Source organism: Hydractinia symbiolongicarpus, chromosome 14 (assembly GCF_029227915.1).
Source record: "Hydractinia symbiolongicarpus strain clone_291-10 chromosome 14, HSymV2.1, whole genome shotgun sequence".
NCBI classification, from domain to species: Eukaryota; Metazoa; Cnidaria; class Hydrozoa; order Anthoathecata; family Hydractiniidae; genus Hydractinia; species Hydractinia symbiolongicarpus.
The window spans coordinates 9,946,985-10,060,426 of record NC_079888.1 but is presented as its reverse complement, the minus strand read 5'-3'; the positions used below and the strand labels follow the sequence as shown (position 1 = coordinate 10,060,426).

Genomic DNA, 113,442 nt, shown 5'->3' with positions numbered 1-113,442 from the left:
AACATACGAAGTATATTGTAGCTATAGGGAGTGTGGGAACATTAGTTTCATTGCAGCAAAATTATGGCATACAGATTGTGAGATACAGAAAGTATGTTATGCAGAATTTGGTATGCAGAGTATGCAGAATGTGCTATAAGGTGTATGCCATACGGACTATGCTATACGGAGTATGCTTTACAGACTATGCCATACGGATTATTCTATATGGAGTATGCCATGCTTAGTATACGAAGTGTGACATGCTTAATATACGAAGTTTGCTATATGCAGTGTGACAGGCTTCATATACGAAGTATGCTATATGGAGTGTGACATGCTTAGTATACGGAGTGTGACAGTATTAGTATACGGAGTGTGACATTGCACGGAGTAGTGTGACATGCTTAGTACACGGAGTAGTGTGACATGCTTAGTACACGGAGTAGTGTGACATGCTTAGTATACGGAGAAGTGTGACACGCTTAGTATACGGAGTAGTGTGACACGCTTAGTGTATGGGGTATGACATGCTTATTAAACGAAGTATGAAATGCTTAATATACGAAATTTGCTATACGGAATGTGACAGGCTTACTATGCGGAGTGTGACATGCTGAGTATGCGGAGTGTGACATGTTTGGTAGGAGCAGAATTCGATGTATTGTTAATGAGTTAAGGTATACAATGGTTGTTATGAATTACACAGTTGCGTAATAAAAAGTCATTGACTGTATGGTTAGTTTTATTGCATATAGAAACATACAAAACAAAGTTTTCAAGCTTAGAATAAATATATTGGAAGCCATAAAAATAAACTTCATACAACACGCAAATAGTAAACTACATCATATGCTAAACAACTGGAATATATATATTATAATTTTTTCGAAGTTAAATTTCCTTTCCGTAGAATGTTTTGGCAGTAAACAACGTTTGCTGCTTAATCGGAATCAAATCAAATGAATTAACTTCACTGTAACGTATTGCACCATATCGATACTTTTTTTCCCGTATGATATATCATCAGGAAATTTTCTCTTTAGAAACGCAGAATTCGCGGGAATTTCATTCTCCATAACCTTTTGCAATTGTGCTGCGAACTACGGAAAGTTTTTTTCCAAATCAGCTATGCAATTTAAAATTACCTTTTAATTTGAGTTAACTGCAACACCACATACAACAAAACTTCACTTATGCTGACAAACTTTTCACGTTTTGCACTGCATGCTTTGATGTACATACAATTCGTTAAGTCTCCCAATTTTTCAAAATTTATCTTTTTTAGTTCAGACAGGAAATTTGTTTGGAGCTCAACATTGGGCCAAAAACTAGCGTGAACAACGAACCTGCCACGTACACAAACACCAATTTTTGAGACTCGGTTTGCGATGTTGAAGAGGTTAATTAATTAGGTTCGTGGTATTATCAGCTGAAGACTAAGCTTAGTGGCAGTTCTACTTATACTAATTGGTACTATGCATGTTTGTCTCATGTTTTAGACTTTTTCCTTCTTACACAAATTATTTGCTTTTTTTAGGGACGATTTTTAAACTGGAATAGCTTAGAATAATTTTTTAATAAGAATGATTAGTTCAGAGTTCGATGCTTATGCTGCATTCGCTTATATCTAGCCAAACTAGTGTCGGCATTATAATCTCAAGGCTGTCTGCGCCGCTTGCAGCTTTTTGTACTAAATATTTTCGTCTATACGGAGTAAACATGGCGCTATACGAAGTTATACTCCGTATACGCATGCCTATACGGAGCCGTACTCCGTATAGCTGCACACTCCGAATGGAACAATATGACACATCGTTAGATAGTTTTGCAGACACGCAAAACTTAGTGTGAGATTTTTCGAGTAGAATAATTAAATATTTCTTGTAATTCTTTTTTAATTTTATGTTCCGACTGCATAACTACCTAGTCTGATAGTTTGATTATTTCACTTGTATCGCATATACAAAGATCATACAGAGTTAATAAATCAAGTTATTTTCGATTAAATGCAATGAATTAGAAAATAATAGCAATAGGCCATAGGAGCAAAGTTTTAAAGAGTGGTATAGCGTTATAAATTTTGTTAGTGCTGGGTTAGAGTTAGGGGACCTAAAAAATGAAAAGGACTTTAAAAATAATCCTTCTGTTCTATTAAAAAATGCATGCGGTTTCTGTGAGCACTGAAAAAATGCACAATGCAGAAAAAACTACCTTTCCTGGACAGATGATAAAAAAACAATCAAAACTTGGAATTCCACAAAAAAAATTCTGTTACGACTTAAAAGTGCACAAGCTTGCCCTGAAATATTATAAAAAAAACTCTAAACCTCTCCCTTTTATTCCTTGTTTGTGTCTACAGCCTCTGTGGTAATAAGGAATTTGGGCTTTTTCGGTTAATTCTTCAGCACCAATTTACAAGGTGCAATTCTTGGGCTGCTTATACTTTTAATATATGTTAATGATCAAAGCAAATGTTCTAAAATTCTGAATTCCGTCATTTCTGCACATATAAAAAAATCAAGTCGTTTTATTTAATTTTTTTTAAACAATATTTTATTGAGGCCTTCGGCCTGATCCGTGGGCATCATAAGTAATACAACATTTTTTAAAAAAAAGACACACAGTAAGATATAAATAAACTAACTATATGGTTGTAGCTACTAAGATATATGGTAGTTGACCATGTACGAAATATTTCCAAAGGAATAATTATAATCCATGAAAAAGATAGAGATAACGTGATGCTTTTATTAAGTTTAGGTTTCTCCCAATACCTCATCAAAGTCTGCTTAATTTCTAAAAAAAAAATGATTCGGAACTGATGCGACGATATTAGAATCATTGAAGGGAGCAGAATCACAGAGAAGAAGTTGACAGATGTTCCTTGAGCACTTTTAACAAAGGGCTTTAACAAATGTAGCATGGGAGATGACACTAATTTGTTTTATTTGCATGCATGTATTTATACTCTTTCTAACATTGTAAATACCGAACTAACAAAAATAACAAATTAGTTGTCTTTTAATAAACACTAAATGTATGAAAACAAAGTATGCATTATTTCACTCACCACAACAACGAAGAAAGTCCCTGTCACCCAACTTAAACTAGAAATAGAAGGAAATGAGATTTAACGGGAGGCATACACTGGCCAGGACGCAAATTGAGAAGCTTCTATCAGTTAACAGAGACCTTGGAGGAAGAAAATTCTTTCTCTAAGCTGCCAGGCATTCTTGATCAGGAAAACACCGGGGAATTCTTTTTATTGAATTTATTAATTGAAAGTTATTCCTCTGCAATGTCGACAAATATCATATCCCAAGAACTACGGAATGGCATAAAAAACACCAAAAATAAAGTCAAAATTCAAACACGACAAGCATTATCGCCGAGATCTCAGAGAAAAAATCAGTTTGATGACCAACGAATTTCGGACAGTTACAAAATATTAAGCGAGTCAAAGACTTTTTGATTTTTATTGGGGCAGTTGAAGCAACATAAAGATGGCGGTCTCAGAAGGTCAGTACAGTGGCTTACGCTTACTCAATAAACATTTTGCTAATAGCTTTCTGTTTAGCATCATATTATATTGTCTAGCTATATAGATGGAATTTAGCAGATAGGTATAGCTAGCTTGATGAGTCCGCTTGCCACTTTGCTACCTAGCTAGCTAGCGAGTTACTTAGAAACATATCAAACCATCTTGGGGAACTTATTTGAGCCTTAAATACTTCAGGACTCCTCATCTTAGCCATGGCCCCTCCTTTAATTAATAGGCATATTCTTTTTGCCACACAGTTTGTTTACCAAGCAAAACTTATGCATTTCCAGGGAATTCCACAAATAAAACAACCACATGCAACAAATTGCACACTTTAATCCAGCATATTTAAGAATTTGTGTGTGCGATTTTTTTTTGAATTTTAAATTTAATTCACACAGCCTATAAAAGATGCAAAGTGTTAAATATATTAAAATATATATGTATCAACAAAACACATGCTTCGTTGTGGGAAGTAACCTAGCAAATATACAGCAGGATTACATTAAAACACAACAAAGAAAGAGTGCCAAGCCTCTTTCTTTGTTGTGTTTTAATGTAATCCTGCAGTATATTTGCTAGGTTACTTCCCACAACGAAGCATGTGTTTTGTTAATACATATATATTTTAATATATTTAACACTTTGCATCTTTTATAGGCTGTGTGAATCCACCCCTCAAGCTGGCCTCAGACTATCTTTTCACTGAGGTAATTTTTACTTTTGTAACGATTATAAAACCAGTGGTCATTTATTTCCTTTTGCTGTTGAAGCCATTTTTTGCACATGTTTTAAACAAATAAAGTTTTTTGAATTTCTTTTTTCTAAAAGACTTTTAAACACAAATCAAGCTTTAATGAATATTGCTCAATGTTTAAATCGTTCAGTAAAAGAAAAAAAAATGTTTGAAAATAATTTTAATAGTGAACATCCGAATTTTTAAAATAATGTGTATTTTGCCTGTGCAATAGTTCACAAGCATGTGAGATGGCAAGTGTCTCATAGAATTTGCTGCATTACCAACTCCGACATTTCCATTATTTTCTTAAAGGCAGGTTTCAATTGGATGATAAAAATAGGACTAAATGGTTACATAGTTTCAAATATTTTTTATCAAATTTATATTTTTGTGCTCTGGTTGCAAAGACTAAAACACTCCATGACTTGCTCATGATTCGCTTACACAGTTGCAAAATGACGCTTGTATATAATCTATGTATGCCCTACACAAACATAGTATATAGTCCATGTGGTAGAGGTGAAGAAACAAATTGATGTTTCCACTACAGTATATATATAAGTTGTGATTTTCAAAATTTCTGAAAACCTTTAGCCACAGTGAGTTTACCTAGGACTAGAGGACTGTTGACCAACCTGGAAAAGCTGCTCTAACAACAATTTACGAATCATTTGTTGAACTGGAGCTTGGGTTGAGTTGAGCTTGTGAATTACGTGAAACATTAGTAATTATTTTAACATGTAATTGAAAGGTGTGTCTAATTTTTAGATGACATCATTAGAAGGCGTTTATTATATGATGGGGATGGAACAGGAGAGGAAAAAAGAATTACAACAATTTTGAAAACAATAATAAAATGGAGTACAGCAGATTTTGATGATGAAGAAAGGTATATATATAAAAGTTGTTTCTGTCTTGTACCTACTTGTCTTCCTAGTTGTTTCCAAAAGTACATGCTATGAAATAGTGTATTGGAATAGCCTGTGTTCACAACCAGCCAATAAGTATCATGTCACTGGTGAAAATTGATCTTATTTAGGTGTTTTATAAAAAATTACTGTTATGTTTCACTGCTTTGATTACTTATTGTCTTTAATTACCAGTTCTTATATTTTTGGCTGCCAGCACCTAAGATTACCACAATGATAAAAATAAACAATAGGCGTGATATATGCAGCTGTACTGCTAGTCAAGTATAGATAGATAAGATAGATTTAGATATAGCACTATTTTTGTAAGTATTTACTCATAGAAGGATATCTTGTTGTACGAAAAATTTACCAAAGTTTAAAGAAAGTAATTCTTATACGAAGCCATAGCTTGAAGCATATGATCTTAGGTGCATGCAGGTTTTTGTTATAAATGGCCTATTTAAAAATTGTTTATTGATCTTTTAATCAATGCACAAATATTGTCTTTTTATTAAGAACCTTTTGCTGTGACGTCATAATTGGCGATGTTAGTTTCGAGAGAGAGAGAGAGATCGAGAGAGAGAGAGAGAGAGTGTGGAGAAGATGAGGACGGTGATAATGAGATGGAAACCTTTGATGAGCTTTTTACAGGCACAGGGCTGCAACTTTTTTTAATTCGAAACCACTAAATAAGATGATAATAAAAACATTGTAACTGAGAGAGAAACGATATTTTTAGTAAAACATTGGGAAAGTTTTCATGTTGGGAGAAATGAATGGTGCAAGTGCGATAACTGCAAGACTGAAACTAGGGAGATTGATTGTCTTTGTTTTACGGAAGTGGATGCATTTACAGACAAACAATTCCAAGTTATATGTGCTTAAACATATTTTTTTTAAATATGATTAAGCTACATAAAAAATATTGTTAAAATATCAAATAATAATGATATGTATCGTACAAATTTCCGTTGTTTTTTTAGGATTAAAATGTATAACTGAGAATGAGGGTTTCAAGCAACTTTGTTTCGTTTTAATATGCTTGCACGAGACAAGAGGGAAATTTCTGCAAGACACGCCTACAAACAAATTTTTTCGGTTTGCTGCTTACAAGCAAATCATTTGGTTTATTTTCTAACGACTTAGAAAAGGCAATCGGCGAGTTATACCGTCGCGTGTTGTGTGGAAAATAAGACAAGTTTTCCCTGAAGAGGGTGGTGTCTATGTCCCTTACTCGGAAGAATAAACACAAAAATATATAATATATAATATGTGATTATATTTATAGAAAATAAAATAAAATAAATATTTCTAATTATGAAATTACGATCTTGGATTCTCCAGAATATCATTCTATTTGCTGAATTGTCTTAACACGCAAAAAATCATTCGCCAACTATGACGTCACAGCTATTTAAACAGGATTGTAAAAAAAGGGTCAAATAAGAGAAAAAAAAGAACTTGTTTTTTAAAAAAAGTTTTTTATAATAATAATTAAAACATTTCCGATGAAATGAGATGAAATTATTTTTTTTGATTTTTCGTGGGACCACTCCTTTAACTGTATATTTCGTCTGAAAGTTTAATGATGTGTTGTATTTTTTCCTAGGAACAACTTTTAGTTTTTTCTGTTTTTGTTTTTCTTAATAGAATAAACTTTCGCAGTTAAGCAACTTAGGCGTGTTTTACAGATACTTTTGCAGAGTGAGGTTAAATTTCTGCAAATTTATTTTTTCCTTAAAAGTTTTTTCTATAAAATAGAAGTATCAAAGTTCATCTATAATCGCATATATAAAACCCAAGATCTTCAGGTTATTTTGAGTGAGGCTTAAGGGGTTGGCAACAACCCTCAAATTATAAAACTACATCAACCAAATTAAACATGTTCAAATTACTTCTGATTTAGCATAACATTATGTTCTGTTGTAGAAATCTCACCTACCAAAAAATAGTTGCTTTACTTCGACAGTGTGAATACTCAATGACAAAACACCACTTGGCATATTTGATGAATACAGAAGAACGAGACAATTATGAAAAACTTTATCAGCAAATCCGTAAGATTATAATTTTACAACCTTGTGACTTAAGTAATCGACACTCATTGATGTTTTGTTCTCACAAAATTAAATTTGCTAATTGAAAAGGCTGTCTTTTCTTTATTTTTGAAGTATATGCACTGCCTTATCTTAGCCTTGTACCTACTTCCTTTTTGTATAATTTAGAGGGAAAAATAGTAGAAGCTAAAAAGGACATCGCTTTATGTAAAGAAGAATTACAACAAGCAAAAATTATTCGGAGAAATAAACAAGGTAGATAGTTTGTACTGTTTATTATATTGATGGGTGAATTTTAAGTTTTCTTTGTCAATTTGTATGTTACGAGTTGTCTTCCTGATACAGGTACATTGCATGTTTTTAACACAGAAATTATATTATAGTGTTTTTGAAAATGCATAAAGTTCGGGAATTAAATATACTAGTAGAAATCCAGCATGAATATCTTAAAATTGTTTCCAAATTACCTAATTATTCAGAGGTTTGGAAGTACTTAACCTAATTATTTATTCTGTTTTGTTAGAATATGACTCACTTGCAAGGATCATAGAAAAACATCCAGAGAGAAAAATCACGGAAAGGTATGCCTTACTGACATTGTTTATGTGTCTTTTTTAACTTTTTCGTTTCCTTATTATATACAAAATAGCTATACACTTTTATTTCAACATTCAGATTTTATTTTAAATTTTGATCTGATATTTTTGTTGTCTATACAGTCCATATGAAAACCTTTCTTATTTTTTTTACAGAGAAATACAGTCGTTGGAAAAAGAAATATCTGAGCTTAATGCAAGGATGCACAAACTCATGCAAAAGGTATGTGGAAAGAATATAGAATATAAAAAAAACTGGATTTCTTCATGATCATAAAGATTCTGCCCCCACACTCCTTCTTTTACCAGTCACTGCAGATTTCAAGGTGAGCGAAAGGGGGGGGGGGCTTACAGATTTTTTGTCTTGTTTTAACAACAAGCGATAGTGATGTGATTGTGTTTGCACAATATCAGCTCATTTACAAATAGGGCTAAGGAAAAGTTTCAACTGAATATTTAAAAATGGTAAATAGTAAATAGTGCACGGTAAATAGTAATAGTTTTCTCATGATCCAGTCAAGTAAATTTCCTCTTAATGACTCGCATTGAGTCTACCGAATCGGTAATCTCCACATTTGCAGTTAGTTAAGGCCATTTTATTTTCGTGGATGAAGAACCACTGTGCAAGATAATAAAACCACGCTAAAATTTATTGCGTCACTGCACACTGTTTTTGATGTGCGTTGCAAGCATGATGAGGTTGACAATGCCTATAACATTATGCTATCTATGTAACATCTTTTCATCTCGGTACAAGTTGATTTTTGAGTACACTATTACTGTTTTGATTATCAGTTTGCAGGCTTTAGCGTGCATAAATGAAAAGCAACTTTTCCATGCATGTATTTAGGCCACAGGGTGGAAAAAGAAGCAAAGAAAGTTTCCATTGACGTAGTGAATAACGAAATTCTTTTTTCTTAGCTTGAAATGCGTCAAAAGCAGTTCCATGTTTTGGTCTATTCTGTTCAGCTGTTGCAGCAAATACTTGAAGGTAGGTAGTCTGACAAAGAAAATGCAGGTCAGGAACCTTGAAAAGTCTCAATAGTAGAAAAATCAGGGAATGTTAAAATTAAACACAGTCAGGTAAAAGTCGGTGATTTTTATAAATCTTGATCGACAAGTGCATTAGTACGAACTGAATATAATGACTTATAAGTTTTTACAAAATCATTTTAATCGAACGGAAATGAGAGAAAATAGTTGTCTGACCGCCCTTTTGATTGGGGAATTTTTTGAAGATTTACATTTTTGTGTGTGGATCTTAAATCCTTGAAAATACAGTTAGAAAATTGGCAAACAGCCTGAATATCATATCACGTTGCTAGGGATAACACTCTCTAACCCTCTCTTTTTCTGTATTTTAGATGACGATGATGGAAGTGAGTTGTCTTCATCACATACGAAACAGAGCGACGTGAGAACACCCATTGAAGTGATGGACTTGACTTGATGTGCTGCTGAGATGTTTACGTTCAGCATGTTGGCGAAGTGTTGTTGTTGTTGTTGTTGTCGTCGGTGTTAAGTCGATAGAGATGAGATAGTTAGCTACTACTGAAAAGACAGACTGAACCAGGGAATGATTAGACGAGTCCTGACATTTATAAACTTGTATGGATTGTTGCGTGTTTTGTTGAAAATATTGTTTCACGGTCTGGTGAATACGTGAGAATAGAGTTTTAGATACAATTTCAGAAAGTCACAGCAACTTATGCTAGATAAAAAAGGGTCATCAAATCATAATTAAAATTTAACATATCATTTTTACCGTTTTTTGTGCAAAGTCAGGAAAAAAACTAGGGTCCCTTAAAGGAAACACTAGTAATTCGAAAAATTTTCCTGAAATTATTATCGGTTTACTATATTCTTGTGATTGTTTGTCTTATGTCTCAACCATTTGAGTAAATCTAATCCAAAAAAACCATCTGGGATTGTCTTATAAAATCAGTTAAACGAAAACTAGAAAAAACTGGGGATTTTTTTCCAAAGGAATTTATAAAGTCACATGGATTTCACGAAAGCAATACTTAATGTTGAAGGCGACACCTTGGGTGCTTTATCAAGCTTTATCTAAGTACTTCATCCGATTTTCAAAATTATTTCGTTTCGGAAATCCGACAAAAATTAAAATATTAAATTATAACTACTAAGCAAAACAAAATTTAACACAATCAAACTTTTTAATTATTTTTTTTTCAATGTTTTTCTCGAGTAAATGTTAAAAATCAATCTTTTTCATAAATCTATTTGTGTATTGCCTTTAGTGATAAAAGATTTAAAACTATACTTTTAAACCACTAACAAAATCATTAACTAAAAAACAGGCTACGTGAAGAGGGATGAATGACAGATGAGATTTTTCGTGGTAGCTACACGAAATAGACACGTTATTTTATTTTTTGTTTGTTTGTTTATTTGTTTGTTTGTTCTTTCAAATGTTAACTCTAAGGTGCAAATATGGGACTAATTTATTTATTGAATAAGAATTAGAAGAACTTAGATATCAAGAAAGCAGTTTGCAGCTGACGATGTTCGAATTGACTTTTTTTCACAGTTAAAATTCTCTTTCTAAGAGACATCGCCCACAAATTATTTAACCCGGAATTTATTTGTAGTCGTTGTTTTAAAATTATTTCTTTAAAGGAATGCATTGCGACAATTGGTTAAGCGTAAATAGCCAAATTCGTTCCTAGGGTTTTTTTTACTCTAATATGTGTTTTCCAAAATTGTTTTGCCATTCTATATATCAGTCTTCCAGCTTATTATGTGCTTTTCGAATAATTTGTAGCGAAATTTGACGAAAACACACCTAGTTTCCAAGATGAAGTATTTTTTGACAGTCGTTTGTTAAAAAAAGCTATGGGAACTAGACTGATGTAAACAAAAAAAACATTCTCAAGCTGTCTAGCACATCACTTGTCGACAATCTAAATTTATCTGTTCCTTTCAATATGTGTGTGATGTTTGCATTCTATGAACACGTGATATGTAACCTGATCTTGTGTTTAAATTGTTATTAATTTTTTATTAACCATGTGATTTTATAACAGTAATCGGCGCTTACAAGAAATGAAAAGTGAGGGGCTTTACAAAACAAGAATGGGATCTGCAGCGACGTTGTGCTTTGTTTTTCAGTAATGCCTGTGAAAGCGTCACAAATTAGTTACGAAAAAATTATACGGCAGCGCGACGATGTGCAGAATAAAATAAAGTAAATTTAGAAAGACGTTTTTACAGATCAGGAGAGGAAAAATGACATGACTATGAGACTTAAAAATGAATGATTTGACAAATTGTACAAAAGCCCTCTTTTTTATTTAACGAGGATTAAACTTCCACATGGGAAAAAAAAGTGTCACATGCACATGTAGAACAATGACAGTGGAAATAGGGTGGTAAAACTACAACTTCCTTCGCCCTCCCGACCTCTAAAAATAAATAAATAAAAAGTAGGATCCTGCTGAGAAACTACGATACATATTTTAAAAAGCATATAAATTTTCTTAAATCAATTAAAGAAAAATTACTAAAATTTAAAGATAAAACGAAACAATAGATTTTTGCTGAAAAGAAAAAGAAAACCTTGGCGGGAAGCTATAAAAGCTTAGCTATACAATCCTTACCTTTTAAAAACCGCTGTAGAAATCATTATAAAACTATGAAGCTATTTTAAACTTCAATCACACCTGTTGCTCGAAGATGATAGAAAAAAACAAACAAACAAAAACAATGAGGAGGAAAAAGAAAAATATTGAGGGTAATAACAAAATTAAAAAATTTTAAATTTAGTTGTGTGGTTGTAAATGTGTGGGGTATATTCTAACTTCCTTTTCAGTCTTTATTACATTATCGTAGATTGATTATCTTTTATTTTACTTGTAACTTTCGGTTTTTGGTTCCATAATAGTATAGAAAGATAAAAAAATAGGAAATTCCCAAACAAGTTCATTCACTTTGTTTTCCCTGTTTGCAAATATTATATATGTTGTCGTCATATTAAATTGTTATTGGTTCATGTATTACTGAAATCTTTTTTTTATTTAGTTTTGTTTATTATATATAATGGTCACATAAACAAGTAGGAATTTCTGTGAATAGGGAGAACTAAAAATTAATTTTTTATTACACTCGCTCTTAATAAACAATGACATGGCGACGACTTAATGTGAAATTTCAGACAACTTCATTACATTTTCACAAATAGGCCTGATTATTGTTTTTAGGGGTGAGTTAACTTCAAAGTGTTTCATTCAAAGATTTCATGGTGAAACCACATGCATATTTAAGCCAATACGTCTACTATATCTCCGGATGGGTAGGCCATGTTGTTCCCAAAACTATACAGGGTACAATCGATTCTATATAAAAACAAGGATGGCAAACACGAGTTAATACCAATAGATCTTTTAGCAATATGAAGTTGATTGTGAAAAGCATAAATTTGATGACAGACCTTCCAATATAATAAAAGAGCTTTTATGTATATACAAGTTAAATTTAACTCGTTAATTTCAATATAATTATGTCCAGCCCCTTTGGAACTGTGAGTCGAGGACGAAATAGTTTTCGTTAAAGTCAAGTCGCGTATGTCTATGCTATTTTGGAGAATGAATGAAGAAACTTGGTAGCTGGAAGGAGATACATTCTGTTTTTGAGTCGAAGTAGCCGAGCATACGCTCATAGCCGTACTGGACTTAACCTGTTTGCATGTTATCCTTTTTAAACTGCTTTTCATTGATTATCTTATCTCGTTAAGTCATTAACACTTCGTGACGATTTAGATTGTCGATATTCTCGCATTCAAATCAAATATAAGAAAACGCTTATATTTATCTGTAATACCCTTTATGTAAACATTTATCAGATGTTTATAAGGCTTAACTTTATAAGACCATGTTTATTTTATGAGAAACATTGAACATAAAAAGCATGTACGTTTTAGGCTTAAAATACGAAGTTGAAAAATATGGATAGGAATTGGTAAGAAAATTTAAGAAGTTTTATTCTGCTGATATTTGCTTAAAAATAAATGTTTTATGTAACGACGGATATTTTGATGATCTTTTTTTTGAGGTAGTGTAAACTAGATGTAAAGTTTGATTTATAAATTCTGACGTGTTTGGTTGATCTCTATTTCACAGACACATTAGATATTTAGAGCGAGAAATATGTTGTAAAAAGTGATTGAGAAGCATGTTCGCATTTTTTAAAGATGTGTTATATTAAAACTCACTTAAGTATGAGTTTGGATAACCAATATTTGCATTGTTGCCTGAGGTTTTTGTAACGCAACAACATAGCTTTAGCTGGTTGTCTGGTAGTCTCGTGTACTACGTGGGCTCTCTCCATCTCGAAATCTTCTCCTTCTCGAACAAGCTTCCTGGTCCTTTGTGCGTTTGAAACAACGACGGTCCACTGTTTACCAATGGGTCGAGTAAAAAGAGGCTAAAGTTCCAGATAAACTTGAATGAGTACAGCACAGCTTTCTTCTCTTTTTCACGATAGCGTATCCAATCCAGACAGGGAATAGCAATCGTGATTTCAGAAAAACTTATAACTTTTTTTTACATGTATTATATTATATTCTTATTGTTATGTTATCTTTAGAAGAATACATATAGCTAAATAAACAACATATTTGATGACGTAAGATAGAAGGCAACGTTTTCTCACTATGGCTGGCATTTTAACCTACTTTCGTAAAGATAAAAAGTAAGTATATAAAATCTTAAGATGATTCCTATTCAAGATAACATAAAGCTTTTATGGGTTAAGGATTTATAACGAGAAGAACTTTAAACTCGACCGTGTGATCAAGAAAAATTAGAATATTCTTCAAGAATATTCAATTTGTTATTTTGATTACTACACCTTAAACGCAACAACAACAACTTTTTGGTTGTGTAGTGTGTTTGTATGAAAATCATTTACGAAGGGCTAATTGTGTCACTAATAGTTATTATACACTTTTCTTACACGAATTAAGCTTACTAGTATCAAGCAATCCAATCTTCCAAAATTGTAAGAAAAATTAGGAATCCTCCTTAAGCGGCTTAACACAGCATTAACTTTTTTGTTTCGAGAGCCTGTTCCTTGAAGTTTATTTACTGATTTTTAATTTAGTTTATAAAACGTTTTAGGATTTATATGCTTTAGACAAAAGAAAAATATGCCTTAATTTAGAACCAAGAAAGGTTTCACATTTCAAATGGCAAATTAAAGCTTCGATAAAAACATTTTGTAAAAAAAACTTATAACACACGGGTGAAGTCACATAGTGCAAAAACACTCTACTAAATAAATTAACAGACAATAAATAATTTGCATCGCATTTTTTATGTAACCAAACAATCACATATAAAACAACCACGTTTTCTTAATTAGGGCTTTCATAATGTTAAACAACTTGGTTTTCAGTCTCTAAGTTTTGACATTAGGTTCTGGGGGCGAAGTTGAACGTTTAAAGTGGGATTTTAGAATCAAAAATTAAATTTATTAAATCAGGTTTTGTAGACTGGGAATAGAATTTTAAAATTAAATCAGTTGTTTTTTTACTTAATAATTTTTAACGTGTTTTTCTTTTTTCATGATATTATCACAACAACAATACTTTTTTTTACGTGGGAAATTCTCGAATATGTTTCGTTTTAAACACAAAGCAGTTTTCTACGCAAGTTAATATTCTTCGTCTAAACAAGAAAACTGAGTTACTCTATATTGACTTATATACAGTTCATTTAATTGACTGCTGGTAAGTGTGACACAGGATAATTGTCCATTTAGTATTCAGTTTTTAGTACTATAAATAATGGTCAAAATTAATGAAACAAAGGCAGTTTTTTCGTCATCGTCAAACACAAACAAAGGGGTGAAATGGTCACCATGCTCAAAGTCGCTGCTTTTACTACGCACACACGTAGGCCAGGTGAAGGAGCGTGTGAAATTCGCCAGTAGCATTCTTTAGGGCACCCTCACAACGTTATAATCAATGTCGCGGATCACGAAGGTCGCGTAATTTAGAAAAAACAGTTGTGCTGATGTGAGCACATAAGCTAAGATTCGAAGACCTCAGTCCGTCGTAAATAATGACAAATCCACTTGTAACATTGACTTGCGCTGTGGACTTTGACAAGTTCAAAATGAGCAATTCCAATATAGAAGCAACCAAAGTAATCACTTTTGGCCGCTTAATTCAGATTTAACCATGCTGTTTCAATATATTTTGTCCATAGTCGTAGTTGTTATACGCACGGGTTCACCGGTCCTCATATTATCATGCGTCGTACAAATGTCTGCATCGCTATTATATTATGTTATGTAGTATCATATGAGCACGACATCACTCTGTTTCACATAGAATACTGGTATTAATAGTTATGACTGCAGATCTGGGAGGGAAAAAGCCTTTACATGCTATGAATGTTTGTAAGGCTTCGCCAGGAAACAAGAAACAGGCGACTATGTTATATATAGCTTTAAACAAGGACCTGGCGAAAGTTTTCTGTAACCTTAAAAAGTTAGAAAAAAAAAGTGATTTGAGATATATAAATCAACGCAGTGTTATTTCATAAAGGAAAAATTGTAAATTTAAATTTCTCAGGTTCTCTCGTTTGGCGCCATGCTGCAAACAAGAGAGAGGTTATTTATGTTTTCAGACACGCGGGAAAAAAATAATGAATTGCTTTATCAACGTAATATAACTTCGCATATAGATAAATTTTTAATAAACAAAGTTCAAGAAATCAATATCCAAAGTTTCGACATATTTAAATTTGGCAAGGTGGATTATGTTTGGCCATTTCGAATAATAAGTAAAACCGGTCATTTGCAAAAATGTTATATGTGCAGGCTTGTAGCTACGTCTGCTGAAGCGATATAACATTTCTATAAAGGTAAATAATTTAATTTTTATAAACTTTTATAAAAATAAATTTTCGTACTTCATTTATTCAAATATATTGCTGCTGATATACCATCAATGCTTTCATTTTTCCAAAACTGTATTGGATATATTTGAAAAAAGCCATCAAGAATTAGCCAGCTGAAAGCAAGTTATAAAAAATTCACCAGATGTAGCACTTTCGTTTTCGCTCTACGTCAAAGGATTGAAGAGAAACACTTACTAGCTATATAACATCAGTGTTTATGAACAACGTTATGATGGAAAATGGAATGTACATACATTTACATAACTTTTTTTAAAAGTTTTATTATTTTCTCTCTTACTTCTAGAAGTAAAGCATTTTTTATTCTTTTCAGCAACATGCCTTTATTTGGCAAAAAGAAGTTTGACGAAAAGATAACGAAAAAGTACAAAATATTAGAAGAACTTGGACGGTGAGTCAGCTGATCGAACGGATAAATAAATGTTAACTTTTTGAGAATATGTATACGCATGTGTGTAATTGTACACGCATGCGCAGTATTAATTTTAGAAAGTGAATGTGAAGTTTCTTCAAAACAGTTTGTTGTTTCATGTAGGGTAGTATTAACTTTTGTAGTTTACTTCAGATCTTCATTCACAGGGTGAAAAGTACGCGCTGTGCATGACTAATTAGCAAAACATCTAAATTTTAAATATGGCGTCGTGGTGTACATAAATGGCGCAGATGATCTACGATGTCCCGATCAACGATGTCCCAGTTTTTTTTCTTTAGTTATTTTTTTAACATTTCTTTATTTCTTTTTATCAAAAAACACAGCAAAACGCGACGAATTCTATTATACAGTCATGGAATGCAGTTCAATTATTAGAAAAAGCAGTTCTTAAACTTTTTTGTGAGCAATCAACGAATCCTAGCAGTATTTAAGGGCTTGTTCATACTTATTCTGTCATTCTCTCGATGTAGCAAGCTCAAAAAAGTAGCTGACTTGCTTATTCTTGTCCTTTGTTCCTTTTATTGTCATGTGAAGGACTGCTGTCAACTGTTGTCATAAGCAAAACAATTTCTATATGTCAACATACCTGTTTATTACCTTTAAACGTTCTTCAGGCTCTTTCGTTTTCATGCTAAGGCAAAAGTTCGCTTCATTATTTAGAGGTGCATTCTCAGAAGTCTGCGCGTGTGAGAATCTGTCAACAGGAAACAGATATGCAGTGAAATGTATTGCGAAAAAGAATTTGCAAGGAAAGCAAGAAGTGACATTGGAGAACGAAATTGCTATCATGAAAAAGTATGTGGAAAGATTTTTCTTAGTATGCATAACTTTTTCACTATTTTTCATCAGTTGTTTATTTTATTTTAAGATCTAACTTTTTTAACACTACAGAAAAGGGATGGTTGTGAGGGGACAGTTTTAAGAGTAATTTCAAAAGGTTGCTACGCAATTTAAGGTCTAAAGACTTAGCACCAACGGTGTTTATATAAAACCTGTACACGTCCTGTTACTGTTTCAATGCTCCTACTTCAATTTTTAAATAGTCAGTGTCAATGTCATTTATGACACTTTTTGTTTACAAATATTTTGAGAAGAATCCCTAAAGCTACTTGCTGTTGGCTTATTTTGGTAACGCTCTGGAGTGAAGCTATCCACTCCACACCATGGTATCCCGTTGCTGAGATAAAACACTGCATTGTCGTGACCTAAAAGTGTCAGTTTTTATCCAGTATGTGGTACTAGCCTTTAAAATAGTAAAGGATGTCTTCGAAGGAGCAATAGCCATGTCTAACTTTTCTGATTTCCATGTAAATTTGTGTATTAATTTTATTTACCACTAAGCTTTAATTAAAATCAAAACTATCGCTTCTACTTTAGAATAAAACATTCCAATATTGTCGGCTTAGTTGAATTGTTTGACAATCGTCACGTCGTCTATCTGGTCATGGATTTGTAAGTTTCATTTAACAATTATTTTAAGTACAACCGGTTTAAAAAGCAACTTAGCGGAGAGCATAAAAAGCTATAAAGGACTTCCGGTGTCATTGCTTAAGACAGTAGCTTATTAGTTTTTCCTATTATCTCCAACTCCTATTTTATGCTTATGAAATATTTTAAAAGTGAGTCCTACTTACACTAAAACCTTTGGGTTTAATAATTCTGCAGGCCTGTAGCAACAGGGGGTAGAGGAAGGCAATCTGCATTAACGTTCACAATCAGCAATAAGATTTTGTAATACATTATTTTGCATTGTTTTTACATAATCAAAGTCGAGAATTTGCAAAATGTTCTAATCCTCGGGGCTAACAATGGTAGCTCCAAGACGAGACGCTGAGGGAGGGATTTAACAGCCTTACATGGTTTTAAATGGCTTAAATGGTGCAGATGAGATTTGGCAGAAGTATAGTAAACCATAAACGCAAAAGCTTGGCAGGGATAAAAATTTATGACGAGAACACGTGTATTTACTGTTGAACATTTTAAGAAATGCTTAGGCTCTATTGGAGCTGTAATCAAAGAATTGTTGCGAAAAAACGTTTATTATCATTACGATACTTTTATCATACTTGTTGACATATTTATTGTGTCTTTTCTAAGTTACTTTCCAACTTAAAAAAAGACTTACATGCTTGTTTCTTTTATATAGAAACTTAGCTTAGATCATAACAACGAGTTCAGCCTGAATTTCTTCCATGAATAAGGACAACGAAAAAATATGTAGTTTCCCAACAATTTCGGGAGAACGTTTAAGGGTGAAAAATGTTAACAAAACAAGCGCACCAGCCTCAAGCTGAAATTTTAACGATCTTACAAAAACGTATACTTGTTTACACGATAAGAATAACATTTGGAATAATCCTCTCTGGTACTTCATATATAAAATTCTCATATTTTCTTCACAGAGTTACCGGTGGTGAACTGTTTGATCGGATAATCGAGAAAGGCTTATACACAGAAGCCGATGCATCTCACTTAGTCAAACAAATTTTGGAGGCTGTGGATTATGTACACGATTTAGGAATTATCCATCGAGACTTGAAGGTATTGATTTTTATGTTAGATTTTAGCTTGGTAACATATAGGTAGATCGTTTTACAAATTTGTTGCAGTGTATGTTTCTGGTGATGAGCAATCAGACTGGGATATGCTTGTGCGAAAAACAGAATGTGGCTTATGCTTACGTTATGCTTATATATTGTAGAAATAAATTAAAAACTTAAGCATTGCCTTATGAGTTATGTGGGTAATATGATCCTAGCGTAGTGGGGTTAATTAAGCTTTAAAAGACTGTGTCAAATTAAAATACCTAATTAGATAAGAAAAACAAACTTAAGAAGGATTCACCAAGACTGACCAATATGCTTGCATATGCTTAAAAGAACCCTCTATCTGTGTCTGAGTATGCTTATATAAAAAACATGTATTAACCCTATTCGTGCTGGTGGGGAAAGGGAGGGAGATTCAGCCCCCCTTCATAAACTTTTTAATAACTTTTTATGTGTTTATAGCTACTCCTTCAAATTTTGTGAAATCTATCAGCTTTTATTTAGCTTTATTTTCCAAAAAAATTTTTGTAATTATACCGAAATTTTGCCATGGCAACACTTTTTTATGTTGAGTAAAATTCTTAAAAAAATCTTTTACTAAAAAATGTTTTTGCATCTTTTTAAAAGCTTTATCTAACTTCTAAGTTTGTATTGTTATGTTATTTTGTATTTCTATTAATATTGTTACTAAATTTAACGCAATTTTACAACATTCAAAATCGTTAACAAAATTCAAAGTTAGCGCTTTTTTTCTATATATCATTGAATTTGATAACGTCATCATTTTTTTAACTAAATTGTTTAATAATACCTGGACAACATTTGTGGTATGTTTCAAGTCCAACGGATAACAATTGTAGAAATTACACAAGGGGTCGTATCAGCCCTCCCCCCCCCCCCCCCCCCCCCCCCCACAGCATTGAGGAGCCCTACAAAGCCAGCGGAAATAGAGTTAAGCTTTACCTATTTTACAATCACTTGTCATTTTCCACTTCAAAGACTTGTTGTTGTTTCTTGTGGACTAATTTTCTAACCTGACAGGAATTATCTGCAAAATATTTTTAACTTATCCGTGTTTATGTTTCAGCCGGAAAATCTGCTTTACGCCAGGTAATTTTATACTTTTTACTATTTACAATTTCAAGAAATAATATAATAATATCTGATACAAAATTCATACGTATATTAGTGAAAGGAACCAAAATTAAACGTCATTCTCTGCTTTTTCATGCCATCTTCTTTAAATTCGATCAAGTAACTTTGCTTGGTAATATCTCAATAACTGTCTTGTGTTGCAGTAAGGACGAAGATTCAAAAATAATGATCACAGACTTTGGATTGGCTAAAGCTGTAGATAACGAGGTTCAATCAACAGCTTGTGGTACTCCTGGCTATGTAGGTATGTGTGAACGTTTATGGTTGAAATGATAAAAGAACGAATTCTCCAACAGGATAAAATTAAAAGCTTAAGGGAGTGTCATCGAAAATGTTTGTTATTGGGATATCAACTAAGGGAATTAAAACTGCCTTGAACTTAAAACGTTTAAAAATGTTCAACTTTGTATCGTACTTCTTTTCAAATAAATTCAAAATATACAACTGTTCCTTAGATCAACTTTAGCGTAAGAAACAACAATACAACAAAACTGGTTGGCGCCACTTTGAACATGCAGCCTATCAATGAGGACTTCGCACTTGTTTAAATTTATTTCATCCACACGGATCGTTGGTTATGTATTTAACTTTTGTTTTTTTAGCTCCAGAAGTATTGCAAATGAAACCATATGGAAAAGCTGTAGATTGCTGGGCAATTGGTGTTATTACCTATATACTGTAGGTTTAAATTTGGTAGCTAACAGTCTGTTTACCCATTCTTCAGTCCTATTGGTACTGCTATCAACGAGGGTCCTGTGAAGGTGGTCCTAGTGCATTTGAAGTTCCCATTTAAGCTACGAAAGTTGTGCAAGCACAGCAACCGCTCAACTAAACAATCGCCTCAGATATAAATCCTATTCTCATGCTGAATGCTAAACAGAAAGGATAGATTCACACTTTTACAATCATGACTATTGGCATAACTCGGCCAGGGTTTAAACCCAAGACCTCCTGCATTGGAAGTCAACACTCTACCACAATGCTACCAGGCGGTGTAACAAGCGATGATAGTTTCCTTAACGCCTAATATGTATTTGTACATCTCGTTATTCATTATTATCATTATTTTTAAATCTTTTTCAAATCTTGTTGGTCTTTCAAACGCTTTACAGATGTTCATGATTTGTTTACTGTTCTATGTCCTCGTTTTGTAGATTATGTGGTTACCCACCTTTTTATCACGAGGATGACCAGGAACTGTACGCTCAAATCATGGAAGCAGATTATGAATTTGACGCGCCATACTGGTAAGTTTTACCTTTGATTCTTTTCACATAAAAGTGCTCAGCAGTGGATGCATTTTTATAAGCGTTTTGTCGTCAAACTATAGGGATTACCCATTCGTATCCTGTAATAACTCAGATCCGTTGTTTAATCTTACGGACATGTTGATCATCGTCATTGTCCGATCTTTGCATTCCAGTCTTAAACCTTGACGACTAAGTCCAAATCCTATAAATACCACATACTCTGGATAGATAAAACTTGCATGTTTTAGGGCAGAACAGGTCAGACATTTTAAATAGACTAGTCGCAAGCCCGTGAAAACTTCACCCAGATTCGACGGGAATTCAATTGATCTTATTCGCAGCTACCATTTGGGCTTACAATATAATATGTTTTCATATTGTCCTGTTTTGTCGGCACGTATTAATTGGTTGACCAAAGCTTAAAAAAGGAGCAATAAATAGGCAATAAAATTATAATAATCTATGGTAAACATTTATTATTAAGAACCATTTCCTCTTTTTTTTAGGGACGATATATCGAATGAAGGTAGGTTAGACTAGCTTTCAATCTTTTATTTCGCCGAAGTACAAAATTAATTGGCCTTTTTCAACCTCTTAGTACCTTTTTATGTTTATCTTTGCATATTACGGTACCGCTTATTTTCAGCTAAAGACTTTGTATCGTCTTTAATGATGTTGAATGCAGAAAAAAGATCCACGTGCAAACAAGCTCTACAACACCGTTGGTAAGTTTGGGCGCCTTGTTCAGAAATATAAATTTCATTTGGCCTTGTTGCAACTCGGAGTTGAATACCATAAATGACCGATTCTTTTCACTTCTTCCCAGCAATGGGTGATCAAGAATAAATAACAACTCAATAAGGTGATATTGGTATTCTTGCCACGTTGGCTTGGCAAAGCACATGCGTTAAGTACTAACTCACTGCGCATGTGCAGTCAGACTTGCAAAGTATTGCCGTTCAGAATCTGAAAAGAACTTAGTTTCCATCAATCTGCGATAGTGGAAACCTCGCTTACACGGTTATTGAATGATTGATGAAGCTCGAAAAAAACACCCAGGGTTAACTCGAGTAACACAAGGAAATGCTTATGTTCAATTAATCATCCATACTAAAACATGTTTATTCAGAAAAGAAAAATGATTAAAAAAAGAAATCACAAAGGTTATCCGATCATCACATGCTTCAGTTCGTAAAACCGATTTTACTTTTCCTAAAATATAGATTTTGTACAGTTTTTCACTTTCGCGAAAAGTATTGGTACATAATGTAGTTCATGGAACATCGTGGATTATTATGGGGTATCATTGAATATCAGTTTTTTGCAAGAGACAAGGTATCTGTTGTTCTAAAAGAATAATCGAATACTTAATAAAGAAAATACATAGCTTTTAGAATAAAATTCCCTTAAAAATAATCTCTCCCCCACTTCACAGTAAAAGGGCGTTTAATTAAATGAAACGTAAAAATTATTTTAGGATATGCGGAGGAGTTGCTGGTCATAAAAATATACACCAATCAGTAGCAGAGAATATTAAAAAACACTTCAACGCCAAATCAAAATGGAAGGTATTGTGTTATTAACATTGGAAGCCCGAAATCTAGATAACTTCGTTAGTTTTAAGCGAATTTTTTGTTATATCGTTATTATTACGAGATAGCATAAGCATCTCAACCCTTAAGAACATCCTAAACAACATCTTCTATATAAATTTTTATTTAAAAAATCAATAATCTGCTTATAGGATTCTTATTTTGTTATTTGGAAGTTCATAAAAATAATTTTAATGCTCCGAGATGCAAACAATTTAGATTGTGTTGTAAGATTTTTCCTTAAAGTTGTCTTCGCAGAAAACATAATTTTATGTAAGGCAATAGTGCTAACCCTGCAAAAAAAAAGAGATCTGTTATTTTCGCATAAGGGCTTTACCGTTCTTTTATTATTTTAGCAAGCGTTTAATGCGGCAACAGCTATTAGAAGAATGCAGAATCTGAAGTTTTAGTGACGAAAAAAATGGATTTTTATTGGGTCGTCGTTATGACACGAGCAATTTTTGATGCTGTGGTCAACAACATACAACTAGCTGCATTGCTATACAGTCTGTGTATATGAAGACACGTATAAAAAACAGTTTTATTTATGAACTTGCACACGCAATATACTGATTCAGCTATAATTGTTCATTATTATTCGTAGAGATTTTTTAAGTACGGGATTTTTTGGAATATATATGTAAACCTCACTGGTGGAATTAGTTTTGTTATAACAACGAAAAACAAACAAACAAGCAAATAAAAGGGACAGAACGAAAGAGTTAAAATTTCGACCAGGGTTTGTGTTATGACTACCTATATTTTTCATTTTCCCATGCCTTTGCACTTCATGGTTTCCAATTCTGCTATTACTTATTTCAATTTAGTTCTTTTTTATATGTTGTATAATTGCGGATTGTAAATATAAGAATGTAAATATGAACAAGAAAAATCAAGAAAATGTGTTGACCGCTTGTATGTTACGTGCGATAGTTTAACAAGAAAATAAAGATCCTGCTTTCAAGGGGCTACGAAACGATTTAATAAGCTCACTCACCGCACTTTAGGGAAAATGGCGTGTAATATACGGACCACTCAAGAAGGTCTAGGCGCAAGAGAATATACACACTTTAGGACCACATAGACGTCTAGACAAACTATTTATGAATAATTAATATTAATGATGAATTTGCTAATTTTTATTTTTGTTTTCTAAATTAAAATTTTTCTTTAGTATTCTTTTTTGCGGTAAAAAAGCTACGGTCAGCATATCAAAAGTTTGTTTTAAGAAGAGAGACAACACGAGAAGCTGTTTAATATCTCCGAAAATATTTTAAAGACATTGTTGTTGCTGGCTGGCTTTATTTGCAATAAACTTTCTATGCAAAATTTCGCAAGATATAACTAGCTAGCGAGTTCAAAATGTTTGATGTTGATTTGATTAGGACTGTAGGGAACTTTTTTGTCATTTTCGGTTATATTTGGATGCCCAATATGATATTTAACCCTATTCGGTCTGGGGTTTTTCGAACATACTACGACCGGGGGGATCCGGATAGGGTTAAGATGATCTAAGTTGTTGTTCTTGTCCACAGTGTTCATAAACATTCTTAAAGTCGAAAACCAACAGCCGTTATGTAGCCCCTTAAAAAGGAATTTGTTAGCGAAACGTCGTTGCAGTGAGTGCACATAGAACTTGTTATCTTGTTGTTGCTAGTTTGGAGGCAAGTTGGTTTCAATTATATTGAAATGCGTAACCTCAATACGCATAGATAATAACGTGTAGATTAAAATACCACCATTGGAGTTCTGTATCTGCAGATTGTAATGCGAGGTACACATTTTAATTACATGCGTTCTTAGGTCGGGAATGTTTTTATTATTTTAGTTATGTATCTATTTCTTCACTAATGCACCTATTCTTTTTTCTATGCAAAGTGGTGCATCTATTGATTTTGTAATGCATCTGTTTATATAGTAATGCATTCATTGCTTCATCCATTTCCCTTTTTAATTCATCTGTTGTTTTAGGCATGTTTTATTTATCTATTTATTTATTTAAAAATATTGTTACAGGATGAGGACTTCAGTAACTTGCAAAAATATACATAAATACAAAAAAACTGCTATCAATGTCCGTCCTGTCTGAGAATAAAAATGGAAAAAAACAGTAAAAACAGTAAAAACAGTAAAAACAGTAAAAACGATAAAAACAAACAAAAAACTGATCAACTAGAAATGCAACAGTATGCAGAGAGCTAATTAAGAGATAGGTATAGATTAAAATATTAATCCCACTTAGCTAAAATGAAGCAGACTGGACGGCAAAGTGACTAAGATAGCCGCTGAGAGTGCACATCGCCCTATAGCTGGTGTCGTCTATTAAGAGAAGTACCCTCTGAGCACCTTCATAAAAAGAGACATATTATCGATTTTTTGAATATCAAGTTGCAGTGAATTATACAGTTTACCCCCTGCAAAATAGAAACGATTTCTAGTTTGACCCGAGGTAACCTTACAATGCAGCTGTTATTTCGTGTGTTATTTTCATGTTGTTGGCTGACAAAATAATTGTCAAAATGTTCAGATGTTAGTTCATTTAGTAGACACTTTTTAACGAGTACACAAATATTACGGTTGACGAGTCCTGTGATGGATGGAATATTATCACTCCTGACAATCGATCTGGTACGGTTCTCAAGCGATTTTAATTTGTTGTGTAATTGTGAAAGGTATTCTCAATGCACTACTATAAGTGATTAAAGGTACAATCATCATCAAGAAAACATTGTGTGCGGCTTCAGCGGTAAGGTACGGTCTTAATCTTTGTAGTAGGCGTAAACGGCTGCTGGCGCTTTTATATGATCGGTCGAAGTTGTCATTTATTCTTTCATTAAAACATCTATTATTTTATTGATACATTTAATATTTCAGTATTACATTCGTTGTTTCAGTAATACCTCTATCATAACTTAGCAGTACACGCAAACATTTGCCTTTAGGAACGTCAAATGGTGCTAAAATGAAAATGTTTTTTAACCAACTTTTGGAATCAAAGGAAGCATTCCCATTCACTTCTTCTTTCGTGTCAATTTATTAGTTTGTTTACAAAATGATGGCAAAGTTTACTACGAGTTTAAAACGTTGATTTGCCTATATAAATGTAAGTGCAAACAAACATAAAATTTCTTCAAGAGACTAAATTTTACCTTTTGGAAGGTGGAAAGGTCGTAACACGCGAACAAAACGAAAACACGAGTAACAAATATTTAAAAGCATATAAAAACAATAACGCCAATATCAACCCACCTTATATTACTAACATAGTATCGACACATATTCTCTCGCTCACTACTGGTTAAAAACACCTGAAAACTCACTTAATTGATGTTTAAAATTGAAGAAGGAAATAAATTTATTTTTTTAAATGTCAGGTCAAATTATTCTCCTTATCAATTTAAATAAGAGATCTGCGGATGAAAAAATTAGTTAATAACACCTGGAATAAATCTTTCAATTTTTGCTTTCCCCCGCAGACGTCATTTTCACTCTTTCCAGGAAACGTTTTTAATGATACGTTGGTAAGAAACTTTAGCAACTCCTTCTTTACCATATTTCTGACCAGCACTTTTAAATTTTTTTTTTCCACGTTTACTTTACAAATGTTTAAATATTCTTTCTTCAGATTTGAGTGGAAGAACATGGCTTTGTTAAAGTTGGCTGCACTAATTTTGTATCAAAACGAACATACCACATGGCCACATGATATATATCGTGTAAGAACACTATTGCTGCATGAGTCGCAAACGCTTCTCTTTTTTGGAACTATAATTTTTTTTCGCGGGCAGTAGCGTGGACCGGTCCACAATACAGGGATTATGAAAACGGCAAATTTTGCGCTTAAAGCATTGTAAACCAGGCCCATACACTCCATACTGGCTGCTACATTTCTTTATTAATTTGCTACTTATTTATTCGAATTGCACCATACTGTCTTTCCTCGACACAAACGGCAGAGGACTTCACTTCTATAACCCCAAGCGTTTCTCATGTGCCGATATTAGGAAGTAAAAGGTTAAATGTGTTTATACATTAGTACAAGAATCAGTAAATTTTGACTGAGCCTTGGTGATGCTCAGTGTTATACGTTGCCAGCTGAACATCTGAGTGATTCGTAAATTTAAATATACAACATAACTTTACCATCATTGTTAAACTAAATCTGAAAATTTAATTTTCCGATGGGGTGCAGGTTAACAAATAAACTAAGCTTATAACAATTATTTATGAGGTCATCACAGAGTAATATTGGCCGATGTAATGTATTGCCCGAGTCTGCAAGGTACTTTTGACCTTAAGTTGTGTGTTCCTCAGCACAACATCAAAACTTGTCAGTATTCCTTTTAAAAGTAGACTGTGCAAGTTTTCCAGGAAGTTCTTATTATTAGCCATTCAGCAAGACGTTCAAAAGTTGTAGTTGCTCTATGCGTTGCCAAAATATATTCTTCCTCTATTATTCCCATGCTGGTTCTACCCAGTTCACCCTACACACGTGTTGTTGTTGTTTTTTTGTTGTTTTTTAACCTTTTTTTATTATTTTTCTAGCAGAAAAAACCCATTTCTTTTATACCTTTAAAGTAACTCATCAATATTTATAAATCACAAATCCAATTAAAAGCACTCAGGTGGAGTGTCATTAAAAAAAGGAAAACATTTATCTTATAGTATTTTTTAAATTTTCATTTCTTTCAGATGTTATCTTCACAAGGGTAAAAAAAAGGAAAAAGAACAAGAACAAGAAAAGATATATTTAAAACATGCAAAAGGATGTTTTTACATATTTATAAAATGCAACTATTGTGAATGTATTGGAGTTAAATTCTTCGCATAGAAAGACTTCAGCGCTTAGAGTCCTAAAGAAGTTTTAAAATATTCTCCCAGGCATATCTAGGAGTACCTGAAGTTGATGGATTTCGCTACTAGTAAATAAAAAAACTTTTCAGAAAAAATCTCTTCTCCCAAGATTGTAGCATACAGTACCAACATGACGCTACAAAATAACACTAAATGCAAATCATCAAAAAGAACACGTGCCATCAAAGAGAAGTTATCTCGTCAAAAAACAATATGGCAAAAGCTAGTGGAATCTGAGCCTCACATGGCATTGGTTGTGAGCTATTGTGGATTTTTCCTTCTCTACGGAATGTCTGATGAAATTCTTGGGCCTACATTGATCGAACTTAGTTGCTTAGCATCAAAAGCATTAAAATCAATGAGTTGGTTGTTTTTCTCCCATGACTTGGGATTGTTATTTGGAACACTCTTTGGTGGAATAATAGTTTCCAGGTATGGATAAATTATGTTTACATATATTGGATTCTAATATAACGTTATTAAAATTAATTAAATAAATTAATTAACGTTTGACTTTATAACTACAAATAGTCTCCAGGCTAATTTAGTACCAGCCGTTCAGAGCTTGTGAGCAATATGAAATAATTATATAGCTAAGCTGTATTAGATTTAATGCTATATCATGAAAGGGATGATATCTTACTGACACTAAAACGACTGCCGTCCTTGACTTAAATTTCAAATTTGCTGGAATAGACATTTCGTACACTAGTCCCGTTTTATTTGCGACCAGAAGTTCGAAAAAAGTTTCTTTTTTGTCGTTTTCCGTTTACTTTACTTTAGCTGTTTACTCTCATATGAAATAAATATAAAATAAATAATTAACTAACTAACAGAGGAAATTAACGCTATTTTTATGCTCTACCATATTCTTAATTTTATTTTTATTTCCTCTTTTTATATTCCTCAATCAATAAAACTCATATAATACAAGTATTCAAGTTAACTCCCCTGATAACAAAAACACTGTCGTCGTTTAAATGTATTGTAACCTGTTACGGGAACAAACATTGCATGTTGGTTGACAAGTCAGTGGAATGGCCTTTCGGAATATCTAATATGACACATGGAAGGGCTAAAGGAAAGCTAAAAGCACTTAAGAAATGGTTCTCTAAAGATTACAGATAATAAAACTCTTTGATTATTGGTACAATAAATGATAAAATGATTTCAGGGGTAAGGGTAGGGGTATTTGGTTCAATCAAGGTATAGTTTCTACACGAGCAAAACGGACTGTTTAGATCATCTAAAAACGGGTTTGTTTCCGCCTCCCCAATTATCTGTGCTCCCACCTCCCCCTTCCCTGTGTGCCGGTTGTCACCCGCCTAGCCTGTGTCTGTTTCACATAATGATACTAATTAAATAATGTGTACTTTGTTTATCGAATCCACTTAAAATTATCCTTTAATAACTTACAAATTTTTTCGCTATTTACGCTCCTCATCTTAAGGGGTTGACCAAATCTCTTTTCAAATTATTTAATGAGGATAGTATGCGACAGCAATAGCGAAATAACGTTCGATCAACCGTTTATGTCCTATTGATGTCTGTGAATTAAGTGTTTAAATTTTGAATGATCTTCAGGGAACTATCAGTAATTTGTAGGACAAAAAATGATCAAAACAAGTCAAAACTAATTTTCTCAACACAGTAACTCAAAGTTAAAACTTTAACACAACAGTATTCACTCACTGAACTAGTTCAAAATTTTCTCTTTCTACAAGTGCGCAAAGTTTCAAAACCACAGCGTTTGTAGTTTAGGAATAATGTCTTAAAATAGATATCAGAAAGGTGGCTCAATGACGTCATCAAAATTGTTTTAAGTGAGTAGATATCCAAAAATTTTGTAAGAGCATCAAGTTTCATGACGTTACTGCTGATTCCTCATGAAAAAAGGTCAGCAGAGCAGGTCTTTTTTTATCTTCATTTGATAACTGGATTCACATATATCCATGTCGGTGCTTGGAAATTAAAGACACGATTCCCACGGAGTAGTTAATAATTTTACTCGCTAAACACCAAAATACAAGGCGAAGCTTAAGTAACAAATAACACATGTAACATGACAAATATATTAAGAAATAAACACTTACTATAAAAATAAAGTGGCGTAAGCCAAGCCAACTACAAGTGAGAGAAAAACAACTGAAACTGTAACTGAGATACAGGACAACTCCTGTGATATGCGAATATAAATTACTAATTCACTCAACAGCGAATGTATTCCTGAAGTTTATGTTCGACCCTGTCGCTACATGTTGAAGACTGCCAGCATAAAAAAAGGATGTGCAAGATGTGCGAAAACAAAACAGACTCAAGGGGAAAATTTAACTAAATATAATACCAAAATTACAATTATTATTTTTACATAATTAACACGGGACATCACAACACAAAACTAACAAATATAATGTATCTCGTACTCCACCGCAGAGCGAACTCTACAGCAGAGCGCAAACGCGACAACACAAAGACAACACAAATTACATTGCAAATATAAATTTCAATACGCCAGGAACAATCCATGTTAGATGTTTATTTTTTTGTATGCATAGAGAAAGGAGATGTTTACAACGCAGGCGGTGTAGCTACCATAAAACCTATCCTGAATACATATGTTCAAATATGCTGGAAAAGTTTAATGATATTAGAGCGAATTTAGATGACATTGATGAATATAATATGGAGGAAGATCAAAGTACAGTATTCGATTGCAAATTTTACATTAAAGTGTGTCTTTCCAAGAGGACTAACCAGGCACACAAGTTAGAGCGAAGCATAATTTTGCAAAATTGCGCTTTTAACTTTAATTGAGGAACAGTCACAAAAGAAATTTGTAAAATATTTTAAGTAATCCAATAAAATTTTAAAAAGATGCTGTTATAGCTAGCTATAACTACTAGTCAATAAACACACACACATAGCTATATGGCTAGCTAGCTGCAAGATGGAGGCTTAATTAACATGTTAAATTAAGCCTTAAATTGTTACAAGAAATATTATTTCAAAAGTTTAACTTCGTCATAACCTTAAGTTAATCTAGATGCTTTCAGCAATAAAGTAAAAAGCTATTACTATAGCTATAATAACAATAAACACTTGTACAGGTTAAGAACTTATTCTATAAAAAAGTTGCGATTGAGAGGCCTTAAAATAATTATTAGCGAAACAATTTGTTGCAATTAGTAGCATTTTTTATGCAAACTGTTTTAACGATTGAGAGCTCTTACGAAAACAAATGTGGAAATAACGTTTACGTTTAGAACACTTTTTTATGAGAAATAAGTTATCTTAATTATGGAACTTAAATATCATTTAAAAATAACCATAACGTGGAATGTGTTTTCGTCACCATGAACATAAAGTATATCACCCTCAGTATCAAAATTTATGTGAAACAAAAATAACTTGCGCAGACATTTCTTCCCTTAATAAGGTACGATAAATGTCAAGGAAGAGAAGGTGTAAAATTTTCTGTAAAGTTCAATGCCACAAGTTTTAAGCTCAAAACACTGATGTATGTGATTGTTTGTGTATTAGTTTAAGTAACAAAGCGATTCTTTTCTTTTGGAAGTTCTTCTTTCGTGGAAGACACAACTATGTTAAATATTAAACCTATATGTATTGGATCATAGAATAAGAAAATTTCTCAGACTCAATCAACGTCCGGCCTTAAAATGTTACGAAAGTCCCATTTTGTCTAAAAGTTTTTTTGGTCTAAAGTTATAACTTTCTTAAAACTTAGGGTGTATAGCCATCTTAAGTACATAAAATTATTTAATGTAGTGAAGATGGCATAAGCCATTAACTTAACATATGTGTTTAAAATAAAAAACTTAAAAAATTGATTTTATAAATCATAAAGGGTGGAAGAGGTGTTGGAGGCAAATTCGTCAAAGCGGAAGAAGTTTATCTGAGTTAAACTTTAACTTAAAAAAATCTTAAAGCAGTATACCTTCTGAGTTTACCTGTGATACAGCCTTTGAATTTGTGTTAAATACAAATGCTCTTACGATTAATTTTAAGTTTAGTTGTCATATTTCGGTAAACTAAAAATTGCTAGAAAGGGAACTTTGCAAGGAGCATGCGCGATCTAACAGCTGCATTTTATCTTTTATTTTATTTTTTATGTTCTCAATATTTTGTCATTGTTTAAAATTACTTGCATATATCTTGAAGCCATTTTTGAACGGTTGTCGTGCATAAATGCATTTTTATGCACATTTTTTATTTTTCAGAAGTTTCAAAACTAAAAATATAAAGACATTAAACGAGCTACACTTGTATGCCTATTTTAGATTTTATCATTTCTTATCATTAAAAAAATCACCAGATAAAAAATCCATCATCAATTCATATTTTTCCCACTTTCTATCTCGCTGCCTTGAGATATAGAAGGTCAATCTCGTTCCCAGGGCTTCTTTTTCTCTTTCTGATATGTGGCTGGCGCGAAAGAAGTAGCTCTGGGACTGGCCGGTCAAAATACCCACCTATAGTGGGTATTTTTGAAAGAGCCGTTTGTCTTGCTTGTCCAGATTTTACGGAAGGGATATAGGAAGGTAACTGAGCATAAAAACAAGCATATGGCGAGTAAAAATTTAGTTAGCTGGCTAACAAGATGGAAAATATAATACAACTTTTTTCCAAACTTCGACTTGCTCTAGAGAAAGGTTTTGACCCAAATTTTGTGTTAAAGCCCAAACAAATCATTTGCTTTGAACAACTAATTAATGGAAACGATACTCTTGCGGTTTTGCCTACTGGATATGGGAAATCCATTTTGTACCAGTTACTTCCTTTTGTAATGCCTTTACAGAAGAAAAGAAACATAGTGATTGTTGTTAGCCCTCTCAACGCTATCATTGAGGATCAACAAAAAATTTTGAGCCAAAGAGGTGTAGAAGTTGCTACACTTACTTATGAAAGGGAAGAATGTACAGAAGATCTTTTTGCACATTTGAATACGGAAGATCCTGTCGAACCAAATTTCAAAGTTTCACATGAAATAAAAAATGGAGATATTGATTTTTTATTTGGACATCCAGAAGCATTTTTGTCACACACAGGAAGAAATTTACTAAAATCAAAAATTTATCAGGATAATGTTGTTGCATGTGTAGTAGACGAGGCACATTGTGTGGAATTGTGGTAAGTAAATTTTATATATAGCTAGCTACAAAATGTACAAAAACTATCAGCTAAAAATATACATGTATATATATACTCTTTTTGTTACTATGTATATACTATAATTTACATATTTAGGTATATATATATATTATGTTTTTATATCGTTTCAGGGGACTGGAATTTAGAAAAAGCTTTCAAGATTTGGTTGTCTTAAACACCATCTTTCAAGATCGCCCTATGCTTGCATTAACCGCAACTGCGGGAGATAAAATGATTTTCAAAATTATAAAAGACTTATCTCTACAGAACTGCAAAATTGTAAAAGCCTCACCAAATCGTAGAAATGTGTTTCTAAGTGTGAAAAAACGACTTCCAAACAACTATGGTGTAAAAAGTTATGAACAAATTCTATTACCAATAGCAACAAAATTAAACGAAACAAGACAAGATTACCCTATCACAATTATATATATGGGTTTAAAATATTGTGGATATGCATATAAACTTTTTGACATGGTTATTGAAAATCCCTTCTGTGAAAACGAGATAACTCCAAGAGCTAAATTGTATGCTCAATTTCATGCATCAACCACTTCGTGTATGAAAGAAGATATTTTGGAAGAATTGAAATCCTTAAACTCTCGAATAAGGGTAGTATTTGCAACCACTGCTTTTGGTATGGGTGTTAATGTACCTCAGGTTACTAACATTATTCATATTTCTCCCCCATCAAAACTGGAAAGTTACATACAAGAAATTGGACGTGCAGGGAGAAATGGTGCACAATCAAATGCCATATTGTACTACAACAACTCTGACATCAGTAAAAATAATTTAAAAATGGATGAATCAATTAAAAAATATTGTCAAGAGACTGATTGTCTCAGAAAATCATTGCTCAAATACTTCAGTTTTAAATGCGAAACACAAGACAATTGTTGTGAAAACTGTAATCCTACGACAACTGAAGATTTTTCTCCTGTTCATCATATACAAATGTCAGATATTGATAGAGAATCAATACGTTTAGAGCTAGAAATGATTAATGTTGAAAAGGAAGAAGACTCTCATTTATTAACATTTGAGTTTAATTTGACACATGATGTTATTGGAAAAATTTCCAACAATTTTCATTTAATAACTTGTGAACGTGATTTATTGCATAAATTTGATGTTTGGGATGAAAGGTATTTGACAAAAATTTTTGATGTCATCAGAAAATATTTGAATCTATAAGTATATAAATAATATATATAGTTTTTATTTCTTCTTTTATTTTGTTGAAAACATTTTTTATTGGTAAGGTTGGACCATTAGAATTTTTGTGAAGCAGATTGTCTATATATATACTCTAGATAGCTAGTTTGATTATGCAACAAATTTATAATCAAATAAGATTTTTGATGGGGTCAAACAACATTTATCTGTAAAGATATTTTAGACATCCTATATCAGCAATATTTTTTAAAGTCCAGCTTGCAATAAAAAGTTTATGTTTTTATGCATATTCACATTCTAATAATGTATATATATATAACACATTGTGTGTAAGAATATTTTACTGATAAATACCTATTTCATTTTTATGATTATCAAGCCATTTATGAAAGTCACTCACATTTAAATAGCGTAGTGGATTACTCTTTATATTGCAAAAGCTTGCATGAAATCTATCAGGTATCGAACCGAAGGGTTTTACTCTCAGCAATTCTTCAATTATTTCGATCTCATCATTTTTACTATTAGCAGTTGCATGTTGAACAGATTTTGCATGTTTCTCCAGTTCTTTATCGTAATTTTCAGTTATTTCTTTAATCCCACTTGTTGCTTTGCATATTTTACTAATAGAACTAAAGGTTTTGTTTGGTCCCATATGATGTACAATATTTTTACTGATTTTATTTGTTATTTCCTGTGCTAAATCTTCTTCAATATTTTGACCAGGACCGCCTCTCCAATTTACAAAATAACTCCACTTTTGTTGTTCAGCAAGCCTTGGTGTTAATAAGCTTTCCACTTGAGCTATTGATACAAACATTTCGAGTGCATACTTGCTGTATATAAATATTATAAACATAAAATTTTATGAAGTATGGTCATACCTTTTTGGTGAATCTTCTGCAGTTATTCTTTTATTTTTTCCAAACATGTTGATGCATGGTTACATGATGAGAATATATAGCTAGTCTAGCTCTAGTTTTTTCACTACCTGAGTTTTTCTTACTAGCTATAACCTTTCCTTTTAAGAACACATAAGATCATGATTAACTTTTTGTCAGATTTAAAGCCAGCTGTAGGGTATAAACAGGTGTAAAAAAGCATAGAAAAAAAGTGTGAAAAAAATTTAGCTAAACAAAAGGTGAGAAAAACCTATTTATAAGTACCTTGCATTATATCTTTTTACAGGTATCTTTTCAACATGGTCGTAAGCATTACCAAAATAATATTTTTTTAAATTTTATTCTTTATGTAATAAAAATCTTCAAACTTCAACCATTAACAAACAGCAACATAACAAATCCCGCACATCATCTTCCGCCATTTTAAATTACGTTACGTTCTCGCCTTGAAGCAACTCGTCTTAAAACTCGCGTAATTGAAGAGCCAATGAAATTCAAACTTTAACCGGCCAGTCCCAGAGCTACTTCTTTCGCGCCAGCACGCATATCAGAAAGGGAAAAAGAAGCTCTGGGGACGAGATTGATAGAAGGTTGAATAACCCTATTATACCTGGGGGGGCACCTCACCTCGATTATCTTTAAATGCCCTGTTCTACATATATGCCAAGTTTAATGACATGGGCATCAATATTTCTGGTAGAACGGGTCTGTTTATCTTTATCGTGAAAATCAGAAATTTTCTTGCCAAAATGACGTCATTAAAATTACTTCTTTAATGTGAGACAGACATTTTGGTAATCATTCCACAAATTTTCCTTGCATCAAGGGCTATCATTAGTAACACGCGAGAAATTAAAGCGTACTGAAAAATTGGGAAAATGACTATTTTTCACATGTATAATTTATAATCATTATGACGTCATCGAATTGTTTTTTTTACTTGTATTGAGTTTGTATTAAGACATTCTCCAATTTAGCCAAGTTTCATCACTTAAGCACAAGTGATTCAGGATATATGGCCAGCTGGCACTTTGTGCCCCCCCCAGGGTTACAAGGGCCAAAAAAGCTCAGGTATAATAGGGTTAAGAAAAAGGCACAGCTCCAAATTCTTTAACCAGTAATTTTAACTTGCGAAAATTGCAAAAGAATTAATTATCCGGACAAATCCTGTAAGCAAAAAAAAAATACAGGTGCTTACGGAAGAAGGTATAATTCTAATTCTGGGAAAAAGAAAACGTTACAAATTCGCATTCAAAGGTTACTACTAAAAAGCAGTAAAACATAATATATTTTATAGATTCTTCTTCAATATAGTATGTTATCACATGCATGGCACGTTAATGTATTAACACTAGGTGTATCTTAAAATAAAAGTTCTGGACGTTAATTAAACTTCTGTTGGAGGGCCTCATGTTAGGAAAAATTTTTTTATCACTATATAGTGTCCAGTACCGGTAAAAAAACATAGACGCACTGTTTTATAAATTTAAATCTCGATCATCATATTTTTTAATTTTTTCGTGGTTTAAACGAAAGTAATCCATGAAGGCGTTTCGTCAAGAGGGTGCATAATTTAGGGCGATTATTTAAGATTTTAGTGTTAGATAATGCATATAAACACAGAGAATAACACACATTCACACTCAAATGTTATAACAAAGTTCTCCACACAGTATTGTCAGTGTAAGTTTTATTTTGACCGTTCACATCTACGATAACAAGCATTGTATGTCTGCACGATGAACTTGAGCCATGAACATTTATCCCAACATTTATTTTCCTCTTGTACTTGAAAATATCTTTCCAAAACTCTCTTTGCTTGCTGGATGTCTTCAACGCTATCGGACATGCTTTCTCCAACATCTGAGAAAACTCGTTTTGTTTGGCCAAATGGTTTTCCTGAGTTCACTTTTTTCCCTCGGTAGATGTCGCTGTATCCTTCTGCATGTTTAACAAAACCACATAAACTTGGAAAAGTATCGCAAAATATGGATGATTTTACCACGCCCTGAAAAATAGGAGGGTTGCTTTAGGAATTTTTGGAACTTACAATTTTGATCGCTGAGAATACAGTAGAATATATTGATTTTTAAAAACGTGTCGAGGTATTTGTAGTAGAAGTTTCAAGGATGTTAGGCGGGGCGAACTATGTGGCAAACAGTTTCTAATACTTCGACGATTTTAGCCCAGTTTTTATTATATTAAGTATAAAATCAACAGAACGTTAATTGTGATTAAAAATTATCTTGTCAAAACTCAATGTTAATTTTATAACTACCCATGAACCTTCTATGTGGACATTTTTTATTGCATCTTGAAGTGTTTTTTTTTTATCAAGAGATAAACAAAGTTCGTAAATGAGACCTTCAAAAAATATGTTGTTTATAGATGCGCAGATTTTTCGGAACAAATTTGAAATGAAATTTCATTTTAACAAACTTATCAATTGTGAAGATAACAAAACCTATTTTGACTGTAAGATTTATCCATGGTTGTTTTGTTTTGTGTGTGTTTTTATGAACCTTTTGCCGGCCATCAACGTTTCTCCGCGCTTTACCCTAAAATGTAGACTCTAGTCCTGTTTTCAACAGTTTTTAAAAGTTCGATGCGTTAATGTGTTAAAACTTTTTCGTCAGACTTTTTAACAAAATTTAGCAGATCAGATTAAAAAAACAACATATTGTGTCTCTCACTAATCATTTTTAAGAATTCCATCGTCTACTTTATTGCGAAGATGCTGTTACCAAAATGGTCTTCTTAACAAACAAAAAAAGCGCGATTTTATAAATATAAACACTACTAATTTTGAAAAGAGCCCATGGATTTCGAGAAACGTACATTGTAAGATTATAAAAATTGAGAACAGAGCAAATATAATCCAATTATTTACGCACCCTTTTAATGTTATCCTCTGATTCACGCAAATGTAATGAATGAACAGTTGCTGCATAGAAAAGACAAACCAGAATTTGTACTGAAATATTTTTTGCCATGGTGTCTGAGATTGTTTCTTCTTCTAGTTTTCTTGTGACTTTGTAGTTGTCAATCAAGTGAACTGTTTCCACCTTGCGTTTTTTGTATTTATATACAACCCTAAAAAATTAACAATATAAATAATACCGCATTTTTTAAAAAAGAAAAAAGGTTATATTTAGTTTATTTTTTATTTTTTATTATTCAAAGTGTTACAAACAAGTCACTAATTAAATAATCGACGCTCTATCTCACAGATTGTTTTTTTTTAAAAGTAAAAAGAACTTGCGCTGGTTTAAATATTCGAATTCGCTCCTTTTCTTTTGGAAACTCCCTCCATTGTTCCTCCTTTCCGTCTGTAACGGATTAGTCATCAAGACAGGAATTAGCGAGACATGCAGATGAATAATCTTCGGAAAAGTGTTGAAGTAAATATCACAGAAATATAGCATTTAATATACAACGTGATAAGTATTTTAATTATTCATTTTTAATATATCCTTTCACGACTTTTTCTTTTCTTTTTTCATTTTTCACTTTGTAAACAAAAAGATCCGAACCATGTGTTTAGAGCTAAATTTACTATTTTAAACTTTTTTTTAATTTAAACAGTTACATCTTTGTGTAGATATAGGTTCAGTTTTATTGTTGGATCTTAATATGTTCGGTCTGAGTGATGTAGTGGTATCGAAATATTAATAACACTATCGCCTTACCAAGAATCACTTTATTGGCATGGTTAAATTAATAAATAATAAAATAATGCTAAAAAGAAGAGTTAATTCAAAGAAACAAAAAATAATGTCCTCTAACCTCTTCAATATGACTGTGTCTTTAAGCTGTTCATTTTTGTGTAGACCCTTCCCTTCGGTTACTCTTTTTGATTATTTATATGCTAGCAGATGATAACATAAATAATCAGTAAGTGAATAAACAAAAAAACAAACAATTAGCAATTAAAATTGCATAAAAAGATATTTTCGGATGTAAGAAGAATCAGGTTAAAACCACGCGGATGGGGAAACAAACTGTTTTGCATTTTAACAAAACGTGTCCTATTGTTTTTCAGACAGCTAAAAACAATTTTCATTTTAAAATAGAAATCGAATTATAACCGTGAATAAAGAAATTAAAAATATTAAAAAAGAATAAAAAATATATGAAAAAGAAACAAATTGAGACATAATATGTAATCTAACAACGTATAAAATCTATTTTTATTCCATTTTTCTCCTATTATAATTATTCTTTGTGCCAGTGTTTCGATATACACGTGCTTCTTGTTGCATTGGACTGATTCTTTAACAATATAACCACGTGGTTAAGAGAGAAAGAGAAAAAGAATGACACCTACAAAATTTAAATATTAAAGAAGTAAGGGATTATATTAAAAGACTTGTGAGATAATTGTAACAATTTACATTGATAATGTCTTGTAGTAACAAAACGAAATATCCATTAAAATAAAATAAGAAATGTTATCATCAATCAAATTTCTCGTATTTATTTTTATTGTGAAGTTATATACCCGAATTAGTATATATATACCTATCTATATCTATATAAAAAAGTGCAGCTTTGGCACCTTGATATTAAAGTATTAAAGGGTATCGATGGTAATGGCCGCTTATTAATTGCTCTCGAATATACATGTAATAACAAAGGAAAGAAATGCTTTGAAGTGTTCGAGGAAGAAAATAATGACTCCAGTCTTCCTAGTAACATGATAATTGGGAAAGCAAGAGATAACGTACTCGTTGTGATTTTCATGTTAGACTAGTAAGAACTGAGTTGCGATAACAAGGGTATTTAAGCAGAGTATGAAAAGACTGTGGAGAGATGTTTTCACTGGGTACGAAGTCTAGATGGGAAATTTTTTAGCCATGTGGAGTACGTTGGACAATTTAGTGGTCCACAAGTGCTACCCATTCCTGTTCGTTCATTTACGCGCCTATGATGTTATCCTAATCCTTATACCAATGTCTTTATTCTACCAGATTTACTTCTGCATACTGGGGCAATTAATGTTTAATTTTCGTTGTGTTTCTTTTTTACTTTACGCTATTTTATTTATATACTTACGTATATATTTCCAGAAGAAGAACTATGTAATTTATGCATAGGCTTGAAATAAATCAGTTATTATAATTATATTATTATTAGTTTCCCAAAGGATAACTCATAAGTCATATTGAATTGTATTTATTTGCAATTTCAAACATTATTCTAAAAACATAAAAAAAAACCGGGAAGATTTCAAGCTTTCACAACATTTGTATTGCTAACACTTCGCTAGTATATACCTAAATGACTGATTAAATTGAATTTCATAAGAAAGATTCAGGTTAAAATCAATCGTTGTGGCAGGTTTGGGGTGGCTTTAGCTGGTAAAGGTTCTTCCTTTTTAGCTGGTGATGGATCTTCCCCTTATCATTAACATTATCGTTCGTTCAATGTTTAATGAAAATAAAGCTTAGGAAGATGATATATTTTAGTGCAAGTTGTTTTTAAACCATTTGAAAGTCGGGTGTTTTATAACTGAAAATAACATTAAAGGCGCTACAAAACGATTTAATAAGCTCAATCCCCGCACATTTGAAGAACGCTTTGTAGTAAACAGACCACTCAAAATGATACATACTTCAAAATCACGTAGACGTATAGACAACCTGTTGATGAATAACTATTATTTATGATAAATTTGCTACTTTTTTAATTTTGTTTTCTAAAAAAGGAATAAATTTTCCTGCAGTATTCCTTTGCGCAGTAAAATAAGCTACGTCTGTAAAATGTATAAATATCAGTAAATCGAAAGTTTGTTTTTACGAGGGAACAGAGACAACACAAGAAGATGTAATTGTTAGAAAATGCTGTTACTAGCTTTAAGAAGGTAATTTTTGTTAAAAAACTTTAGTTAAAAGTCAAGTAAGTTTAAGGGATATCCAATATATGTGAGGAACTTTTTGGTCATTTTTACTTTGTAATTGTGCGTTATATACGTTATATGCTTTCAATAACACATAATCTATATAATATTACGCTAAGTGTGTCCGTCTGTCTGTGACAGGCAAAGTCGATGTGTTCATTTTCCTTTGACGTAGCCGAAATTTCCTTTGAAGTCTCCGAAAAAGTTATATCCATTTTGCTAGCGAGTTTACTTTGTTTACAACACGTGATCAAATTGGAGCAACTTGATTTGCTGAAAAAATTTTAACGGCTTTCTTTACAAAAATGGTGTCCCTCGACACCGAAAAAAACAACAACAAAAGAACGGTCCCTTCGTCTTGAATAAAGTGAAAGAAGTAATTCAGAGAAAAAAAGTCCAAGAAGTGAAGTAAGAAGTGGTAGCTAGAGCTAGAAGTAAAGAAGTAAAGTAGTAAGTTTAGAAGTACAAAATAAAGGCTATAGTTTGAAGTGGCTTTGAAATCAATAATAGTAAGAACTTTGTGTTTTCAGACGTTTAGTTTTTATGTGGATCAAGCAGACTCGCATTTTCCAAGAAAAGCCTCAAATTCTTGAAGTTTTATATTTTACCGCTTTTTTTTAAAAAAAACCTAACCACCATATTGGTAAATGTTTTTGTTGCATAATTAATGTATCCCTGGCGCGTAACTAATGTGTTTGTCCTAAAATTCAAAATGCTACATAAAGCTGTTAGCTGACTAACAAACGGAAAACTTTGGTATGTTGAACTTACTGCTCACTGTAATGTTATCATTTTTACATTACTATTGTTTCTCTTTATTTGTGTTTTACTAAGCATAAATAGCTAGCTTTAGTTTTAGCTAAGTATTCCCAGTTTAAGTGTATTTAACTGGGGCTCTTAGCTACTGTTAGCTAGCTAATGTTAGCCTCCAATGCCTGCTCCTCATCCCATGGCTTGCTCTAACCTATGACTTATATTGTTATTCCTCTTTTTTAGTTATCTGTAGCCAGCTACCTTAGTTTCCAAACTTCTTTTCTTTTATGATCACGAATTATGATGTAACAAGCTAGCTAGCTACCTACAAAATCTTTCAAAGACTTGCTTTGGCAGGATAGTAGTTTGTATTTTTATGCCCATAAGAGTATAATTATTTTCACATTTTCACAGGGGACTACGTGCAATATGACCAGTGCAATAAATTTTTTCAGAATTTAAAGCGTGTGTGTTAAAGTTATTTTTTATTGTTTTATTTCTGACATTCTGTTAAACTTTTGTCAGACTGCATGTATAATACCAGGTTATGTTAACAGGGGGTTGTAGACATTTGATTGGAAATTTACGTGGGCTTATGACTTTATTTTAATTTATGAGAGGATGGTAAAGTTGTTTGTGTTTTTGCTTGTGTTGCAAACTACTGCTTTTTAAAATTTTGTGTAAAATTTTGTGGGGAAAAGACCACATGCAATATACTGAAAGAACAAATTTTGTGGAATTGGCCTCCACTAAAGGCTGTTGTGTAAGCTAATGGCTTTTTCATAGTTCGTGTTATAAACTTTTGTTGGGGAGAACTAAACTATATATATTTGATGTCATTTTTGCTGGAAGTAAATTCCATGGTTTCACGTTTTTGTTAAGAATTTTAAAATTGTGGTAATAACTGTGTTTGGTGATGATGAAAAAATTAGTAATTGGTCTGACTAAAACTTTTTTGTTTTTTATATTTTATGTATATAATGCCTGATTTTTCTATAATTTGATGTGTTTCATAACTTTTTTGTGGAAGATTTTTGCGCAATGGCAATATAGAACATGCTAAATGAACTGATTTTTTGTTGATTTGGATGTGCTCCTCAAAAACCGATCTGTTTTACATTTTGTGTTAACTTTTGTGAGGACGGACCGTATATACACTCTGTTTTCCAGAAATAATATCTTTGTTGATTCAAATTTACTCCTTATTCATTTTTGACATTCACGTTTAAAATTGTTGGTAAATGTCACTACAGATCATCATACTAAGGAAAAAAAAATTGTGTTCTTAACCTGTTCATTTTTACAATTTGTGTATATTTTTTGGGAACAGGATAGTATGTAATCGAAGAAATGATTTTCCAGATATAAATTTGATGTTTTTTGACACTTCTAATTGAATTATTAAAGGTTTTCAAGAAGAAAATATTTGAGATGTGTTATTTTTGACTTTATTGTTATTGTTGATGTTGTACATGATTCTATACATTATTTTGATTATTGTTTCAAGCTCTACACAAAATGATCTTTATTAATTCAAGTTTATTCTTTGCTCATTGATTTTTTGACATTTAGGTTTAAAATTGTTGCTAAAGGGTAGTACGGAACTAAAAGAGAAAATTTTTGTGTTCTTAACTGGTTGATTTTTACATTTTGGGTAAATTTTTGTGGGAGAGGATGGTATGCAACAGAAATGACTGATTTTTCTCGATTTAAATTTGATGTTTTCCAAACTATGGCTTTTTCATATTTTCGTATAAGCTTCTAAGGGAAAGACAATATTTAAAATGTGTAAAAAACTTATTTTTGTTGAGTTGTGCTCTTGCAGGCCTCCTTTTGACATTTTAGAATAAAATACTAAGGGTTTTCAACATAATCACTACATATTTGAGATGCGTTAATTCTGACATTGTTATTATCCGTGTTGTAGCTGTTGGTGTTGTGACTGTCGGTGTTCTTACTGTCGGTTTTGTGAGGTTGGTGTTGTGAGTGTTGATGTTCTAAGTGTCGTTGTTGTAACTTTTTATCAACTAGATTTTACACCTTGCAAGCTGTTATTTTTTATTTTGCGTAAGATTTGTGTGGAGGATTTAATGCGATTTGACATTTGACATTTTGTGTAAGATTTTAAGAACATTTATTTTTATATGCATTGCTGACGTCAGAAAAACATCTAAAGCAACCTATTTTTCATAGGCCCTTTGCCTAAGTGGATTTTTTCATAGGCCTTTTGCCTAAGTGGATTTTTCCATGGGCCTTATTGTCTATCTTATATAATAATACGAAGTGTATGTGACGGTCATAGTGGATATCCTCATATTCCTTTGATGTCGCCGAAAAAATTATGTCTCAAATGTTAAATTTTATAACGTTTCGGCGCGACGTCAATAACACTACTTTATATATATCCTATATATTAATTAATGAAGCCATTACAGTGCACCTAAAACTTTGAGGTCAAATAACTTGGAAACGAAGTGGTGACGTCAATGATTTTTCACCGCGTGGGTAACTAGGGACCACCTAGGACCAATATAGGCAAGCTTCCCAAACCTGGGTCCCCAAATCCGTTTCGGAATGGATGGGTTAATGACGTCATCAAAAAACCTTCAAACCTTAATATCTCTGCAACCGTTTGTCAAAAGTACATAGTCCTATACATTTTCTTGATCAGCGTTTCAAGGAGTATACAAATATTTTATAATTTGTTTTACAGTTTTAACGGGTCATTGCTGACGTCAGCAAAATTTTTTAAGCCCTTATATCTCATTAACTGCTCATCAAAAGCACATGATCATAAACATTTTCTTGATCAGCAGTTTAAGCAACGTGAAAACAAGGTGCTAATTTTTTTGTGTGGATGGGTTGCTGACGTCATCAAAATTAAAATGACGCTTTTTTCATTTTTATCCTGCCTAAGTGGATTTTTCCACGGGCTTTATCGACTAGTACCTAATAATAATAAAAAATATGTTAACAACTGATTTACCAATACTGCATTATTTGTTTTATTAAAATTTTTAAATTATGTTGACTGCAACTGTTAATCTATTTGGTATCTCGTTTAGTTAGCATATGTAATTCAAAGGATCCCTGTGTATATATTGGACAATAAGAGAAGAGTTGTTTAAAATTTTTTTACTCATTTTTTCCACTGTCCTTTGATATTGATGCTCTGTGGACATGTCGCCATTAATCGTATCAATCTTATCCACGAACATCGTTTACGTATTGTTTACACAGACATTGCAGTTTTAAACACGTGTTAAGTATAACAGGCGATGTTACCATTTATATTTTTAACCTACTACGTCTTAAAAAAGAACTATATCTATTTGTTAATGAGAATCAATGAAATGTCACCTATCTTTACGTAAGATATATTTCGTATCATAGAAGCAATTGTTCTATAAGGACCTTTATATCATTAAACGCTCTGCATACCGTACACATTCGTATGGTCTGAATAGCCTCGAAATTAGAACTTTTTGTGAAAAACTATTATTTCGTCGTTTGATTCGTTCATGCAAGATATTAGCATATTCATACAAAATTTCACTCCAGCTCTCTAACAGCCTCAACAAATTTATATAAATTAAATTATCCATTTAAATTAGTTCTTAACTGTTGTAAAATACAAAGTCACAGTCACGACCTCCGTCCAGAGTAAAATCCAAATAGCGGGAAAATGAAAACCAAAAGGACGTGAGATTATTTCGAATATGCGATTCCATGCATTTGTATTATTGCAATTATAGGGCATGTCAACAGCAGCTTCTGAATATCACTAAATTAAAAGCACAAAATCACATTCTGTGCTTCATATATACTCTCTTCGGTATCGGTAGCCATTTTCAAGGTCCTTTGTATTTGCAAAATATTTGTTTTCTATGCGCTTTAACATTTTTAGGAATATTTAATAAAGTTTTTATGTACATATAAACCTTAATTAAACCAATATTAAGATTTTGGCTACCAAAATATTTTGTATCAGGAACTACCTATCGTCTGCAAGGGTAGCTAAAACATTGTTATGGCCTTTCTTGGCTACAAACATAGCTCAAATGTCATTATTTCAGGATTTTAATTACCTACAACTAGGGACCAAAGAGGGACTTTTGTTTTCTAGAATTATACGTTTATAACGTTGCAACCTAGCTAACAAACGTTATTACTTTATTATGTTTAGCTACCGCACTAGCGAAGCGTTTAAAGAGGTAGTTTACAGAATGGTCTGACATGCAGAATGCGATTAGCTTGGTTTGCTTTAGTAAAAAAGTAAATGTAGGCCTTAGGAACGGAGTTGAGCCCTTTAAATATTTTTGTATTGATGTAAGCAAGCTAACCGTACGATCCATTAGACTTCCCATACCTGGTTGCACAAATTTAGGTTGACATTATCTATATAATAATGGATGTGTTATTTTTTCTAAAGAAACAGCCGCGGTAACATGTCACTTTTGCTAAACTTTTATTTTTATTTTGTCTTTTGTGTGATTTTTCAAACTATTTAAAATTTTTCTTTTAAAAAAAGTCACGGTTAATTTATTTTATTGTTCTTATAAAAACCTTTATGTGATGACTTAATTACACAAAAGTCATGGGTAATTAATTTTTGTTATTCCCTTTAGCACGTGTCTATTGTCTACTGTTATATGAAAAACATATTGGTTTTATTATCCCCCCTTGAATGGAATTAACAACAAAACGTTTTGACGAAAAAAACAATGAAATTTATGGTTAATTTCGCTCACTATTTCGCTGTTATTTTATTCGGTATCTATAGTGGATTTTTCCACGGGACTAAATACTAGTCTATATAATAATACGCCAGTTCCGTGTGTCTGTAACAGGCAAAGTGGATGTGTTTTATTTCTAACGAAACAGCCGCGGCAACATGTTCCTTTTTGCTAAACTTTTATTTTTATTCTATCTTTTGTGTGCCTTTTTCAAATTGATATAAAATTTTTGTTTTAAAAAAGTCACGGCTAATTTATTTTATTGTTCTCATAAAAACCTTAGTGTAATGATGTAAACTTTATTACACAAAAGTCACGGGTAATTAATTTTTATTATTCCCTTAAGCACGTGTCCATTGTTATATAAAAAACATATGGGTTTTATTTATTCCCGCTTGAATGAAATTAACAACAAAACGTTTTGACGAAAAGAACAATGAATTTCATGGTTAATTTCGCTCACTATTTCGCTGTTTTTTTATTTGGTGTATATAGCGGATTTTTCCACGGGACTAAATACTAGTATATTATATTTCCCAATGTATAATGAAATTTTCTCGCATTTGTCTTTGAATATGTCTAGTACAAAAAAATTGTAATGTAATTTCTCTCGGCCTAAGGTGATGTTTCTTTGGAGGTGAATTTTAGGCAAAACATACCTTTCTATACAATAGTCATAGACGAAGCAAATAGCAATCATGGGCGAAAATCTCCATGCCTAAAGTAGGTAAAACAAGTGAACCCATAGATCTTTTTATAGACCATATTTTATACTAAATACTGAAATTAAAAATATATCAAATTTTAATTTTGTTGGAAAAGTATTACATCAACAATAGCTACCTATCAAACTACTTTGTAATTACACGCCCAACCAGCATATCTAGTTCAGTATCGGTAAACATTTATAACCGTGTAATTGTTGCTTCTCTGTGTCCATGTTGGTAACAGTACTGGTGCTATGTTGTATCTTGTATATAGCAATCAGCTACCGCTTAGTTAGTTATAATTTAGTTGCACGTTGTAGATTTTAAGGACTAAGATATATTCTGTTTCTAATTGTGATATCAGTGTGAATTGCATTGAAATCATCTTAAAACACAACAAGATGTAGTTTTAGAACATGGTTAATTAATTAAGTACCACTGTTGCAGGAACTTCGCAAGTTAAAGGAAATCATGCTTTCTATACCACAAAACTATATGCTTCGTAACTTTACTATTTTGCAATAAATGTTATTGACTACCCTACACTGCCCTACAAAGCTCTTGGGAAATTGTCGCTTGTTTGTAACAGGAACTGTTAACCACATTTATATTTTTGTTTATTTTGTTATTTTAGCCGGACCAACTGCAGTTAAAAAAATTCTGCTGTACTTAACAGCAACACATCGAGTTACAGGCAAATAGCCATTTCTCAGAAGCTTTATAAGTTGAAAAAATAAACAAATAGAAAAACCAGACATGTAAGTTCATCAAAGATTTTCAGACATGCTTTTTGCCACAACTTACTGTGTACCATTTTAGTTTCTCTCCTTTGGTGAATCAGAGAAGAGACCAGTAATAGCTAGATCAATCTAAATCTATATATATATACGTAACTGTGATTTCCTTCCTTGCCGCTATTATAAATGTGAATTATAATGCTCACCCTTTTAAACAAGAAACAGAACTTCTAATACATTTGGCTTAATATTGGTAGCAACAGGTTTGTAGCAATTTGTAACAAGTGTAAGGGTTCTACAGCGGGGTAGAAATATTTCAGTTTGTTAGTATACTTCGCATAGCAAACTTGCTTCACACTTTCGCTCCGCTCGGAGAGCTCAATTGCTTCGCAAAAGTATTGCATTTAATTGTGTTTTTGAGAAGGAGGAAAAAGAGTATTTCCAATTAAAAATTCTTTTGGGGGAAATATTTTTAAAAAAGGGATTTAAAGAGAATCAAGAGCACAAATATATGTGCCTTGTCTTAGAATATATGGAAGTCAGTGCAAAGTTTCAGTTATGGAAAAAATTGCCGGAAGCCTAATATTTTTTAATAAAAAAAATTTAAAATTATAAAAAAAATTCAAATGGTTAAGGTGTGCATTTCTGTTCACTTTAATTTTAAAATTGTGTAAAAAAGCATGAATATTATTGCCACATTAAATAAGATAAAACGTCAGATTAAGCATAAATGTTATTTGATGTCATTTTTGTTAGAGAATATTTTTTATTACATTTGTCATAAAAAATCTCTTATAATAATACCGAAAATTCATGTCTTTAACAGGAAATTAGATGTTTTCATTTTCCGTTAAAGGTAGAAGTATGTCATTTTTGTCGAAAAAAGAATTTTGACTGTTTACGTTTTGAATTGGCTAGGGCAAATCACGTGACAATTTTATTGTATGCCTACTTAAACTTGCTGTGTCGATTTTAAAACCACAGGGAGTGCAATTGCTGAGAGTTGTGCGGCACAAGCCACGGGAAGTTAATCATTGTTATTTATTTGCACCCTTTTTAATGATTTTAAACATCCCCTATAAATATGTTCTGTATTATTTTACGCATCCTCATAAAAAAGTTCTCTATTATTGTACGGGTAGAGTCACGGTCCATTAATATTGTTGTTATTTTTGTACATTTATTATAAAAGTTTTAATTTTGTAATGTTGGAGTCTTTTTAATGAATTTGACAGCAAATCGTTTTGTGGTAAAAAGCACTAACTAGTCTCCTATAAAAATACGTTGTCTGTCTGTCCATAAAGGCAAAGTAAACAACATCCTATGAATGCTATATCCTGTATTTTATAAAACTTTTGTTGACATTTTTAATTGGTGCAAAAACATGTGTTAAAATAAAGCATTTTATTAGCTAGGAATTTAGGTTATTGTGTTCTAATTAAATTTATCGTGATGGCTTGTAAAATCGCAGGGAAAGAAATTGTGTTAAATTATACATAGCAAAGTTGCGGGCAATTAACATTGTTACTGCTGTTGTCTATTTCGTTTAAAAACGTTTAAATAACAAGTCTTTTATAATAATACGGAAATTGCGTGTGTATGTGTCTGTCTGTGACAGACAAAATTTATTTTTTCTTCTATTTTTTACAATGTTTTTTAAATGAGCTGAATGAAAAACATCCCTCAACTACATTTTATATTTTTTAAATCTTTTGTTTACATTAACCCTGATAAAATAAAGCGATTTAATTAGCTGAGAATTGTATTGTATGTTAACTTACATTTACCCTGACGAGTAACCACAAGGAATTTAATTGCTTTCTTATAAACATTGGTAAGTTGTTATCTACTTTTAAAACTAAATATGAATACTGCTGCAGTTTCAATAATCATTATTTTTATTTCCAAGGCATACTTTCAGGCGAAATATTCCAAACGCAAACATCATTCCGCGAAATTAATGTTATAAGCTTATCATCGCCACGAAATACATATAGAACACGAAGCTTTCTTAAGGCGAAAGTCCTCTTCAACTTTTAGCATGTCGGTTCACGGTCATAAAAAGTACTCAATATTGTACAATATTTAGAAGCGCGTTTTGCACGTTTTGTTCATTTTAAAATTTAATATCATTTTCAATTATTTACTAGAAAAAAGCTATTTATAAAGTTTTGATTTGTAAAGACCAGATCGAACTTCATCTTCTTTCTCTGATTTGACAGTGTACATTTCAACACAATTTTTTTTTTAATCTTAGCAAGATAATATTTTTCGTGCTAATGATAAACTAGTTATCGCAGTAAAATATCATGTAATATAGCATATACAATACCGTACTTTGTATCTCGCGATAACTAGCATATAATGCAAAATAAAAAAACATTACAAACATTTTGTTTTTATGTATTTTCAAAAAAAAAAAACACAAAAAACACTCTTTTTAAAATTAGAAATATACGAAGCTTTTCGTAACAGTGTTACATGATCAAGTAAAGAATATTTCTAAGCTAAAAACTTATATACACGTATCTACAGTGAAATAATTAGTTTAAATGAAAAACAATCCAAAGGACGATAAAAATACGTCTCATAAGAAATTCGCAAACAAAAGGAAATGAAAAACCTGGAGAAATTGCAATAATGGACTCATAAAAACCGAATGTGAATCGTAAACGATCGGGAATGCTAAAAACGGTTAACAACAGGTAAAAAGAAAACTAAGTAATACCATTTCTAAAAAGTAATAAACTTTTAACGTCCAGTTGGTCATTAATTAACGGCTTTTGAGTAGAAATATAAAATGCCTTAAAAATTTTTCTTTTTCTTGTGTCCGTACTTGCTTTAGTAAATATAGACCAGGTGAACTCATGATCTGGATTCTGGACGAGATGTTTAGATAGCTCTTATTTCTCCTTCTGAGACGTATTTTTATCGTCGTTTGAGACTGTTTTTGGTTAAACTAATTATTTTACTGTAGATACGTGTGTATAAGTTTTTAGCTTAGAAATATTTTTACTTAATAATGTCACACTGTTGCGAAAAGCTTCGTATATTTTTAAAGAGTGTTTTTTTTAAATACATTAGAATTTAAGCTGATTTTATAATAACTTTGTTTTTATTCGTTAAAATTCAAAATTTTCTTTATTAAAATGTGGAACACCTCCACAGAGGGGAGGGTCCGGCGACACACTATAACGTACACTTCAAACACGAATTGGAAAAACATCTTCCGTTCCAAAAAAGATTAAGATATATTATGGGAATTTTTTTCAGAATTCTAGCAAAATGATAAAAACAAACCATCTTTCCATCTTTCCCCGCTGTATTACTTATATTTAGAGAAAATACTTGCTAATATATTCATTCATATGTTTCCGTTTTCTTTATATCGTCTATAATTGTTAAAGATTATTGCTGACACTGCCTTTGACATGCTCGTAACACCCCAATGAAAAAGCGGTATTTGTTGCAAACGTTAAGACAGGCTAGAAATTCTTGATTTCCTGATGGATAATCTATAATATTTTTTTTCGACGCAAACATGCACAAACTAGGATCTGTCTGGCATATTGAATCTTCACCTTGCCGTTTGAGGAATTTCGGTAAACACATTGATGGATTTTGCCAACATCTTGGTACGGTGCGTTTTTTAACGTCACGTCGATATATGCAAAATTTCATGCCAAATTTACAGAGCGGGTTTGATTCTCTCTTTAAAATCTATAAACAGAAAGCATATTACTGATATCGAGCATCGCACCTTGATATACTTACACTGGAAAATACTACAAACAACATTTTCAGAAAAACTTTCTGAATCACGTATTACAGTAAGTAGCAGGAATCTAAGGCAAGTTCAAACAGATAAAGAACTGGAAAGTTTAAATATAAAGGCTACAAGTTTACCTCTTCTGACATCATTTTATCGTCCGTGACGTCATAACAAAGTACAAATTCTATAGTAAGAAAGCAAGCAAGAGCGATATACGGTGCGCTTCTCATAATGTTTTCTGCAGTGTGTGTATGCTGCGATAGTTTTTATGTGATGTTGAAGTGCTATTTACCATATATCTTATACGTTTTTCTTTCCCCATCCTTTATATATTTTTCATTTTCTTTTGTTCTATATCTTTAAACCAATTATTTTCTTTATTTAAATTATTTCTTGTCTTTTTGATATATTTCCTTAGAAAACGGTGTTTGATATTGCTTCACCGACTCTGCGTGAAATTTTCTCCTTTCTTCAATCCATTTTTGAAAAAAACACAAAATAAATGTGGGTGTAGGGTATTTAAATATTTAAATTATAATTTTGTTAATTCCATAACGTTTTTAAAAATCACAAATTTTATTCCTTTTAAAAATATTTGACGCAATGTTGTTTTTATTTCGAATTTCTTCTTCGGTATTTTTTGTCTCTTTTTCTTCTTTAAGAATATTTTGTATCTAGCTATTTAAAAAATAAACCATACAATGAGAAAGGAAAACTTCAACCAGATTTTCCATTATTTATCTAAACCGATTATAAGAGATATACAAAAGTTTTTCAAAATATATATTTTCTTAGCATAACTTTTGCAGCAGACCAAATAAGTTTTTTGTCATTTTGGGAATAAAGAAAAAAAAGAAAGGTGGCATTCCTAAGTTGGCAGCTGTTCAAAATTAAAAACGGATGGAGGAAATGATTTGTTATTTTTGTATTGAGCAAAACTGCGAACACAAATGAAAATAAATTCAAAGCTGAAAAAAATTGATAATCCCAGTATCACTTTTTATGTAACAAATTTACCATCTAGGACCGGTCATAGTTCTATAATTTTGATTTGCAAGTTTAAGGTTTAGGAAAACATGCTAAATTTACCAGGTACCATTTTGCGGAAAAATCAAGTCAAAATGTACATAATTCTATTTTTTTTTGGCAAATTTTGATGAGCTGGATTTTTTACGCCAGGTGACAGAAAAACATGTACAAAATGAATTTAAGGACTAAAATTTTAGAAATGATTCGCATATATTAGCTTTTGGGAGTTTCTAATTCTAAAAAATTTCCCCCACTTATCGTGTGTATAGCAGACAGGTGCTTTTTTAATATGTAGACTTATATATAAATGATTAGCGCATTTATTATTTTAGTAGCCCAATTTAACATATCACACATTCGACGACGACAAAATAATTGATTTGATAGTGCTGCTAGAAATTTGTTTTCTTAAATATAACTGGAATCGTTTAATGTTTTAGCGGCTTAAAAAATGCTGCCTTTACAGTCATGTCAACCCGCAAAAATCACATAAATTTAAAGACAACATTAAAAAAGCGGAAACTGGAAGATCAACAATAAGTTATACAAACGTCAACTAATTACTATCACACCGAAACTATCAATCGATCCCACCCTCTCTTTAAAACGCGTAAAAGTGTGTAATATCGTAATTTCTGTTAACTTTCGCCGTATGTGAAGGCCACACAAAATTGAACAAAGTCCAGCCACAAAATTTGTAATCGTATTATACCCGGGTGAGAGGGGCAGTATGTAAATGAAAATGTTTTACACTTTACGAGGGTTATTTTGCATGTTTTGGGGACGAGTTTCTAACTCTAACGGACGAATTTCGTGAATTTTGAATAGTACTGAAAATAATCTAAGAGTAAATATATATAAATAAATAATCATCATTATTACATGTATATTTGTCATTAGGTGGTCACGAATTGGTTGCTAAGGACATCTATGGATTCTAGCGATAGAATACAGACGAGATTTGACGGAAATAATAATCCAGCGGAATGACATCATTTATAATCAAGATGATATCGTCATATTTTCTTTCCTTAACTTGAACAGCTTTATTCTACATATAGACCACGTTTAATGACATAAGCATCAATATTTCTAGTAAAAAAGAAGTGAGCGTGAAATCAAAATACGCAAGTTCCTCTCGTTTACAGCGTATCCATCATCTAAAATAAAAATAAAACGCTAAACATAGCACACTATTTCACGTAAACGATTAAAAGATAACAAAACAGCAAGCTGTAGTGATTTGACTAGTCTAATGACTCTATTATTTAAGTGGTAGAGGTTAAACCCTCTAAAGATCTCTATGGAAAACAAGATCCTCCTTTTGCAAGGATGGTCTGTACAACTAATACACCATTCACGCCTACATTTAAAAGATGTTTCAACGTGGTTTTATAAAATCAGGCTTTATATATACCCGTTCAAACAACAATAAAACCTGTTTTAATGAAGCTAGTTTTAATAACCCTAGTTTTAATAAAACAACCTCGCGGTCACCTTTTATCGGAAACCATATTTAAAGATTAACAAAAATGGCAAATCGTTGGCGTGCTCGTGCAGCATGAGAAAGTTGTTTACAACATTAGAAGATAAATGGAGCAAAATATAAAAAATTAAACGAAGGTAAACTTATATTCGAATAAGTTTTTATTCAGAAGAAAACCTTTTGGTGTATTTTACACTGGCCGCACTATTATAGTGGTTATACACATCAGGAGCAGTAGCTAGCTACACTTTCATATTGAAAAAGGATTCCAATATGCAAAGTAAACATGAGGCTGTATATCTAAAGACACTTTGTTATTAAGATAAAGGCAAGGTTTCAAAAGTGAATAGATGATTGTTATTGTGGTCTGCAAAATTTCAGTTAAATAAATTTTTAAGAAATATTATGGTGTAGCTAACCTAGCTATCAGATAGATTCTTTATAAACTTTATTCATGGTTCTGGTCAGAAAATATTTTTTACTCCATTCAAAGAGAGTTCAAGTCAGAATATTGAGCATACTTAATTTTATTCTTGATCGTGGCAAATGTGTTTTGAACTTTGGGTGTGAATGGTACATGTAAAAAGCGAGTTTTAATGAAAATCAATTTAAGTACAACCAGTTTAGTTTAAACCAGTTTTATTAGGTGTGAATGGGGTATAAGGTAATTGAAAAACTTCCCCACGACTGTGAGGATTCGCTAGCGACAAAATAACGTATTAGTTATTTATCTATTGCCGCGTACAGTAGATTAGGGTCCGAAGTGATCAAATCAAAATCATTTCCTTGAGGATGTGTAAGGACGATTAAGTCAGGTACCAAATCATACAGTCCTAGTCCTTACCAGTGCCCCTAGTCTTTCATACCACTGAAGCAAGAGTGGAATGGTGTTATTGACGGTGTGAGTATTAATATGGCTGCAAATTGGTGCAAAAAGACAAGCTTTAGAACAATGACATATACGTAGCTAGCTAACTTTCTGTACAGACGCACCTCTAGGCTCTTTCAACAAAATAAGGACGGAATCCTATGTCCGTTCACCACTGATACTTACACCAAAAACAGCTTTACTTCAGCAAGACTTAGTAACAACTTTAGTAGAGTTTGTACCCGACATAGTCTAGTAATGACGAAAAAACATTAATATGGTTGGGAAACATGGCTTACCGACACACAGAAACCATCCTGATCGTGTTTGTAAATATAACGTCTTATTAAATAGCTCAAGATTATCTGATCTTAACATAGGTTGATCTGTTTTTTGCACATATAGCCTAGCTCGATACCTGAAAACAACGCTGATCGAGTTTCGGAGAAGTAAACCTACACAATTACGTGGAGCGAAGTAGCAGCAGGTGTAATTTCAGTATTCTGCGTAATACCTGGCAAAACATTTTATTAAACTGCCTGACGGTGTTGAACTTCTTTATACCCGCTTATGTTTCGCCCTTAAAAACATTCTTCAGTAAGTTAACAAGAGTCACTAAACGTTCATATACTCTATTTTTTTCACAAGGAATTCACTTGCAGCAGCATGATTGTCGTACAAAATCTATTCCTAGACTGTTCCAAAAAGTTAAGAGATAACCCTTTAACTGTAGTTCATAAAAAATTCAACTGCTTTTTAGCGTGGATAAAAACTTGGCAATCACAATATGCCTTCTTTCAAATGCAGCATGCATAACAATATTACCAATTCTCCACCGCTTTGTTGGTATGATTCTTTTTGTCTTGTTCTATGGTGTCTTTCTTGGAATACCAGACACTTTATCCAACGTGATGCTGGTGAATGTATTTGGTAAAGAGGTTTGTTCTTTATTTTTAATATGCGGTGTCAAGTGTTTGGGATAAACTGAAAGTTGCCGCACAAGTGTGCATCGTAAAGAGATTCATTATGAATCCAGCAACGCCATAATTTCAAAATTCTTCCAAAAGCATCTTCGTATCGAGAAAATGTGATTATGTTTCTGCTTAATCGTAATGGCTTAGATGAAGTGTTTTACACCTTAACAAATTGCCACTTAAAAGTTGTCGCATTAGACTGTAAAGGTCTGCAAATTCAAATAAATATAACCACTGTGCTTAAAACTTCTCCTCGTTTTAACAATTCTAATGATGTTGTTGCATCGCTTAACCCGAAGCTCACCTTTTTTAACTATTTTTTATAAAAAAAATTAAGATTATACGGCCATCGAGGCCCTATTAAGATAAAAACTAATCTGCGCGGAATTAGGGTTAAACGAATTATTCCTCTTTAAAACAGTTTTAATATTTTATTTTGCTTTATTTCTAAATTTTTAAGGTTTGCTGAGTTCAGCAACTAAACATTTGGCTAAATATAAGAATGAGGGTGCGCTTTATGCTAACCTGCGTGTTATATCTACCAAGTAACTTATTAAATTAGGCAGTACCTCCCCCCCCACCCCTCCTTGTCTAGGTTAATTTTGCGATGGGGACAAATAATTCTTTCCATACATTAAATTAAAGATCAAAGTAACACTACTAAAACACAGATATTAAAGTCATTTTTTACTAAAAAAATCTATCGAAATATTTAATAGAAAAGAGAACTGTAATTATTTTTTTTATCATCTTCATATCGTAAACATAAATTTGAGAAACCATTGACCAAACTTGAAATGTACGTAGATTTTAGAATTCAAACAAGTCAGAAAATTGCTGTGTTAAAATAACAAAATGGGTGTTTCACAGCGAATGAGAAAGATGTGATGTAACAATATTGATGGTAAAAAACAGACACAATTGATATTAGACTAATGTAACTAATTTTTTCAAAACTAAAGACTTTAAAAATTTAGCCAAATCAAAAAACTTCTCTTTTCATCCAAAACAATAGTTTATTCTTCATTTTGTGATTTTTGTAATAAACACAACATGATTTGCATGATTATTGGTAAAGCATAAACACGGAGGTATAAAATCAGTTTGAGATTAAGCAACATATAAATTGAACCAAAAATAAACAAGTTATACAAAATTTCAGTAAAATATTTCCTTTCTAATTTTTTTGTAACTCTAGGTCGCTCCATATTTGCAAGGTGTTCACTTTTTCTATGGCTTTGGCGCCTTTCTCATTCCATTAATAGCAAGACCTTTTCTGAGAAGAGAATGTTCATACCAGGTTAATACTACTACTTATTTTTCATCACCAATTGCACCCATAAATGTGACGTATGACAATGAAACTGGACTGTGGTCTTCAAAACTAACAGAGCAAAGATTAGATAGCAGTAGTGATGTAATGTATGCATACTGGATGACGTCATTACTCCATGTAAGTACCACGGTTTACAGAAAAACTTCAACTGGCATTTTGAAATAGTTAAGCGTTAAGAAAATAATTTAAAAAGAGGTGGCTAGCCACCGCAATGATGAACTCAACCTGTTAGGTCTTTGGAAACAAACTAGAGGTTATACTCCTCTACAGAAAATGCCTCTAGAAGCATAATTATCCCTTTTTACAAGGAACTAATTAAAAAGAAGGAAGTAAACAAAAAAAACTCAATCAAATTTACTTAATTAATATAAACTTTAACTCCCTTAGGTGCCGGTAATTCTTGGTTTAAGTTGGCTATATTTCAGAAGGCATTTGGATCATCAGAAAGGAATATACCGTGATTCGTTTAAATCGTTGCACAATGATGATGAATGTAAGTTTTATCGTATTATATGTATGAATATAATTGTTATCTTACATTGCTCAAGCCAAATTACACGCGAGCCTACTGCAGGATATTCTCAATAAATTTTGTTAACACAAAAATTAGTTCTGTCAATAATAATAAACATCGAGTTACTAATAAGTTAATGTGCAAAAAACTTGCGCTGTTTTGAAAACAACTCTACCAAATACTTTTTCCAAATAGGGAAAGTATATTGACATTTTAAATGTCTCAATTTCAACAAAAGTGCAACAACAATAAAAAACTGCTTTTTTTTAACTTTTTTTAGTACCAGTGAATTCTCTTGACATAATTCCATTCGACCCTGATGCGACATTTTGGGAAAGGATACAAAAAAACGCCAAGCAGAGATTACTAGCTGTTACCATCCTATGTTCTCTTCTCATGTATGTTTATGAAGGTTTAATGGTAAGTTGTGGTAATATTGGATTATGACGTGTTAATAAGAAAAGAAAGTATAGTTGAAATCTTCGTCCAAAAGAAGGTACATGTTAAAGACTTGAGAAACTAAAAATCAAACAAAGAATCTGTTGGATTTGTTTTCTTGCAAGTTTTGCTTGTTCTAAATAACAGGGAAAATCGTCGTAGAACTGTACCGCTAATGTCATTTCTTTAGATTTATTAAAAGCAAAACAAACAAACAAACAGTAGTTATGCTAAAGTTTTTCATAAATTATTTCATAAAATACATCATAATAAAATGAATAAAAAACAACAAGTCTTTTTATGTTATTTTAGATCTCGGACATAGCAATAACACTAAAAATTTATTTTTTGCGATCTAGTTACTTACATCACCAAGACCACAACATGGTGCTATGCAATAACTTTTTTACAAGAAAGATTCTTAGAAACAAAAGTTTTGCACTATTACCATTTTTTAACAAAGAAGTATTCTTTCGAAGAAGGAAAAAAGAAAAAAAGAACATTTTTGTGTTTTCACCTTTGTATTGTAAAAAGTATGTTTGTTAAGAGAGCTAGCGAGTTAATGAAATGTGTTTACAACATACTGAGAGATAAACAACTTTTTTACTTTAGGCAATGTTTGGCGGTTATGCTTACTCCTTTGCTGTAAAGGGCGTTGCTGGCATGACGTCAGATCAGGGTGCATATTTGACATCAATGTATTGGGTAATACGAATTTTGTTTATTATGATCTTTTTCATTACAATTTTTTATGCGAGCAAACAAAACTTAAAGCAATACTCCAATGATAAAACTTAAAATAACTTTTAATAACTGTTACTCCATATACATTTGCTGAAAATAAACGCATGGTGATTTTACATGCAATAAACATATGTTTATGCATGCGTTTAAGGATACTGTAAGGGTATAGACACATATTCAGTATATTCATTATTTCTCAAAAATTATGTTTTTTCTTCAAAATTATTTATTGAACATAAAAGCAAATTAAATTGTCTATAGGATAAAATAAATATAAAATTAATTTTTTTTTTCAGGTAGCCATAAATTCACATCTTTGTTTTTCATTAAAACGTCCGAAATTCCCTCTATTTTATTTTATTTAAAAATTTGTGAAAAAATGAATTTTTGCTCGCTCTTTTGTGTTTTAACCTGTCTTTTTCTTTAAATAATCAAAATATACATAAAATGTGACAAAGTCATTGCAGCAGGTATCGATGAGAACGTGTGCAAAGTTTTGTTGAGTTTCTCCGTCGTGGAGGGGAGTTTCGGACATTTTAAGTTGTGTATACATCGTATCGTGAAAGACGAACATTTCCTCGTAAAATAGTATTTCGCAACCTGACCTTTACAACAATAGCCTATTCAAACATGTGCAGGTGTTAAGTGAACGCAACATATTTTTGAAAAAAAATTATAATTATACCATTACAGTATCCTTTATATCAAAAATTACATTTTTGTTTTATTTTAAAGGGCTTCTTTGCACTGGGAAGATTTTTATGTATCATTCTGGCCTTTTTAATTACACCAAAGAGCATGTTAATGGCTAATGTTGTAAGTATATACGCATAATTAAGCTAGTAGTAGTTTGGACAAAGGGTTTAAAAAACAACAAAATGTGTTTGACATCAGTCAATTTCTTACAATTTGCACCTTACCGGTTAATAAAAAAATTTCACACTACTAACTTACTATCATCAGAGCAGCGAAACAAAATTTGTAAGAGATGAATCTATAAATCTATAAGGAATTGTTAAAGATATGATTTGAAGCTACAGCTTTCAAAAATTTTATTGACGTCAATTTATTTGAATCACAAGTTCCTTTTTCAGTTTTTTATTTCTTTCATTATATAATTTTCCATGCCATAGTGATGCTGTACCAGTAAGAAACACGTAATGTGATTAACTTCAAAAACAGCAACAACAAGAATTAAGAATTTCATACTTCCATGGATTTTCTATCTTTTCTTTAGGTTGGTTGTTTAATATCAGCTATAGTATTAGTATTTGGCCATGCAAGTATTGAGACAGTTTTTGTTGGCACTTGCATGTTAGGCTTTTGCTTAAGTAGCACTGCTCCGACTATTATTTCGATGGCAGAACAATACGTTGATCTGACTGGTGAGAAGTACCTATTGTTTAAGTCCGTTTGCAGGAAAACTTTATTTATGCCTGAAACATTACTCAGATTACAGCTTATAATCCACTGCAATTATATAACAAACTAGTGACCATGGCTAGCCCAAATTCACGCTGGCGCATGTTGTAGCTTATAAGTTGCTTTTAGATTTTCTTCTTACACAACGACTAAATTTCTTTCTTTATTACTTTGATACTTCATACTTCAAAAATTTTAGAGCTCAATATCGCTGAAAAGGAAGGTAATGGAAACTAAGAGGAAATTTTTTGAGATGACAAAACGTAACTCTCTTAATATTTGACGAAAGGTAGCTCAATATACTTAAAATCAATGTATATTAAGTGAATATGCTGACATTTTACTTAATCTTTAAGACGCGCAATCTGGATTTAGATTTAATGCAAAAACTAGTAATGATGATGTGAAAAAACGGCAAGCTGTAGTGATAATACTTGTCTAACGACAGCTGGTTATGGCTATGTGGAGGTTGTACCCTCTAAAGATTCCGAATTAATCCAAAATCTTCCTTGTGGCAAGGATTTGGTAAAATATAATGACCACTTTGACTAACAAAAAAGTAATACAGTACACAAAAACAAAGAAGAACAAACTTCAAATACAAATACTTGTCCACAGAATATATTAAAATTTCAGGGAAATTACAACTCATCTGCGCTTTAAATAAATGAAACCGTCAAGAAAAAACATTTTTTAACTGCTAGTTGATGCATAATTATATAAGTTGTGTTTTTTTTAGCTCACACAACAAGCACACTGGTCATATCTTCTGCACTTGGAGAACTCACATTGCCTATTATAGTTGGTCAGGTATTAAATTTTGATGTCAAAAAAAGGCGCTGCGTGCATTATTGAGTAGAAATTTGTTATTAAAGAAACAAATACTAAGCCCGAAAGAATCTTCTAATATACCGCAACACAATAGCTACAAGCTTATCGAAACTTAAACGACCAACTTCTAAAATTTTTTAAACACTATATGCGTTTTGACAATGGAGTTAACGTTTTGATTTTTGTAAACTTAGAAGTTTGTCTATTTCAGCCAGAAGGTGTTCCCAGTATTTGCGAAAGTGAAATATTACGAAACCTTCGAAAGAAAAAGCTGTGCATTAATTTTTATAGGCGCAAACAACATTATTAAAAGTGAAAAGGCTAATTACCGCTAATAAATCCAAAGTACAAAATTAATTAATATTATTTGTGTAGGCTTTTGAAAGGCTTGGTCCAAACGTTTTTCCAACAACTGTGGTATTGTTATGTCTTCTTGGTTTTGTTGGTTATTGTTTGCTTTTAACATTTGATAACGATAAAGCATACGAACACGGTAATTCATTTTTGATAATTCTTTATTTGCTACATTACCCTATTTTCCTCTCCTACCGTAAATTAAAAGGACTTGTTACAAGTAAGGGGGGAGGGGTAGCCTTGATGTTTCTTCTGAGAAAATTTTTTAAAAATTTATAAAACCTGAGCAACGTTTTAAATCCTAAAATTTGTGTTTCAAGAAGAACTTTGTCAATGTCCACATTTCGCGAAGTGGTTGAAAGTACCTAAAACCCAATCCTGTGTTTCCCCTGAACTGACGTGTAGACATTATTCGATCGAATAGGAAATTTATTTGGGTAAACTAAGTTCCGCTAATTACTTTATTAATCTTATTTATGAAATTATTTAATCTTGACTTAATTAACATTTCCATTTATTAATTTTTTAAATAAATCTTATCGTTAGCACAAAAAAATATCTATTCTGGGTAACGAGAGAAAAAACAAATGTTTAACATAAATTTTAAAGGTAATTTCAAATGTTATAAAAAAAACTTTTTAAATACATAGTTCTTGTACGTGTAAAAAAACTTTTTTCCCCCTAATTTTGTCTGTTAAATGCAAATGCGTTTTTTTAGGCCACAATCTTCTACCTAAAATTCTTGACCATATTTTAACTTTATAGCCAGCTCCATGTTACGCATTGTTAAAAATTTCCTGTGCTTTGGATGTGAATCAGAGGCACAAAAACGGTATAGAGATTATGCTTTAATTGAACAAAGTTTATCAGAATATCCATCAAGTTGCGACATCTCCGATCCGGATAGTAGTAAGGTAATTCCGAAACCAATCGTGACAGCTCAAAAAATGCAACCTCCTGAAATGGAACTGATCGATGAAGATGACATTATTGGTGATTATGTTTATGAAGGTTCTGAGAATGTGCTACCCGTGGAAACTGACCTGATGTTTGGTAATGGCAAAGCAATTAAATGACTGAGATGAAAATGTAGATTTTGTACTGTTGATAAAGATCACCTAACAGAAACTAATGAGTTGTTCTCTGTGATGTTAACTAAGAAATCAAAGAGCAATGACTTTAACGCAAAAGAAAACAGAGTTGGGATACTTTTACTTTACTTAGTCAATGATATTAACAAGGTTTCCAGACGCGGATTTCAAATTATCCGAGATGCACCCATTTCTAAGGAAATGGTGTAGGCGAAAAACAAAATAATTTCAACACTAACGATTTAAGACGGATGAAGTCCAGATTTTGTAATCCTTTTAGTCTATTTCATTGTTTTATTTTTAATTAATATCTGATTTTTTGAAATCATTTTTAAAATAAAAACGAAAAAAATTAATCTGGAAGTAGGAAAAAACAATGAAAACATATTGCTAATCCTGCTTACATGCTTCTTACTCCAAACTTAAAAGGAAACTTTACCTTTTAAAAAAAATTAACATTTTTACATAACAATGTAAGATTTTTAACGGATTTTTTACCCTATTTTGTTATGCTTCTTCACACAAGCTTAAAGCGCGAGCGTTGGGTGCAATCTGTTCGAATACACCTTTTCCGAATTTCATAAATTATAATAATTATGACGTCATCCTAAAATGGTTTTATGCTCTTCAAATAAAGATATCCAGGTAGAATATTAAATAATCATGTCAAAAATGAAGTTTTTAGGGCAATATAATATTCTGGTTGGATTTTATTTAGATTTTAAGTAAATAATTATTTTGAAAACAAGGCTATTCTTAGAAAGCTCGGCTATATAAAGGGTTTGGCTGTAACTTTCAGCTCGGAATTGAGGCACTTAACGAACAGAAATATTTACGAAATTAGGGTTAATTTGTTCTATCTTTTGCTAAGGAACTTAGGGACAAGAATCATTTTTAGTATAGACCTCTTTAATTGAGTTTGGCATAATTAGGAAATTAGGGGAAGGTCTATAACATTTTGATTTTAGACTGTTGTGTGCTAGTCGCACTTATAAAATGACTACTACAAACCCCCTTTATAACTCCTGATACGCTCTTTCAATAAAAATGCAATAAAATTGGCAAAAATACAGTGCAATATAGTAAAATGAAACAATAAATTTTTGCTATGTCATCCATTTCTGTGACTTCAAACAAATTCAAATCCATATCAATTCTATTTGTTACAGAAAAATAGTTTGTTTCTTGAGATATACATGTTTTACGATGGCTCCAATAAATTGTTATGCCCATTTTAGCGAAAGTTTAAAACTACAGTTTCATTTTGCACAATCTCCATGAACAAGCTAATACTTGATATTGCCTTTGCCTGGTCGTCGATTTAATCTGCTCTTTTCACTTTGCTTGCTCAAACGACAAGTCACGTAAGTATAAACACTTACGTTTCTGATAAAATACTCAGCTTATCTCTTAATGATTCCGCATGATGAAGAAGTAAATGAATTGGGACCCACTGAGTGTATCGATAAGGAGCCTACAAGGAGAGGACATGAATCCGATGATGAGGTAGCCGATCAGGAATTAAAATCGAAACTTCAATAAAGAGGGCAAGGTTTTAACTAGACTGCTCACAGGAAAACTCGTATTAGTTAGAGGAAAATATGGCGGAATACGTTAACAAACATATGGAAACAGTTGTGCCTCATCAAACCGTGATTGAAGGAACAATGATCGTATATGCGTTGCTGCAACATCCTAATGCTACTTATAAATGTTAATAAAGTTGAGACAATAATAAAAGATATGACACAAGCGTTTAAAAAATATGAATCGGAAAATTTTTTTGGTCCACAATATGAAAAAATCGTCGCTTAATTTGTCAATGTGAAAAACAAGTCTAAAGAGCTGTTTGCAAACTTAACCAGTCAACAACCTAGAGGTAGTACATCAAGATTTTTACCGGTCTTTCAGAGAAGCTAGGTGCCAGCTTACAAAGGTAAGGGGCGATCTGTGTTTAACCAAATAGGACGATGATTTTTCATAGAAGAAAAAAACACTAGTGGCAAGATTATTTCCTCATTTTTCTTTACACGAAACAGGCGATCCTGAAACCAGTAAAGGGTTACGAAATATTTTTTTAACAAATTTACCAAAACAACTAAAACTCTCCTGGGAAATACATGTGCAAATTAGACCTGGAAGACGCCTACCTTGCAGTAATTAAGGAAAAATGTGCGTTTTATCTAGGAGGAAAATCTGTTCGAATTCCCCATGACTTACCAAAGGATGTTTTGGAATATCCACAGCTCGTTTGTTCCGATTTTACTCAAGCGCCCTCATGCCCTCAATTTTTGACTTTTGTTAGTTCCAGAAAAATGCAAAATTTATTCAAGGTATAAATATAACATGTTCAACAATTCTTTTTAAAAGGCTGGTGTAAGTAATAATGATATGTTTTTTTTTTTGCGGTTGATTTTGCAGGAAATTTTGTTTAATTCTTGTTCACCTCAGAATTAGATATTTCTGCTTGAAGATCATCTTGTTTCTGAGTCAATACAATAGTTACAATGTGAAAGACAATGAATTGTTACTAACTCTGAGTATTTTTAAGTAAACTTTTATTTGTAGAAATACGTCTCGTGTAAATGTCTGTAGTTAATTTGTCCTGTTTAACAAAAATACGATGTTTTACAAATAGGAAAATGTAGCACAATGTGTTTCAAAAAAACAACCTAGGATTATTACATAATAAAGGAAACAGCGCAATGCAAAAATAATGATAAACTGAACTAGTTAACCATATTCGGTCTAGGTTTTTCAAACATATTATGACCTGGGGAAGGGGATGTCGCTCCCTTTTAACAAGGTTTCCTTTAGAAAAAATACGGCACCGACTTCTTATCACAAGAGCAACTACGCAACCGTCTGAAACAGTATTCTTGTGAGTTTCTCTGCAGACCAAATGTTGGTCTCTCAGAGTGCGCACAGTCACTACATGAGGAATATGACTGTATTCAGGAACTGCGCAAGAACGTCAAGTCCAAGTACGTTAGTTAGTCTTTAAAAGTGTTGATGCCTCTTCAAAGGAAAAAAATGCCTGTCGCCGAAGCACAAAAAGAAGTTACCACTATGCTTACTATGCTAAAAAAAGATGATGCCCCTGTACATGCATATGTAAAGGTCTTGGGAAAGCTTGGTGCTTTGTCCTACAACTTTGCCACACATTTTAGTGTGGCAATTTTATTTTTGCGCAACCGAAGTGGGTTCAACAAAACATGATGTAATGACTCCCAGGAGACGCGGAATTCTATTCACAGCTAACACATTTATTTACAGGTGTCCTAACTATGATTCATAATACAATCCTAGTATCAATAAGATTCCTGTATATACAAGCATATAATAAATAATGTTAAAATTTTAAAAAATTTTTAAAAAATTATTATCTATAGACAAAAATGAAATATTCAAAAAGTAGAATAGGCGAATGCGCTGGGATAAATAGTTACGACACCACACTGAAACGACATGAAGAGGGAAACAAAACTGATGGGAAGGCAATCTAAGTGCGCCGAGGTAATTAGACGCGACCCTGCGTTGGAACAAAATTAAAATTTAAAATTCAATATCCCTGTTTCTTTTAAATAAAAACAAGAATGATTCTTTCTGCAGTACAGTTATCCGCTAAAAATCATACCATGTTGATGACTGAAAGATATTCTCGCGCATTCGGTCCTAAGATGGCTAAGTTTGATGTTTGATTGATTTCTTTGAGTATTCATTGTGTGGTTGATTTGCTCGAAATTGAAGTGGTTATCAGTGATGCCATTGATGCTTTTGAAAACTTCAACCGCAGCTCTTTGTTTCTTGACCGTTGCAATAGAAACCCATTGATGGGTACTACCACAATTTTTAAACGCTCAATTGTGTATAATGTGTAGCTTGTCTTCCTGGGTTCTTGATAAAGATAGCATTATTGGATAACAATAAAGTAAAATCAGCAGAGTAACAGTGTTATAAACCGACTTTACTATGTCAGCTGTCAAAAGATATCAAATACTTTTGAGTAATTCGAGCTTTCCAGATGCCTTTTTGTACGTTGTCGAGATGTTCCTGTAGTGTCTAATGGATGTCCAGATTAACTTCCAGATAGATATAATTATCTTCTTTGTTAAGTATTTATCTTGATGGTACATGCATCCTGTTTACATAGGTTTTGATGAGCTCCATACACAACAAATTCCGTCTTTCCTTTTTTAAGATTTATTATTAAACAGTTTTCATTCGTCCAGTCTGCAGTACGTTGGACTTCGTTATTAAGAACTGATTCAACTTCTTTGCCTGATTTTGATGAGTAATACAGAAGTAATACACATCGGCATACAAAAGTACTTTCGATTTACTTAGTAGTTGGTGTAGGTCGTTAACGAATAGGAGAAATGGTAAGTGACCCAGGGTTGAACCCTGGGGTACACCAAAAGTAATCTGTAGAGGTAATGAATTTATGTTATCGTGACATATTGGGTACGACTGAATAAATAATCTTCGAACCACTGCAACTCCACATCATGGATTCCATAAAGTTGGAGTTTGTGTCAAACCCTTTTCGTAAGTCCAGATAAATCGCCCCACTGCATTCTCCTTTATCTGCATTTTTGCGAATAATTTAGACAAACAATGACACCGCTTGTTGCGTAGATCGCTGTTTACGAAATCCGAATAGTTTGCATTGAAGGTTGTTTTTTCTAGATAATTGTACAGTTGGTGATGTACAATTTGTTCGATAATCCTCGAGAATACATTTAGCGCGGAAATTGGTCGATAGTTATCAAGTTTTAATTTATCGTCCAATTTGTATACTGGAGTCACGCATGCTACTTTTTCAGCCGATGGAAACGTATGACATCGAAGACTCAAGTTAATTAGGTAGCATTATAATTTTATCAGCGCAATCCTTTATGAGACGAGGCGGTATTCCATCCGCACCGGCACATTTTGACACTTTAAGTTTTTTTACTCGTTTTTTAAGTAAATCAGGAGTAACTGCATTAAATTTGAAAACTAACATATTCTTGTTAAGGAAAAGCTTGCTCGAGTCATAATACATCTATCTCCGATCACCAATGAAAGTAATAGTATTAGCAAGTTTGGAACCAATACTTGAGAAGAATTTACAGAAACAACCAGCTATCCTCGATTTGATTTATGAGATAACAAAACAGCAAGCTGTAGTGATTCGACTATTCTAATGACTCTTATTTTAAGTGGAGGAGGTTAAACCCTCTAAAGATCTCTATACAAAGCAAGATCTCCCTACTAACTAGTCGATAAAGACCCATGGAAAAATCCACTTAGGCAATAGGATATTGAAAAAGTTGGTTGTTTAAGACGTTTCGCTGACGTCAGCATGGCAAATTCAAAAAAAAAATGGCGAAATTTAGTTTATTCGTTGCCTGTAACGTGTAGAGAGAAAATAATTTACAAAGAGATGGCAAGCCACCGCAATGATGAACTCAACCTGTTAGGTCTTTGGAAACAAGCTAGAGGTTGTACTCCTCTAGAGAACATGCCTCTAAAAGCACAATTCTCCCTTTTTACAAGGAATTAATTAAAAAAATATAAAAAATAAAATAAAAAGGACACAACACATTTGAAAAGATGAACAGAATTTTAACCAAGGGCAGGTAGGTTTCGACCCATATTTCTGAACCTAAGTACCCTGGATGTCTAGCTGGGTCACCTCGAAGAGGTCCGCGGACGGTCATCAGCAGAAACTAGACATCCCTATCTTCCTAAAATTAACTTTGACCACTTTCTGTTCAACTGTGCTACTCTTTGTTTTTAACTCAGGTAATAAGTGGAGTCGTTACTCTCCAAAGACAAGATCATGTGTGATCAAACCCCCTGCTAATATTTTTTTTTATTTTTTATTTATTTATTTTTTTTAACCGGGGTAATACGTGGAGTCGTCACTCTCCAAAGACAAGACCTAGTATGATCAAACCCCCTAGGTTGAAACGCTGATCAAAATAATGTATAGGATCATATCTTTTCTACGAACGACTAAGGACATATAAGGGTTTAAAAATTTTGCTGACGTTAGCAATGGCTCGTCAAAACCCCGAAATTTTATCAGAAATTTGTATACCTGTTGCCTTCATCATTTAGATCTTGAAACGATGATCAAGAAAATGTATAGGATCTTGTACTTTTGACTAACGGTTGTAGAGACATTGGGGTTTGAATGTTTTTTGATGACGTCATCAACCCGTCCATTCCGAAACGGATTTAGGGAACCAGGTTTTGAAAAATTACCCAAATTTGTCCTAGGTGCTCCCTAGTTACCTACGCAGTGAAAAATCCTTGACGTCAGAATAAGAATGAAAATTACAAAGTGCATGCACAATGATAAACTCGACCAGTTAAGTCTTAAAATTTAAATTCTAGAGGCTTTGCTCCTCTAAAGAATATGCTCATATAAAGGAACACAATTCTTCCACTTTCCAAGGAGATAATTGACACAAAAATTGAACAAACAAACAGACAGAGAGAGTAGGACAGGACTTCTGTAAAGGGTAAAAGGTTTTCGACTCATATTCCTGAACCAAGGTACCCAAAATGTCTAGCTGAGTCACCTCAAAAGAGGTCTTCGAACAGTCTTCAGCAGGAACTAGACATTCCTTTCATCCATAACTTTTCATCTGTCCTACCCTGTACAACCTTGTGTGACTTGGGTAAGAAGTGGAGTCGTCACTCTCCAAAGACAAGACTGCAAAAAAAAAAAAAAATATCTTAACCCCCTTGTTGACATAAGCCGGAAGTTGTGGTGCTGACTGCAATTTATCTAAGCTCTTCAAGGAAAAGGATGTAAGGTTGTACACCATTAAGCAAGCTTTGTTTGCAAGGGACTACTGCTCTGTCGTTGCAATGAAACCACTCACCATGCACTGGGTTATAAGCAACAGTAGTGTAATGGCCATTGTTCAAATTTCCAGAGTGGTTAATTACAGCTTTTAAGTTGTAGTGCTTGCGACAAGAGACTTCACTGTCTACAGTGACAGGTATAGAAACGGTGCCCGGGTAAGATGTGACAGGAGAACAAACCTTAGACACAAGACCTTTGTTGTAGGCAAAGCGCTTTAATTGCAGAACCAAAATTGAACCGCACTCTGCGACCTCTTTTTCAACTGTTGCAGTTTGGTAACTATTGCAGTAGTGACAGAAGTACGAGTTGACACCTGACAATTTTTCGCTCTCCAAAAAGTTATCTACTGAAGATTGTACAGTCGATGTCAAGGGCAGTTGAAGAAATCGACTTACTTGCTCAGAGGTGCAAATATTATTGAACGCGCTGCAAGTAGTGCAGATTTTCACACGAGTGTTGAATAATCTACCAAAGAAAGGAAAGGCTAAGGACAACTCTGGTATGAGATACTCAAGAATCTCTAGGGCATCTTGCTGAGAGAACGGATTAAAAGCAGCACCCCTTGTATTAGAAACATTGCCTTTTAATGCATTTAGAAATGAAGAAGTGTTCACTGGAACCTTGAAGGAGGATAGTTTGCGTAGAATACTTATAAAACTTTTACCTATCGCCTAAATTGGAATCATTTGCAGAGATGGCCCACCTTGTTTCCAAGTTATTTGGCCTCAAAGTTTTAGGTGCACTGTAATGGCTTCATCAATTTAATATAGGATATTGACGTTAAAGTAGTGTTATTGAAGTCGCGCCATAACGTCTAAAAATTTAACATATTAGACAAAAGTTTTTCGGCGACATCAAAGGAAAATTACGATATCCACTTTGCCTGTTACGGACAGACACAGCCTCTGTATTATTAAGCATCCATCAACATCGATAACATTACTAACATCTTCTTTTGGTTTAACCAGGTAAACTTTTTAAATCTCATTCCAAAATGCATTAGAATCATTGTTGTCTTAGTAAAAATATTTTGGTGATATTTCTTTTTACTTTGACGTAAAAGACTGCTGACTTTACAACGGATTCTTTTATAGCTTTCCCAGTCAAAACTGTTGTTGTATTTCCTTGCTTTTCTCAAAAAATGGTCCCTTTCTTTCATTTTTGTTTTAATTTCACCAGAGAGCCACGGACACGACTTTCCTCAAATAGACATTTTTTAGTGGAACATGAATATCAATGACATTTTACATTAAGGTAGCGCTTTGCGCAAAGTGACAGCGTGGACACCAGTGGTGACCTTGTCGAGGGCAGGCCGGGTATGGTGGGTTCTGTGAAGGGGGTACCACTACGTGAAAGGCTTCACTGTGTGAAATTTAGCTATCGACTATGCGGGCTATTATATCTTTGTGGGGAAAATGGGTTAACTTGCGTATTCGCTAACACATTTTGACATGTCTAAATGTATATCAGAAATTAAATGATGAGCCACCGCCTATGACAAAATTGCAGCAGAAGAAAAATCTGCAGGTGCCTCTTCCAGCCCTCACTAAAGGAAAACAACAGGTGCTCCCAAAATATCGAAATTACACACAAAATGGCTTCTGTGCGCATAAACATTGTGCGTGTTGTTGAGCCGATATACAATAATAAATGAAATTATGTCCATCAGATGCGTTAGAAGAATAAGCGATAAAATAACAAAATAGTGCTTTGGCTAGTTGTGACAACTATTTACAAAAAAGGAAGGAAATCTCAAAAACTATAAACCAATTTCTCTTCTCGTTTTCAATTAAACTATTGGAAGGATTTGCATGTTCAATTATTCATGACAATTTTAAGTTTACCACGAATATCTTATACCTTATTACTCTGAAAGATGGTATGATGCATTAGAAAACAAAACAATTATGTTTGAGTAATCTTACTTGACATTAGCAAAGCTTTGAAGTGTTCAATCCTAATTTACTTCCGTCTTCAGTAATAGCTCTTCTTTTGCTAAAGTCAAGTAAGGTGTTCCACAGGGCTCTCTGCTTGGTCCTAAAATTATTGACATACATGCCAATGACATGTCTGGTCTTACCAGTTGAGGATACCTCAAAATAAGCTGGGGCCACTACAATCTTTTGCTTTAACATTCAGCTAAAGAGCTAAGTATTCTGCGAATGATTGGAAAAAGTTTCCTGAGAATAGCGATATCAAATAAATGGACGAGTTCCTACCAACAATAAAATTTATTATTTTACCTAAATAAAATACATAACAGTTTCCTGTTTTTTCCACATCATTCGTCGCTGTCATGTTGTTTGTTATTGGCGATGAAATTGAAGTTGACATTGTGTGTCTGTGCCTAAGTGGTTTAAGTCTACCCGTAACTAAGAAGAAGCAAATGGCATATTCACTGTTTACGGAACATGCGAAAAATACAACGTTTATGGTGCGATGCAAAGAATTTGACAAATAAAGATTAATATTCTTAAAAAAGAAGTTAACAAAGAACCAACTGGAGAACCTTCAAACCGATGTTCTGTCCAAAATGGCCTATACATGTGGCTTTCTCTGTAGTAAGTAAAAAGCAAGCAGGGATATCGGCAATGCTTGTATGACATCTACAAAAGCTATTATTTTTTTTCCTTTATTAAGATAATATCGAACTACCTTATGGTATAGACGTCCAAGTAATGACCATGACTGTAACGTCCTGTAGAGCGGTTATATCATTCCTGTGGATATGAACCGATATGCGCATGTGGTGATTACCTTAAGGAGCGAATGAGAATCAAGACTGCTATGGTAAGTGTGAGGACTGCAAACAACAAATAATTCCGAAAAAAACTGCCTCAAGTTGTTTTAACAGGCCGAGTTGTTCATGTTTATATTTATTATTAGTTGGCTTTTATCTTTGACACGCCTTCTTTGTAGACTAGTTATGAAAAGGGTTTACAATACAGCAAGCTGCACTGAAGTATCTTGTTTACAGGGACGGTGGATGTAAATAAAATTGGGATTAGGCTCCCAGAAGAAGGTGCTGAATACACTTTCTTGCTTATTACAAGCATGAGTACTGTCCAACTTGGACCTATAACTATTCTCTGAGAAAATCTTAAAGAGAAAAAACAATTCTTCAATCACAAACAATACAACACAAAACAGAGCTAACAAACATAAACGGACTGGTTACAGAACAAACACAAATAGAAAAAATGTATATCTCAAAAATATGACGAAAATAATTTACAAAGAGGTGGCTTTATTTATTTATTTATTTATTTATTTATTTATTTCACAAATGTTTTACAAGGATGGCCATTTCAGACATTATAAAGTCTGCTATCAACATGGTTCCTTGGAATAAATAGGATAAAAAAAAATATTAGTAACAATAAAACAAGAAAATGTAAATGTACAATAAAAACGGTAAGTATAAAATATATAAACTGCAGAAAACACACAGACAAAAGGCTAAAAATCAAAATACCCCACTAGAAAAATGAGTTGATCAAGACGAAAAACAAAAAACAAACAAAAAGCCATAAAAAGGACTAAATACGCAGATAATATTCTCTCAGTTGCGACTTAAAAATATTGTATGATTCACATTTTCTACTGTCCAACGGGAGTGTATTGTAAATATGTGCTCCAGTGTAACAGAAAGATCCACGATCATATTCCAAACGAAGATTAGGTAATTTCAAGCTATTTCTGTTGTTACGTGTGTTTCTTGTGTGGTTTGTTTTTGTGAAGTTATTTTTAAAATTTTCACACACATCGTTGTCCAAGCAACGGCGAATGAAATTACAAGCTCGCATTTCTATCATATTGACAGTATCAGGTGGTGTCAAGAATTGATTTCGAATAATTGAAGTTGCTCGTCTATGTAAAGATTGGAGTTTGAGTAGTTGTGTCTGAGAATTCTTAAGGTGAACAAATCCGCAATATGTTAATACTGGTTAAATCATTGTTTGAAAAATTGCCAATGCAGCTTTATCTGTAATCAGCGGTCGAATGCGATATAGTAAACGTAATCTACCGGAAGCTTTTTGATACGTTAAATCAAAGTTGCTGCTCAAATTCAATGATGGTTCGATAAGTACACCAAGATATTTATACGTGGATGTTACCCTCACAGTTTGGTAGCCGTAAGTTACGTTTAATGAGCTGTTTTGTTTAGAGAGGTTATTTTTCGAACCAAATAACATTGCTTCAGTTTTTCCTGCTCCGAGATTTAAAATTAATTCATTTTCCAAACACCATGCAAGTACACAATTCATGTCGGATGAAAGACGGGTTTCTATGATCTCTAAGTCCTTACCAGCAACAAATAAAACAGTATCGTCTGCATATTTGACTACTTCAGAGTGTTTCACTACGGTACAAAGATCATTGAAAACATAATAAATAGTAGTGGGCCCAAAATTGACCCTTGTGGTACTCCACTATCTACTGAAGATTGTACAGTCGATGTCAAGGGCAGTTGAAGAAATCGACTTACTTGCTCAGAGGTGCAAATATTATTGAACGCGCTGCAAGTAGTGCAGATTTTCACACGAGTGTTGAATAATCTACCAAAGAAAGGAAAGGCTAAGGACAACTCTGGTATGAGATACTCAAGAATCTCTAGGGCATCTTGCTGAGAGAACGGATTAAAAGCAGCATCCCTTGTATTAGAAACATTGCCTTTTAATGCATTTAGAAATGAAGAAGTGTTTACTGGAACCTTGAAGGAGGATAGTTTGCGTAGAATACTTATAAAACTTTTACCTATCGCCTAAATTGGAATCATTTGCAGAGATGGCCCACCTTGTTTCCAAGTTATTTGGCCTCAAAGTTTTAGGTGCACTGTAATGGCTTCATCAATTTAATATAGGATATTGACGTTAAAGTAGTGTTATTGAAGTCGCGCCATTACGTCTAAAAATTTAACATATTAGACAAAAGTTTTTCGGCGACATCAAAGGAAAATTACGATATCCACTTTGCCTGTTACGGACAGACACAGCCTCTGTATTATTATAAGAGATTAAGCATCCATCAACATCGATAACATTACTAACATCTTCTTTTGGTTTAACCAGGTAAACTTTTTAAATCTCATTCCAAAATGCATTAGAATCATTGTTGTCTTAGTAAAAATATTTTGGTGATATTTCTTTTTACTTTGACGTAAAAGAGTGCTGACTTTACTACGGATTCTTTTATAGCTTTCCCAGTCAAAACTGTTGTTGTATTTCCTTGCTTTTCTCAAAAAATGGTCCCTTTCTTTCATTTTTGTTTTAATTTCACCAGAGAGCCACGGACACGACTTTCCTCAAATAGACATTTTTTAGTGGAACATGAATATCAATGACATTTTACATTAAGGCAGCGCTTTGCGCAAAGTGACAGCGTGGACACCAGTGGTGACCTTGTCGAGGGCAGGCCGGGTATGGTGGGGTTCTGTGAAGGGGGTACCACTACGTGAAAGGCTTCACTGTGTGAAATTTAGCTATCGACTATGTGGGCTATTATATCTTTGTGGGGAAAATGGGTTAACTTGCGTATTCGCTAACACATTTTGACATGTCTAAATGTATATGTAGGTCAGAAATTAAATGATGAGCCACCGCCTATGACAAAATTGCAGCAGAAGAAAAATCTGCAGGTGCCTCTTCCAGCCCTCACTAAAGGAAAACAACAGGTGCTCCCAAAATATCGAAATTACACACAAAATGGCTTCTGTGCGCATAAACATTGTGCGTGTTGTTGAGCCGATATACAATAATAAATGAAATTATGTCCATCAGATGCGTTAGAAGAATAAGCGATAAAATAACAAAATAGTGCTTTGGCTAGTTGTGACAACTATTTACAAAAAAGGAAGGAAATCTCAAAAACTATAAACCAATTTCTCTTCTCGTTTTCAATTAAACTATTGGAAGGATTTGCATGTTCAATTATTCATGACAATTTTAAGTTTACCACGAATATCTTATACCTTATTACTCTGAAAGATGGTATGATGCATTAGAAAACAAAACAATTATGTTTGAGTAATCTTACTTGACATTAGCAAAGCTTTGAAGTGTTCAATCCTAATTTACTTCCGTCTTCAGTAATAGCTCTTCTTTTGCTAAAGTCAAGTAAGGTGTTCCACAGGGCTCTCTGCTTGGTCCTAAAATTATTGACATACATGCCAATGACATGTCTGGTCTTACCAGTTGAGGATACCTCAAAATAAGCTGGGGCCACTACAATCTTTTGCTTTAACATTCAGCTAAAGAGCTAAGTATTCTGCGAATGATTGGACAAAGTTTCCTGAGAATAGCGATATCAAATAAATGGACGAGTTCCTACCAACAATAAAATTTATTATTTTACCTAAATAAAATACATAACAGTTTCCTGTTTTTTCCACATCATTCGTCGCTGTCATGTTGTTTGTTATTGGCGATGAAATTGAAGTTGACATTGTGTGTCTGTGCCTAAGTGGTTTAAGTCTACCCGTAACTAAGAAGAAGCAAATGGCATATTCACTGTTTACGGAACATGCGAAAAATACAACGTTTATGGTGCGATGCAAAGAATTTGACAAATAAAGATTAATATTCTTAAAAAAGAAGTTAACAAAGAACCAACTGGAGAACCTTCAAACCGATGTTCTGTCCAAAATGGCCTATACATGTGGCTTTCTCTGTAGTAAGTAAAAAGCAAGCAGGGATATCGGCAATGCTTGTATGACATCTACAAAAGCTATTATTTTTTTTCCTTTATTAAGATAATATCGAACTACCTTATGGTATAGACGTCCAAGTAATGACCATGACTGTAACGTCCTGTAGAGCGGTTATATCATTCCTGTGGATATGAACCGATATGCGCATGTGGTGATTACCTTAAGGAGCGAATGAGAATCAAGACTGCTATGGTAAGTGTGAGGACTGCAAACAACAAATAATTCCGAAAAAAACTGCCTCAAGTTGTTTTAACAGGCCGAGTTGTTCATGTTTATATTTATTATTAGTTGGCTTTTATCTTTGACACGCCTTCTTTGTAGACTAGTTATGAAAAGGGTTTACAATACAGCAAGCTGCACTGAAGTATCTTGTTTACAGGGACGGTGGATGTAAATAAAATTGGGATTAGGCTCCCAGAAGAAGGTGCTGAATACACTTTCTTGCTTATTACAAGCATGAGTACTGTCCAACTTGGACCTATAACTATTCTCTGAGAAAATCTTAAAGAGAAAAAACAATTCTTCAATCACAAACAATACAACACAAAACAGAGCTAACAAACATAAACGGACTGGTTACAGAACAAACACAAATAGAAAAAATGTATATCTCAAAAATATGACGAAAATAATTTACAAAGAGGTGGCTTTATTTATTTATTTATTTATTTATTTATTTCACAAATGTTTTACAAGGATGGCCATTTCAGACATTATAAAGTCTGCTATCAACATGGTTCCTTGGAATAAATAGGATAAAAAAAAATATTAGTAACAATAAAACAAGAAAATGTAAATGTACAATAAAAACGGTGAGTATAAAATATATAAACTGCAGAAAACACACAGACAAAAGGCTAAAAATCAAAATACCCCACTAGAAAAATGAGTTGATCAAGACGAAAAACAAAAAACAAACAAAAAGTCATAAAAAGGACTAAATACGCAGATAATATTCTCTCAGTTGCGACTTAAAAATATTGTATGATTCACATTTTCTACTGTCCAACGGGAGTGTATTGTAAATATGTGCTCCAGTGTAACAGAAAGATCCACGATCATATTCCAAACGAAGATTAGGTAATTTCAAGCTATTTCTGTTGTTACGTGTGTTTCTTGTGTGGTTTGTTTTTGTGAAGTTATTTTTAAAATTTTCACACACATCGTTGTCCAAGCAACGGCGAATGAAATTACAAGCTCGCATTTCTATCATATTGACAGTATCAGGTGGTGTCAAGAATTGATTTCCAATAAGTGAAGTTGCTCGTCTATGTAAAGATTGGAGTTTGAGTAGTTGTGTCTGAGAATTCTTAAGGTGAACAAATCCGCAATATGTTAATACTGGTTGAATCATTGTTTGAAAAATTGCCAATGCAGCTTTATCTGTAATCAGCGGTCGAATGCGATATAGTAAACGTAATCTACCGGAAGCTTTTTGATACGTTAAATCAAAGTTGCTGCTCAAATTCAATGATGGTTCGATAAGTACACCAAGATATTTATACGTGGATGTTACCCTCACAGTTTGTTAGCCGTAAGTTACGTTTAATGAGCTGTTTTGTTTAGAGAGGTTATTTTTCGAACCAAGTAACATTGCTTCAGTTTTTCCTGCTCCAAGATTTAAAATTAATTCATTTTCCAAACACCATGCAAGTACACAATTCATGTCGGATGAAAGACGGGTTTCTATGATCTCTAAGTCCTTACCAGCAACAAATAAAACAGTATCGTCTGCATATTTGACTACTTCAGAGTGTTTCACTACGGTACAAAGATCATTGAAAAACATAATAAATAGTAGTGGGCCCAAAATTGACCCTTGTGGTACTCCACTATCTACTGAAGATTGTACAGTCGATGTCAAGGGCAGTTGAAGAAATCGACTTACTTGCTCAGAGGTGCAAATATTATTGAACGCGCTGCAAGTAGTGCAGATTTTCACACGAGTGTTGAATAATCTACCAAAGAAAGGAAAGGCTAAGGACAACTCTGGTATGAGATACTCAAGAATCTCTAGGGCATCTTGCTGAGAGAACGGATTAAAAGCAGCATCCCTTGTATTAGAAACATTGCCTTTTAATGCATTTAGAAATGAAGAAGTGTTTACTGGAACCTTGAAGGAGGATAGTTTGCGTAGAATACTTATAAAACTTTTACCTATCGCCTAAATTGGAATCATTTGCAGAGATGGCCCACCTTGTTTCCAAGTTATTTGGCCTCAAAGTTTTAGGTGCACTGTAATGGCTTCATCAATTTAATATAGGATATTGACGTTAAAGTAGTGTTATTGAAGTCGCGCCATTACGTCTAAAAATTTAACATATTAGACAAAAGTTTTTCGGCGACATCAAAGGAAAATTACGATATCCACTTTGCCTGTTACGGACAGACACAGCCTCTGTATTATTATAAGAGATTAAGCATCCATCAACATCGATAACATTACTAACATCTTCTTTTGGTTTAACCAGGTAAACTTTTTAAATCTCATTCCAAAATGCATTAGAATCATTGTTGTCTTAGTAAAAATATTTTGGTGATATTTCTTTTTACTTTGACGTAAAAGAGTGCTGACTTTACTACGGATTCTTTTATAGCTTTCCCAGTCAAAACTGTTGTTGTATTTCCTTGCTTTTCTCAAAAAATGGTCCCTTTCTTTCATTTTTGTTTTAATTTCACCAGAGAGCCACGGACACGACTTTCCTCAAATAGACATTTTTTAGTGGAACATGAATATCAATGACATTTTACATTTGCGCAAAGTGACAGCGTGGACACCAGTGGTGACCTTGTCGAGGGCAGGCCGGGTATGGTGGGGTTCTGTGAAGGGGGTACCACTACGTGAAAGGCTTCACTGTGTGAAATTTAGCTATCGACTATGTGGGCTATTATATCTTTGTGGGGAAAATGGGTTAACTTGCGTATTCGCTAACACATTTTGACATGTCTAAATGTATATGTAGGTCAGAAATTAAATGATGAGCCACCGCCTATGACAAAATTGCAGCAGAAGAAAAATCTGCAGGTGCCTCTTCCAGCCCTCACTAAAGGAAAACAACAGGTGCTCCCAAAATATCGAAATTACACACAAAATGGCTTCTGTGCGCATAAACATTGTGCGTGTTGTTGAGCCGATATACAATAATAAATGAAATTATGTCCATCAGATGCGTTAGAAGAATAAGCGATAAAATAACAAAATAGTGCTTTGGCTAGTTGTGACAACTATTTACAAAAAAGGAAGGAAATCTCAAAAACTATAAACCAATTTCTCTTCTCGTTTTCAATTAAACTATTGGAAGGATTTGCATGTTCAATTATTCATGACAATTTTAAGTTTACCACGAATATCTTATACCTTATTACTCTGAAAGATGGTATGATGCATTAGAAAACAAAACAATTATGTTTGAGTAATCTTACTTGACATTAGCAAAGCTTTGAAGTGTTCAATCCTAATTTACTTCCGTCTTCAGTAATAGCTCTTCTTTTGCTAAAGTCAAGTAAGGTGTTCCACAGGGCTCTCTGCTTGGTCCTAAAATTATTGACATACATGCCAATGACATGTCTGGTCTTACCAGTTGAGGATACCTCAAAATAAGCTGGGGCCACTACAATCTTTTGCTTTAACATTCAGCTAAAGAGCTAAGTATTCTGCGAATGATTGGACAAAGTTTCCTGAGAATAGCGATATCAAATAAATGGACGAGTTCCTACCAACAATAAAATTTATTATTTTACCTAAATAAAATACATAACAGTTTCCTGTTTTTTCCACATCATTCGTCGCTGTCATGTTGTTTGTTATTGGCGATGAAATTGAAGTTGACATTGTGTGTCTGTGCCTAAGTGGTTTAAGTCTACCCGTAACTAAGAAGAAGCAAATGGCATATTCACTGTTTACGGAACATGCGAAAAATACAACGTTTATGGTGCGATGCAAAGAATTTGACAAATAAAGATTAATATTCTTAAAAAAGAAGTTAACAAAGAACCAACTGGAGAACCTTCAAACCGATGTTCTGTCCAAAATGGCCTATACATGTGGCTTTCTCTGTAGTAAGTAAAAAGCAAGCAGGGATATCGGCAATGCTTGTATGACATCTACAAAAGCTATTATTTTTTTTCCTTTATTAAGATAATATCGAACTACCTTATGGTATAGACGTCCAAGTAATGACCATGACTGTAACGTCCTGTAGAGCGGTTATATCATTCCTGTGGATATGAACCGATATGCGCATGTGGTGATTACCTTAAGGAGCGAATGAGAATCAAGACTGCTATGGTAAGTGTGAGGACTGCAAACAACAAATAATTCCGAAAAAAACTGCCTCAAGTTGTTTTAACAGGCCGAGTTGTTCATGTTTATATTTATTATTAGTTGGCTTTTATCTTTGACACGCCTTCTTTGTAGACTAGTTATGAAAAGGGTTTACAATACAGCAAGCTGCACTGAAGTATCTTGTTTACAGGGACGGTGGATGTAAATAAAATTGGGATTAGGCTCCCAGAAGAAGGTGCTGAATACACTTTCTTGCTTATTACAAGCATGAGTACTGTCCAACTTGGACCTATAACTATTCTCTGAGAAAATCTTAAAGAGAAAAAACAATTCTTCAATCACAAACAATACAACACAAAACAGAGCTAACAAACATAAACGGACTGGTTACAGAACAAACACAAATAGAAAAAATGTATATCTCAAAAATATGACGAAAATAATTTACAAAGAGGTGGCTTTATTTATTTATTTATTTATTTATTTATTTATTTCACAAATGTTTTACAAGGATGGCCATTTCAGACATTATAAAGTCTGCTATCAACATGGTTCCTTGGAATAAATAGGATAAAAAAAAATATTAGTAACAATAAAACAAGAAAATGTAAATGTACAATAAAAACGGTAAGTATAAAATATATAAACTGCAGAAAACACACAGACAAAAGGCTAAAAATCAAAATACCCCACTAGAAAAATGAGTTGATCAAGACGAAAAACAAAAAACAAACAAAAAGCCATAAAAAGGACTAAATACGCAGATAATATTCTCTCAGTTGCGACTTAAAAATATTGTATGATTCACATTTTCTACTGTCCAACGGGAGTGTATTGTAAATATGTGCTCCAGTGTAACAGAAAGATCCACGATCATATTCCAAACGAAGATTAGGTAATTTCAAGCTATTTCTGTTGTTACGTGTGTTTCTTGTGTGGTTTGTTTTTGTGAAGTTATTTTTAAAATTTTCACACACATCGTTGTCCAAGCAACGGCGAATGAAATTACAAGCTCGCATTTCTATCATATTGACAGTATCAGGTGGTGTCAAGAATTGATTTCCAATAATTGAAGTTGCTCGTCTATGTAAAGATTGGAGTTTGAGTAGTTGTGTCTGAGAATTCTTAAGGTGAACAAATCCGCAATATGTTAATACTGGTTAAATCATTGTTTGAAAAATTGCCAATGCAGCTTTATCTGTAATCAGCGGTCGAATGCGATATAGTAAACGTAATCTACCGGAAGCTTTTTGATACGTTAAATCAAAGTTGCTGCTCAAATTCAATGATGGTTCGATAAGTACACCAAGATATTTATACGTGGATGTTACCCTCACAGTTTGGTAGCCGTAAGTTACGTTTAATGAGCTGTTTTGTTTAGAGAGGTTATTTTTCGAACCAAATAACATTGCTTCAGTTTTTCCTGCTCCGAGATTTAAAATTAATTCATTTTCCAAACACCATGCAAGTACACAATTCATGTCGGATGAAAGACGGGTTTCTATGATCTCTAAGTCCTTACCAGCAACAAATAAAACAGTATCGTCTGCATATTTGACTACTTCAGAGTGTTTCACTACGGTACAAAGATCATTGAAAACATAATAAATAGTAGTGGGCCCAAAATTGACCCTTGTGGTACTCCACTATTGACTGGATGTTCATCAGACAAAGAATTTTTGTATTGAACTTGCTGAAATCTACCAAACAAATAGTCTGTGAACCACTCGTGTTCGTCTCCAACAATTCCAAAACTGCTTAATTTTGACAGTAGTTTACCATGACTTAACATGTCGAATGCTTTTGTGAGGTCTAAAAATACGGCACCGACCATTTTGCCATCGTTAACCTTCAATTTCACAGTGTCGATAAAGATTGTTGCAGCCAGTTCAGTTGAGCGACGAGGCCTGAAACCGAACTGGTTGTTGTTTATTAAATTGTTACTTTCCAGATATGCAGTCAATTGTTCATGCACAACTTTTTCAATCACCTTGGATATAGCTGGAATAACAGATATTGGTCTATAGTTATTAACAGATGACTTTGCTCCAGATTTGAAAAGTGGTAACACTTTGGTGCGTTTCCAGTCACTTGGAAAAGTTGAAGTTTCAAAAGACATGTTAATAATATATGTAAGTGGTGAAGCGATTACCTCCATGCAGTCTTTGAGTAACCAGGATGGTAGATCATCTAGCCCAACAGACTTTTTACGTTTTAATGATTGTAGATGTTTCATGGTTTCATTAACAGTGATTGGTTTAAGTCGAAATTTTGGGTTAGATTTACTCGGTATTTCTTTATGATATTTCCAGACGGAGTTTGTCAACACAAAAGCAGATCTTTTAAGTGAATTTACAACATTAGAAAAAAATCTACAAAACGCATTAGCAATAGAATGTTGATCGGTTACCAATTTCTCGTCGATTTGTAAAGTAGTATTCACTTGAGAGTTCGATCTAAGTGGAAATACTTTTTTATCAACCGCCAGAAGGATTCTGAATTTCCGGTGTTCTCCTCAAATAACTGTCGCTGATACGTATTCTTTGCTTTACGAACTTTATTATTAACCTTGTTTCTTATTTTTTTATAAGCGGTGATTTCTGCTTCTGATTTGGTTTTACGAGATTTTCGTAACAAATTGTCGCGTGAGTTCATCTCGTTCTTGAGATCAACAGTCATCCAATCACATGGCTTACCGCGAACTTTTTTACGAATTAAAGGAGCCATGGAATCGTAGGTGCGATATATAATTCCCTTTAACAAAGACCATGCTTTATTGACGTTCGTTGAATTATAAACATCTTGAAAATTCTGTGATGAAAGTGTTTGACAAAATTTATCTTTGTCATAATTTCGATAGTTTCGACAATTTATTGTTTTGCTAACGAAACGGGTGTGATGTTGTTTTATAATACAACATATAAGGTCATGGTCACTAAAAGAAATGGGGATGACTTTGGTATCCGCTATAACTGTGCAATCAGTTGTAGCGATAATGTCGATAAGAGTTCGTGACGTTTCCACTATTCGGGTTGGTGATTTAATGACTTGTTTAAAACCGTGTAACGTTAAAGCTGTTTTAATCCCAACATGATCGTTCTTTTTCAGAAAATCGACATTAAGGTCCCCTAAGATTATAACTTCTTTGATACCGTCTAATGTTAATGACAGTACATCAGATAGAAGAGATGAAAAATCTTTATTAAGATACTTTGAATTATCCGGGGGTCTATAAATTACGGAAAGTAAATACGATTTCGCATTTTTTGAACATATTTCTAACCAAATACCTTCAATTTCATTTATTTCTAGATCGTGTCGCATTTTATAAATAACATGATCAGCAACATAAAATGCTACTCCGCCTCCTTTTCTAAATTTACGAGATTTGTGTATAAATGTGTATCCATTAATTGCAAACATGTCCTCCGGTTCATCTCCCGTATGTATTTCCGTAAGAGAAAAAATGTCGTTTTCTGTTGTTTATAAGAATGTTCGAAATCTCAGCAAAATTTGCCCATAGACCTCTAACGTTCAGGTGAAACATATTCATACCCTTTGCATTAGTAAATTCACGGATTTCATCTGTGGCATTAGGTCCAGGACACTTTTCAACATCACCGCTTAAAAGCAACAACACAAACAACCATCTGCTTCGTCTTGAGAAATATACTCGCGTTTTGTTAAGACTTGTAAAAAAGCACGATTCAATGTTACAAATACCACTACTCTCGACAATATCCATACCACTTTTAAAATAAAGCGAATAGTTTTCATTTAAGCATAAGTAAAAACGTTTTTGCAGCAATAATACAACAAATAATAGAGCAGCCACAAACGCTGCTGCTTTCTGTGCTGCCATTCTTTAATGTATGACCTACCACGATACGACCATACCACGATGAACACGAGCCACCGCAATGATGAACTCAACCTTTTGGTCTTTGGAAATAAGCTAGAGGTTGGAGAAAATGCGTCTAAAAGCACAATTCTCCCTTTTTTCAAGGAATTAATTAAAGAAATAAAAAAAACACATTTGAAAAGATGAACAGAACTTTAACCAAGGCCAGGTAGGTTTCGACCCATATTTAACCCTGGATGTCTAGCTGGGTCACCTCAAAGAGGACCGCGGACGGTCATCAGCAGAAACTAGACAACCCTATCTTTCTAAAGTAACCTTTGACCACTTTCTGTTCAACTGTGCTATTCTTTGAGAATGAAAATTACAAAGTGCACGCACAATGATAAACTCCCCCAGTTAAGCTTTAAAATTTATATTCTAGAGGTTTTGCTCCTCTAAAGAATATGCTCATATAAAGGAACACAATTCTTCCTTTTTCCAAGGAGATAATTGGCACAAAAAGTGAACAAACAAACAGACAGAGAGAGTAAGACAGGACTTCTGTAAAGGGTACAAGGGTTTCGACTCATATTCCTGAACGAAGGTACCCAAAATCCCCAGCTTAGTCACCTCAAAAGAGGTCTGCAAACAGTCTTGAGCAGGAACTAGACATTCCTTTCATCCATAACTTTTCATCTGTCCTACCCTGTACAACCTTGTGTGGCTGGGGTAAGAAGTGGAGTCGTCACTTTCCAAAGATAAGACCAGTGCAGTCAAACCCCCTTGCTGACATAATTTTTATTTTGTTTTTTGTTTTTTTTGTTTTTTTTCCTTTTTGACTGGGGTAATAATTAAGACAGTTACAGTCATCTGTTAAAAAAATTTGTTAACATAACTATCAAAATTATGGAATATGTGAACAAGAGATAAATAACTTATCCTAAGATTACTAAAATGAGCATTGTATCATAAACCACAAAGCATATCAAACCTTAACATTACACAAACCCTACCACACTTTGTGCACTTGTGTAGAGCGCCACCTACTACACCAACAAACATTGGGGGAGCGCAACCAACCGCCACAGTAAAAATATCTGATAATGCAAAGACTAACCCCAAAATACAATGTTCGAAATGACATAACCATGTAGAAATATCCAGCAATGTATTGATAGACATGAACCTAGCACAACTCTGCCACAGTTTATGCTCTAGTGTAGAGTGCCAAACCACACTTCCAACGAACTAACAGAGCGCTACCAACCGTCACAATCTTAACTATCAATACAACGACATACATTTCAAGCGACACAATTCAGAAAAGAGAACATATTTTTATTATTACTATTTTACAATTTTAATTTTTTTCAAAGAGAAAAAAATTTACAAAGAGGTGGCATGCCTTCGCAATCATGAACTCAACCTGTTAGGTCTTTGGTTTAATTATATCAACACCCCCAATCCTATCCAACCTAGTATATCAGCAGTTTCGAACCCTTTCACTGAACTAGCTGATATACTTAGAAGCTGAGCGGGTTCAACTTAACTAAGGTCTCTGTAAGGGTCATCAGCAGTGACTCAGTCTCTCTTTCTTTCACTTAAACCTGGGTGTAATATTACCTTTTTATATATTTAGTGAACTTTCACTACCTGATTAAAGAAATCTCTAGAGTTAAGTGCAAATCTTTTAAGTATGTCATGACGACCATACATTTTGTTAAGCACTTTATGAACCTTATCTAACTTGGCACCTTGCTGAAACATCCTTTGTAATAGGTTCTGGGTGGAATTAACGAAGTCATTTTTTTTGGAAGTAGCTGGGCCGATTCTGAGGATTTCAGCTCCAATTGACGAATAAAACATACTTGATGGTATGTTACTGCTTTTGTACAGCATTCGCACAATTGAGAATGGAAATCCATCTCTTTTATCAAACAGACTTAAAGAAAATTGTCTGTTGATTAAAGTGATGTCTAAATCTAAGAAATATGCTTGGTCATGGTGACCAAGCATATTTCTTAGATCAACATTAGATCCCTTTTTAATTCAAGCTCTTTGGGATAAATTTCTTTAAAATGTTTTCCGAACAGTCCATCAACATTAATCGCAATCAAATCATCAATAAATCTGGAAACATTACCAAATTTTCTAGCTAAACGAAGATCTTTTTTCTTAAGGTTTTTAACCCATTGACTTTCGTAAGAAAACAAAAATTGGTTTGCCATGAAAGGTGCTGGATCTGATCCCATAGGAATGCCGATCACCTGTTGAAACATGGTATTGCCACATGTGAAGAAACAATTATCCATGACATACTTTAAGCCTTCTTTCGCTTTCTCCTTATCAAATACAACATCGTGTTTGACCGGATAGCTCCATACTTATTAACTGGAACATATTTTTTTGTATCTCCTTGAAAACAGAAATCAACTAGATCATTGAAGACAGAAAGTAACTTTTCATGAGGAATCATAGTGTACAGCATTGAAAAATCAAATGTAGACATGCATTTGCCACGCGATCGAGAATTTAACTTTTCAATATTTTTTAATAACTGAGTCGTTACTCTCCAAAGATAGGACCTGGTACAGTCAAACCCCCTTGCTGTTTCTAACTCAGGTATTAAGTGGAGTCGTTACTCTCCAAAGACAAGATCATGGGTGAACACACACCCCCCTGTTAATATTTTTTTAACGGGGGAATAATCAAGACAGTTAGTCATAAGTGGAGTCGTCACTCTCCAAATACAAGAACTAGTATGATCAAACCCTCTTGCTAACTTAATTTTTATTTGATTTTGTTTTTATTTTTGACTGGGGTAATAAGTGAAGTCGTCACTCTCCAAAGACAAGACTGAGGGTAGTCAAGCCCCCTTGCTGACTCATTCTGGTTAAAATATTCTTACATCAGCTCTTCTAAAAAGAATATGACTCGTGACTGTTAATAAGGCGGTCATCACAGAAAATTACTGCTTTATCGTTGCAATGTATCCACCTGTGAACCAATTGGTCGAAGGTTAAGGTTGTGTAGGGACCATTATTTAAGTTGCCGCAATGGTTGATAATAGCCCTTAATTAAAAATTTTTACGAAATTTCACTTTTCCATCTACGGTAAAAGGTATGGAAATGGTACCAGGGTAATATAAAAAAGAATTAAACACAAACCCTCCTGTGCGCCAGAACTTGTGACTCTGGCTGTAGCTTTCCACATGTGTTACAGGGCCCCAACACTCAGCCTTACACAGGAGGTTGTCATGACAGAACCTGCCTGTACATATTTTGACTAAGGACAGCAGGGTTGTCAAGCCTGAAGTCCAAGTTAGAAAACTTGGGCACCTTACTGAACTGGGGTAAAAAGTGCGGTCGTTACACCCAAAGACAAGCTGAGAGCAAACCCCCTTGCTAAGATTCTTTTAAGTTACCAAAGAAGAGTGAACTGAACTCTTTACCCTCTGGGTATTGACGGCAAACTGGTTCAAATGAACCAACTGGGGTAATACAAAACTGCTTGGATTGATCTTTTTCTCCCCCATGACCCTGGAAGTATAGGTTTTATTAACGTAATGATAAGTGTAAAAGAAAGAAAGAAAAAGCAGATCAACAGCGAACGTAACAAAGAATATAACATGAAATGTTGTTGAGAATAGGTGGAGAGCATTTACAAACCGCTCTATCGTTGCAGTGGTACCAAGAATTTGTGGCAAGATCCTTTAACATAGCCCAATAATGACCTGCGGTGAACGTACCGGAGTTATTGTTGCTAACAATGAGTAGTTCTGATTAAACATTTTATCTGTATTACTGACGAGAGGTAGTTGCAGGAGAGAGTCACGTAAAGAAACACATTCAACAACTCTGTTGTCTTTCACCAGATGTGAATAAGGTTTACAAATACAGCAAGCTGCAGTGAAGTATCTTGTCTACAGGAACGGTGGTTGTCAAAACTGGAATTCGGCTCCCAGATGGTGCTGAATACACTTTCTTGCTTACTATGTTTCAAAACCTTTTAAGATGCGGGAATAAGATTTCACTACTCCTGCTGATTTGCGTTTCTCAATTTTTCCATCGGTTAGAACTTCGGGTTCTAAAAATCTACTGAAACAAGGCTCATGTTGGCAAATCTGGTTGTAAATACGGGAATGAATATCAAACTACTAAATCTCTATCAACTACAACTTATCTACTTACCCATTAAAATTAGTGAGTGTCCACATTTGCAACCCCCATTTCTACATCATTCTTATCTATACTGCATTTTAGACGAAGTTATCTGTTTTCAAAAGATAACCCATCCCTATATTTTAAATTATAAGTTGTAGAAACTATTTCTCTGCTACAAAAACATTTCGCCTACAGTCTTCATATTTGTATCCTTTTTACCTTTTGTTCCACTTAAACGTTCGTTGTAAATATTGTAACTATTATCACTAAGAAAATAATTTACAAAGAGGTGGCAAGCCACCGCAATGATGAACTCAACCTGTTAGGTCTTTGGAAACAAGCTAGAGGTTGTACTCCTCTAGAGAACATGCCTCTACACATTTGAAAAGATGAACAGAACTTTAACCAAGGGCTTCTGAACCTAAGTACCCTGGATGTCTAGCTGGGTCACCTCGAAGAGGTCCGCGGACGGTCATCAGCAGAAACTAGACATCCCTATCTTCCTAAAATTAACTTTGACCACTTTCTGTTCAACTGTGCTATTCTTTGTTTTTAACTCAGGTAATAAGTGGAGTCGTTACTCTCCCAAAGACAAGATCATGTGTGATCAAACCCCCCTGCTAATATTTTTTTTATTTTTTTTTTATTTATTTATTTATTTTTTAACTGGGGTAATAAGTGGAGTCGTCACTCTCCAAAGACAAGACCTAGTATGATCAAACCCCCTTGCTAACTTAATTTTTATTTGATTTTGTTTTATTTTTGACTGGGGTAATAAGTGAAGTCGTTACTCTCCAAAGACAAGACTAAGTGTAGTCAAGCCCCCTTGCTGACTCATTTCGGTTAAAATATTCTATCTCAGCTCTTCTAAAAAGAAAACATATGACTCGTGACTGTTAATAAGGCGGTCATCACAGAAAATTACTGCTCTAGTATTGTTGTTCATTTTGGTATATGTATACACATACATGCACGAGCAAAGCATGCTAAAGGTTAATTCGTGTATGTTCCTGTAAATTATTTTATTAATTTTTGGAAATATAGACTGATTGATTGATTGAAAAGCAGTTTATTCTCGTCTATAACCAGAACTACTATGACACTGAAGGGTCACACTTCCATACAAAAAAATTGAGACTTCTATTCAAAAAATTTAGACTTCTGTTTAAAAAAACAAAAACTTCTATACAAAAAATTGAAGTAACTATTATTGAAAAAAATGCAAATTTCTATTCATAATAATAAAAACTTTCATTGAAAAATTCAAAAAACTTCTGTAAAAAAAATTGCAAACTTCTATAAAAAACTTTGGAACTTCTATAACTGTTTTTGAAAGGTTCTATCGGCTACCGTAAAATTAAAGATACTAAATTATAAACAAACATGAACGCCGTGCTGGAGCAAATTGTAAGCAGCCAGGTAGAATCGTACATGATGAATACTTCAAAGTCAACAGCAAGTAGTTACTGTAATGCAAACAACCCCGATGACGGTTCTTCAAGTTCTTCGAGCACTAGTAGTGCTAACAAAAAACGGAAAACAGAAACTCGTCTTGGCAATTCATTGTCAAGAGTTAGTCAAAAAGTCCTCATCATCCTCTTCGAAAAGTTACACACCTCGAAAGATCAAAAAAGTACAAGTGAAATGGGAGCGATATAATCCATCGAGAGAAGGATACAAAATAGTAAAACAGAAAAATGGGGGTGGATATCGATTCATCAAGGTGGAAATTGGAACACCATTGAATTTTGAAGAGCTTAAATACAAAGCTTTGATGTTGTATTTTGACCAAAATGACTGTAATAGTTACATGGAGGCAGAATCAGAGTGCATGAAGTCGTTATGTGGTCCAAATGGGGAAACATTAGATGAAGAACCAAAGGAAATTAGCAGGCGACGTATATGTTCTGTTTGTAATTGCAGCTATATCGGAAACCAATGTATTATTTGCATCCAAAATAATGAGTATAGTGCTTCTTGCATTACAGATAGCAACTTGAACTTGTTTGGCAATTTGTTTGAACCTTCTTGTGTTGATGATGACTCTCAACTTTCAAATGAAAACGAAGAAGAAAGGCTTTAAATCAATTGAGAGAAAGAAGGATTCAAACTTTAGCTTGAGCTTTAATAGCTATAGCAACCGGTGGGAACGAGCCTTCGAATTTGGATAATGCAAGCGCAAGTTCTGATGTTACAGACGTAGTACAGCACATTGCTAAAATACACCGCATGACGATAAAGAAAGATTTGATGGATTTATTTATTACTAAGCAGGTGAGACCATTTTGAATTTTACAAAAATTAAGACCCTCTCTGAATACAATAAAACAATAATAAAAACACATGTCTTATTGAATTAGTTATCTTCTTTAAAGTCCAGGTATCCTAAGTCATAAAGTCCAAAGTATTCAGTTTATTATTTTATGTTGCTCTTCTATAATAACAGTTATCTTGTTGCATATATAAAATATAACACAATGACACAATGTATTTTGGTTTTCATCTTAGATCAATGTGACAGATGACATCCGATATATATGGATTGATCCTCGTGGCCAAGAAGAAAATGGTGCAGGGTCAGGTGTTTCTCGGGATATTTATTCTTCATTCTGGAATGAAGTATACAATGCATACTTGTATGGCGAGCAAGAAAGAGTGCCACAAGTTCGGCATGATTTGTACAAACAAGAGTGGCGTGCATTTGGCATGATCATTTTAAAGGGGTATGTTGACACTGGTTACTACTTTCCAATCAGTTTGAGTCGAGCTTTTTTATGTTTTTGTTTGTTCGGAGAAGTTCCAGAAGAGCTGCTGATATCTTCATTCCTGAAATACTTGTCATCAGATGAAAGTCAAATGATGACAAAAGCCATTGGTAAAAACGAAGGTGAGAATGTTATTCACAGTGATGAATTTGCTGAAATTTTGGAACAATTCAAATGTAAAACTGTAGTAACAGAATCAAATGTGAAATCAGTTATCATTGAATTAGCTCGCCAGGAACTGGTACAGAAAAGTCACATTATAGCCTCATGTTGGGAAGTTGCCTTTTCAGAGTTAAAAAGAAGCCAGAATTTTTATCCATGGAGAATATTGTGAAGTTTTATGAAAGATTGGAACCAACCACAAAAAAGGTTGTAGCCTTGTTCAAAAATGTCCATACGAGTAGCAGTGCTGAACAAGACTCATTCATTTATTTAAAGCGGTATGTGAGAGGTTTGGAAACCATTATGTTGAAAAAATTTATGAAGTTCATAACAGGATCAGATAACATGGTTGTTGATACATTAGAAATAAATTTCACGCGACCGGAATCGAATTTTAGTCGTAGACCAGTAGCTGGTCGTAGACCACACATGCACACCAAGCTTAGAACTTCCTTCAACTTATAATAATTATTGCGAACTCCGTGAAGAATTCAGCAATATATTGCAATCATCTGAATGGGAGCTGGACATCATTTAAACTGATTTTAGATCCTTTTTTGTTTGGTTGTTATGTTTGAACTGACAGACAATAGAGTTTCCAGTATTCTGTTTTGTTAACACTTTTTATACAATTTTTAAGAGGGTTTTTAGGTCCAATAAAAAAATTTGTTTCGATTTATTTTTATTGTGTTTTTTTTTATCAATTGTATAAATATCTGGGAAAATTGAAGAATGCCTGAAAATTATGAAGGGGTCTGTTTCATACTTCGATATTAAACACGTAATACTAAATTTGGATTAAAAAAGAGTTTAAACAGTTCATTATGTTCTATGAATACTGTTCGATCTTTGATAGCAAGTACATGTACAGACAACATTAGGAAATTCCCATCCATTTTGCTGCATCAAAGTTTGTGCGAACTCCTTAAACTCGGGGGAAACATCTTCAACTGTGTTGTGGGTAACGCATGGATAAAATTGTTCAATTTTATCAGCATGTACGTTTATTAGGCAATCAGTGGAATGATACAAATGTGGCAAGTAATACATTACATCCGGTCTTCCACGAGGGCCAGAGTTCCTACTTTTAGAAATAATTTGTGAATTCCACTCATCCCGAACAGTCTGTAACTCCTTGCGGATTAACGCATAAAGCAAAAACGTATGCAATCGACTAACACAGGATCCGAACTCGTAAAAACATTGAGGTCGGTCATATCTCTGAAAAATGATTTCCACCAACCAATGCGATCACGCTGTAAGGTAGACCAGTAGGACTTAATTCTTTGATTTTCCGGGGAAGAGATAATACTAAAAGAACCCAAGCTGTTTTGACTGTCAGTTGAACTATGTAAATAAACATGAATTGGCTCAATCAAAGAATGTTCGGTACCGTCATCTGCCTTGATCTGACTGGGTATACCTCCCAATTTCTTGATCGAGTCTAAATAAAATTTTGCTACGACTTCCGGGAGTTCATTGGAGGATCCCACTTCAAGCCAGATTAATTTTCTCAAGAAGCCATCAATACAACCGTGGATCGAAAGGAAGGCTTTCAATTTGTCATGACCGTCAATGTGCCATGCGTAATCAGGCCCTCGCGAAACATATTTGCGTCTGTGAAGTCGTCTGTTTTTTCTAAGAATTACTCCTTCGGGGTTTAACGATTTTATTATCAATCTTACGTCTTTGTGACGACAAATAATTGACCCAGACATCATTGCTGCTCGCATTCTACGATAAACTAAGATGGAACCACTACCATTCATCTCCTGATCTCCTGGATTGCTTGAAACAAGTTCCTGATTTTAATTACGATTTTCCTCTACAGCTCTACGTTTCAAGCCATGCTGTCTGAGTCTTCGTTTAAGAGTCGATAAACTAATTTCAATCCCATGAACATGTTTCAATAACCCAATTATTTCAGAATAAGAAAAGCCTTTTACAAAATAGTCTCGGATGACGTCCATCCTTCCTCTTCAGCTCTTCCTCAGATCATCTCTATTTGGCTTGGTCAAGAATTTTCAAGTTTTAAAAACTGTGGAGAGTTTCAAATATTTATGAAAAGAATAAAATGTGTACGATGGACCCGAAGGGTCAAGATTTCCAAGAATTTTTTTCAACTTTTCATATGATATGTATGATAAAAAATCTTTATTATTTTAATGTTTTTAACAGTTTTTACTGAATATGTTTTTTATATTTTAGACCTGAAGATGGAATAAATTTCCGAAATATATTGTTTAATAAATATAGTCATTGTTGGTCATTTTGATTTCAATATTTTCCGAAATTTTTTCAACTTTTCCGATATCTTTTTCAACTTTTCTGATATATTTTCATTTTTTCCGAAATTCTTTTAACTTTTTCGAAAATTTTTCCAACTTTTGCGAAATTTTTTTTCAACTTTTCCGATATTTTTTTCAACTTTTCCGATATATTCTCAACTTTTCTGGAAATCTTTCAACTTCTTTGACTTTTTTATCTCTGCCAATTTTTTATTTTTTCCGTGTTTCTGTATTCTGGATACCGTTTTGTACCTTTCCGGATTATCCGGGCTATCAATCTGTAAACAAGATAGAGGACGTTGTAAAGCGTGCAGTAGATGAGAAAAAGACAAAAATGGAGGACAAGGAACAGAAAGCAAAAGACAAAATAAACGAAACAAGACTTAGTGGACTACTAAGCAAAATTAGGAGTAAATCTAACTCTGTGTCAACAAAACAGAACTTAAAACGAGTGCAAATAAAGTGGTACAGACGTAATGAATTTTTGAGCTCTTACCAACTTATAAGAGTAAATCAAGGTGGTGCCTGTAGATCTCTAGAAATCGACGAAACCAGCTCATTTAAAGACATCAATTGATGATGAGGTGACAAAACAGATGGCTGTAATGATATTTCTTGTCTAATGACAGCTGGTTCTACTATAGTTAGAGGTTGCAACCCTCTAGAGATTTTTCAAAAAAGCAAAATCGCCCTTTTTGCAAGGATTTCCTAAAAACATTGACCGTAAAAGGCAGAAAAATACATCTAAGTCGACCGTATTTATTTTTTGACAATTGTTTTAAGAATTCGTTTGGAGAAAACACGTTAGAATGTACATTATCAATTTGTGATGCAACATTGACAGAGTTAGATGAAGAATTGAATGTCTTTGAGATGTCAGAAAAAAAGGATTTCAACTTAGTAAAATCTTCTTTGTGCTAAAATCAGAATTAACAAATTTCAATGATGACTTTGTCAGTAATGATTTGTCAGGAAAATGTGATAATGATGGTGATGATGTAGCACAACAAAATAATAATGATGTTTCATCTGATGCAGCTCTTTCTGTCACAAGAAAGAATAAAAATATGTGTATGTGTATGTGGCTGCACTTACATAGATTGCTGCCTTGTTTGTGTACAAAATACTGCATTTAACGAATCATTGTCTGCAGACCAGAAAAAATCAACAAGAACTACCAAGTAATATCACTGACTTGACCACGTATGATCTTTTTAATGGTGAAATTACTGCTCCACCCACACCGGAAAAAAATGAGGCAAATACAAATTCTTGTAATCTTGAGCATCCCGCAACTTCGGAGGAGCTAAGATTAATAAGAGTAGAACACTTTGAACCAATTACTCCAAAAATAAAGAAATATACCTTCCACATTCATCGCACAAAACTTTCAACAGATTTACTAAATCATTATATGAAGAACAAGGTATATATAAATTTAACATTCTTATATCCAATTTTATATTCCCCAATGTTTAACCGTTGTTTTAGTCATCCTCAGGCAACACTGCATACACAAAATACACAAAGCTAGTTAAGCTAGTATAATATAAACAATTACATGTTGTTACACATTTGTAAGAAAATGTTAGAAATACAGAAATAACCTAAATCTAGTAGCAAAAATATTTTCTATTATGCTTTCTATTTAAAACTAAATTGTATGGCTTGATTTCTTGTTGTAGGTAAACATTGCAGACGAAATTGACTATGTGTTTATTGATCTCCGTGGAAAGAAAGAAATTGGAGTTGGAAGCGGCATTAAGCGAGACGTATATACTGCATTTTGGCAGGAAGTTTCGAACAGTTTGTTATTATGTTAGATACTCTGTTGTTATTGTATGTTATTATTGATAGTGAGTTAGGATAATATACTTTTCAACTGATTCAATATGTTATTTTGCCTTCAAAAAAAATCTAAGAATATTCATTAATTTTCTGAAGTAGAAATAAATATAAGTCTAAAGCTTCTGTTGGATTTTGAGGCAAGCCTTTGCCTTCTTCATGCATAAATGTGGTAGCACAATCTTGAAATTCTTCAGAATAATCTAAAAAATTTGCAGTGACATCCGAATAAAATTCATTTATCTCCGCTGCATCTACTTTAATGATCATGTTTTCTGCTTCAAAAAGGTGGGACAAGTAAAACATACTGTCTGGTCTTCCCCGCGGTCCAGCGTTGCGGCTTTTTGAGATTATGTGCGAATTCCACTGAGTCCTGATTGAATTAAGATCATTACGAATTAATTCCATGAAACAAAATCTAATACAATCAACTAAAACCGGGTCATCATTTGAAAACAAATCCATGTCAGAAATGTCTCTTAAGAATCTTCGCCACCATCATATTCTGTCCCTCTGTAAGATAGACCAGCAGTGAGCTTCTATCCTTTGGTTTTGAGGTGGTGTTATGATACTAAATGATTCCATCGCCTCTTCATTGTCAGCGTCGAGGTTTCTGAGAAGTATGTGTATCGGTTCAATCAAAGCATGCTCTGTACCATCATCAGCTTTGATCTGTATTGGAATACCACCAATTTTTTTAACTGTGTCAAGGTAATACTTTGCCACAATTTCCGGCAATTTATTTGTAGGTCCAACTTCGAGCCACATTACCTTTCTTGAGAATCCATCAAGACATCCATGTATGCTGAATCCAAATGGTTTAAGTTTATCGTATCCATCAATGTGCCAAAAAAAAATTCTCAGAAAAAATTCTTAGAAATAATATCGGAAAAGTTGAAAAAAATATCGGAAAAGTTGAAAAAAATTCGTTGAAATTTTGACCCTTCGGGTCCATCGTAAATGTGTTATAAAAGTTTCAAAAACAATTTGTAGAAGTTTTTATAATTTTTTATAGAAGTTCAAAAATTTTTGTAGAAGTTCCAAAAACGTTTCTAAAACCTTGAGAGATTTTATAAAAGTTTCAGTTTTTTGTAAGGAATTTTCAATTTTTTGTATGGAACTGTGACCCTTCAGTGCTGATCCGACCCGTGTTATCCGTTGCCCCAAATTGACCGAGGTATTGAATAATCGAGAATAGTCAAAACGGGTCGGCCTCAACCACCACGGGTCAAGCAATTTGTTTCTTTTCGTCTTCTTCACTATCCATGTGCAAGCTTGTCCAGACAGTAAGCTAGCTACATATTATTATTATTTGTTTCTTAGTTGTATCAGCAGTGATTGATTGTTCGACCACCTAAATAATTAGCCAACGTTACAATGTTCAGCAGTTGATAGACTTCGTTTTACAGTTAGCTAGATAGGTAGCAGAGCATGTATTAGAGCTAGCTAGCTAACTCAGCATAAAGTTTTAAAAGATACAAAATGCAATGTACAGCTAACTATATACAGTAGCTAGGTAGCTAGTGATTTGTACTGTTCACCTATTTATCTAAAAGCTATTGTCCTAGACATAACAATGGAAACTGAAAGCCAAGAAACACATAAAAGATTAAAAGAATGGTTGGAAATAGAAATGTCAAAAAAGAACTCTTCCATAATATCAGAAGATACATATAGAATGATTGTGTGCTTTTTAAAGAAGGGAAGATCTTCAGATACGCCACCACATATCATTCGTCGTGTACGTAGAAAGAACTTCGCCATTATGAATTATCCAACTCTCAATTTACATGATATCCTTTGTGTGCCTGGGGAAAATGTACGTGCATTTCAGTTTGTGGCATGTAATTCTGTAGATGCAATTGTGTTTATCTTAGGGGTGGGGGGTGCATGTTCACTGTGTTTTATATTTGTGTTTAGCTAAACTGTGTTAAATAATGTTATTATGTGTAGCCATAAATTGTTGTGTGACAATGGATGATTTTGCATCTTAAGACAAACAATACATTAATCTGAATTTGTTATAACTAGCATGTTTTTCATTAAAAGTGTACCAGTCTCCAACAAGCCAAGGCATGTGACTGTAGAATATTTGAGTAAGAATGAGTTTTAGGTATTATATATCTTTTTTCAGTTAAAATTTGTGTATAAAATAATAGAATTATAATTGCTTCCTAATAATATTTAGGTAAAATATATGAATTAGCTATATAAATGATGATACATAATTATTTTTTAAATAGTTAAAATAATAATTATATATAAAGTTATTTACGTATTACCTATTTTTTTGTTCATGGCCCAGCTTTTAGTTGGTATTCTGTTCATTTATGAATATACAGGTGCAAATCCTGTCTGGATCTTCTATTAGTTCAATATATATGTTATTTGAGTTTTTATGCAAGAATGATTATGATAATTAGCCAGTATGAAATTTAAAGGTTATATATATAATTAGGTTTTGTTATATATTTATTTTCTGTCTGAAGGCCCAAACAAAGTTTTTTGGTGAGGCATATTTCTATTTGTTATCTGTTAGCCTTATTTTTATCATATAGTTAGTTAAGAATTGTGTATATTTTAGTGCAACTCACCCCTTGGTAATTTTAAACGTGTTGCAACTGATTGTCAAATCTTTGAGATAATAGAAAGAGTGCATTGTAAAGTTCTTCACTCTGGTGTAAAAAAAACATTTGAACAGGTATGAAAATGTTTTGCAACAGCATAATTTACATTGGATATTACCGTGTGTTATTTTAGTTTTTAAATGAGTCTGTTTTTAGATAAGCAGAACGTATGACAATGTAGTGCTGTTGAATTTTACATAAAGAAGTGTGTCACATGTGCATTAAAATCCGTGCAACTAAAAAAAGGCACCATCAAAGCCAATCATATCATCAGGTTTACGCAGAGGATTCAAGTAATTATGCGTTAAATTTTCTCTTCCTTCTTATTTACCGTTTTCTTTAGCTCATGGTTTATACCATTTTTATAAAAAACCTAAGGCATTTTGTAAGACTTAGGAACGCCAAATTTTAAGACACTTGCAAAGGTAACAAAATAAGGCATCAGTCAATTTGTTTTAATAGATTGATCTGATCGACATGCAATCAAAACCAGACGGAAAGTTCAACTTTATTGGGCACATAGTTGATCATTTTTCGAAATATCGTGTGCTATTTCCTCTGGAAAGAAAGACAGCGCAGGAAACAGCAGACAGATTTGTTGACAGATTCCTTTCCTTCTTTGGGTTGCCAAAGATTATACACTCGGACAACGGGAAGGAGTTTGTTAACAATATTATGGATTGCGTTTGTGTAATTTGGCCAGGAAAAACTACGTTTGTTCATGGAGCACCTGGTCATTCGCAATCCCAAGGTATGGTCGAGCAGGGAAATGCCACCATACAAACAATGATCAGTGCAAAAGAGCGCCACAGTGATCGTTGTTGTTGGGCAAAGTGGCTCCCAGAAATTCAGTGTAAGAAAGCACGAGTTAATACATACCTATTCTAGGTTTATTACTTGTTCATAGTAGTAAAGTAGAATGGGTTTGAATTTAGATGTAGTCTTACGTCAATTTTTTACATCAGTACCTTTTATATTTTGTACATCCTATGTATGTTGCTTTATGCTATGATTTCTTTAACCTTTATAGTTGTCCTGAATAGCACTGTCGTTAGCAGCATTAAAAAGACGCCCTATGAAGTGGTATTTGGACAAAAACCAAATGGCCTCCATCAGCTTGGTTTAAATGTTAATTCCTGTGATGAAAGCATGGTTGCTGACATGATAGGTACCAAAGAAAGCACCATTGTTCCCAGTGTTGATACAACATATACGGAACCTGATAATACTGCTCCGTATATAGATTTCTTATTGCACCAACCACCAGATCCGATGGAACAAGATGAAGATGAAGAACCTTTCGAAACTACTTGCTCAGAGCGAAAGGAAATAAGGAAAACTGTTGCTGAAGAAGTCGCTAAGAATGCCATTTTTATTCAAAAGAAATATAGCAAAGAAAAGCGTATCAAGGTGGCTTGTTATAGAAATGGAGATCACGTAACATTGGCTGTACCAAAGAAATTACGCCACGCATCTGATCTAAAACGTTTGCCTTGCGTAATAATTGGAAAATATGGAGGTAATCAACCCACGTACAAACTTCTTTGTGAAGAAGGCACTTTGCAAAAGCGCTACACAGCAAGTGTATTGAATCCGTTTAGCGGGCCTGTTCGTTGCAAATATCCATATGACGAGGAGTTGTCTTTGTCAGAAGTTGTAAGAAAAATTACCCACATGCCTGTAATCTACTGTCGTTGTAAGTTGTCAAACTGCAGAACAAATCAGTGCAGATGCTACAAAGCTCATGTTAAATGCTCATCTCGTTGCCATTCTAAACATACAGAGAATTGCAAAAACAACGAACATTGTGATGTTGCATCTCATCAAGACAAGAATATGGATCCTGTAAAGCAGTCGTCAGTGTCCAATTTTCCAAAATTCGGAGGCGCTGTCGTAAGCCAAGGCAACCGTTACGTCTTCCAAAATAGCTGTCCAGTTGACACCTGGCTCGCTGTCATGAAAATCCTAATTGAGGGTAAAGTTTTAACACCAGACGAAAATATCCCAAGTCATATAAATCAGTTAGTAGGTCTGGTCAAAAAGGGCAGTTACGACGCTGCAAAATTGTACGTGGCACAGTTTAAAAATTTAATTCATAACAACACTATTAACTTCTACGGAAATGAATATGAGCGATTTATACAGTCATTCTTAGAGCCTTTGATCTGTTATTCAGAGTTATCAAAGTGCGATAGTCCACATTGCAGTAATCTGAATAGTTTTAAAACTTACAATTCCTTCCCTAAAATTGATGTTACTGAAATTCCCGAGACTGACTGGATTAAGACATCTCACGTAATCAGTCAAGTTTGTTCGTGGTTTTCAAAAGGCTACACACCACAATGCGGACTAAATGTAGTGACAGAAACACCAAAGGACTATCAATTTATGGATCAAAATAAAGAAAACGGGTAGGACAAATAAATACGCAGTAAATGAAGGATAATTTCTTTTTCACTACGATTACTAGGTTGTAGCTATTAGGTTTTTTTTACACACGTTTAAACATATATTTAATTTTACTAGAACATGGAAGGCATATAGCAATGGACAAAGAAAGACAGGTTCGAAATCGTTTAGAAGCATTCCCTGTGTACTTCTGGTTGACTTAATTACGCCAGATCGAAGGATTGACATGCAGTCTATTCCACAGAAAATGGATATAAAGACTAGCTGTGGTGAAAGTGTCAGGTATTAATTTAATTTTAAGGTATCTTATTAGTCTGTAAATATGATCAAATGAACAACAAAACTATAAACTCAAATTCTAGTTACCAACTACATGCTGTAACGATGAACAACGTACAACACTACACTGCCAAAATCAAGTACGATAACGACTGGTACTTTTATGATGGTATGTTGGATACTGGTATTAAGAAGATGCCCTACCACGTATTCCCAGCTGCATACCGACCAACATATTGTGTGTATGGGAAGACAGAAGACGACAACATTTCGGTTGATGTGGAAGAAATGGAACTTCAGACAAGTTAGTAAACAATAGCGAATTTTTTTGGTTATCCAGAAAATTTTTTATTTAATTTAAAAAATCTTTTTTCGCGGAAATTTAATTTCGCGAAATGTGCGGAAATTTTTTTTCCGCAAGAATTTCTCAATTGAAGTTATTTGTGTAGATGACATTGTCGACGATGAAAGAATGTTTCAAGCAGCTGAAATTCTGACTAATCTGCATAATGTAAATACAGGTAAGCTCATACATAAAGATTTGCTGCTGTCTTTCTAATATTTTGATGCTTTCACGCTTATTATATTTTATTAAGTAAACACAACAGATGGCTTGAATGGCACACCATCCATGAATTCTGCAAAATATCATAAAGAAAACGATGAAAATTTTGGTATTTTTTGTCTACCGATAGTTACTCTATTTTTGTGATTTATGAAAATTAATAACTATATATTACATATTGAGAACTGCACATTTTATAACAAATTTATATTGCTTTGTTTCTTCAAGTGTTACCTCTCGTTTAGTACAATCATCTACGGATGAGGAAAGTATAGCACAAGAGAACGTATCTGACGAGAACAACTTATCAGGTATGAGAAAGCATTTAGCCATTTTTACGCCGTAATTAAATTTTTATTTAACTAATTGATGCATTAATTTTTATCGAAATACATATTAAAGTTAGTTATTCTTTAGTTTTTCCCTTTCAGTTATCGAAGAGGAATTAGTACCATACAACGCTATGGGGGATCGTGAAAGATGTCATTTAATTCTTTCGTGGCTAGTTGGCAGAGAAAACGCACAATTAATCTTATCCGAAAGTCTTGACGCGGACATTTGTATGCTTCCTAAGTATGCAAAGAACCTCCCAGATTCAGTACGTGACAATGATGTAGATGTGGACATTGTGAAACAATATGTACCTGAAACGTTCCTCGTGTAAGCCAAAAAAATGATTGCACGTAAAAAAAAGAAAACTGTTTGGACGTGTGTTACCTGTTCCAATACCTTAAATGGTCGGAGCATCTCATGCGACAGATGTTTCATGTGGAGCCATTTTGAATGTGCAGCTTTAAAGAAAAAACCATAGGGAAGTTGGTTCTGCAAATCTTGTTCAAGTTTTGAAAAAAGTAAATTTTGTTCCTAAGTTTGTTAAGACACCTTGCGCTGTCTGTTAGGAGAGTCCTTTAGCAAAGACAAATTATTATTATTTTATTCCAGGTACATCAATCAGCGAGGATGATGATGATAAAAAGTATAAGGCAATATGGAAGCCCATCATCGATTAAATGTTTAGGACAGGAGACCTTCACAAACTGTACAGGAAAGCCTGCGATCCTAAGGAAAATCCTCTTTTGGGTTTAAAATCCGGGGATGTCTACACCCTTTCAAAAAACATGGCTCTCGTGAAAGCAAAAAATCCCATTTTTGCTAAGAAACACAGTCTTTTCTTAAAAAGCGATGTATCATCTGCCACCATAATTGGTCAAATGATCCGAAACAAATTTACAGACGATTTACCGTTTGGTGGGGAACAGATAGATATTTTGATTTACATGGAGGTGGAAATTTTCTCTAGACATAGAATGTAAATAATGTATTACTCTACCCTCCGTGAAAATAACTCCAAAGAAAAAACACTTGTGTCTAATTAGTAAGAAAAAGTTTTTAAGCTGATACAATTAAATTTTAGGAGTTTTCTTCTTACACTTATTGTATGATAGTTTGTTATGTTACAACTTATGTTATTGTATCATAGTTTGTTATATTACAAAGTTATGGTAAAGGTATGGCAGAACATGTATAAATGATAAAGCCAATATGAAAAACTATCTTTAATTTTTCGTATCTTTAATTTAATCTAACACCGTTTGGGGAGTGTTTGGTCAACTTGGGTCAACAATAAATCTTGCCCCATAGTGACTAGAGGATGTTTGGTCAACTTGGATTAACAATAAATCTTGCCCCATAGTGACTAGAGGGTGTTTGGTCAACTTGGGTCAACAATAAATCTTGCCCCATAGTGACTAGAGGATGTTTGGTCAACTTGGGTCAACAATAAATCTTTCCCCATAGTGACTACAGGATGTGTGGTCAACTTGGGTCAACAATAAATGTTGCCCCATAGTGACTAGAGGATGTTTGGTCAACTTGGGTCAACAATAAATGTTGCCCCATAGTGACTAGAGGATGTGTGGTCAACTTGGGTCAACAATAAATGTTGCCCCATAGTGACTGAAGGATGTTTGGTCAACTTGGGTCAACAATAAATCTTGCCCCATAGTTACTAGATGGTGTTTGGTCAACTTGGATCAACAAAAAATGTTGCCCTATAGTGACTAGAGGATGTTTGGTCAACTTGGGTCAACAATAAATGTTGCCCCATAGTGACTAGAGGATGTTTGGTCAACTTGGGTCAACAATAAATCTTGCCCCATAGTGACTAGAGGGTGTTTTGTCAACTTGGATCAACAAAAAATGCTGCCCCATAGTGACTAGAGGATGTTTGGTCAACTTGGGTCGGCGATAAATCTTGCCCCATAGTGACTAGAGGGTGTTTCGTCAACTTGGGTCTTTCTTACTGCTGAAATATTATTGTCTTGTTTCTGCAAACCGCAAAATACAGTGGAATGTAGTTTATTTGCATTTTGAAGTTAGATATTTAATGTGCTTTGTAAAGCGTCTGCAGAAAAATATTAGTTTGCTTACTCCGTCAATACGGGTCAACTCCCGTCAAAACGGGTCGGGTCCAAAATTCGGTCAATACGGGGCAAGAGGTCAATACGGGTCGGAACAGTGCCATCGTACAGAACATACGCTTTGCTACACGAAAAGTTGTATTGCGAACAATTAGCACATAAATGGTTATGTTCTGCCCAATCTTGGAACGCGGCCCGTCTTAAGACTGGCCAGGCCAATCTTCCGACAGTGACAAAAGGGTGGCCAATCTTAAGACTGGACTGGACTCAATATATGGACGTAGATGTCCAATCTTAGAACAATTGTGGAAGTCAAATAGAAAAATGAAAAATTTAGACTATAAATTGTAAATTGAAATTTTTCTTGGAAAATTAAAAGGCCACAAATTATACCATGTAAACTATTTAACCATATTAGCTGGCTAGAGCTAACTACTAGCTAAACTTCTGATCCAGGGGCGGATCTAGCAAATTTTCTTTGTAGGTCATGATGCGCAGCATCATGACCTACTAAGAAAATTTGAATATACAGCTGGGGGTCTTGGGGGGCGCTGTAAGCCCCCCAAGCGGGGTCAGGGGCGGAGCCCCAGAAGCTTTCGCTAAAACGGGCTTTGCGAACCCTGAAATAGGCTTAAACGGGGACAAAAAACAACCTCGTATGCAGACGTTTTAGACCTTGATAACAGAAACGAAACATTCTCATAAACGCCGCAGCTCAGCATAAACACTTCAAATAGAAAAAGAATGACAACTTAAATGTATTTCGTTAGCATAAATCATTTTTAGACTGTTTCGCCCAATGTCAGGGCTCGTCAGCATGCCTAGGACAAACGAAAAATAGAATGAAAATATAGTTCGTTAAGCCCGACATGGACAGTCATAATGCCGCTCCGGAAACCAGGTACTGTCGGCTGGAGTCAGGCCGAGCCCGGAATAAGGAAAATTTATTTATAGAAAGAAGTTATTGTTAAAGTGGAAGTAAAGAAATGGCTCTGTCAACTGCACGCACAGGAATTAATTATCATTGCAGCTAGCTGTTTTGTCACATCATCGTATGATGATTGTAAAATTTTAAGAGGGTTGAGTATTATCATTACAGCTTGCTGTTTTGTTACATCATCGTATGATGATTGTAAAATTTGCAGAGGGTTAAGTATTATCATTGCAGCTTGCTGTTTTGTCACATCATTGCAAAAACAAATGTACTGTATATAACTACTGTAAGAAGGTAAATGAAAAAAACTAAAAAGAAGGTAATTGGATTCATAACGTTATCATCACCTTCATCGCCACCACGTAAAATTTAAGCATTCGAGAAAGCTTAGAAGGAAAAAAAAGACTTAGTTACTCCTTGACCCAGGTACTGTCAGCGGAGCCTACTGAGCCCGGGGACAATTTTGAATCAATCAGGTTTGTCATCACCAAAAATGGGGAGGGGGGGGAGAGGAGAGAGAGAAATATATTGAGTATGAAACTTATTACAGAAAGTAGTTTCTTAGGTATGGATTTGTACAAAAAATTATACTTTATTTTAAAATTTATTTATATTTATATATTTATTCAGAAAAGGAAGAAACAATATTATTTATTTTATTACTTGTTAATTTTAACTTTAGATATAAACAATATGAGTATATATTGAGGCTACATAGAAAAATAATTGATTTAAACATTTTACTTAAAATCCAATCTCCTGTTTTTAACAGCAAACTTATTGATGACTGATGAGGTGGATGGTACAAATTCTTTGTGTATATGTAACAAAGCTAAGCCATTTAACCTATCTGCCACCATTGTACTGCGATTGTAGTTCTTAAGCCTTCTCATTGCAGAGAAAGAGCGTTCACATTCGCAGGATGTCACTGGTAATGTGGCAAGAATTCTTAAGGCTACAGTCAAATTGTCAAATTGTAATGATGGAATTGCTTTAAGAGTGGCTGAAATATTATCAGGATAACTATCCTGCATCTCCCAGTACTTATGCCAGAGATCTAGCTCAGCATCAAGAGCTAAAAAGTTTGGCATGTCATCAGAATAAAAGCTACAAAAAGCTGTAAACTTGTCTTTCCATCCCAATAGACCATGTTTACTAACTAAAAACATCATCTTAGATGGAATAATTGACAAGCCCTGATAAGAAGTCACAGTAGATATGTCAAAACGTAACTTCAATTCAGAATTTAAATGGTCCAACATTGGAATAGTTGTTGTCCTTTTAAAATAATCCGAAATGTTTTCAGCAGGAATGTTAGATCTGTTTTTTTGACGTCTACAAGTTCTAGGTTTTGTAGGAGTAACACATACTTTTTGAGCTAGAGATACAGCTTTCTCATACCACATTTCATGGTAGGCATCAACTGCATTTCGTGTAGCCATGGCTGCACTTTTAAGAGCATCAATCATATGAAGTCCCTCAAAAATATCGTTGGATTTGCTCTGAAGCATTCGTGTTACTGGCAGTGTTATATCAAATACAGACCGAGTAATTACCATTGTAATAATAAAATCAAAACTTGTAATTAATTTATATAAGGACAAGGCTTTTGATGATGTGTCAATATTGCATTGCCTTTGAACAAACATCTCCTCAAGAGTGAAAACAAGAGGGACATAAAGTTCTTGGAATGTATCCATACCTTCAACACGTTCAATCCACCTTGTGCGACAAACATCCTTAAGCTTATTTTTTAAGGAATCAGGAGCATACAATTTAATATTTTTCACAAACATGTCTTCCCTTACTTGGGAAAAATTAAAAAAATAGGAAATCTCTTTTATGTTATCAAGCACATTTCTAATTGTTTGGACTGAACAAGAGGCACATATACAGAGGTTGAGGCGATGACTATGACAATGAGTATAAATAGCCTTCCTGTTGATTCTCAAAATATGAGCAGAAAGACCATTAATTCTACCAGCCACAGCGCCAGCCCCATCATAACCCTGGCCTCTACAGTCTTGAACATTTAGAACTAGGTCATCACTTAGAGCTTTGAGAATAATGGAAGCAAGAGCACTTCCAGATAAACCTTCCTTACAGTGAAGAAATCGAATGAAATCTTCTTTAATGTCAAAATTGCTATCTACATAGCGTAAAACTAATGATAACTGCTCTTTATTGGATGTATCTGATGCTTCATCAGCTATAATCGTAAAAAACTTGTTTTTCTTAACTTCAGAAACAATATTTTCTGTGATTATATCTGCACAACAATTAATTATTTCATTCTGTGAAGTTTTAGAAATATAAGAAGAATTCTTATTACATTTTAGAAGATGATTTTCAAGGGTTGTGTCTCCACCACGTACTCTGTAATTTAAAAGATCAATAAAATTGCCAGTTGAACCAGTTAAAAAATTTCCAACTTCAGGATGATATTTACTATCATCCCTGTGGCCACGAAGAGGAATACAAACACGACCACATAAAATTATGGTGTCAACAATTGGTGTTAAGAACTTTCGATTATCAGCAACCTGTTTTTTGTAGTTGGAATCTATGATTACACTGATTGGTTGAGTTTCTCCTAAAAAATTCTTCACAAATGCACTAAAAGTTAGGCTGGTTTGAATATGTAAACCATTTTTTGATGTTTCATGTTGTTTAAAAAAGTTTTTGGCAGCTGGCCAATGTCGAAAAGGTTGAGAAAGCAATTTCTGTAACTTAGAAGTTTTGTTAGCAACCTTGTGACCAAAAAGGATACATGGCAAACAAAATGCTCCATCCAAAGTTGGTGAATATTTAAGCCATAAAAAGGTCTTTAGCCATTCATGCCGAAAGGAACGCCCACTTTTTTTAGGAAAAATAAAAGATTTATCGGGCACAAAAACATTGGTGATTAGGTTGTGTACACCTTTATCATTTAGACCTGAAACTTTAGAAAGGAAAGAGGCAACGTCATATTGATGTTTAAAATTTAAAACAGTAGCAAAGGAAATATCATTTAAAGCTTTGTCATTGTTATTAAAATCTTCAGCAGATGTGCTATTATTGTTACTATCTTTATAATCTTCAGTTAGTTTATTGTTAAAGGAAGCTTTATTAGGAAAGAAATTAAACTGTTTATCTTTAATCACAGGTTTTACAAGAGATAATTTCCCTGTTGCCTGTGCATCCGGAAAAAACCTTGTTTGCCTTTTCACAGGAGGAGATAAAACTTTTGTGTCCGCAGCTGAACCTGACTTGCGTTTACGTATCTGCTTAAAAATAATTGGAACGAAATGATTAGGTGCAAAATTTTCTCTGGATGGAAGTAAGCCCTCATAGCAAAACAAAATGTGAATAGCAAAAGCAGAGCTTGGTTGTCTAGGCTCTATTAATTGGTTAAACAACATTTGAGCTTTTTTGCATCCATAATCTGGGTAATAAGAAAATATATTCCTGTTTGTGACAGATGACAGAGCAAGCATAGCAAGAAAGGAACAATATTTCCGATCTACTAAATTTAAAATGGCTACCTCCTTAACTAAGTCTTCTTGTTTTTTGTCTGTGTTAAATGCAGAATTGCAGACAGACATATTGAGAATATCTTCCATAGATTTAAAGAGACTTTCTGGAAGAGCAAGGATAGAAGAAAATAGAGGATGCTTACAGTAGTAAAAGCTAGCATTCATCATTAGCTCCACTGACACAAGAATTCGTAAGTCGTCAACCATCACATTTTTCCCAAACAAACACAACGCCATAGAACTGTACAGGCAATTTCCATTGACCTGAGACCTGTAATAAAAATAGGTATTGCTAGCTATTCTAAAACTTTAACTACACATTTTGCCAAACTGCTGCCTATTAAAGGTTTGTTTATGAAATTCAGCTTGCTCAATATATAAATAAACTAAGAATGCATCAACAAAAGAAACTGAACAAGCAAGACATATTTGAGATGACCTTTGCACATTTTAAAACAACAAAGATTATTCATAATCTTTTTTAAGACAATATTCAGCTGCATAGTTAGTGGTCATAGTAACAAAAACGCATAGCTATTATAGAAACAACAAAAGATAAACATAAACAACTCACTTCAACGTAATTGCGCAACCATCCTTCTTTGCTTTCAAATAGGCAGGAAGGTAGTATTCTGCATGGCAATTTCTTTGGATAAAACCAAAAGTAAGTTGTTTTTGCAACACGTCAGTAGATGGCAAAACAGAATTACATTTAAACTTTTTATTTAATTCGGCGTAAATTTGAGGTAGCTCATCAAAATTTTCGTTTTCAAAAACTAACTCCACACGCTCTCTCAAGCTCTTGCAAGCCATGTTGAGAACGGAAAGAATCTTCCGCATGCCTTACTTATATTTATACCAACATGCTACAAATTTTGACAGGTTTGTTTAAAACTTTCTGACTAAAAATAGGTCAGGCCCACATAGGTTGATTCTAGTCAACGGTGAAAGCCTCACGGGATAACCTAGAGCCAAGACTGGCTGGCTTCAAAATTTCTGACTAAAAATAGGTCAGGCCAAGATAGGTTGACTCTAGTGTATGGTGAAAGCCTCACGGGATAACCTAGAGCCAAGACTGGCTGGCTTCAAAATTTCTGACTAAAAATAGGTCAGGCCAACATAGGTTTGATTCTTGTCGACGGTAAAAGCCTCGCGGGATAACCTAGAGCCAAGACTGGGCTGACTTCAAAATTTCTGACTCAAAATAGGTCGGGCCCACATAGGTTTGATTCTAGTCGACGGTAAAAGCCTCGCGGGATAACCTAGAGCCAAGACTGGCTAACACAGGTCAGGTCAACATAGGTTGATCCAATTCGCGTTATGAGAAAACAAGGAGAAATATTTCGATCTTCAGATTCCGGGTAAATTCGACAGAATTCGATTTCAATCCTCGGCATTTTTTTACTAGGTCGCGTGACAGGGTTGACCTAGTCTAAATCCGCGCCTGTGATCCAATCAAGTTACCAGCTAGCTAGTTAATTAACAATATGGTTGAATACGATTTATCTGATTCTTTATATTTAAACATTTTATTTTCAAAATTTGGCTACTACAAAATCGAATAAAAATTAAGTTAGCAAGGGGGTTTGATCATACTAGGTCTTGTCTTTGGAGAGTGACAACTCCACTTATTACCCCAGTTAAAAATAAAAAAAAATAGCAGGGGGGGGGGGGGGGGGGGGGTGGCTTGATCACACATGATCTTGTCTTTGGAGAGCGACTCCACTTATGATACAATGTCTTACGACTCCACTTATGATACAATGCTCATTTAAGTAATCTTAGGATAAGTTATTTATCTCTTGTTCACATATTCCATAATTTTGATAGTTATGTTAACAATTTTTTTAACAGATGACTGTAACTGTCTTGATTATTACCTGAGTTAAAAACAAAGATTAGCACAGTTGAACAGGAAGTGGTCAAAGTTTACTTTAGGAAGATAGGGATGTCTAATTTCTGCTGAGGATCGTCCGTGGATCTTTTGGAGGTGACCCAGCCAGACATCCAGGGTACTCAGGTTCAGAAATACGGGTTAAAACCTACCTGCCCTTGGTTAAAGTTCTGTTCATCTTTTCAAATGTCTTGTGTCCTTTTTATTTTTTTATAATTTTTAATTAATTCCTTGTAAAAAGGGAGAATTGTGCTTTTAGAGGCATTTTCTCTAGAGGAATACAACCTCTAGCTTATTTCAAAAGACCTAACAGGTTGAGTTCATCATTGCGGTGGCTAGCCACCTCTTTGTAAATGATTTTCTTACTGTATAAAAATCCTATATATACGTGCTAGCTAGCTTTACTATGTCCAAAAACTGGCCTGGTCATATCAACAATACAGTCAAATTCCTTTTTTGCGTACATACCTTAAATATGATTTTTCTAATGTGTCTGAGAATGTTTGTTGGGTCTTGCAAACAACAGAGCTTATGTGTTACACCCGTTCTTTAAAATCTAAAAGGCGCCTGAAGATGGGCCAAACATGGTCTCATGCCCAATCTTGTGGCACCCTGCCCAGTATTAGACTGGACATCTTTATGTCCAAAGATTGGGAAGTGTCCTAAGATAGACCTATTTCTGTGTGACGTCACATTGTTGTCATTACCAGGCCTCAACGCGGACTGGAGTCAAAACAAACCGCGATTTGCTGTGAAATGCATAAATAATTGCTTCTTCCTTGTTCTCAGATATACTAAAATAAATAACAAGCTTGTTTTCCCTCTGACTTGTATCTTCTATAATAAATTTAATGTTTTGATTCTGTTTTTTTTCAACTGGATTGTAAAGACGAAGGTTTCAGAAAAATATAAAAACAATCATTATGGCTACGTATAACAATATCATTTTCTCTTTATAGTATCTTTTGATTGGTTGCAACGAAAAGGTGTGGGGTATCGAGTCAAACATGATTGCGATTTTTTTTTTCTAGGAACCAATCATTTTCCACTTCAAAGTTGAATGTGCACGTGAGTCTAAAAAATGCTCACGTTTTTCAAAAAAAAAACAACTATGTTTCGAGAAGCAAAAAAAAGAAGAAAATTCCCGCCTTTTGGATTAGAGTGTGATTGAAGATGATTGAAATATGGAAAAAAGAATCCCCGTATTTTAAAACACTAATCTTAGAAGAAGATCGTTTGCATTATAAAAAAAAATTGACACTCGAAAATGAGGTTCTTTTAGAAGACCCTTTCAACATAGAGGAAGGTAACTGGACCACTGATGTTAAACAGCTGCCTGATGTTTGTTACCCTGATATTTGGAACTATCTCATTGAAACGCCAAGTGAATTCACAAAAGACAAAATGTAAGCTTACAAATCCCTTGAATCGTACAACTTTTTTGTTTCGGGACACGTACATCAAGTTTATATTCACAAGATTGAACACCAAAATTTTTCTTTTGCAAAACTAAAGTTTTACCCAGTCAACGACAAGGCCAGAAAGAAGTTCTCTATGAAGTTTGGGTTTGCATACACAAAAGTGGATGGATATTAAGTGCCAATTGTACTTGTATGTCGGGGTAAGAAACATAAGATAAAAAATGATTTGTATTGCTCATATTGCTCATTTCTTTCACTATTAAATAGAATGTTTAAAAACATAAAAATTAAAACTAATTAATCAGAGTAACGTCCCTGTTTTAAGCCAATGATCGCTTGTGATAATACTGAATGTAAAATTACATGGTTTCACTATGCATGTGTCAACGTACTCAGGACACCTCAAGTAAATAAACAATGGTTTTGTCCTGATTGTGTAGGACCAAAAGGCAAAAAGATTACCAAAAATAAACAAAGTAAATGAAGGAGAGTAGATTTTGGTGATATTCTTAGGAAAAGCTCTGACCATGTTTACATATTTAAATTCCATGCCGTATTATCAATATGTAATATTCTTTAATATTGAAATAAGGACACTAATCGAGTTGCATGTAAAAGAAAATTGTGTTATTCTTTATTATGTAGAAACATTTGTTTTTCCCTAAGTAAATCTGAATCTCTTGTGTGACATGAAACTTAAAAAAAAAAAAACTATCAAATAAACAAATACCAATGAAATGCTTATGGAAAATCTTGACTACTTTCACAAAAGAAGATACTAAAATTATTATGCCACTATTTTTGGACTCACATTAACCAATCCAGCTACACAAACCATAATATCATCCAGTAGATCAACTTGAGTTAGCGGTATGAGCGTATTCAAGATATTAAATTTTCTCATTCTCCCTATAACTCTTTCAATGTGAATACGCACATTGGCGATTTGACGACTGTGGTCAACCTCTCCACCTGACAACTGTGATTTCCCCTTGGTAAATGAAGGAATCTCTAATATACCACCCATTGTAGCTACTTCCTCCATAACAGTAAAACCCCATGTTCAATCAAATCAAGAAACCCACATTTTACGGTTATCTCCTTGTCTGAAACTCGACCACCCCATCCTCCAGACATAAAAGTGACAGCTCCAGTTGGTGAGCAAGCAACAAGATATTTTATGGTGTTGTGATTTTTATAGTTAGACCATGTTTGTGCTCTTGCATTTAATCCCAAAGGACGTTCTGTAAAAATCTCAGTGCAGTCGATAATACACACACATCTGGTATACTTTTTGCGAAAGCATTCAGGTAAATTCTATCGAAGAGCTTCTTTTTCAGGCCATGAAAAAAAATTGTTCAACATAAACTTTGAAAAAACAGGCAACAATGTGCGAAGGATTTTAGATACCACAGATTCAGCAACTTTGAACCTGTATGCCAAATCTTTATTTTTGATACCAAGTCTCAACTTCATCAAAACCAGTAGGAGGTGATCTTCAGATTGCAACTTTTTTGAAATTATAGGTAACTTCGAATGCTTGAAAAGCAATTGAAATATGTCTCTTATAATGCCAGTATAAAAGAGGTGTTTTTTTGGATTGGACTTTATACTTTCATAACCAAACGATTCAGATTTTAATTTCTTGAGTTTCTTTTTCAAATTTCGATTATTTTGGGTCAATCTAATTGAGTCATTGTGGCATTGAATGATGAGTTTCTTCTTTGAATCCACGTCTGCTTGAACTGTTTCCATTTCTTTGCGTACCTTTTCCAGTTGAGCAGCTAAGTCATTGGTCTTGCTTTTTTCTAGTTCAAATAAATTTTTAAAATCAACAAAATCAGGTTCAACAGCATCAATAAATTCATTCTCATTCTGGAGTGTGCTGCTAGTAGAAGAAGTGGATTCTTTAAC

General features: G+C 33.5%; 10 protein-coding genes across 12 annotated transcripts in view; 5 read left to right on the top strand and 5 right to left on the bottom strand.

Moving 5' to 3' along the window:
• Positions 1–3,350: 3,350 nt before the first annotated feature.
• Positions 3,351–10,349, top strand: LOC130625399 (THO complex subunit 7 homolog). The gene is made up of 8 exons (XM_057440489.1): positions 3,351–3,501; positions 5,031–5,151; positions 7,103–7,230; positions 7,399–7,485; positions 7,754–7,811; positions 7,983–8,049; positions 8,748–8,817; positions 9,191–10,349. The coding sequence occupies exons 1-8, from the start codon at positions 3,486–3,488 to the stop codon at positions 9,274–9,276; spliced, it is 633 nt and encodes a 210-aa protein (XP_057296472.1). The 5' UTR covers positions 3,351–3,485; the 3' UTR covers positions 9,277–10,349.
• A 742-nt stretch (positions 10,350–11,091) lies between these two features.
• On the top strand, positions 11,092–23,721 carry LOC130625398 (calcium/calmodulin-dependent protein kinase type 1-like). Of its 3 annotated transcripts, none has more exons than XM_057440486.1 (13): positions 11,092–13,535; positions 16,083–16,160; positions 16,863–16,997; positions 17,580–17,654; positions 18,605–18,743; positions 19,836–19,858; positions 20,047–20,147; positions 20,506–20,581; positions 21,058–21,150; positions 21,660–21,679; positions 21,800–21,878; positions 22,631–22,721; positions 23,102–23,721. In XM_057440486.1, exons 1-13 carry the CDS (start codon positions 13,498–13,500, stop codon positions 23,153–23,155), a joined length of 1,002 nt encoding a protein of 333 aa, XP_057296469.1. In that variant the 5' UTR covers positions 11,092–13,497; the 3' UTR covers positions 23,156–23,721. The 3 variants fall into 3 exon arrangements, with proteins under 3 accessions (XP_057296469.1, XP_057296471.1, XP_057296470.1); XM_057440488.1 differs by lacking the exon at positions 11,092–13,535 and adding an exon at positions 13,941–14,574; XM_057440487.1 differs by lacking the exon at positions 11,092–13,535 and adding an exon at positions 15,932–15,997.
• A 3,393-nt stretch (positions 23,722–27,114) lies between these two features.
• Positions 27,115–62,581, top strand: LOC130625009 (major facilitator superfamily domain-containing protein 4A-like). The gene is made up of 11 exons (XM_057440089.1): positions 27,115–28,031; positions 55,597–55,774; positions 57,009–57,263; positions 57,534–57,639; positions 57,941–58,080; positions 58,711–58,803; positions 59,578–59,658; positions 60,080–60,227; positions 61,004–61,074; positions 61,471–61,588; positions 62,215–62,581. The coding sequence occupies exons 1-11, from the start codon at positions 27,730–27,732 to the stop codon at positions 62,523–62,525; spliced, it is 1,803 nt and encodes a 600-aa protein (XP_057296072.1). The 5' UTR covers positions 27,115–27,729; the 3' UTR covers positions 62,526–62,581.
• On the top strand, positions 32,203–33,980 carry LOC130625010 (uncharacterized). Its single transcript, XM_057440090.1, has 2 exons — positions 32,203–32,747; positions 32,900–33,980. Exons 1-2 carry the CDS (start codon positions 32,218–32,220, stop codon positions 33,963–33,965), a joined length of 1,596 nt encoding a protein of 531 aa, XP_057296073.1. The 5' UTR covers positions 32,203–32,217; the 3' UTR covers positions 33,966–33,980.
• Positions 36,094–38,756, bottom strand: LOC130625011 (uncharacterized). Its single transcript, XM_057440091.1, has 3 exons — positions 38,636–38,756; positions 37,744–37,942; positions 36,094–36,857 (listed from the first exon to the last, which is right to left on the bottom strand). The coding sequence occupies exons 2-3, from the start codon at positions 37,840–37,842 to the stop codon at positions 36,540–36,542; spliced, it is 417 nt and encodes a 138-aa protein (XP_057296074.1). The 5' UTR covers positions 37,843–37,942; positions 38,636–38,756; the 3' UTR covers positions 36,094–36,539.
• LOC130625012 (uncharacterized) lies at positions 50,069–51,831 on the bottom strand. The gene is made up of 2 exons (XM_057440092.1): positions 51,588–51,831; positions 50,069–51,401 (listed from the first exon to the last, which is right to left on the bottom strand). Exons 1-2 carry the CDS (start codon positions 51,681–51,683, stop codon positions 51,090–51,092), a joined length of 408 nt encoding a protein of 135 aa, XP_057296075.1. The 5' UTR covers positions 51,684–51,831; the 3' UTR covers positions 50,069–51,089.
• A 27,533-nt stretch (positions 62,582–90,114) lies between the features above and the next one.
• LOC130626009 (uncharacterized) lies at positions 90,115–91,503 on the top strand. The gene is made up of 2 exons (XM_057441128.1): positions 90,115–90,678; positions 90,913–91,503. Exons 1-2 carry the CDS (start codon positions 90,634–90,636, stop codon positions 91,501–91,503), a joined length of 636 nt encoding a protein of 211 aa, XP_057297111.1. The 5' UTR covers positions 90,115–90,633.
• A 12,845-nt stretch (positions 91,504–104,348) lies between these two features.
• LOC130625584 (52 kDa repressor of the inhibitor of the protein kinase-like) lies at positions 104,349–109,323 on the bottom strand. The gene is made up of 2 exons (XM_057440688.1): positions 108,788–109,323; positions 104,349–108,484 (listed from the first exon to the last, which is right to left on the bottom strand). The coding sequence occupies exons 1-2, from the start codon at positions 109,051–109,053 to the stop codon at positions 105,439–105,441; spliced, it is 3,312 nt and encodes a 1,103-aa protein (XP_057296671.1). The 5' UTR covers positions 109,054–109,323; the 3' UTR covers positions 104,349–105,438.
• A 2,826-nt stretch (positions 109,324–112,149) lies between these two features.
• LOC130625752 (THAP domain-containing protein 11-like) overlaps positions 112,150–113,442 on the bottom strand; it is a 2,021-nt gene continuing 728 nt past the window's right edge. The window contains exon 1 of the mRNA XM_057440854.1: positions 112,150–113,442. This exon is cut by the window's right edge and continues 728 nt beyond it. The gene's annotated coding sequence lies outside the window, so the exon portion shown is untranslated.
• LOC130625139 (uncharacterized) lies at positions 112,561–113,283 on the bottom strand. Its single transcript, XM_057440207.1, has 2 exons — positions 112,939–113,283; positions 112,561–112,845 (listed from the first exon to the last, which is right to left on the bottom strand). Exons 1-2 carry the CDS (start codon positions 113,281–113,283, stop codon positions 112,561–112,563), a joined length of 630 nt encoding a protein of 209 aa, XP_057296190.1.

What these genes read in the sequence shown, in the direction of transcription:
- LOC130625399 (XM_057440489.1), top strand. An exon ending in GATTTTGATGATGAAGAAAG is followed by an intron (nt 5,152 to 7,102) that starts GTATATATATAA and finishes GTTCTGTTGTAG; the next exon opens with AAATCTCACCTACCAAAAAA. An exon ending in TGCACAAACTCATGCAAAAG is followed by an intron (nt 8,050 to 8,747) that starts GTATGTGGAAAG and finishes CTTTTTTCTTAG; the next exon opens with CTTGAAATGCGTCAAAAGCA.
- LOC130625398 (XM_057440486.1), top strand. Translation starts at nt 13,498, where the DNA reads ATGGCTGGCATTTTAACCTACTTTCGTAAAGATAAAAA. An exon ending in TGGTACTCCTGGCTATGTAG is followed by an intron (nt 20,148 to 20,505) that starts GTATGTGTGAAC and finishes TTGTTTTTTTAG; the next exon opens with CTCCAGAAGTATTGCAAATG. An exon ending in GGTGTTATTACCTATATACT is followed by an intron (nt 20,582 to 21,057) that starts GTAGGTTTAAAT and finishes CTCGTTTTGTAG; the next exon opens with ATTATGTGGTTACCCACCTT.
- LOC130625009 (XM_057440089.1), top strand. Translation starts at nt 27,730, where the DNA reads ATGACGCTACAAAATAACACTAAATGCAAATCATCAAAAAGAACACGT. An exon ending in GGATGACGTCATTACTCCAT is followed by an intron (nt 57,264 to 57,533) that starts GTAAGTACCACG and finishes TAACTCCCTTAG; the next exon opens with GTGCCGGTAATTCTTGGTTT. An exon ending in CGATAAAGCATACGAACACG is followed by an intron (nt 61,589 to 62,214) that starts GTAATTCATTTT and finishes TTAACTTTATAG; the next exon opens with CCAGCTCCATGTTACGCATT.
- LOC130625010 (XM_057440090.1), top strand. Translation starts at nt 32,218, where the DNA reads ATGGAAAATATAATACAACTTTTTTCCAAACTTCGACTTGCTCTAGAG. An exon ending in GCACATTGTGTGGAATTGTG is followed by an intron (nt 32,748 to 32,899) that starts GTAAGTAAATTT and finishes ATATCGTTTCAG; the next exon opens with GGGACTGGAATTTAGAAAAA.
- LOC130625011 (XM_057440091.1), bottom strand. Translation starts at nt 37,842, where the DNA reads ATGGCAAAAAATATTTCAGTACAAATTCTGGTTTGTCTTTTCTATGCA. An exon ending in CAGAGGATAACATTAAAAGG is followed by an intron (nt 36,858 to 37,743) that starts GTGCGTAAATAA and finishes CCTATTTTTCAG; the next exon opens with GGCGTGGTAAAATCATCCAT.
- LOC130625012 (XM_057440092.1), bottom strand. Translation starts at nt 51,683, where the DNA reads ATGAGAAGCGCACCGTATATCGCTCTTGCTTGCTTTCTTACTATAGAA. An exon ending in ATAAAATGATGTCAGAAGAG is followed by an intron (nt 51,402 to 51,587) that starts GTAAACTTGTAG and finishes TTCTGTTTATAG; the next exon opens with ATTTTAAAGAGAGAATCAAA.
- LOC130626009 (XM_057441128.1), top strand. Translation starts at nt 90,634, where the DNA reads ATGACGATAAAGAAAGATTTGATGGATTTATTTATTACTAAGCAG. An exon ending in ATTTATTTATTACTAAGCAG is followed by an intron (nt 90,679 to 90,912) that starts GTGAGACCATTT and finishes TTTTCATCTTAG; the next exon opens with ATCAATGTGACAGATGACAT.
- LOC130625584 (XM_057440688.1), bottom strand. Translation starts at nt 109,053, where the DNA reads ATGCGGAAGATTCTTTCCGTTCTCAACATGGCTTGCAAGAGCTTGAGA. An exon ending in GGTTGCGCAATTACGTTGAA is followed by an intron (nt 108,485 to 108,787) that starts GTGAGTTGTTTA and finishes TTTTTATTACAG; the next exon opens with GTCTCAGGTCAATGGAAATT.
- LOC130625139 (XM_057440207.1), bottom strand. Translation starts at nt 113,283, where the DNA reads ATGGAAACAGTTCAAGCAGACGTGGATTCAAAGAAGAAACTCATCATT. An exon ending in TCAAAGTTGCTGAATCTGTG is followed by an intron (nt 112,846 to 112,938) that starts GTATCTAAAATC and finishes GCTCTTCGATAG; the next exon opens with AATTTACCTGAATGCTTTCG.